At 40.7% G+C, this 144179-nt stretch overlaps 1 protein-coding gene across 1 annotated transcript; it reads right to left on the reverse strand.

Moving 5' to 3' along the window:
• Positions 1–28459: 28459 nt before the first annotated feature.
• Positions 28460–103489, reverse strand: MAN2A1 (mannosidase alpha class 2A member 1). Its single transcript, XM_063129538.1, has 22 exons — positions 102790–103489; positions 86006–86266; positions 80870–81014; positions 78693–78864; positions 75320–75447; positions 73518–73691; positions 71051–71237; positions 68770–68947; positions 67552–67754; positions 66668–66853; positions 66310–66424; positions 64703–64770; positions 46537–46702; positions 44199–44432; positions 43992–44114; positions 41542–41656; positions 40965–41098; positions 39482–39623; positions 38243–38376; positions 36477–36671; positions 33657–33767; positions 28460–31831 (listed from the first exon to the last, which is right to left on the reverse strand). The coding sequence occupies exons 1-22, from the start codon at positions 102922–102924 to the stop codon at positions 31679–31681; spliced, it is 3459 nt and encodes a 1152-aa protein (XP_062985608.1). The 5' UTR covers positions 102925–103489; the 3' UTR covers positions 28460–31678.
• Between the last annotated feature and the right edge of the window lie 40690 nt (positions 103490–144179).

The raw sequence follows: 144179 nt of genomic DNA on the forward strand, positions 1-144179 counted from the left end.
CTTTTAACCCTTTTAACCTATTCCTGAGGCCTCTTTTCAAAAGCTCACCTAAACGATAAGTGCTAGCATTTCATTGAAAACAAAACAAAAATCAATTTTGTTATTTGACATCCCGTAATGGCATTTGATGCCAGAGAAGCCTTAATTCCTTTTCAGATATGCAGGGCCCTGAATCAGATCACATTCCAGGGCTTACATTGGCCTTTGTAACAATGGAGTCTGCTAGACATTTTTGCATTGATTTCCTCTGCTGATTTTCTTTCTTTCGCTGCTAGTATGCGCTGGTGGAGTGCATTGCTTCCATCCGATTTATTCGAAAACGTCCTCTTAATTCTTTAGCATACTCTTGGACTGATTCTGAGTGCAATGGTCATCAAGAGTAGTTCCTATGTTACTTTTGCCATCTTGTGCTTAGGGAACAGGATGTGAAAAGACTGTAAACACTAGGGGTGTGCATGGACCCCCCGCTCCGCTTCACTTCCAGATCCGTGATTTTCAGATCGGGCCACTTTGCCCCACCCCCGCTCCACCCATTTCCGCTCCGTTCCGCTTGGAGCTCCGGATCCGGATCTGAGCTCCGTTTTTTCCCCCATAGGGTTGCATTGAAAGCTAAAAAAGTAAACAACTTTTTTTCTGTTCAAGTTAGAAACCTCAAACTCGGCACCATGATAGCTTATCCACGTGTCCACATGGATGCAAAGTTTCAAGGCAATCCCATCATCCCCTGATTTTTGGAGAATTTTTGAAAATTGGGCACCCCATTCACACCCCTTTCCATAGCTCCGTCAATTTGCACATTAGAAACCTCAAACTCACCACCATGACAGCTTATCCAGGGATACATATGCATGCCGAGACTCAAGGCAGTCCCAACATCCACTGATTTTTGGGGAATTTATGAAAATCCAACACCCATTCACACCCCTTTCCAATAGCTCCGTCGATTTGCACGTTAAAAAAAAACCTCAAACTCACCACCATGACAGCTTATCCAGGGATACATATGCCGCACGCTGAGACTCAAGGCAGTCCCATCATCCCCTGTTTTTTGGCGGGGCTTAAACCTGCAGACCTCTCAATGGGGCCATTTCAAAGGAAATCCCAACATGCCATGAATTAGGGACTATGAATCTTCTTCCACACTTGAAAAATGGATTTGGAACTTCCAAAACTCCAAGTGAGCGCAGGAAGGACTTCTCCCCCCTGAGTCAAAGCCAGACACACACAACATCCCTGCAAGGCGGGCAGGGGAGGAGAGAGGGAAGGCAGGCAGGCAGGCAGCAGACATTTCTGGGGGCATAAGGAAGTGAGCCAAGGATAAGCCAGTAATGCATATAAAATGGAATAAATAAATAAACGAAGGAGGGGTGGAATTAAAAGCAGCAGTGTTGCTGAATAAACAACAAGAAGAACTTTTTTAAAAAGGTTATATCTGTCTTTTACCAGTAATAGGGGGACGTGCCCAGGGGAGGGGGAAGCAGCTGCCAATTTGACTGGTCCTAGTAGTGACCAGTCTTTTAAGAAGCAAGGCTGTCAGTTCAACTCATGAAAGCCATTGCTCCACCACTAAGAAGTGGAACTGTCACTTCAACTCATGATAGGCATCGCTCCACCACTAAGAGAAGTCGACCACTCACTTCAACTCATGATAGGCATTGCTCCACCGGGTTACTCTCTTTGGAAGGCTCTGATGGCCTTCCAAGTACAGGAGAGAGTGGGGGCACGTCCACAATGAGATGCCCTAGGGGAGCTTATTCCCTTGCACCACATCTTTTCAGTTGTTCCCCAAAGTTAGGGTGGGTAGCAGTGCTGTGTTTCTATCTCTTATTATTGGCTTAGTATATGATTTCACAGGTTGTGTTTGTGCATTTGGTGGGGCTACTGTTTTAAAAAACACTGGGAAAAGTCCGTTCAGACTAAGAAAGAGAAGTTTCCCAGAATCCCAAGTTACTCGTTTTGCCTATCCCCTCCTCCAACTTTGGGATCATGTGATCATGACCGGGAGTTGACTCTGCCCCTCAGCAATCGAAAAGGTAATCTTTTTCCCGCCTTTACCCTACTTTTTAAAAAATTCTAGCGCGCGACCCGCACCACGCAGAGAGGTGAGAGTAGTCTCAAAATGACCCCCATCCACGACTGTCTAAGCACAAGAATTTTCAGAACGATAGCTTCAAAAACAACCCAGTTATCTATGGGCGAAATGTTTCAAGATGGCGATCGGAGCGGTCCGCCTGAAAGAGGAGCTCCGAAAAATGGTCGCTTCTCTTCGCCTTGCTTCTAGGGGTCCGCGGTCCGCTTCTACTCCTCCTCTGGGCAAGGCGGAGCAGGCCAATTCGCTCCTGCTTCTGCGCTTCTAATAGGAGCGGAGCACATGCCTAGTAAACACACATCATGTAAGTAAACCAATGCAAGTCTGATGTGAATATCAGATTGTCTTAAGGAAGTTTCTATCTTTAACTCACATATGACCATTTATTTTCCATAATATTATTGGCTTTATTTTTTGGAGGAATGGGGAATGTGTGGCTCTCCAGATGTTGTTGAACTCAATTCCCTGAACAGTGATCCAACAATGTTTAGAAAGCCACAAATATCCCAATTCTGTTTTTAGGAATTTAGGCTGCAATCTGATGCATATTTGGGTGGAAGTAAGTCGCACTAAGAATAAAGAGGTTAACTTTTCAATAAACATGCACAGGGTTGCAGATCATCCAACTAGATAACATTGTGTCCTACATTTATATCCAACATAACCCCAAATTAAGATCTAGCACACACACACACACAGAGTAGGGGGGAAGCTGCATATCCTAGGAATGCAGGCTAGTGTTAATATTCACTCTTGTGGGGAGCGGGGAAGAGATGCTGGGAATACACAGAATACCATAGAGATTATTGTTAAATATTAAGTTGGAACAGAATTTGATATTCTGCCTTTCAAGCTCTCTCAAGGGGGAAGGGGCAATTTGCATGCCGTGTCTATAGGTCTGGTTTTGTTCTTTTTCCCCCCTTCAAAATGTTCTGTGAAGTTTCAGAACATGCATTAAATGGAGTGAAAAGAAGAAACATTTGTTCTTAACTTGCTTTTAAGCATCTGTCCTTTCCCTGACCTTCAGTGTCAAACTGAAAAGAAGTAACTTGAACTGATGTTTCTGTGTCCCATTTACGTTCTTCAGTTATAACTTCAACGAATTTATTTTAAACTGCCTAAGGTTTAAGTGAACTGCTTAATACCTTGGTAAGATTCCATTCTAAGGGCCACCATTGCTGTTTTAGATTGCAATCCTATACCCACTTACCTGAGAGTAAGCCACATTGAAATCACTAAGACTTACTTTTGAGTAAGAACATAAGAAAAGCCGTGCTGGATCAGACCGAGAGTCTATTTCATCCAGCATTCTGTTCACACAGTGGCCAACTAGCAGCCTGTGGGACATGAGTGCAATAGCACCATCCCCAGTTGCCTTCCCCAGGAATTAGTGTGCATACAGGGCTGGCCCTAGGATCAATATAGCACTTTGGCTAAGGAGTGCCTTTGGCACCCCCACCTCCACCCATGGTCAGCTTTACCCGGCCACTCAGAGGGTTCATGGGACCTGGGGCAGTGTGACATGGGGGGTCCAGCTAGTAATAAAGAAAAGATATATATATATATATATATATATATATATATATATATATATATATAAATATATGGTGTTTGCAGTATTTGAAGTGCAAAGTGCTCGGTAATGTTGCCTCAAAGTAAAGCTCTGTTCCACTGGTTTTGACCTAGCTCAAATGACATGGAAGAAGAAATTGAAAAAGAAACCTACTTTAAAGCTCATTCAAGGAAGATCATTTTTGCAGTTCCATACCCAAACAACCTGTAGAGCCTTGGAAAAAAAAAGATTACACAGGCACTTGCCTTTTGCCACCCTAGCTCACTGCAGACAGTACATTCAAAAAACACCATCACTAAGCTCAGCTTGGTGCCTCCTCTCCTGGCACCCCACCATCCAGCTCTGCTTAGCACCCCCTACACCTTCAGCTGCACTTGGTGCCCCCCTCTAGCTCTCCTTGGTGCCCCCTCCCTTGCCACCCCCATCCCTTGGTGCCCCCTCCACCTTCAGCCCCACTTGGCGCTCCCTCCCTTGGTGTCCCCTCCCTTGGCATCCCCCATCCAACCCCTTGGCACTCCCCACATCCAGCTTCTGAGGGAGGAGAGAGAGCGTCTTTGGGTGGTGATCCAGAATGAGGGAGAGAAAGAAAGAGATAAGGAGAAATGAGCAGCTGGCAAAGGGTTTTTTTCTTTTGTGGAATAAGTTTCTGTTGGCAAAGTGGGTTCAAAGGAGTTGCTAGTGGGTTGGGGCCCAGACCCCACTTCTCCCTTGCAGCCACTCTTTTGAGGAGATTACTTCTCCTTTGCGACCAGCCACACCTCCCATGGCAGCCATTTTGTGGAGGTGAGTAGGACTAACGCAGGATACAACCCATTGATTCTAACGTATCTTAGAAAGGGCGAGTCATACCTGTTCTGCAACCAGGTCCTTTCCATGACGTGTTCTTGTATTGGCCATCTGTCATTCCCAGTGTTTTCTCCCATTCAGATGTCACTAGACAGAGGTACAGTTGCCTAGCTTGGATTGCATCCTTCACGCCTTACCCATCTATGATTAGCATTTCACAACAAGCCACTGTATCTTGCCATCTTGTTCTATAGTGTTTGAGGTACATAATCAGGAAGGTGAGCACCTTTTGGACCTTTGTGAAGGCATTCTCTCCTAAAGGATGTCAGTCCAGTGTCCAGGAGATTCAGATTTCAGATTCAGAGTGCCTTTGTGAAGGCATTCTCTCTTAAAGGATGTCAGTCCAGTGTCCAGGAGATTCAGATTTCAGATTCAGAGGCAGTTGCGTGTTGCTGAAATGGCATAACTTCTTGGTTTGTGCTTCTTTCCTTCTCTAAGAGAACAGCTGCCTGGGGGCAGGGAATGATGGCAGCTCAGCGCCTGCTTCCAGAACTTGGAACATGGTTTAGAAAATGGATGTTTAGCATCTTGGATTATGTAATTATATTCACATATGAGCCTAGTTCCTGTCATTACCATCCAGAGATAAAGGAAGTTTGCTTTTCAACTAGGTCTTGAGATACCTTCTTTTTGTTTATGTTATATGAGTCTGATTTCCTAACAATAAACCCACTTTTCTATTTTATAGTGTATATGGTTTTAAACTTATGTTTAAGCTGCTCTGTTGGGCTCCGTTTAATTGAACACACAATTAATGTGTGTGTGTGTGGGGGGGGTGTCATAGCAAAACTGAGAGTCCTCCAAATGCCAAAAGGACAAACAGAAAAAAAATATTAATATTGAAATATGAGTTATTGAGCATCAATTTAAATTACTAAGAATATTGCCATTTTGGTAATTTTTGAATTTTCAGCTGAAGAAGTTAATAAAAATAAATAAATCCCTGCTTGGCCCTGAGTTTCCCAAATTCTCCCATCTGAAGAAATCCCAGATTTCTTAAGGACTGAAATATCAACCAAAGAGCATTCAAACAACACACCCCTTGCATATCAGATTAAAGTTGTCATCTTTTCCCTGCATCAGTTCACCGTGTGTGAGTTCATCCAGCAATATTGACAAAAGAGCACTCCATTTGCTAGGAAAGAGCTATTTTTAACTGGGTAAATGTTATCATGCTATAAAGAGTGACATACATTTTGGTACATATGCCAAAATGATTTTTTTAATACTGAGAAATTATACCAAGGACAAATAAATTTTATAAATCATTTCCTAGTGTAGAACAGCTCTTGTCCTCCAGATGTTTTAGAGAAGAACTCCCATAATCCCTGACCATTGGACATGCTAGTGGGGGCTTATGGGAGTTGTGGTCTAAAACATCTGGAAGACCAGATTGTCTACCCCTGCTCTGTCTAAAACTGTACCAAAGTAATTCATTGTCACTACTGGGACTGGATTAACAATGCAGTAAACCATACTGACTTGCCAGAATGCCTGGCAAAATAGCTTTTTGTTCTTTTCATAACTGCAGAGTGCAATCTTGGGATGATTGGGCTGTTTCTCCTGAAGCTAGAACCAGACTCTGTACAGCTCCTTGCACTTCTCTCATAGCTATTTTGTCTATGACTGTGCTGAATGATCACAAAGTTCATTTTTGATGCAAAAATTACTGGTTTGCGGGGGGGGGGCACATTCACACACAAAAACAACAACCTCTGCTTCTACTCTTTTCAATATTTTTTCCCATGCTTGTTTTGTAAATTTTCATCCCTGGATCTGCTGCTATTTGGCACCATTTTTAAAAAAAATGTGAAAATGTGATCTCAGAAAATCAGGGATTATATAGGGAACATGATGTCATCAAAGCATCATATCACCGGGGGTGTAGGGAGCAACTTGTAGCCCTCCAGATATTTTGTCCTGCAACTCCCATTATCGCTCATCATTGGCTATGTTGGCTAAGGGTGGTGGGAGTTGCAGACCAAAACATTGTGAGAGCCTTAAGTTGCCCATCCCTGATTCAGCCGATCAGATATGACCATGTGATGATGTAACTGATGGACTATGAAGCCTTTAAACACTCCTCACTCTGAATAGGGCAGGAAGAAAATATATTTTAGTATTTGTTTTCAAAGAATTTCTCCCATGATAAAAAGTTTCCTCGAAACAAGTTAGAAAATAAGAGCAGCCATGCTGGATCAGGCCAAAGGCCTTTTTAGTCCAGAATTCTGTTCCCACAATGGCCAACAAGGGCCACAGCTAGACCTAAGGTTTATCCTGGGATCATCCAGGGCTCACCCCTGCCAAAGCACTGGATCCCCTGTGTGTCACCTAGATGAACAGGTTTGACCCCTGGACGATCCAGGGATAAACCTTAGGTCTAGCTATGGCCAAGATGCCTAAGGGAAGCTCACAAGCAGGGTGATCTGTGACAGGGGTAGGCAACCTTTTTGGACCCTTGGCCATATTTGGGGGGGGGTTTTCTGAGGGCACATTTGTCTCGTGGTCATTTGGGCATCTGAGCCCTTTTTTGGGGGGTCCCTCTGGTCTTCCCTGCCCCCATGCCTGCACATTCCAGGATCCCCACATTCCTTGACCCCTCTTCCTCCTCCACTCTGCTCAGAGTTTCCTTGCCTCATTTGCACTCTTCTCGCTCATGCCATTCCACCCCACTTACTCCCTATAGCTGCTTCTGTTGCTGTTTCTGCCTCCTGCTGTGCTCACCTCAATAAAATGGAAGCGGAAAGTCCACTTCCTGCTTCTATGGCTTGGAGATTAGTTCCCTTGCTAGTAACTGGTCACTTTCCCAATTCATTAAATAGACTATATCTCTTTAGTTATTTGGTATTATCAGATCTCTCCAGTGACCATTAAATAAATTTGTAATAAATTAATATTGAGGGCAAATGAGTAAATTCATATATAGTTACTTAAATTCTATGTTTAATTTAAATTAACTTTACATATATTTACTTAAAATATAAGATATAGATATATAGATATACTTAAATTATTGGGCAGGTTTAAAGAGCAAACAGACACTCTGAAATCAATGTTTAACAGAAGCTAAAACTGCATGCGCTATTGCACCATTCTCCAAACTGGCATCCTCCAGGGGTGTTGGACTACAACTCCCATAAACTCCATTCAGCATCTGGAGGCCATCAGGTTGGGGAAGGCTGCAGTGGTGGATACTTGACATCTTTGCAGCATCAAATATCTCTGCCGGTGCTAGTTTCCACAAGCGAGTTTGTGCTGCAGAAGATCTGTTCTGCTCTCTGGTTTGTAAGTCTGTAATTACAGCTTTTCCATTTCTTCTGCTGTATTTACCCATATCATTGTGAAGTGCCCACCCCCTTCAGGGGTCTTCCCATGCCTCCAGTATGACTTCATTGACAATAATGAAACTAGCTAAACATTCTATGCCTTTTCCCCACGGGGTGATTTGAGTGCTAGCAAAGAATGATTTCTCTAAATAGGTCTGAGAAACTTTGAAGACCACTTCTTGTTTGTGTTTTCTGAGGCAAAAGCATCATTCTTGGTGGAGTGGTCACAGGGAGGGTTCCTGCTACAAGGAGAGGTCTGTTTAGGGAGCCATTACATGAGATATTTAAGTTCCTCCATCCCAAATTATTGGACGTTTTGGTATATGCTCACTGGATATTCAATGTGATGAAAAGACAGAAGTAGCAAACTACCATATTTATATAAAACATTAATACAAGAGGGTTATCCATAAAACTGGCATGGATTGCAGGTCTGAACTGAAGCCATCTTTAAGATGTTGAGAGTTTGCCAGCTACGTTAGATTTTTTAAATACAGTGTAAATAATAGTGTTATAATTGTTCCTTCAGGATAATATCTGAGGAGACATGGATTTATTGATTGATTTTATTATTGCATTTATATTCTGCCTTTTTTCCTCCAAGGAACCCAAGGTAGTGTACATAATTCTTCTCCTCTCCATTTTGTCCTCACAACAACAACCCTGTGAGGTAGGTTGGGCTGAAAGTCTGTGACTAGCCCAAAGTCACCAGTGGGTTTCCATGGCCAAGTGAGGACTAGAACCCAGATCTTCTGACTCCCAGTCCAACACTCTAGCCACTACAGCATGGCTCTCACTTGGAGACATGGATGGTAAAAAAAAAAGGGGGGGGAGAAAAAAGTAGTGAAGCAGTGTCAGCATTCTTAAAAAGAGATTGGCACTAAGAACTTCTGAGCAAACCTCATTTAGGTATCCATGTTCTTCTAGAAGCACAATTCAATAGGGATTTTGCAGGCGAAGTCGATAGTGGAGTGTGCCCAGTGTTTGCACAGATATGCTAAAAAACCCTTTGCTTTGCTCTAGAACATACAAGCAGTTCAATTTAGCTTGCCTATAACTTTTTAGTGCTTAATAGTTTTTTTGCTTGACTACCCCATAGTAATTTCTTTAAAATACAGGCTTAACTGCTATGGTTAGCTGCTTAGCCTGGGCAAATTAAATTAAGCCTCTTGGCATATGATTTAAACTTTGTTTCAGCTAATTGAGCATCTAATGGGTGAGGATGAATATGAGCTATACACAGAAATATTGTTTTTCAAAGCTTTTCTGATTAACTACCATTCACATTAGTTTAAAGAAGCATTTACATGGACACTTTTGCAAGCAAGTTTAAAATTAATCACTCAGCCCTTGCAGAATACTCTGTAGTTATGTGGAGTATATGGTATATAGTATATGGAGTATATGGTATACAGTATGTGGAGTATATTGCATCTCCATTTTCTTTTCTGCTTTCTTGTTTATACTTTAACAGTTAAGAGCCTGTTGGTACTAATGGCTGTGAGCACTGTCAAACCTCCTTTCTAACAGTCTTACACCTGCTTCACTTCTTGATGTCATTGGTTGATCTGTTGCAATGTTTAAGTGGGCTTTTGCTGCTCTCAGAAGTTATGTCAGTTTGTGAGACCTACAGGGTCTGATGTAGCTCACAGGTGTCATGGCTCTGCTACCTACCATTGGCTCAGCTGTTGTGATCACAAAGAGAACTTTACAAGCCAGCAGAGTGGGTAGGACATAGATTGGGATCTACTCGTAGATCCCTGGGTGGTTAGTAGTAGATCAGAAAGGATATCTGACTCCCATTTTTTTTCTACAATAGCAATGTCAAAATTACTAGGGCTGTGCACGGACCTCCAATTCACTTTGGAGGCCAATTTGGAGCTTTCTGACTTGGGCTGCTTTGGACCTAAACCAACCTGCTTCAGATCCAGTGGATGGGCCATTGCAGGTTCCTTTTCAGCCACTATAGTTTGCGATCTTAAATCTAGGACATGACTGAGCCCCCATCTTTGTTTAAAATGGTGGGTCTCATCGAGGATGGGTGCATGACAGACAGGTCAGGTAAGTCCTGCAGGTGCACCATAGCCCCAGAACATTGGTGTACCATAGCCCCAGAACAGGCCAGGGTGGACCAAAGTGCTTTGGCTAAATCCAATCCACTCTGGACCACCTCAGGCCAACCCAGTCCTGATCCAGATTTGGAATGAATTGCACCAAATTGCCCCCCTTCAGTTCAGATTCAGGGTTTGGGCCTGAAACAGTGCAGCATCCTAAAAATACTCTCCCCTATCCTAAATTATACAGCTAAAATGAAGAATGGTGGGTGGGTAATCAAGAATGGATTTTTGCCTGGAAGGACCATGATTTCGGTTCAGTTCTGATGCACAGAATAAATTCCTGGGCTCGGAATTCTTAAATTCTAAGTGTATGTCATTGGTACCAGACTCCAGTTGGGGTCAAAGATCTAGTTTGTTTGTTTGTTTTAAAAAAATCCTAAAGCCTGAAGACAAAGCACCCCTGGTTTAGGGAAATGAGCAAAATGATGATTCTGGGTTTAAACCCCTATGGCAAAATTAAGCTGTGCTTGAGTATATTTATGCCAATGGCTTTCATATGAAACTTTATCAATGCAGATAGGATTAATAGCATGACTGCACATGGCCAGAAACAGACATACAACACCGATCCCTGCTATGGTTGAACGGCCAATGGTTAGGGAAGCTCTAACTATTGTAACCCCTAGCTTCTATAAACAGTTGCAAGCATATAATAATCACCATGTGCTCTACTTCTTATCAGTCTTATGGTTTACATCATTATTATTATCAATGGAAGGAAATGGCAACAGATTTGCAGAAGCTGTTGATCTTCCGCACACCATTTGAAAGCTTCCTTGTTCAGCACTGGGAGCTGTCCATATCTGACTGAGGGACCAAGGCTTGAATGTCCATCTCAGCCTTCCCCAAGCTGGTGCTCTCCAGATGTGTTGGACAGTGTGACAAAATGGTACTTTGTTGTTTGTATATAGATTTGAGTGTTTGGTTGCGGGCTTGATTTACTTTAACAAATCCTTTCTGCTACAGCCAGGCAATGGTAAGTTGGTGGGAGGAGGGTGTTAGAATATTGAGCTGTTTGAATGGTGTTTTCTGATTTCATTTTCAGTTGGGCATGAGAGAGCTAAGGCCTGGCTTTCAGAGGGGTAGGATAGTGGAATCAGGGTTCTAGAATTGGGGGTAGATTTCCCTGGGAGTTGGAGGGGGGATATATTTATTTTAAAATTTGATTATTAGGAAAGGGATTATAAAAAAAATAGAACATTTATTTTAACACCACAAAACTTAAGCTGCATTAAAACATCCTTATTCTTGTAAATAACGTTTTCAATATTGTTTGGTTATTTTAAACCATGCCTTTCTCGGTCTTGTTCATTGAAAATAAAGGGGTTTAAATTTCCCTCTTAAAAGGAAGATGATGGTGGCAGCATCACACAGGGTGGTGATGCCACAGCATTGGCCATGCTGGCTGGGAATGATGGAAGTTGCAGTCCAACACATCTGGAGGGCATGGAGTTGCGGAAGGCTGGTCTATCTAAAGATGAGCAGAAGCTCAGAGAAATAACTCACATTTTGCATGTAGGAATTTGCCTACTCAAGCCTGCACTATGTGGTGGGATTGTCTTTTTTAATGGTGTGCTGCTTTTAATGATGCACTGGTTTTAAACGTTTGAATTAGTTGTATGTATTTTACTGTGTTTTTATTTGTGTTGTACCCCGCCTCGATCCAGAGGGAGAGGCGGGTAACAAATAAATATATTATTATTATCAGATGTAATGAGCCTAAAGAGCTGGTTTTAAGACTCAGTGACTGAAGCAAGAGGGACTTTAGTAGAACAGGGCCTCTCTCCATATCCTCAGTATTCTTCATAAGGATGTGGTGGAGCACCCTCCTTTAACCCGAGGGCCCAGTTAGGTTTCAGAGAAGCTCTCAGGAATTGCATTCCAGTGGCAGGTGGGCCAAAGGCAAATGGGGCAGGGCCAAAGACAAAAGGGGGCGGGGGCAAAGGTGCAAAAACAACACTAGCACTTTGTAGCTTAATACTCTTACTCCCAGTAACTAAGCCTTAGTGGAGGCATTTCAACCTTTTAGGATAGGGGGATTTCACAAAAGCCAGGAAACCAAATGATTGCTGGTTTGGGGAAAGGGGATGGGGCACGAAGAAGGGGCATGGCCATCTGGGGAGAGCCAGAGAGCTGAATTGGGACACCAGGAGGGCTAGATTTGGCACCTGGGCTTGAGGTTCCCCACCCCTGCTTAAGGAGAGGAGGTTCAAGATGATTAAAAATGCAATATATTTGAGTGTTTATATTTTTGCCAAACACAAGAGGCACAGTACCCCAGTTGTTACATATGGACTAGATCTGAACTGTATGAATTTCTAAAATTGGTTCATGGGGTTTTCAAACTACAATACACCAAAAGAGGTGGGAGGCCAGATTGTCTGGGAGGAGGTGCTCCTGGTCCCAAGCCGTTTAGGTCTTTGCAGGTAAGAACCAACACTTTGAATTGCACCTGGAAAGGATCTGGAAGCCAGGGCACATGGTAATTGGAAAAGCAGACTCCAGCAAATAAGCTGGCTGCTACATATTGCATCAGCAGGAGTTTCTGAATGCTTTTCAGAGGCAGCCTCATGTAGCGCGCATTACAGTAACCCAATCTGGATGTGACCAAACATCCTTTTGTCTTCATCTTTCTGATGTGCTTTGTTCACAGCACTCTCTTTAGCAGTATTTTGTCCTTCTTCCAAAATCCCCTCTTTCTGTAGAGTATTGCACTTCAAAGACATTGTTACCTTGTGATATGGTACAAATGAGGTACCTCCATTGATTTAAATGGATTTTTTTAAGCTATTAGCCCAGCAAGCCAAGGCTAGTTCATTAAAGACATTGGTCTGACTATTAATGGCCCAGACACTAACGCAGAAGGAAATAACTATTCTGTTTCATTTTAAAAGGAGCAAAATAACTGTGCTGAGGCTATGCAAGACTAAGTCTGGTCAGTGCTTGGCTGGGGCGATCACCTGGGAACCACATGTAGCCACCTTGGGTTCCACAATGGAAGAAAGGTGGGACATAAATGTAATAAATAACAATAAACAGTTGAGCCAACTGTACCCTAAAAAGACAACCCCACACAACCTGGTGTCTTCCAGATATGTTAAATTACAACTGCCATCCTCCCCATCCAATATGGCCATGTCCCCTCTACAGCAGGCAATATGTTGTGCCACCAAAATGCCCTATTCCTCCCACTTTTTAAAAATAAAAAGCACATTTTCTTACTGGGATTGATGTGAAATAGGTTTCTATCAGTACCAAAAATTGTGGTGTCACAGGAGTTGTTCAGTGTGTGTGTGTGTGGGGGGGGCTCAGCATGCACCTCTACTTTGTACTCAGTCTTTGGGGTGGGTTACTTGTCCTTTGCCACACCTCCTGTAGCAGCCATTTCATGATGGTGCCCAGGACAGCTTCTAAAATTGCCAACCCTAAAAGGTTGTGAATACATATTTCTGCTCCAGAGTTTGGGAAATAGAGCGACAATACTCCATCACTCTTTTACATTATGTTGCCACTGTGCAAATAAGGGCAGGTTGACTGCTCCATTGTAGCAAAGTTGGCGATGACATACATAAAGCAAGAGGGGAAGCCAGAAGTTGGTTCTGGGAAATACATGCAGCAAAAGGGAAAATGGCCTTATTCCAAAAGTTGCAAATCAGCACTCACGGAAATTGGAACCCTTTCACTTCAGTCAGAGAAATACAAATGGACACAGAACTGCAGCTAAAGAATTAATAGGCCCCCCTTGGCCAATAAATACTTCTTTCCCTTTCTCTGAATCCCAAATCTATGTATTTAAAGTGGCTGGGATCCAGAGATGACTTGTGCAAAGAGAAAAGCACTTCCATTTGTGCAAAGGCATCTCCTCCGAATTCTTTTAATTTCCCCATCCCATTGCAGTTCCTGTGCCCCATCATATGGTATTCCAGAGGACTCCTTGAACCTCAGGAGTAGCCTTGGGTGGCACAGAGGGCTGTGTGAGTGGAGTTTTGCTCATTTATCTTCAGATCCAACCCAGCCTCTTCATTGGCTTCCAATTCACTTCAGAATCCAATATAAACTTCTCCTGTTGACCTACAAAGCTTTTCACTGTCTAAGCTCCTTCCTATCTCTCCTCTCTCCTCTCACACTATTCCCCCGCTCGTGCTCTTCGCTCCTCTAATGCCATGTTTCTCACCTGCCCACAGGTCTCTACTTCCCTTGCTCGGCTTCGTCCATTTTCTTCTGCTGCCCCTTATGCCTGGAACGCTCTTCCAGAACATTTGAGAACTACAAGTTCAACCGCAGCTTTTAAAGCTCAGCTAAAAACTTTTCTTTTTCCTAAAGCTTTTAAAACTTGATTTTGTTCTGACTTTATACTGTTAGTTTCACCCTACCCAGTGCCTGTTTACCCTACCCTGTGCCTGTTTGCATTCTCTTCCCCTCCTTATTGTTTTATTATGATTTTGTTAGAATGTAAGCCTATGCGGCAGAGTCTTGCTATTTACTGTTTTACTCTGTACAGCACCATGTACATTGATGGTGCTATATAAATAAATAAATAAATAATAATAATAATAATAATAATAATAATAATAATAATAAGCCTTTTTATCCTGCTTTCTCACCAAAAGAGCCTTCAAGGTGGCTTATATCATCAAGGAGAATGTAAACTAACTATCAGTGGCAGTTCCAGGTTGTGGGGTGGGGTGGGGCTTGGGCAGGATGCCATGGTCATCATTGCTCATGCACTTGCCTTCTTCCCCTGAGCCCCATCTGTCCAGAAGGAGAAGGCAAGGCTGCTGCTCCCTCCCCTTGTTCTTGCCACTGCTGATATGTTTGGAGAGGCCAGGTGACCAGGCAGCAACGTCGAGGAGGTGGAGGTGGTTGTGGTGCAGGATCATAGAAGTGTGGGATTGGCCATGGGCCCCTTGATGACTTATGGGCTTCAGCAGGTTCCCAACAGTGTCGACCCCTGACACCAGAACAAACCTCCCCCCAAAACTAACTAAACAATACAAATATCCATATGAATATCAATAAGTAACCATTTAATCTAATGGATATATATTGGTCTTACAAACTTGTATCAGATGAAAAGGAGACACTTAGGGGACAATCCTATGGAGATACCAGGCAGTGTTCAAACTCAGGGGCCACTGAGTATCCAATGCAGGGTGGGAGGACAGCAGAGGGGATCTTTACCTCTACATCCAGATGCCCTACATTTCTGCTAGATGGGCAATTTTGCCCATCTAGCAGCAGTGCCTTAGAAGGAGGAGGAACAGGGCTGAGGTGGCCATAAGAAACAGCATAAAGCAGCTGCCCTGACCTCCTCTCCATCCTGGTCCTGACAATGCTGTCTTTCTCCCATCTCCGCACTGAGAGGTAGCTGGTGCAGTTCTCTCCACACTGGCTATTTATTTATTTATTACATTTTTATACCGAAGCTCTCTGGGCGGTTCACAAAAATTAAAACCACAATAAAACACCCAACAGGTTAAAAACACAATTAAAACACAATGAGGCTGGGACATCTGGAGAGTAAGAGAATTGTTAATTATGTTTGGAGATAATTGCAAATAAAAATGTTAATATAGAAACCTGCCGGCCAGGCACAGCACTGCCTCCCCCCTCCCCCTTTAAAGTAGATGGCTGGAGTACTAGACTCACGGGGATATGGGGGGGGATTAGAGTGTGGGGGTGGGGAGGGGGGGAAGGTAAGGGAGGAGGGATTGGGGTAGGAGGGTGGGGGTTTTATGTATGGAGTTTGTGTTTTTATGTAAGCAAGTTTGAATTGCTGAGCACAAGGGATCGGAAGAGATTTCAAAAGGGTGATTATGGATAAAAAGATAAAGGTATCAACACTCAATGTTAAAGGTTTAGGGGCAGTCGTGAAAAGGAAGAGAATAGAACAAATGCTTAATAAAGAGGGATCAGATATTATAATGATCCAAGAGACACACCAAGGCTCCGAGAATTCGAATATGATAAAATTAAAGTGGTTAGCCTATTATGAAAAGTCATTAGGGACATCAAAAAAAAAATGGAGTGGCCACTTTGATTTCAAAAAAAAGTGGGTTTACATTAGAAGAGGTAAAAAAGGATGATAAGGGTAGATATCTTATGTTAAAAGGTAAAATTGAGGGAAAGGTCTATACTTTGATTAATGTTTATGCCCCAAATGAGAGGCATAGAGAGTTTTTTATAAAGTTGTTTAAAGAAATAGAAGAATTTAAGGAGGGGTATGCTATATTAGCTGGGGATTTTAATATGGTTATGGATAATAAAAGGGACAGGTCAAATCCCACTAACGCTGAAAAGAGGAACAATATGACTATATTGAATAAGTTAGTAAAAGAAAATGATTATTTAGATTCGTGGCGCTTACTTAACGGGAATAGGCCTGGATTTTCATACTTTTCCCCAGTTCATCATACATACTCCAGGATAGATCATATATTTGTTTCAAAAGACTTTGCAACGAGGATTTGTAAAATGGAAATGGGGGTAATAAAAGTAACTGATCATGCCTTGTTAAGTTTAGAATTTACAGTTAAGAAAGATTATAAAGAGGCATATAGATGGAAGTTGAACACAAAGATATTGAAATACAATAAAATAGTAGATAAAATTTGGAAGGAACTGTCGGAGTCATGGGAAATTAATGAAAAAGGAGGAACAGCTGGGTCAGTCATTTGGGACACCATGAAGGCTGTAGCAAGAGGAATCTGTATTAGAGAAACATGTAGTTTAAAAAGACAACAACGTGCAGAACAGGAAAAGTTAGAGATAGAAATTAAAAACTTGGAGGAAAGATATTGGCGAAGTAAAGATAAATATAAATTAGTGGAAATACAAGCTAAGAAGAAACAATTAGAAAACTTAAATATAGAAGAGATTCAAAAGAATTTAATGTATATGAAAAGGGAATATTTTGAAAACAGTGAAAAGAACTCAAGGTTGCTTGCCAAGCTCACACAAAAAGAAAAAGGGAGGAATGGGATAGAAACGTTGAAAGATAGCCGAGGGAATTATTGTCATGCAATGAAAGCTAAAATAAAAAATTTTCAGGAATTTTATCAGGAATTGTACAAGGGTAAAGAAATTCAACAAGAAAAGGTGGAGGAGTATATTGGAAGGTTTATAAAGAAGGAAATAAAATCAGAATATAAGGAGTTAATGGAGTCAGTAATAACTCAAAGAGAAGTTGAAGAGGTTATTGATAAGTTAAAAGTGGGTAAATCACCAGGAGCAGATGGTTTGGGTCCAGAATATTATAAGGTCTTCAAAGATTGTTTAGTTCCAAAATTAATGGAACTTTATAATAGGATATTATCAGGAGAGAAGATACCTGAATCATGGGAACATTCAGTGATAATTCTGATCCCAAAACCAGATAAAGATTTGACTAATCCCGATTCTTATAGACCTATTTCTTTAATAAATCAGGATGCTAAAATTTTTACATCTATTATGGCCAAACGACTAAATAAATTTTTGGCAGAATATATAGGAGCAGATCAATGTGGGTTTGTGGTAGGAAGACATATGCATAATTTAGTGGGTAGAGTTTTAAATGTAATAAATGTAATAAAAAAAAGCAAATATTAAGGCAGGTATTATGGCATTAGATATTTTTAAAGCTTTTGATTGTGTGAGCTGGCAGGCACTAAAGAGTATTATAGATAAATTGGGATTTGGAAATAAATTTAAAAATGTAATAGAACAGCTATATTCCCAAAATACGGTGGTAGTGGTGGTAAATGACGGACTTACTGAAAAGATACGACTAGCCAGAGGAACAAGACAAGGATGTCCGCTCTCGCCGGTCCTTTTTGTAATGGTTATGGAAGTTTTGGCGAAGGCACTAAGGGAGGATAAAGAATTAGAAGGAATTGGAGAGGTAAGGGAAATAAAGCTAAACATGTTTGCGGATGATACTTTATTGACCATTAAGAATCCATTAAGAAAATTAGAAAGAATTAAATATCAGTTGAGGGAATTTGAGGAAATTACAGGGTTAAAAATAAATTGGTCTAAATCAGAGATGATGTTGTTTAATTATACTAAGAAGGAAGAAAAGGATTGGGAATTTAAGGGAATGGAATTGAAAGTTAAGAACGAGATTAAATATTTGGGAATTAAAATTACAAAAAATCTAGAGAATTTAGAAAGGGAAAATTTAACGAGGTTAAAGAAGGAGGTACTAGAGAAATTGGAGAAATATAAAAGATTAAATTTATCTTGGTTTGGGAGAATAGCTTTGATAAAAATGAAGATATTAGCTAAAATTAATTTTGTATTTAGGATGCTACCTATAAAAATATCAGAAACCGAGATAAAAAGTTGGCAAAATATTATTAATAAATATTGTAATGGAGAAAAGAGAGCAAGAGTGAATAAAAATAATTGGTACCTAAGCCAAAAAAAGGGGGGAATGGGTCTCCCAAACATAAAATTATACTACGTAGCAAATAGATTAAGACATGTTGTAGAAGCAATTATGGGAGTAGGAGATTTATATTGGATGGAAGAAAAAATCATAAGTAAGGTAGAGATGAATCTGGAGAATGTTTTTTTTAAAGATGGAGGAAGAAAGTGGGTTGGAAGTATAGATAATCCACTCCTGAGGACTCAATGGGAAATTTGGAGTAAATTTAAAGGGAAGCTGCTTCCGAGCAACTCTCCCTTAGCACCGATAATAATGTTAAAGAATTTCCCAGAGGATCTAAAGGGCAGATTATGTAAAATATTAAAAGAGAAAAATAAAATAAAATTAAAGGATTGGGTAAGAGATATTAAAACAAGAGAGGATATGGAAAATTTGTTAAAGGAGAAGAAGCTATCTTGGCTAGAATATGGTCAATTAGAACAATGGAATAAAAAGTGGATTAAAGATAATAGAATGTGCAGAAAGATGACGAGGTTTGAAGAATTAGTAGTAAGTAAGGAGAAAGGAAAAGGAGGTAGTATAGTTTCAAAAGGATTAATGAGTGAAATATATAAAATATTGTTAGAGAAGGAGTTTAGAGAGAATACAGAGAAAATGATTTGGGAATCAGATTTGAAGATACAAATAGGGCGACAGAGCTGGGAGGGACTATGGAAACAAAGAGTGTTGAGAAGTTTATCAGTAAGAATAAAGGAGAATTATTTTAAAATTTTATGGAGGTGGTACCTAACCCCGGTTAGATTGAATAAGATAAGTGATCAACATTCAGCAAATTGTTGGAGAGGATGTGGGGAAAAAGGAACGTATTTACATATGTGGTGGCAATGCAAATATGTACAAAGATTATGGAAGATGGTGTTTTCAGAAATTGAAGAAATAGTGGGAATGAAAATAGAACAAACACCAAAAATAGCATTGCTGTCACTATTTGAAGATATAAAGTGTGGAAAAGGAACTATAGAGCTGATATCGAGTTTGTTGGTTGCAGCACGATTGATGATAGCTAGGAACTGGAAGATCCAAGGGGAATATTCTATTGAGGAATGGTATAAAGTAGTATGGGACATAGCCATTAATGATAAACTGACATGCAATATTAAGTGGAGAAAAGGCGTAACTAAAATAAATGAGTTCGAAGGAATCTGGAAACAGTTCCTAGTGTTCGTGTTTACTAAGGGAAGTGGGAAACCACCAGCAGAAGAAATGATTAGATTTTGGACTCAAGAATGATCCCGAGGTGGGGGGTGCACTTTTATGTTAAGAATGAAGATGTTGTAGTGTGATAAGGCATATGTAATAGTTTTTGATATTTGTACTCAACAATTATTCAATATGTATGCAGCAGATATTTGATGTATTTTTTTTTCTTATTGTGTTTGTTTCAGTTATATTTTGGAAATGTTTATCTATGTTTATATAGTGTTGAAAATGAATAAAAATTATTATATATATATAAAAAAAAAAACAATTACGAAATACAGTATAAAAAGCACAACCAGGATAAAACCACACAGCAAAATTGATATAAGATTAAAATACAGAGTTAAAACAGTAAAATTTAAATTTAAGTTAAAATTAAGTGTTAAAATACTGAGTGAATAAAAAGGTCTTCAGCTGGCGATGAAAGCAGTACAGTGTAGGCGCCAGGCGGACCTCTCTGGGGAGCTCGTTCCACAACTGGGGTGCCACAGCGGAGAAAGCCCTCCTCCTAGTAGCCACCTGCCTCACTTCCTTTGGCAGGGGCTCACGGAGAAGGGCCCCTGTAGATGATCTTAAGGTCCGGGTAGGTACATATGGGAGGAGGCGTTCCTTCAGATAACCTGGCCCCAAACCGTTTAGGGCTTTAAATGTCAATACCAGCACTTTGAATTGGGCCCGGACCTGGACTGGTAGCCAATGAAGCTGGAAAAGGACTGGCGTAATGTGATCTCGCCGGCCAGTCCCTGTTAATAACCTTGCTGCCCTATTTTGTACCAGCTGAAGCTTCCGGACCATTTTCAAAGGCAGCCCCACGTATAACGCATTGCAGTAATCCAAGCGAGAGGTTATCAGAGCATGGATAACTGTAGCTAGGCTATCTCTGTCCAGATAAGGGCGTAGTTGGTATATCAACCTAAGCTGATAAAAGGTGCTCTTTGCCACTGAGTTCACCTGTGCCTCAAGTGACAGTTCTGGATCCAAGAGCACCCCCAAACTACGGACCCGATCCTTTATGGAGAGTGCAACCCCGTCCAGGACAGGGCAAACATCACCTCGCCGGACAGATGAACCACCCGCTAACAGTACCTCCGTCTTGTCTGGATTGAGTCTCAGTTTGTTAGCCCTCATCCAGTCCATTACCATGCCCAGGCACTGGTTCAGAACAGTCACTGCCTCACCTGGGTTTGATGAAAAGGAAAGGTAGAGCTGGGTATCATCCGCATATTGATGACACCTCAGTCCACATCTCCGGATAACCTCCCCCAGCAGCTTCATGTATATGTTAAACAGCATAGGGGATAAGATAGAGCCCTGCGGAAACCCATGGCTTAGGAGCTACGGCACAGAGCAATAATCCCCCAGCACCACCTTCTGGAATCGGCCATCCAAGTAGGAGCGGAACCACTGCAACGCAGTACCTCCAACTCCCAGCTCAGACAACCTATCCAGAAGGATACTATGGTCGATGGTATCGAAGGCTGCTGAGAGGTCCAGGAGAACCAACAGGGTCGCACTCCCCCTGTCTCTCTCCCGACAGAGGTCATCCCACAGGGCGACCAAGGCAGTTTCCATTCCAAAACTAGGCCTGAAACCCGATTGAAATGGATCTAGATAATCCGTTTCATTCAAGAGTGCCTGGAGTTGTCCTGCAACCACCCGCTCAAGCACCTTGCCCAGGAAAGGGATATTAGCCACCGGCCTGTAGTTGTTAACATCTTCCGGGTCCAGATTAGGCTTCTTCAGGAGTGGTCTAATTACCACCTCTTTTAAAGAGGCCGGCACCACTCCCTCTCTCAAGGAGGCATTTACAAACTCCTGGACCCAGCCGGCGATCCCCTCCTTATTTGATGTAATGAGCCACGAGGGGCAAGGGTCAAGCACACAGGTGGTCGACCGGACTTGGCCAAGCACCTTGTCCACCTTGGCTACAAGAGGGAAGGGGCAGGAAGGGCAGTTTCCTGGCTCCGACCTCAGAGCCCTGTCTATAAGGTTGGATCGAGAAAACTGAACAATCCTATGCCCCCTCTGCAATATCTGGGGGGCATAGGATTGCTCCCTTAGTCTGGCAATAAGGAAAGAAGAGGTAGCAATGATGGCCCCAAACAAATGTGTACATGGAAGGAATTCCAGAGTTGGAGTTCCACCTGATTCGTGTGGAACTATTATTTCTCAGTAACTTTTAAACATGGCCTCTTAAAGAATCATTGATTTTGAAAATCCTTAATAATCAGTATTTTTGCTGTTAGATGTAGTCTTGCCTGAAAGGTATTTTGGTGTTATTTCAATTCAGTAGTTATTTTTTATAATTGAAGCTGACAGCATTTAGCCTTCATTCTCCTAATGCAGATCCTCCTGTACCAAAGAGAGGATATTTCAGTGGTGCCCCCCCCCCAGTTACTTTTCGGCACCAGGTGAAAACCTTTTAATTCTCCCAAGTGTTTTAGTCTTTCAGTTTAAAATAAGTGTTTTTATATTCTAATACATATCCTCTACGGCTGTCCGCTGTGGTTTTTCTTACCTTGGTTTTATTCTGTGGCTGCTTTAATTTGTTTTAGATTATATATTATGTTTGATTATATTTGTCTATTTTACACTCTTAACTTTTATTCTGTAACCCCCACCTCACCCCCAGAGAACTTTGACTACTGGGTAGAATAGAAATACAGTAAGCAAGAGTGGGATCCAATGCATATGCATATTTAGACAGAAAAAAAGTCCTACATCTCCCTACAAATGCTGGGAGTTGTAGGGCTTTAAATATACATAGGATTGCCCCCTAAATGTATGTGCGTATGTTAAAACAGCACCATCCACCCACAAGAGGGAGGCAGCTTCAGGGATGGGGAAATCCCACGTCTTGCAGAAGTCCAACAAATCTTTAGAAAGAATACAACCAAGGGGAACTTCATCCCCACCCACTCCTACCCCCACAAAGCTCAATGAAGACTGAGCACTTTCAGTGGCCATGAAGAATTGACTGATGTAACTGGTGTGTGTGTGTGTGTGTGTGTGTGTGTGTGTGTGTGTGTGTGTGTGTGTGTGTAGCAGCATTGGAAGTGAACAGCCTGGAAAAGAGTGCCTTGGACTGCAAGAAGATCAAACCAGTCCATACTCCAGGAAATAAAGCCAGACTGCTCACTTGAGGGAATGGTATTAAAGGCAAAACTGAAGTACTTTGGCCACATAATGAGAAGACAGGATACCCTGGAGAAGAGGCTGATGCTAGGGAAAGTGGAAGGCAAAAGGAAGAGGGGCTGACCAAGGGCAAGATGGATGGATGAGATTCTGGAGGTGACAGACTTGACCTTGGGGGAGCTGGGGGTGGCAACGGCCGACAGAAAGCTCTGGCGTGGGCTGGTCCATGAAGTCACGAAGAGTCGGAAACAACTGAACGAATAAACAACAACAAGTGGCTGGAACCCTGAACAGGAGCCATGCACACTGCCATAGCTTAGATACCCCCCTTGTTCCAGTGATTTTTAACTGCCTGTTGTACCTTGACAGGCTGACGATTTTACAAGTTTTCCCAAGGCAACCCAAAATGACATTTAATTACTTTCTAGATTCAAAACCGGTGTTATTTTTGTTATGTTCTAGATTCAAATGCTGCATTCTTATTTCTACACAGAAATCCAATGTACTTTTTTTCACTAAGGCCTTTTAATATGGGGGTGGGGGAGGGTCCATTTTCTTTTGTATGGATTATGAACGAGCTACCTACCTTCTCTCGATAAAGCAAATGACAAATGTGGTAGAAAAGCTAGTCTAATCAGTTTCTTTTTTAAAATGGGCTTCTATTTCAAGGTCTTCCTTTTTCCAATTAGTCTCCCTAAATTGATTGTTTAATGCATAACTAATCTCAAACTTGCACTCTCTTCCTGATGGGGAAAGTTACAGCTCATTTTGTGGAAGCCACGGCACTTATGATCCACATTTATCAAGAGGTGGCATTTTTAGAAGTCAGTATGGCTGCTGTTCTTTTTGTGAAAGCAGATTTTTAGGACTAATCCGAAACACACGCGTAAACGGTAATTACTTGTAAATTCAAGGTTCTTTTCCTCTTGAATCCCATCCAACATTGTGCAGGCTGACATCTGCTTATACAATGAGCCTCCTTCCCCTGCAGGCCACCCTCCCCAACTGCTCTAAAGGGTCCCTTAATCCTCCGGAGCAGCTTTTGGGGACACATTGGGGTGGGTGAATCTGTCCTGCCAATGCTGTCTATTCCACCCACCTTCATTAGAATTTAATCCTCACTTGGGTGATTAAACTAGTGGGAGGGAATTCAGACTGCCAGCGGGAATTCACATCACTGAATGCACCTCATGCCACTAGTCAACGGCCTTGCCAGAAAGGCTCAACTAGAAACCTACCCTGCCCATGACAACAGAACAAAGTTTGGGCAGGATCACTTCTCCAGAACTCTGTGTCCTTTCCCTGAGCCTGCTGATATAATTAACCAGCCTAAAAAACACCTGACCTTGGCTTGAAAGTACAAGCAGCTTTCTGGATAGAGAACATAGCTTTCGAAAAAGATGCTCCACAGAAAGAGCATCAACGTTTGGTAAATATGATAAAATTACTGTCCCAAACAGTTAGTATTTGTTAACAGATCAGCTGCTGGGTCAAATATCGTTTCTCAAGGCTATTACATTATTTTCTTGCCTAGCATTATGTAATCAGTAACCTTTATCTGGTTATTGTTTTCCAGCCCTGCTAGCTGTGTACAGAGCATTTTATGTAATTAAAAATGGGCATGTATCTAGGGAAGGAAATGTATCACATTGTTAATACAGATGATCTAACAATGGAAATAACATATAGAACAGTACAACAAAATCTCTGAGAAAAATCATGTTTAATATTCTTCTAAGTATGGGTGTTGTTTTGTATACTTATATGTATTTGTATTATATTTTCATTGTAGCTCCTGATGAAGGATCTTGGCATCCGAAACGTTGAGCTTTTTTGAACCTTTTTAAAAAAAAATCTTAATTTTTGGACAATACCATAAAAGACTCTTTATCCTACACAGCACCAGAGCCAGTCTCTCTTTTCCTAGAAGATTTTATATCCACCACATAGAAAGCTGGCTTGTCAGTGAGGAGCATCCAATCATGCAAAATCCACCTCCATCACCTACAGTGAGAAAAGACCGGGCCCTGACTCATTTTACCAGTTCAATTAAAACTTGGCCTAAATCACTTGAAAGCCTGTGTACATTTTCACTTAACATAGTTTCACAAAATATACTTGCTTATCTAATTGCCTTGTGGTGCAATCCGATTGTATTTAGATGGAAAACATCCCTACAATTCCCCAACCAGCCATGGTGGCTGGGGCGTGCTTGGAGTTGTAGGCCATTTTTTCTGTCTAAACATGCATAGTGGGATTGTCTCCTCAGAGACCAAGATGACAAAGGTGCTTGGAACAATCCACAGCTTACGACTTTTGGCTTCAGTGATGGAACGCTAGAAGTCAAGGAATTTGGTCTTGGACAACAGAACAAGTCTAAAAATAGGACTATCAATGGAGAAAGCTTGTGGTTGCACATCCTATATCTTAATTGTTCAGGATTACATGGAGAGATATCCCTCGGCCCAGGCGCACCCAAACGTTTTGGGTCATTAGGCACATCTGGAATGTTAAGAGTGTCCATTCATAAAATGCCTATTATTATTATTATTATTATTATTATTATTATTATTATTATTATTATTATTATTATTATTATGCCTTTTGCCCAATACTGGGCCTCAAGGCGGCCTACCATTAGCTACAAAAAGTTAATTCTCAAAATACAAACTGGTAACACTAAAAGAAAAGTAACATGTCCAAGCACCTGAGTATAAGGCAGAGGTGGGATATGAGCTGCTGAACGGAAAACCACTCTTTGGAATCCAAACAAAGCTGGCACTGGAAGGCACCACTTCACTTTGTAGCATACTAGACTCCCAGTTTAAAAATATATTTTTAAAAAAACTTATAATAAAAATCAAGAATGGTGGAGAGCGTAATCGGTACCACACTGGAGACCCCAGTCCTTGAGTATTAAGTATTTTATTGTTGTTCCCTGCCTCGATCAAGATGGAGAGGCAGGCAAAAATAAATTAATTATTGTTGTTGTTGTTATTATTGCCCTATTTGGGCACTCTTAATCCCCCACAGGAGTACGGTCACTACTTGTGAAGCCTTCCCACACCATTTAGAATCCTGGAAGATCAGAGTTCCAAACTGTGCAGAACTTCACCCTCCAACCCATGAAGGGCAACGGGGGGGGGGGGGGGGCACGTTCACCTCACTCTCCCTCAAGCGATTCTGACGTCATGGAGAATTTGAATGCCTAACTAGGACTGTTGCCTTTCTAGAAGCCATTTCAATTAATGATGTATTTCTCATGTAAACTGTGACATATGAGAACCTAACAGGCCTGAACACTGGCTCCTACCACAAGAAAAACTCAAAATCCCGCTCACGCATAAGACCACACTAACCCATTAGAAAATAACAACCTTCTGATGCTTGGACACCCATGCAACCCAGATTTCAAGACATTTTGTATTCAGTGTACACGGTCTCCTTTTTATTTGAAGACAAATTTACCATCCGACATGTTTTCTTATCATGTTTGCTGTTAATCTTCTATTAGCTTTATCTTATCTTCTCCCTTTGTAAGGAAAATTTGGAGCAGGAAGAGCAAGCTAAGCATCGTAGGCCGAGGCAGAGCCAGGAGAACAAACGCTGAACAGGAGAGTGACTGAAGCCATTGTCATGGCAACTGCAATCAGATATGAATGGTGCTGTCACCAGTAGGTGTGTGAAATTCCTTACAGTGGGACCTGAAAAAAATTGTTCAACCATTTCCCTTCTATAAAATGCTGCTTTGGTAAAATGGCTCTAGGTACGTATGCTCTGGAAACAATAAGAAAATAGCAGAAAATCAAGACTATAATTTTTCTCCAAAGGTTTAAGATGTGATCTTTCATGCAGGTTCCTATGCACTGAATGGGACTGATTTCTTGCTAGGTGTCTTTATTTTAATTTACATTCCTTCTTCCCATTAAAAATAGTGCTCAAGGAGGCTTCTTTAGGAATGCAGCCTTATATTAACCAAGATTCTTTTAAAAAATGCATGCCATATGGAGTTTGTATTACTATGTATATCTGACCCTTCTGATGGTGTTAGACTCCAACTCCCATCAGCCCCAGCCAGCTTGCTGGGAGTTGGAGCACCACAGTTAAGTTAGGGAGTATAAGTTCCCCACCCATTTTAAGAGCCCCAACAGGAATCAGAGAGGACATAAGAGACCTGTGCTTAATAACGAAATAAGTGGTTCAAAGTTCCAGCACGATCTTTCAATCTGCAGGAGCTTCCCTTTAACCTGGTATTATGGGGGTTATTTGTAGCTTCTCAGCATGGAGGCAAAGACACTGAGAATACATTGCTCAAAGGAACCATTTATTTTATCAGCTCTGAGCTTAGAGAGCACCAGTACGGCACGCCAAGAGCTGAATGCCCTGTGATATCCCAGCCTTCCATTCTTCTCCATTATGTCTGTTTGCCCTGCTTATGTTCAAAAGATCACATCGTCAAAATCCACAAAACAGAAACAATAGAACCCTCTATCATGACTTTGGAGCAATTCGCAATTATTTGTTTGGCTGTCTACGAAGCAAGTTATCGCAGTAACTCCCTTGTGCTTTCCATCATCAGGAGTCTGCTAAGAAAACAAAGCGAATGGAACCATGGCTTTCTTACAAGCCAGTCAACAGTCCAAGGAACATGCTCTCTAACTGCTGTTATTGCTTTGATGTCACAACCCATAAAGTCCAACAGAAATGGACCATACAGCCGGCTACTTCAATAACAGATAAATAGTATTTTATATCAGATTATGGGGAATCCTGACACATTAGGACAAGGTAGGTCAAAGGCAGATCTTGTCTGGGTGATTTGTAATAGGTTGGTTGCGGGGCTGGCCCAAGATATTTTGTTGCCTGAGGCAAAAAACAAGATGGCACCCCTTCCTTTCCATGTACAAAAAACGACTGAACTAGCAGTTGAACCTTAGTTAATACTGTGGATGGAAGAATGTCCTCCACTGCACCTAAAGGCAGCAGGCTAGCTTAGGGAGTGCAAGGCAGGCCATATGGCATGCAGCCTTCTCCTCCAAAACTTCATTGCCACCTCCCACCATCTGCTGCCTGAGCCTAAAGGTAAGGCCGGCCCTAGGCAGTGGGTAACCAGGAACAGATTTGTGTGTAGAAGGACAGTGACTTCAGAACAACTTCCTGGATTCAAAATTATTTATATTTGACTCCTTCCTTTCCCTAAAGTATATGGCTGAAATGAAGCTTGGGATAAGAGTGGATTTGTGTATGACAAGACTACGCTCCATGCACGATTTGCAACTAAAAAGCAAAATTCCTGGGGTCAGCATTCATTAGTTCTAGGTCTTTTGCACAAGGCTTCAGTTGGTGAATTTTGAAGTTCTAGTAAAAAACAAGGTTGATCCTGTAATCTTGAAGTCTGTCCATCCTTGCAACAGAGGATAGAAGTTTCTGATATTGTGAGCTTGAAAACCTGCATTTCTCCAATTCAGAGATTGTTTTCGAAGTATTTAGTTTGATGTCTGGTGTCTTAAAAAAGAAGAAAACATTCTTTATGGAATTTAACTGCAGAAGCTATTTGAGATTCCAAAAATTACTTAGTTTTTGGTCAATCCCTGCTCCTTGATCAAAATTAAAAGCAGCAGATTCCACTGGAAAGCTATTTCCCTCCTTTTGTAAAGCACATCTTCAGAAAAAGTACAACTTTATTTTCAGAAGTTACAGTTTTATATCTAAAATGGCGATTAAAGCATCATGACACAGGTGTATCATAGTACATTTTTTATTAGCAAACTTATATTACATTGCCCAAACCCAAAAAAGATATAAAATCTTCCCAAAAGAGACATGAAAACCTTCAAATTAAATCAGCTGATTTCAAGAGACAGTATGCAGAAAGTGGGGGGGGGGGAAGAGAGGAGGAATGTTCAAAATCCTTAACATGATGGAACTCCTGCACAAGACATTTATCTTCAACTTTACTAAGAACAGATAGAGGACAGTATCCAATGCTACCTATGCACCAGCAGGAGTGGCCTCCAGATGCTAGGGTTTCCTAAGGCAACCAGAAACAAGCCAAAATGCTCATTTCCAGAATGGAACAGATCAGCGAAATTCATAGTAGGCAGCTCCATTGACCTGTCCTGTTCTGGAAACTAGCGTTTCAGCTAATTTCTTGGGTTGCTTGAGGAAGCTCTAGCTTCCTGTTACACCAACACTGGGGCCTGCTGGAGTGATATCATCAGCAAAGGTGAAGGGGCAATTGTGGATAATGCCCAGAATGTTTTCAATTGTATATTATGCAGTACATGCTTAAATGCATTAATTTGTTTTTAAAAATTACATGCTGGATGAATTGGTCTTAAACCATATACAATTGGATCCAGATCCACTGGTTGCACACCCATGGCAGAGTTCCACTGAGAATGCTCCCACTGGCAAAAGGGGAGGGATGTTATTTTTCCCAATTCCCTCCCCCTTCAACCCTTCTCTGGAGCAGGGTTTTGGGGGCAGAGGGGGCTGAAGGAGCAGGGAAATCAACAAAAAACACCAGCCTTCCACAGACAAAAGGAGCCCTCCCAACCCGTAAAGGCATCAAAAATGACACCATCAAATTCTAAGGGTGACAAATACTGAAAAGCATTTACAAGAAATAAACCAAAAAACCCAGATGAAATAAAAATCCTGAAGAAATAAAACCTAAAAAATCTTATTTATTAAATTACCTTAATTTATTAAATTAATTCCATGACCTGAAATGGCATTTTTCCTGCAAAGTAACTTCAAATTATTTTAAATTAAAGAAAAACTCTGCTGGTTAAGGAACATTCGGGTATGATTGTAGAGCGGCTGACATTTTTTTTAAAAAAAAAATATGATAAAAGATAGGCTTCAAAATCCTAACGTTGATTACTAGGAAGCTTAAGCCCCTGTAGTCAAGAGGATTTCTGTGTAAACACCTTTGCAGGTCTAGCCATATGAAGCATCCTTTGTAAGCATGTTCTACAAACAACAAACTACCATTTATTGCATCCATATATTTTTCAGAATTTAAGATTTTGAATACTTTTTTTTTGCAGAGATCAGGTTTTAGTAAAGGATTATGATACTATGGACACTATAAAACTAAAAAAGTAGTTACAGGAACATTTTTCTAGCATTTAAGAATTTCAGCTAAAGGGAAAGTGTTAAAAACTAGATGTTTATTGCATAAAACTATTAATTTACAACTTCTTATCCCCCCTGTGTATTACCCATTTTTCAACAATTCGCATTAAATTGTGCTAATACAAAAATTGAAGTATGGAAACTATAGAGAGCCTCCAAAATTTGAAAATTATAAAGATTTTAATATCTTTAAAACTGGAAGTGTGGCTAAATACACTTAGTAAAAACATGGCACAGATCTGATTAATATAGTACAAAAATGTATGAGCATCAAAGCCATTTTTTCCAGTTATTAAAATGTTTATTAGTTTTAAAGGAAATCATTTTCATTTGTATTAGTAAAGCTAAAAAATTGGTTAGGGTTAAAGGAAATTGAATCATATTGAACTGCATTTTACAGTGCAATCCTATACATCTCCATGCAGAAGTAACTCCCATTGTGTTCAATAGGGCTTAATCTTGGATAAGTGTTTATAGGATTGCAGCCTTAACTGATTTGAATTGTAAACAGTAGTTTTGTTTAGGGAAGTGGTACTTTTAAACCCACATGGCTTCAAGAACTCCATGTAAAATACTTAATGAAGAAATAAGTATATTTGAAGAAGCTATTCCTCATTAACAAACATCGGCAATGTAAGCACGGACGCATAAGTCAAACAGCGGCATTTTAAAAATATAGGCACATGATTCTCAATGCACTGCTTGCTACAATACACAGGGCAAGGCAGCTTTCGTGTGCCTTCAAATTTCTGTGTATGTTGCAGTTTAACCAAAAGCAGATGAACTTTACAGTATTCTTTATTCTTCCATTGTTTTGTTTTATGACGTCATTTTACTACATTCAAATAGTCAGAGCATTCAGAACACCATCAGCACAAATTTGGTGCAGGAGATCAGAGTGTAGCCACCACTGTTAAATAAAAGATACATGTTTTAATGTATTAACCCTCTCCCCAAGCCCCCCAAACACTGCATGAACACCAAAAGAGTAACAAGACGTATCAAAAAAATAAGGCACATTTATTTTGATATGGTTATATTGAAATAGAAAAACATTTCAGAGAGCATTAGTATCCAAATGTTCTGTAAAAAATCTTGTATTCATGAAATTATAGACTTGACTTTCATTACTTTATATGATGGAGTAATTGCACATATCCCAATATGTCAAGTAACAAAACGGAAGGTTTTTATATTTTCCGAGAAAGATGAATCTAAAATTCTAGAATTTAAGTTCTGCACTTCAAGATGATAGGACAATATGATTAAAATCTTCCGCATTTCTTAAAGGCTCTTGGATTTCACTCTACTACTAGAGTGGGATAAATGCAGACTCCATGTGGAGCAAATTGAAACTGTCATCTATAGAAGTCTTTAGAAGTATTTGGACAATAGCTTTGCCAGAGAATATTCAGATTCAATTGTATCTGGGATTTCAACAATATACAATTACTTAAGAGTCACCTACAGATCAGAAAACAAATTTAAACCCAATGTCCCCTCCTTTCAAACACAAAACCATAGAAACCATAAACTAACATTTAAACCTGAGATTCACTTTGTTGATGAGAAGTAATACCCTTTGATTCTCCCAGTCTTGTATTTACTTATACTGATGTTGGCATATTATAAGAGAACAAGAGACTTGCTTGCATCATGGCTTTTTATGGTTTTGGAGTTCAAATAAATTTGAGAATGAATGTTATTGTCACAGTATTCAGAAGCTGGAAAAAGAATGTGCTTCTTATTGCACACCAATCTTTGAGAAGACAAAAAGTTGCCGTTTCCTCTTTAGTATCCAAGTTCAAAAGCCAGGCTTCATCTCAAATGAATTCTGTACGTGTTTATCTCCATAGGACTCATATTGATCTCACTCATGTTTCTGGCATCTGGTGGTGAATGCATCAAAGATAAGGATGTAGGTATAAGACTTTCCACATGGAACTTGTTAAAGAGTTTGTGCACCTTTAGCTGAAAATTGACAAAAAGACAAGATAATTACTTGCAACATACACCTAATACCAATTTTAATTTCACCCTTTATTAAGATTCTTCTGACACAAGGCTGTCAAACTGTATTATCGGGAATTCTGCTGCTCCTCAGAAGCCTAACAGACATTTTTAATTGAGAAGACCAGTAATGTTAGATAGCTTGCCCACTATTACTGATCTTTGCTTGAAAATATACAATTGCAGAACTGTGCTGGGTACGTTGTAGGACATACAGTGTGACAACAAGATTAAACAACCCAGGCAAGTGTCTCGTATGAATAGAGTGCACAGACTAAACCACAGAATATGCCCTACAATCCTATGCAATATATAGATGTTCTCCTAGAAATCTTCCCTAGAACCGGAAAAATGTAGTAATTTTAGTCTAGTGGCAAATGTTGCTTTACTGGCCAAGGTCCTTGAGCGGGTGTGGTTGCAAACCAGCTACAGACACTCTTGGTTGAGACCAATTATCTGAAGCCATCTCAGTTGGGATTCAGACTGGGTCTTGGCACAGAAACAGCCTTGGCCACTCTGTATGATGACCTATGTTAGGAGACAGGAGGAGTGTAACATTGTTGCTCCTATTTGGATGGTTGGCTCCATAAACGGTGCTTGGGGAATACTGCTCAGCCTCATGGATTCTCCTGCTTAGGGTTCCTTCGGGGTTAGTTTTGTACCCCATGCTGTTCAACATCTACATGAAGCCACTGAGAGCAGTGTGATAATTCTGATGACACACAACTCTACTTCTTTTCATCTTCATCAGGTGAGGCTGTGGATGTGCCTCTGGGTGCCTCTTCCAACAGAGGCTTGGAAGGTGGCAACAAGAGAGAAGGAGCTATAGAATAACAGTGTAGTAGGCATGGCAGTGAATCAATGGTATCAAATGTTGCTATAAATCAGATCTTCAACCTATGTCATAGTGAATTTCCTATGTAAACAAACAAACAAAAATAGTAACAAAGTTTTCATTAACACCCCGAAGGACATAAAAGTAGGATGTGAAAGCTTGGTCACTATTTTGTGATATTTTGGTTAGTCCGAATAAAGGTATTGCCAGAATGTGGATTTTTACATTTCTTATGGACCAACACATCTTCCTTTGCTTTTTGTGTGTCTTCAAGAATACTGAATTTTGCAATTCAGGAGTGGGATCCTAAAATTGAAAGAAGATGATTTTCTACTACCTGAAGATAGAACTTCACTTTGAGGGCTACATTTCCTCCAGGTATAAGGTAATGCCTATCCAATAAAATCATTTTTACCCAGGACAATATCAAAAATTCATCTCTAGTTTTCATAACATAATTTTTTTGTGTTTCTCTTTACTCTTGTATCTACCTCACAAGATTGCTTTTGCAACCTTGGAAAGCACCTACTGCAGTTATTTTTGCAGTGGTTGCAAGGCAGGGGGAAGGATTGTATACCAGTTCCCTTTCTGAGGTCATAGCAGTGTGTACAGTCTCAAAGGGTGGGCGTCAAAGAATCCTATATTCCCTGGGATGCTTGCCTGGGACCATAGAATTGCTTTCTAAATGCCAAAGACCACCACAATTCTGTTCACTCAAAGGAGATTCAGATGTGCGTTTCCCAAACAATAGGTGCTCCTACATGCTAGATGGCAAACCCCTCTTAAAATACCTGAGGGGACTTTCCGAAGTAGTGATATCACATGGAACTCTGCTTTTCAATAGAAATGGGGTTAGGAAATCTTACTGGGCTTCTCCAAGTCATGCCTGAAGTAGCAGACCAACTTATTTTTCAACCAATTTATGGACAAGGTTAAAATACTGCAGAATACCTTTCCCTGAGTTGTAGAGCAGAAGAGCCCCAGGTCTGTGTTTGTGAATCTACAATCAAATCCCTTCCTGTGAACAATCAGAGCTGCTTCCTCAGATGGCCCCGAATCTGTCTGGAAAAAGAAAAAGAGGGGGGAAATGGTGTGTGGCAGGAATGAGCAAGCGTTGGGCATAGGCAAGAAAACTTTGTATTTTGACTGCTGGACTGAAACTGCTAGAATTTTGAAAAGTGTTTTGAAGTCTGACATTGCTGGTGTCTGACTGGCATTTACTGATATTAGAGCTATATTAGAGCTCTGATGTTAGAGCTACACATGGATGCTATTTTTAAGTGCCATAACTTTACTACAGGGTCCAATACCTTTATAATTGTAAATAATATATTTAAACTTAAGAGTCCCAAATAGGTATGTGTTTTCTAAAATAGTTTATCCCAATGTTTCTGAAATAGGTTATGGACTAATATTTTTAAAAAGTTCAAAACGATGAACAAAATAGCAGTTAGTTCATTTATCATGAGATTCACTTGGCAGTGACCTCAAAAACAAAGCCAGAAATTATATTAGATGCAACCGAACTATCCTCCCCAATAACTGGAACTGTAAGTTCAATTGTGTGAAAGGAAAGCATACAAATGTGTAATTTGTTTTAAAGATTTAGCAATGTACAACAACATTAATACATAAAGAGAGCGGTTCCAACATGGTAGCAGTTCCTCACTCTCAAAAAAATTCTGTCACCCAGTTGGGAGAGCAACAGTGCATATACCTTTAGAGAAATCTCTTTGGAGACTGCATTCGCTGCTGCTGTAAGAGCTGTGCTGGATCAGACCAAGTCAAGCATCTTGCTTCCCACAGTAGTCAACCAGACGCCAATGGGAAGCCCACAAGCAGGGCAAAAGCCCTCCCTCGGTGCTGCTGGTCTCCAGCAACTGGCATCCAGTGGCATACTGCCTCTGAAACTGGAGGGGCCTTGCTAGACGGAGGTTTAGCTCGGTGCTCGCCCTGGGGTGTCCAGATGATGCACAGGGGATCCCGGGGTCAGGCAGGGATGAAACCTCCCTGGGCGCGGGGTAAATGAAACCCCATTTAGCCCGGTTTTTCCCGCAGTCACGGCCTCAGGTTGGGCTGAGGCCGGGACAACAGGCGTGTGGACCGTTCCGCCGCTTTTCCCGGCTACCGCACTTATGCGCGAGTAGCCGGGAAAAGCGGCGGACGGGCCACAGAGCTCCCGCCCTCTTCCCCTGATTCCCCCCAACCTCCGATCCCCCCGTCCCCACGACCATGTCTCACCCCCCCATCCCCACCTCCTGTGTTCTGCCGCCACCGCCACTGTCCCCAGCCGGCATTTCCTGCCCCAGCCTGCAGGACATGGCGACAGCAGGCATCACAGGCCGGACATGGCGACAACAGGAAACGCTGGCTGGGGACAGTGGCGGCGGCAGTGGGACAGAGCGGCTGGGGATCTGCGGCAGCAGAACACAGGAGGTGGGGACAGGGGGGATCGCAGGCCAGGGGAGGTCGTGGGGGGGGGGAAATCAGGGGATGGGGATGGGGGGACCCTATTTTTTTTTAACTTACCTTTCCGGTGGTGCGCTCCTGCGCACACCGGCCCCTTTAACAACAACAACAACAAAAATGGCAGATGCGACGGGGCTTCGTCGCGTCTGATGTGTAGATAGGCGCGACAGCCTGTGCTAATTGTAGCACGGCCTTGCCATGCCTGAAGCACCGATTTTCAGGTAGGTCTAGCAAGGCCCGAGGTTCCACAGAGCCATTACAGTCTGTAGCAATTGATAGATTTGTCATGATCTTGACTAGCTCCCATTTAAAGCCAGTTAAGCTAGTGGCCATCACTCCCACCTTATGGTGATGGGATGTCCCATTTAATGAAACCAAATTCCAGCAGGGCTCCCTGCTGTCCGTGAAGCATTGGCTTGGTAGACATTTTGCTTTTTAAAGCATTAATATTTTGAAGGCTAGCCACTCTACATCTGTCCTGTTGAGTGAATTACTTCCCCGATTTATTTAAAGCTGTGAACAAGAATATGACAATACCATGATAGCAAGATAAGCCCTCCCTTCCCTTATGGGAGAAAAGAGATTACACAAGCCTAAAAACAGGGCAGGGAGGGTGGTATTGTTTGGAAAGGCTGCTCTCTTGTTCGTCATACTTACTGAAGAACGTGTGATTTTCTGTCTGGTTTAAATCTAAGTTGGGATTTTAATGCTACTAACGCAAGAACTAAACATTTTGCAATTTGAGAGTGTTTTAAATATGTTACTGTTTATCATTCCAATAACATGCATCATTAACTAGAGGAATCCACAATTTTATTGTTTCTGGTTCAAAAATGGTAGTTCGTGGTTTATAAGAAACATTTATCACTCACTACTTCAGTAGACTCACATAATGAAAGCCTATTTATATAACAAATTAATTTCAATGGGTAGTACTGTGGGGGGAAATGGACTGCAACTGTAAATCTATGTTCATAAGAGCACACAACTGTATTGCAAAGTGCTATTTGAGGAGGTAAGATGCTGTGAGTTTCAAATACAAGTCCAGACAAGACTCAAGTTCTTATTCCCCTGTGTGAATATATTGTGCCAGTTCTCCACTGCTCTTTGACACCAACTGGGCAACTGATGACAAAAACATTCCGGTCACATTTTGTGTATTTAGGAGTAAATGATGCTGAGAAGAGTACTCCGCTTCCTCTGCCAACACATTCCAGAAGCTGTATAAATGGGTTTTCCAGGGGGAAAAAACAGTTCAAGTCTATTGAAAGGAGCATTGCAACAGTATTTATTTTAACTTACCATTGACTGTATTGTCCTTAGGTTAACCATTTGTATATCGCAGGGCATGGATGAAATTAGTGGAGAAAAGGTATTCAAAAGTGATGGGACACCAGTGTCTGCATAGGTAATCATTGGAATCACAGGATGATTTATGAAAGATGATGTTGTGTGACTAAGGAGAGAAGGATAGCTGACTGATGACTTTTCTTCATTCTATTAAAAAAAGAAGGTAGGTTATAAAGTACTTACAGATACGGTACATTTGCATCTATTTATATTGCTACATGAACCTGGAAATAAAACTAACCATCTATAAATCATTACCTGCGCCCAACTGTCACAATAATATGCACATTTTTCTGGCGCATGGAAGCTAATAGAGATGTTAGTTAACCTTTCTCCCACTTTTTTACCCTAGCTTCTTTCTGCCTGTCTCAGCTCTGTAATGCTCATCTAGGAACAGACAAAAGTAGAAATCCTGACTGTAAATAAGGTTAGCAGGGTCCCAAAGAATGCAGCACCAATGTTTTAGTTTGCCATAAGGAGGCAGGGTGCACACACGCTCCAGCCAAAAGAAATTATGACACAATTAGGGTGCACAGTTTCCCTCCCTGAGCCAGCAAAATGAGGCACCCTTTCTTGATTTGCTGTATTTTGTTTCTTTATGTGTATTATTTAACTAATTAAGTTGTAGTGCACAATTTTCTATGTGGCATTATTTATGATATTGCAGACTGCATTAATAAAGCTTTTAATGTGATTCCTACAGCTTCAGAGTTTATTAGCATCCCAATATAAGAACCTGCAACCAGGGTAATGTTTATCTTTGTCGTATGAGTTAAGACTCTGGGAAAGGAAGACATTTTGATTAATACCGAATGATTTGTACACTCACTTCACAAGCCCACTGATAGGATGGAAAGAGGGACAGCCAGCCTATCACACAATCGTTCTTTCTTCCCCTATTGTTCTCATTCCCTTCTGTACATCAAGGCAAGAACAAACCCATGAGGTCAAGTGCACAACGAAGCCTCCATGTGCTTCCCTCACTGCAAAAGCCTTGCCATGACCTCTCATACCAAAAACTCCTCAAACTTCCAGCAGTCTGTAGCACACCTGAGTTGCCATGCTGCCTCTCCCCCAAAAAGTTTAAAATGAAGCTGCCAAATTGAAATTCATGAGCTAATTTGATACTGTGCAATTTGGTCTCAACAAATCCTCGAAGTTTCCAGCATGCTACAGAATCTGTACTCATTTGTGTTTTGCATAGCTGGCTCTTGTACTGCTTGACCTTTAGGCCTCACTTCATAAAATACACACATACACCTTCTACCCATCAGTATCATGATACCTGGGCCATGAAAGCTTTTACCAAAAATGTGCTTTTCTTTAAGGGATCTACTAGATCTGTTGCAGTAGACTATATGGACACCTTCCCTGTATTTTACAAACACAATGGAATACAACTTGAGATGAAATTTCACTGAAATAAATTGTATATTCACAACAATCAGGGAAATGAACTTCAACAAGCAAATAGCATCGACAAGATTAGGAATCACTTAAACAGGGAAGAACAGAAAAACCTTTATGACACACCCTGGACATGTACTTTAACTTAAATTAACTTAAATTTGAATACACAAAAGCTATTGTAATACGATACATGGATAATTGTCCTGTAAAACGTACTTATGTGATTCATATATACATTTGAAGGCAAATCATCTGCACTAAAGTAATATTTAAAATATGGAAATGAATATTTGTAATACTTGTCCTACCATATCTACTCCATCTCTTTTTTCCAACAGAAGTCGGAACAGATTGGCTGTGATTTTGTTATCTTGGACACCTTGTCCTAAGCCTCGATTGTCATCCTGCATAAGTCGACGATCCATAATGACTTCTAATTGGCCTAAAAACAAACATTTGTCTTATTTTGGCTTTACCAACATGCATGAAAGATCTGAGTCACATGCACCATCCTTCATACGTGTGAAGGACAGTAAATGTCAACATGTACGCAAAAAGGTCATTTCATATTAACACAAAAGTGACTATATTTTAAAGTTTATGGTAAAAGACATGTACCAAGGACTTACGGCTCCTCTAACACAAGATATTTACAAGGTCCAGAGTCAAAATTACAGTCTTAAGATGCTCATGCTTCTGGTTATATTACTTTCTCCTTGTTGTTTTAGTGAGTAACTAAGTATCGTAACTACTTATTAAACTATTAATACTACTTAGCTATTTAATAAATGTATAAAGGCAAGTTTAAAGGGCAGTTTTCTGGTTCATCAGAGTAGGCCACGTATATATTGGCTAATTTTGTAGGCTTCTCATAGAGATAAATTTATATCAAGTAAGCAGGCACCAATCAACACACTAACAATTGCTTGCTGGTTGATGCTGAGAAGGGTGTACTCCTCATGTCAACACTTATGCAGCTCCCTCATATCCTCTGCTTGCTTTGCTATTCTATCTTGCTAGGCAGATTAAGAGGGCTCCTATCCACCACTACCCACCCATGTTTAAGTGTGAAATGTTGGGATCTCTTAGTCATAAACTCATTGCCTACCTTTGATATTTTGGCCTCATACAAATGTCAGGAAGGAGTATAAAAGTTTGGACTGAGGCCTAACCAATTTAGTTTCGCTTCAGAGGGAACATGAACAACGAACCTGGAGGACTTTGGATTCTAGGAATGAACTCTAATGTGTTGTTGATTGGGTTCCCAGCATATGCCAGCTCTATGGGAGTTGTCAGCCCCACAGGCTGAAGAGATGTGTGAACTTTTTTTGTATTTTTATTCTGCATCCATTTTCTATCCATAAACTGTCATTCCTTTCACAAGTTGTCACGTTTCATCTTGGTAATCTAAAGAACCTACTTTAACTGGGTCCTGAATAGATCAGGCCTCCAAAATAACGCACCATGGAATTAGTGTGGTATGTTATCAGTATTATATGGTCTATTTTCAACACAGCAATACTCTGAAACCTTCCACAGTTACTTACCACTTTTTAAACTTGCAACTCCAAGAGATTGAGCAGAATGAAGAGTCAAGCGAATCTTGCTATCCTGGACATAAGCCATTGCAGTCATTGGATAAATATTTGCTTGAAGAGGCAATTTGTTCATTGTCTGTCTAGGCTGAATCTACATGATCAAATGTGACTTCAGTGAACTTCATTGAGAATTTAGGTAAAACAAATAAAAAAATTGCTTTTGCTACAGGAAGTCCATCAGATCACTCCAAAAAGTAATGCTTGTTGTTAACTCACTTCTTGGAGGAATGGAAACACTTACTTGCTGATCCGACATGGGAATCCAGGAAGGTACATTATGAAACAAAACATATCCAGATTGAGTCATAGGTCATTTCTACACCAGCCCGGTGGGGTTGATCTCGCGATATCCTGATCACGAGATCCTCCCCTTAGTCCACATGTCCACATCCCGAGAGGAAGGAAGGTGTTGCTCCTGCCACTTAATTTATTTTTAAGGAACTGAGCGCACGTGCGCTTCAATGAACAGTGAGGGTTTTTTTTAAAAAAAAGCCCTGACCCCTCTCTCCCCCACCAATTCCTCTTTGCCCAGCTCCTTCATCTACTGTGGGGAGGAGGGAAGAAGCCAGGACGGGCGGCCACACCTCCCGCAGTCTTGCAATGATCCCAAGACCGCAGGAAGAATTGGATTTTCTCAGGGATTATTTATCCCTGGCAAAACTCACGGTCGTTCCCCCTTGCCCTGGGAGTCCCTGTGTATCCACTCGGCCATGACCGGCCCGATTTTCGGGCTGGTGTAGACATGGCCATAGTGAGAGTAGACCCATTGCAATCAATGGGACTTAAGTTAGTCTGACAAAATCTGGATCCATCCATAGAGAAGGAGACAGGTATTTGAGAGAAAATGGTGCAATCAGTGGGAGAGAAAGAAAGCATTAATGTAGGATGGAAGGGGATAAACAAACTAAAAGAGGGAATGAGTCAGCAGGGTGGGAAGAGATGAACAATATTTAAATACTTTCAATTTAGCCCAAGCAACCCAGAGAAGAAGAATGTGTGAAGTTTAGTGCTGTGTTTGTGCAAGGCATATTTCCTTTCCCTTTCTTCCCCTTCTAGCTCCCTGTCACCTCAGAAAAGCATCTCCAGAGGTTATAGGGAATAGGAATTGTCTCTCACTGGTCTGCAGTGGGATGGGGGTAACGGCCCAAATCAGGAGCCTGAGGCCATCCAATTGTGCAAGATTCCTCCCCCTGATTCTGGGCAGTTCCCCCACCCCACCTGCATAGTTCCCAACATTCTTGTATGAGGTGGTTCAGCTGGCTGTGGGGGGAAAGCGGGGAAAGCAAAGAAATATCTGCTGCACAAGCCTTATGTTTTATTATGATTGGTAACATTTTTTCTTCTTAAGTTATGAATCAACTGACCCAAACACAAACCGACTCTAAAACGTACAACATTACCCACAGTGTAGAATTTAATACATGGCGATTACCTGGTATCCATTGAGGTCAGTGTAAAATCTGTTATGGGTTGCTATGTCAGATGAAATTCTCATTGCAATCTCACGATTGTATTCTCCTCTGATGTCCACAATATTGGATATCTCAAGAGATTGGCCTTCTAGCCCTAAATATAAGAGAGACTTCAGGATTCCCCAATATTGACCCTAAGTACCCATCAGCCTGTCAAGTGCCCATAAACCCCCTATTTCTGCAGCTCAACTGAGATCACAAAATGTGGAGATTTCTCACATGCCTGTATGCATAGCTGTTGTCCCGTTCCCCCATCCACCCAAAAGTCCAAGCACCAGTGAGCTTTGGAAGAGAAGTGGGTTAAAAGAAAGAAGTTGGAAACAGACATAGTTTAATCATCTGGCCACTACAATTCACACCAGTTACTATTTCCAAACACTTTTCAAAGGTAGTTCTACATACGATGTACAACAGTAGTCTAGCCTGAGTAAATTTGGCAGGTTAAAAAGATTGTTTTCCAAGACTTCCCACTGCAGCTAAAAAGTAAGCTAGATCTTTATGAAGGACAATCAACTATATTTGCTAATGTTAGCTTACCATGAACTTTGTAAAGTCGTACTGTGTGAGTCAAATGATGGAAAAAAGTAGTAACTTCAGAAAAAATCCTTCCATGTGTAACCCGTATGACAGGTGGATCAGTAGAAACGTAGGGCTATAGAAAGACAACAGCAAAAAGGACATTTGTACTTCCTAACTCCACATTTCATGGACTTGATGGAAGCGAGGGGTATTGTCATCACCTCCCTTCAGTTGAGCTCCAATAAACTGGGGAGAGGGAAAGCATGAAGCTCACACAGTCTTTCACTGCCTTTACAGGATGTGTGAAAGAGCTCTTAAATCAAAGTGTGAAAACACTTTACATGAGGGGATAAATATTGGGCAACAATTAACACAAAAAGCCCTGCTGGACCAGAACAAAGGATTATCTTGTCCAGTATTCTCATTCCCACAGTGGCCAACCACAAGCAAGACATGGCAATAGCCCCTCCCACTGCTGAATCCCTCCAACTGGCATTCAGAGGCATCATCATCTGCAGTCATTAATAGCCTTGTGCTTCATGGATTTGTTTAATCCTCTTTTAAAGCCATTTAAGTTTACAGCCATCACCTCATCTTGAGGAAGTGAAGACTTCAAACAGCAAATTTGATCATTACAAAGACTGGCCCAACAGTTATTCAAGGAACATTTTATAGCTGATGGTAATTAGCCGATGTAACAAGTGTTTGTTTGTTTTTCTGGCACAGCATTTTATAAACTTCAGAGTGAAAAACAAATGACATTCCGAGAACACAGAGAAGCTGGAAGACTGACACTATCTCACAGGTTGTTTATTATATCCTGGCTCAGATAATAATCTCACTTGCTATTGTATATAAAGTAGATGTCTTAAGTCTATTTTAGCAGGAGGTAAAAAGAATATTTTGATCTCTGTTGATTATTGTTTCCAAAATATCGAATATCTGCAGACAGTTCTTTCTTCAGTTAAAACTCAAGGCATGTTTCACTGTCCACTCGAAAGCTTATGGTGTTGGAACCAGACCTGCCCATCCACAAACAGAAGGCTTTGTTCATTCATGGAAAGGACTGCAATCCAGCAAATTTCCCCTTTCCCCTTGCAGCAACCCGTTCTCCAAATCCCCCAGTGGTCACAGGAAGCTGCAGAGGTCACATATAAACCAGTCCCTATTAGGCCTGAGGCCTATACCTTGTGTCAAGTTATGTTAAGCAGCATAGTTTGCCTATTTTTAGAGAATGAATGGGGTGGATGAGTGTGAAATGGCTGAAAACAAACCATGAATGGTGGAAAACAGGAGAGATGATGGCAAACGAGAAAAAACTGTTGCAAGCTCTACAGGCATGACATAACAACACTGATTCTTTTCTGCATAATGTGATCCCTGCAATTCAGAAACAGCATGACACCCCAAGGGCACGAAGAAGCTATGTGATCACAGTGCTAAACTGCATGAGCAGTGCCTGGGCAACCTGATAATGAGCTGATGGGTGCATACCAAAGGCAGAAGAGACTGCAAGGATGCTCACAGCCCTTCCACACAAAAATCGGCAAGGATGCCAATCAATGTACGACCACAAGGTGTTGACCTAGAGGGGTGCAGATGCAGAACCAAGAGGATAGAAAAGAGGGCCTGAGAGGAGAAACCTTAGAGAAGCCTCCATCTGCAACCAATGGAACAAGCTCGTACACACGCAGCCTGCTTCTCCAAGTCTTATCCCTCAATACATGTGCTTACATACGATTGCAATGCTTAGGGATTTTCTAGCAATTTAGGATTGCTTTTGCTTGTGGTATACATGCATGGTTCTTTCAATATAAAAGTTACATACAAAGTATTTTAACTATAAGTGCTCATGTTGGCATCTCATTGTCCCAAATAAAGTCACACAATTGAGTAATGTTTAAATCTGCTAAAAGTAGCACATAACACATGGGGAAGGAAGAATCAGCAAAAAATGCATCCCCCGCATCTGTCAGCGGGAGCATCCCTGGAGCAAAATTCTGCTCACATAAATTCTGGATCCAAGCCTATCTTTTTACTAATATGATATTAGAGATACTAAGGATTGGCATCCTTGCCGATTTTTGTGTGGAAGGGCTGTGAGCATCCTTGCAGTCTCTTCTGCCTTTGGTATGCACCCATCAGCTCATTATCAGGTTATCATAATATGTAACATTCAAAATCAACTCCCCAAACAATCAGCAGGTATTTCCCTCACAACTGTGGGATAGCCCACTTAATAGTGCCTCTCAGCAACCCATCCTTTTCTCCTCCTCCCCATCAGTCAGGGGTCACTTTTCTCACACAACTCTCTTCCACTTGGTCAAAAACAGCCCTTCTGTCAGTAGAAGCAGCTTTCTACTAGCAGAAGGGCACCTTTAGTTCTGAACCAACGTAACTACACTCTCTTTAATATTACTCTTTGATATGCCCCAAATATACAAGCCCATGTAATGTAATAACATTACCTTAGCTTCACCATCCGGTAAGAAGAGATAAGCTCCACTCTTATCTCTATTATTTGTAGTTCCATACCAAACAAACTCCAACTTCGCACGATGACTTTTATTATCTTCTTTCGTATTTACTTTCTATAGGAAAAACAACTAATGAGACTGATACATTCCAATTTGTTTCAGTATCAAAATATTTTCAAATAGTTGGGCCATACATACCTCTAAAAGTCCAGAATTGCCAGAGAACCAGATTTTCATATAAGAGTTTTCTAGCATGATCTCATCCAAAGCATTCTGTATCTCTTTAACATTGAAAATTCTATATGGCTTGACTAACTTAGCTTTATCATTATGATAGAGATTATAATCAGCCAATATAGTTTCTGAGTTCAGCCCTTCCAGAAGCTGGTAAACTCCAAAACCCAAAGGTGGCAGATGAGCCAAGAATGAGATCTGTTGGGCATTGAAAAGGAAATTGTTGTATTTTAAGTATCAAGAATAGACAACCAAATGTAAATACAATTCTTTGGTCCTCAAAATGGCTACTTACATTAAGATCCCAAACTCACAGTCCAAGAAAAGTATTTTCTAATCAAAACCAACATTCATGTTAGGAATAGACACGTGAAATTAGAGTTACTATTCACGTTAGCAGCATGCTTTTCAATTTATTGCATCTATGTCTTTCCCAAAAATATTAACTGCAATAGCTGTCTTTCAAATAGATTGCCTTTTGCCACAGATGCCACTACACTGTTCTCTCTTCATCATTTTTCTCTATTATAAAACAAAGGTAAAAGATTCTGATTAAGTTTGATCAACTCATCCAGAAAAAGTAGAGAATCGAACCCAAACTATTTTGGATGTTCAAACCATGCTGGTTTAATGCTTTCATGCACTCTTTTACTAGTATGCTTAAAGAATACTAAACTTATTGCAATCATTTTCTTTAAGACTGCTTCAGATGGAAGGTGCAAAATGGATATCACCAGCATGTGCAAATGCCCAAGTGTCATAAGCTGTGTTCATTTTGCCTAATTGTTCATGCAATTGGAAATTAAGCCTGTGCTCATCCTTCAAGCAAAGGCCAGAAAGGGTAATTAAGAACACAATTATTTCCACATGTTCAAACAACATAACTGCAACTTTTTGTAGCTCTGCTCATTTTTAACCAGCACTGAAATAATATTTTTATTTTATATTTAGGAAAATATTTTAAAAAGCTATAAGGACTTCCTCAGGAATAGAGAAAATGTCGAAAGGAGTCGCCACAGAACTTTATGAAACTGGGGAGGCAAGAGAATTTGAAAGGAAATGTAGACTGGATACCAAAGTGAAACAACTTACATATTACTCTCCCCTCCCTTCTCTCTCTCTAAAAAATATGTTCAAAGAATTCTCAGCTCCAAAATTACATTTTCTGCTCTGAGATGTATCCGCCACCCACCTCAAAAAACCTAGCTCAAATGTAAACAAAATATTTGAAATGAAATTTTATTTCATACTTTTTGTCGTTTTGGAACTTTAACAAAGATTAAAAGATAAAACTAACTATGGCTACAATCATATACCCACATACCTGGGAGTAAGCCCTTGAATTCAAGGGAGTTTACTTGAAAGTAGACATGCACAGGATTTCATTGTAAGAGTTTCATGCACCTTCAAAGTCTCATATAAAGAACTGAAGTACATATATCACACTGGGGCCTACACTGTATTCCTTTTGTCACCAGCTGAAGACCTTTTTATTCTCTCAGTATTTTAAAACTTAATTTTAACTTAAATTTAAATTTTACTGTTCTAACTCTGTATTTTAATCTTATATCAATTTTTGCTGTGCAGTTTTATACTGGTTGTGCTTTTTATACTGTATTTTGTATTTGTGTTTTTAAACTGTTGGTTGTTTTATTATGGTTTTAATTTCTGTGAACTGCCCAAAGAACTTTGGCTATCGGGCAGTATAAAAATGTAATAAATAAATAAACAAACAAATTGTGGGTTTGTCCCAATATCAAATATATAATTGGAACATTTAACACATTCTAAAAACACATGAGCTGTGTTCACACATAACAAGTAAGCAAGAATTCTAAAGAACTCTGGCTTATTGTGAATGAGTCACCATACTGGTGTACAATACTCAATTGCTCCTATTTGGCTCCACCTGCAAGTGGGAGTGGCTAAATAAATTCTGAACTTTCCACCCATAGTTCTTTTATTCTTATATGTGAACTAGGGATTTTGGCTTGTCTCTCCCCCCACCCCCCGAGATAAGCCACAGTTCCTGGAACGCACATCACAATACGATACTTTGTTGACCCACTCCTGCTTGCAGGAAGAGCCAAGTGGGAGTGATCTAGCAATGTACATCAGCATGCTGGCTTATTGTTATATGCAAATGAGACCATTCTCTAGCAACACTAGTAAATTGATGGCTGAGTTTTATATACTGAATATATTTATTTTGCAATTTATCTAATCATTTTCTATTTTCCAAGTAAGAATGATTGACATGCTTGTTCAGTAAATGCTCACAGATAATTTAAAAATAGTTTACCTGGTACGCATCATATGATATTTTAGCAGTTCCATCCCATACTGCACTAAGCTGGACCACAACAGGTCTTCCAGAAGGAGACAGTACTTTAACTCTTGGTGTATTCACATAGACTGAAACCACTGATGAACGGTCTTGTTCTGTAGGATTATAAATCAAAAGGTACCTGCAAGAAACGTTGCCAGATCTTTACAAAAAAACAAAGAAATTTGATCAAAGATTTCTGTTTTACCTAAAATAAATTACACGGGTAGAAAACCATCTAAGGTATGTACATATCAAGAAAATATTGGCAGAAATGTGTCTCTACTATGGAATTCTTTGAGAGACATGGATTTTCTTATATGCTTTGAGGGGAGTACTGTAAAGAATTTCATGTTCATCTTTATTCCATGATAAGTCTATCTAGTCATCTATACAAGCAACCATTTAGTATCATTGGGTTGAATACAGATGAGCTTCCTCATCCAGGGAAACTTCTCCAGGTCTAGCCCATGGTTTGTGAATTATCTATAGTTGAGCGTGAAAATTGCCCCGGCAAACAAAAAACAATTCTAGCTGAATCTAAACGTATCTAGACAAATGCTATTTATTTTCTAAAACCACAAGCTATTAATATAGCACTAAACACTGAAGCTATATGTTATAAAATCTGCATTCACATAGATTATGAAAAATGTTGATGCTGCTTGGAAAAGGCATAGCATGGGGTTCTGTTCTTACACCTGCTATCACACTGCAACACTAGTTTTAAGCAACAGAGAGAGTTCCTTTGTTAATTCTTACATGAACTATATTGCTCAGTGTGAGCATATTGCCATTGCAGGCAAATACCACCTTAGAGCCTGCTCTGTGAACTGTCCCTCTCCCTCACAGGGACATCTGCCATCATCGGCCCTGTAGGAAGGATCCCAGAAGATAAGAGGCAGGCAAATACCATCTCACAGCCTACTCCAGCTGGACCTCCCCCTCCCCCAACTAGGTCTTCTATCACTAACTCCCTGTGTGAAGGATCTTGATCACTTGTGATCTTTTAAAAACACTGTTTATTGTGATTTCACTAAGGACTACTGACATTACTTGTAAGCCACCTTGGAAGGATTTGCAACTTGAGAGGCATATATAATTGTAATAAATAAATACTGGCATTTACACAACAAAATGTGATCTTCTATTTATATAGTAGGCGACAAGATAAAAGCAAGTTCAACTTAGTCCACATTCTAATTTCCTTTTTGTATCGAGCCCATCCACCCTTAAAATCATCCTGGGAATCCCATAAAAAAGTATATTCCAACACAAAAGTATTTTGTGGTGCTAAATATTCAAATATTCCTAGTTACTCCCCAGTAATGGTGAAGAGGGGTATATGGGGTCTGGCACATGGGGCACCTACCACTGAATCTCAGGCACCAATAATCACAATGACAGGTATTGGATAAGCACCACCCAATATTTCATCTTTCTACTAGAACTTTCCAGCAAGCCTTCTGTTTCACTTTATTATGAGACTTGACCTGGTCTTAATCAACAAGTTAATACAAATGGTCAGCATAGACATCTTGACCTTAAGAAAAATGTCCATAAAGGTCTTTTATTCCAGGGGTGAGCAGGAGATGGATCGAGATCTACTGGTAGATCTCTATGTGATTTGTAGTAGATCAGCAAAGATTCTGATTCCAAATTGTTTAACAATAGCAGCTACCTACCACTCACCAACACCTTCAATTATCCTGCTGAAATGAAGAAAGCTTGGGTAACCAAGACGGATTTTTGTGTGGAAGGGCTGTGAGCGAAAATAAACAGTTCAGATACTGTATGCGAAATAAATTCCTGGACTCAGAGTGCTTTAATTTGATGTCTTTTTCACGTGGTTTTGGTTGGTGGTTCCCAGGGTCCTGACAGACTGAAGTCTCCCTGCCCCTGCTTTACACAGTAACAGATCATGAGGCATTCTCTGTGCGTTTTAACAACTCACTGTTGATCTAAATTCTAGACCAACGATATTAAAATTAAATTAGGAGACCAAGCTTTCTATGGAAGAAAAAAGACAGGCAAGCCTTAATATATAACTGCTTCTTTACATGTGGTAGAAGTAAACTATGCAGTATGAATTAGACCGCTTTCTGCATGCAAATACACTTGTAACAGATTACGTATATCATTAATATTAAATTATTAATATTATTAATACTATTATTAATAATAATTAATATTATTAATGCACTTATGTACTACTATCTATGCATGCAGTGCTTTATGAAAATGAAAGGATAGGTCCTTGCCCAAAGGAGCTTACAATCTACCCCATATATAAAATGAACTTTAAGTTGTGGGAAAGTTTCAGAATAAAATATTTAGGTCACATCATAACTTATGATTCTTCAAGACAGTGACTTTAAATGCAACACTGATGTAAAGGGAGCCATGAAAATCTCAGTCTCATCCAAACTTGAATAGTCTAGTCTCTGATACCTAGGAGGTATACATACTATCACTGCATTAACTTTTCCCAAGCAAGGAAGATGTGAAAGTTCTATATCAAATGAAATATCATAGCAATATCATATCCAAAGCCACTCTCTAATGGAGGGACAGTGAAAAGGTTAGAGAAGTGATGAATGACAACAGTGCAGAGGCCCAAATAAAAGTCAAGGTCAACCAAAATTAAGTATGTAGCGCAGGAAGATTGTCTGAGGAACAGAGGGAAGGAAAGATGAAATTGGAGGGGAAAAGAAGCCCCCAAAGTGGAGGGAACATGTATTTTTGAACTAGTCAGATGTTAAGTTTGCAATTTGGGAAAGGAGAATATAAAAGATACAAGGCATATATTTGAGGCGCACCCATTGAATAATTTTAGGCTTCAGGTACATAACGAAATGGGTAATTTCCAATGTTAGTCAGCCATGATTAAGTCCCATTCATTTCAATGAGTCTACTCTAAGTAGGACTAACACTAGATACTACCCCATGGATATTAGCCGTGAGTCATACTATTTTAATGGAATGCAGCAGTTACATAGGAAGCTGCTTTATCAGACCATTGGTCCATCTAGCCCATAATTGCTAACACTGACTGACCACAACTCTTCAAGGTTTCAGGCATGAGTCTTTCCTAGCCCTACCTGGAGATTCTGTTCTATCAGAAAAACATTATGCCACGTATAACACAATAGAGACCCAAAATAATTGAGACACCACACTCACAAAATAACTCTACTTCACTCATACTTCACAGAACAACATTCACCCAAGTGGAAGACAACTGCTAGACGTAGCCCACCCACAAAAAACAAGCATGGAGGCACGTTTATTGAAGGAGTTTTGGGTACCATCTAAAGGACCCATTAAAACTAGACTCAAGACAAGAACTTTGAGAAACTGAACAACTACCTCTATTTCAGAGGCAATCAGCAGCTGTGTTGCTCTCACCATTCAGAGCACTTCTTTGTGGCATTGCCTCAGGGTCTACTGCTGGAACTGATTTCTTCTTTCAAAAATTTAAAATTGCTGTCCTGTTTCGATCAGCCAGAAAGACCCTGAAGAAAAAAATTTCCAGTCAGAACATTTTCACCTCAGAATAGGTAGTGAGGCTTGGCCTACTCCATCATTAAAGTGCTCTCCAAAATGCTAATTTCTTCCTAGCACCAGTCTCACAGCCATACTCCACTGTTCCATGAAAAAGAATCTATCCTAATTTTTACTTGTATAAAATATTATTGTCATTTATGAAGTCTCTGGTACATTAACACCACAAGTAAATAGTGAGTGACAAAGCCATAATGATTTGATGTAACTTCTGTATCTATTATCCGTACACAATGGTAAGAGAACCAATGTTTTCAAAAAATGCCCTAAGACAACTGCAGACAGCTGCAGAAGTGTTAATCTTTTACAAGAAAAAAAAATACTTACCTCTAACGCCAAAGTTACTTCATGTAGAATTCATATAGATCTGTCTGGACGTTGTGTCATACAAGTTGCAAACCCCAAAAATGAAATTGCATCAAACTTGCACTGAAGCATGTAAACTTAATATGCCCCTCTAAAAGATAAAGCACAGTATCTTCCAGTATTCTGAATATGCAACTGGCAGAGTTACATTTTTTGAATTAGAAAAAACAAAATGCTTTGAGGTCACTTAAGATTTATAGGTAGTGCAAGTCTGATTTTAAAATAAAAAGGCAAATAACTGCTTTTGAAAGGTGGGTGATTGACAAATTCTAATAAATTTTGATTATTCTTGTTTTATTATTTTTATCATACTATAATTGTTTCATTGTGTTTTGCATTTTTATATTTTGTACATCGCCTTGGGAGGGTATTCCCTAAAAGGCAGTTTATAAATCTTTTAAATGAATACATAAATAAAGGACAAATTAGGAACATTACTGTAAAGCAGGGCTACTGAAGATGCAGCCTGCATACAGCCTGACAAGGCCACTTCTGGTGGCCTGCCAGACCTGATCCAACTCACAACTGCTGCAAACAGCTAGGAAGCTGCAAATAAATGGATTGGGATAATAGGCACCATTTACCACCGAAAAAAATGCAGTAGCACTGCCTGGGTTTTTCCGAGCTAGCAAGGGAATCCCTTTCTTATCTCCTGTAATATCACTAAATCCTAAAAGACATTTTACACTCAAACCCATAAGTTTTGGTATTCTACTTCATAATTTACTCCTAACCCATTCCAGATTTATTCAAGAACCTAATTTTGGGACTCACCTGAGTGATGGACACATCCTCACTAGTTTCAGAAATACTGCAAAACCCATAATGCAGTTTCCCGTGTCAACAGATGCATAAGCAAATCCACCAAATTCCCTTGCTGATTTGAAAATCCCTGAGAAAATCTATACTACAATGCTAGATGGACAGGGCTGAGTGGATTTCACAAGGAAAATTGAAGGCGCATTATGCAAACCCCTCTACTCTCGCTATTTATTTAAATTAAAATGCATACAAAGTAAGTGATGCAATGGTTTAAAGAAAAAAAATCTATAGTCTGTTATCTCCAAATTCCAATAGTTAATTACAAAACAAAACTGTTCCATAAAATATGTCAATCACAGTGAGCATTTAAATGCAAATATCTATTTAAAAGTGTCGATTTATAGAATACAGATAAATTTTGGTATAGTTTTATTTATGTTGATTCTTGAAGCAAACTCTAATTAGACAAAACTTACATTTTCACATTTGTTCATGGTTATGTATCTCTGCGGTTATTCTTCCATCAAATATGTGTTATCTTGCCTTATCATTACACTCAGGAGCAGTAATAGCAGCGGGACACCCTCTCTAAGCTACCAACTGCATCTCCGCGGGCTGAGTCATAATGAGCCATTTGCAGTCCATGGTACTAATGCTCTACACATCCCAATCCTGTTAAGCTTTCTCATTCCCATTGCTCATATCTCTCTGAAACATACTCCCCCCATCTCCCCTCCCACCAATCTCAGACTCTGGCCAAATGCCCTTTATTCCGAGATCTCTGGGCCCTCAATTTCCTGCTTACAGCAACAAGACAATCACAGAACCTCAGTGTGGAGTTTCCACACAGAACCCACTCCCTCAACACACTCACACAAATCCCTGAACACTCCATTCTCTACACACAGTGTTAATGCTGATAGTCCTGCTGCTGCTTTCTCTGCTTATCTCCTTCTATCCCTTATATCAGAGAGTACAAGACAACATAGCAGTAGTATGAATAGAAATGCTACAAGCAAGAAATATTAGAGCCATTCATTTATAAAGGTGCGCTGAAGGACTGACATATCCTTAAAAACAATCATTATTAAAGGGGCAATAAAACAGGAAAGCGTCTTTAAAAATGGATCAAATCTTCCACACGTCCCTGGAGTTCTCTAGAACTTTCCATGCTACTGTCCCATATCTGACACATAGAATACAATACTTTAACTGCATGTTAAAGTATGACTCCTCATTTTAAAAAAAAGTATGTTCACACATTTGAGCATTTTGCACCCATCCATCCCAAAAATGATATGGAAAATTTGGAAATATACAAGGGAGAACGAACTATGGATTGTAGGAAATGAGTAGAAATACACTTTAACATCAATATTATGTAGAGGAGAGGGGACACAATGCAATGAATAACATAGTTCAACTGTCTCCAACTGTTCAAAATCTGAGACCCACCTTGGACTCTCAACCTGCAACATGGGACTCACTTTCACAATTTCACAATTACATAACATGGCAGCAACAGCTTTGCCACAACCCATCTGGATTGATCTTGCAACCCACTTTTGGGTCGTGACTCACCAGTTGATCTGTTGCCATAGCTAGATGGGGCGAAATCCCAGGGTGATCCCCGGGATCGTCCCTGTGCGTCCACATGGCGCACAGGGGATCCCGGGATCAGGGAGGAATGATCCTTCCCTTGCCCTGGGATGATGATGATGATGATGATGATGATGATTATTATTATTATTATTTATATAGCACCATCAATGTACATGGTGCTGTACAGAGTAAAACAGTAAATAGCAAGACCCTGCCGCATAGGCTTACATTCTATTAAAATCATAGTAAAGCGATAAGGAGGGAAAGAGAATGCAAACAGGCACTGGGTAGGGTAAACAGGCACAGGGTAGGGTAAAACTAACAGTATAAAGTCCACTGATCTCGCCCTCCCCTTTAGGCCCGTTTTTTCCACGGTCTTGAGGCCATGGAACATCTGGCCGGGCACCAAAATTTGTCCTGGCTCCTCGCGAGGAGCTGTAAGCCATGCACAGGGCGCAGTGCCCCTCAGGATCGCTGCGCCCATCGGGGGTGGGGTGGGGTGAGCGGGGAAAGTAATTATTTTTTAAATAATAACTCACTTTTGCGCACGAGCGTTCATGTGCTACTGGCTCTTTAACTAAAAGAAAAAATGGTGGGTGCGATGTCTCTCCGTCTGAGGTCGTTGCGCGCCGCACGTGAATTGAGGGGGAGATCTTGCGATGAAAATATCGCAGGATCTTCATCTCTCCATCCCTCTAGACCGCTAGGTCTAGCTAAGGCCTGAGTCTCCTTTTGTCACCCGCAATAGCATACCGCATTCAAAAAAATAAATGGATTACATCAACATTCCCCCATATAAGATAGTATATGAACAGGTAATACCATATTTCTTCGATTGTAAGATGCCGTCGATTGTAAGACGCACATTAATTTCAGTACCACCAACAGAAAAAAAACCCCAAAGACACACCTGCGATTCTAAGACGCACCCCATTTTTAGAGATGTTTATATGGGGAAAAAAGTGTGTCTTAGAATCGAAGAAATAGGGTAACTAGCAGAATGCTCAGGGCCATCGGTCCCTAACATGTAAGATGCAAGAGCCTAGGAGTGCACAGCAGGACCTAGAAGATTGCAGAATTCTGTTTTGTTAGTAATTCTTGAAGCATCTTGTTTTGGCCGCTACTGGTGACAGGGTATGCAGGCTTAGATCAATTAGTCAGGCTATATATAATAAAGGATATTTTTTATAGTGTAGATTACTTGTTCTACTAAATTCCCGTCTTACTGCTGCACCCAAAAGCCATTTAAGAACTACTGTCTCTAACATCATAGATAATAACATATGAGAAAACCAGATATGGTACAAATGGCAATGCACTGAAGTTTGGCTAATTATAGAAGTTATGTTGGGGATCTCCTGACAATCTGAAAGGAAGAACAAAACATTGGCAAAAACCGTAGCTAATAGAAAGATGAACAGAAATGTCAAATATCCCATAAATATGCCAAAGTGCCAAATACGACCCTCCCACAAACACCGCGTATGAATGTGAACAAAACAAATAAAAACAGAACTATAGGCCTGGAAGCCTGAAAAACATTGATCTATCAAGTAAATTCAATAGAAAAAATGTTTCTGGGGAAAATTAAAACAAAAAGCCTTTTAAAAATAACTGACAACATGAACTACGGAATTGCTATCAAAGCAAAGAGAACACTGGAAGAAGAACATTGGAACATTTAAACCATTAAAATACAGCTAGTACAGACCTTAAAATTAATAGTACAGATCATTATATAAAAAATAGTACAGATCATTAAAATACAGGTAGTACAGTACAGGAAGCTGTGTGAGGATACGCAATTACAGGCCGCTTTGCACAGGGCAGCACATCATCCTGCAAGGGGTGCTCTGACTTCGGATGGCACTTTCCAACCCTGCAGTCAGAAGGTGCTCACAACTAGATTCTGCTCTGTGAAGACCCTTGGGCCAATCCCCTTTCCTTTTGTGTCATGTCTTTAGATTGTAAGCCTGTGGGCAGAGACTGTCAAGAAATATTTTGTAAGCCGCCGTGAGAGCCTTTTTTGGCTGAGTGGCGGGATAAAAATGCTTAAATAAATAAAAAAATAATAAAAAAATCTTTGCCTTCCTTGTTCTGAAGAATTAGAATAGAACAGGTTTCTTGTCCTCTTGTGCCTACACTCCCATTCATTTTACATACCGTAGTGATCAAGAGCATGAATGATGAGACGGAGGCACCTGCCTCTGATCTCAGGTCAACCATGAGTGGTTAAATAAGCCATTCACTCTCTGCCCCAGCTCTACGATCTGCAATATGGGAGTAATGCAGTTATGCTAACTTAAAAGACTGCTGTAGGAATTCTTGAGAAAATATATGTGAAGTAGTTTCAGCATTTCATATTTACATAGCAGTTACATTATATTATTAAATTTTGCTGAGGCGAACATGTAACAGTCTCCTGAATTTTATAGCGGTCATTCAAAACACACAGCAACTTTAAACCCCAAATATACAACTGCTTACAAAATCTCCCAGCCTAATAACTGTGTATAATATATTTTCCCATTATCTTTTAAAAATGCCCAATACATTGACAGTTTTCACAAATGTATTACTGATTTATATGGGAAGGGCAGCTGAAATTTATTTATTTATTTATTTATTTATTTATTTATTTATTTATTACATTTTTATACCGCCCAATAGCCGAAGCTCTCTGGGCGGTTCACAAAAATTAAAACCACAATAAAACAACAAATGCCTACACTAACATTCACCACAAATAAATGAGACCAGAGGTTTATTTATCACTTAGTGTGAATGCATGTGCCAAGGGAAATATCATATGCTCTGTTCCAGAATTAGGTTTTTTTTTTTTTTTTTAATAATTTTTATTCATTTTCAACACTATATAAACATAAATGAACATTTCCAAAATATAATTGAAACAAACACAATAAGAAAAAGAAATACATCAAATATCTGCTTCATACATATTGAATAATTGTTGAGTACAAATATCAAAAACTATTACATATGCCTTATCACACTACAACATTTTCATTCTTAACATAAAAGTGCACCCCCCACCTCGGGATCATTCTTGAGTCCAAAATCTAATCGTTTCTTCTGATGGTGGTTTCCCATTTCCCTTAGTAAACACGAACACTAGGAACTGTTTCCAAATTCCTTCGAACTCATTTATTTTAGTTACGCCTTTTCTCCACTTAATATTACATGTCAGTTTATCATTAATGGCTATATCCCATACTACTTTATACCACTCCTCAATAGAATATTCCCCTTGGATCTTCCAGTTCCTAGCTATCATCAATCGTGCTGCAACCAACAAACTCGATATCAGCTCTATAGTTCCTTTTCCACACTTTATATCTTCAAATAGTGACAGCAATGCTATTTTTGGTGTTTGTTCTATTTTCATTCCCACTATTTCTTCAATTTCTGAGAACACCATCTTCCATAATCTTTGTACATATTTGCATTGCCACCACATATGTAAATACGTTCCTTTTTCCCCACATCCTCTCCAACAATTTGCTGAATGTTGATCACTTATCTTGTTCAATCTAACCGGGGTTAGGTACCACCTCCATAAAATTTTAAAATAATTCTCCTTTATTCTTACTGATAAACTTCTCAACACTCTTTGTTTCCATAGTCCCTCCCAGCTCTGTCGCCCTACTTGTATCTTCAAATCTGATTCCCAAATCACTTTCTCTGTATTCTCTCTAAACTCCTTCTCTAACAATATTTTATATATTTCACTCATTAATCCTTTTGAAACTATACTACCTCCTTTTCCTTTCTCCTTACTTACTACTAATTCTTCAAACCTCGTCATCTTTCTGCACATTCTATTATCTTTAATCCACTTTTTATTCCATTGTTCTAATTGACCATATTCTAGCCAAGATAGCTTCTTCTCCTTTAACAAATTTTCCATATCTTCTCTTGTTTTAATATCTCTTACCCAATCCTTTAATTTTATTTTATTTTTCTCTTTTAATATTTTACATAATCTACCCTTTAGATCCTCTGGGAAATTCTTTAACATTATTATCAGTGCTAAGGGAGAGTTGCTCGGAAGCAGCTTCCCTTTAAATTTGCTCCAAATTTCCCATTGAGTCCTCAGGAGTGGATTATCTATACTTCCAACCCATTTTCTTCCTCCATCTTTAAAAAAAACATTCTCCAGATTCATCTCTACCTTACTTATGATTTTTTCTTCCATCCAGTATAAATCTCCTACTCCCATAATTGCTTCTACAACATGTCTTAATCTATTTGCTACGTAGTATAATTTTATGTTTGGGAGACCCATTCCCCCCTTTTTTTGGCTTAGGTACCAATTATTTTTATTCACTCTTGCTCTCTTTTCTCCATTACAATATTTATTAATAATATTTTGCCAACTTTTTATCTCGGTTTCTGATATTTTTATAGGTAGCATCCTAAATACGAAATTAATTTTAGCTAGTATCTTCATTTTTATCAAAGCTATTCTCCCAAACCAAGATAAATTTAATCTTTTATATTTCTCCAATTTCTCTAATACCTCCTTCTTTAACCTCGTTAAATTTTCCCTTTCTAAATTCTCTAGATTTTTTGTAATTTTAATTCCCAAGTATTTAATCTCATTCTTAACTTTCAATTCCATCCCCTTAAATTCCCAATCCTTTTCTTCCTTCTTAGTATAGTTAAACAACATCATCTCTGATTTAGACCAATTTATTTTTATTTTATAAACTCTACCCACTAAATTATGCATATGTCTTCCTACCACAAACCCACATTGATCTGCTCCTATATATTCTGCCAAAAATTTATTTAATCGTTTGGCCATAATAGATGTAAAAATTTTAGCATCCTGATTTATTAAAGAAATAGGTCTATAAGAATCAGGATTAGTCAAATCTTTATCTGGTTTTGGGATCAGAATTATCACTGAATGTTCCCATGATTCAGGTATCTTCTCTCCTGATAATATCCTATTATAAAGTTCCATTAATTTTGGAACTAAACAATCTTTGAAGACCTTATAATATTCTGGACCCAAACCATCTGCTCCTGGTGATTTACCCACTTTTAACTTATCAATAACCTCTTCAACTTCTCTTTGAGTTATTACTGACTCCATTAACTCCTTATATTCTGATTTTATTTCCTTCTTTATAAACCTTCCAATATACTCCTCCACCTTTTCTTGTTGAATTTCTTTACCCTTGTACAATTCCTGATAAAATTCCTGAAAAATTTTTATTTTAGCTTTCATTGCATGACAATAATTCCCTCGACTATCTTTCAACGTTTCTATCCCATTCCTCCCTTTTTCTTTTTGTGTGAGCTTGGCAAGCAACCTCGAGTTCTTATCACTGTTTTCAAAATATTCCCTTTTCATATACATTAAATTCTTTTGAATCTCTTCTATATTTAAGTTTTCTAATTGTTTCTTCTTAGCTTGTATTTCCACTAATTTATATTTATCTTTACTTCGCCAATATCTTTCCTCCAAGTTTTTAATTTCTATCTCTAACTTTTCCTGTTCTGCACGTTGTTGTCTTTTTAAACTACATGTTTCTCTAATACAGATTCCTCTTGCTACAGCCTTCATGGTGTCCCAAATGACTGACCCAGCTGTTCCTCCTTTTTCATTAATTTCCCATGCCTCCGACAGTTCCTTCCGAATTTTATCTACTATTTTATTGTATTTCAATATCTTTGTGTTCAACTTCCATCTATATGCCTCTTTATAATCTTTCTTAACTGTAAATTCTAAACTTAACAAGGCATGATCGGTTACTTTTATTACCCCCATTTCCATTTTACAAATCCTCGTTGCAAAGTCTTTTGAAACAAATATATAATCTATCCTGGAGTATGTATGATGAACTGGGGAAAAGTATGAAAATCCAGGCCTATTCCCGTAAAGTAAGCGCCACGAATCTAAATAATCATTTTCTTTTACTAATTTATTCAATATAGTCATATTGTTCCTCTTTTCAGCATTAGTGGGATTTGACCTGTCCCTTTTATTATCCATAACCATATTAAAATCCCCAGCTAATAATGCACACCCCTCCTTAAATTCTTCTATTTCTTTGAACAGCTTTATAAAAAATTCTCTATGCCTCTCATTTGGGGCATAAACATTAATCAAAGTATAAACCTTTCCCTCAATTTTACCTTTTAACATAAGATATCTACCCTTATCATCCTTTTTTACCTCTTCTAATATAAACCCACTTTTTTTTGAAATCAAAGTGGCCACTCCATTTTTTTTTGATGTCCCTAATGATTTTTCATAATAGGCTAACCACTTTAATTTTATCATATTCGAATTCTCGGAGCCTTGGTGTGTCTCTTGGATCATTATAATATCTGATCCCTCTTTATTTAGCATTTGTTCTATTCTCTTCCTTTTCACGACTGCCCCTAAACCTTTAACATTGAGTGTTGATACCTTTATCTTTTTATCCATAATCACCCTTTTGAAATCTCTTCCGATCCCTTGTGCTCAGCAATTCAAACTTGCTTACATAAAAACACAAACTCCATACATAAAACCCACACCCTCCTACCCCAATCCCTCCTCCCCTACCTTCCCCCCCTCCCCACCCCCCCACTCTAATCCCCCCCCCATATCCCCGTGAGTCTAATACTCCAGCCATCTACTTTAAAGGGGGAGGGGGGAGGCAGTGCTGTGCCTGGCCGGCAGGTCTCTATATTAGCATTTTTATTTGCAATTATCTCCAACATAATTAACAATTCTCTTACTCTCCAGATGTCCCAGCCTCATTCCCTCCCCCACCCACTCCAGCCCCATCTGCTTCCCCATCCAGACCCAGCCTCTTCAGCAAATCTTTACCTTGATCCAATGAGGTTACTCTGTATTCCCTCCTCCCATATGTAAATCTTAAGAAAACCGGGTAACCCCATGCATAAGGAATTTTATTCTTCATTAATGTTTCCGTTATTGGTTTAAGACTACGTCTCCAATTTAATGTGCGTTGAGAAAGATCATTGTAAATTTGCACTGGTTTGCCTTTACACTGTATCTGAACCTTAGATCTCAATTCTTTCATAATTTGCTCTTTTTTGTAATAGTTGCCAAATTTCACCAATATGTCTCTAGTCCCTTTGTAGTTTTTCCCCCCCACACGGTGGACTCGGTCCAGATCCGATCCATCTATTGGAATGTCAGGCGTCAGCTCCTTGAACCAGTTCACGATAATTTCTCTAAGATCTTCTCCTTGCGTCTCCTTCAGCTGCTTTATTCGAAGCGAAGATCTACGAGATTGATCTTCCAAGGCGATCAAACGCAATTCCCATTCTTTAAATTGTATATTAGTTGATTTTTCGAAAGCCTCTTGTTTCTTCTGGTCCAGATCCACTTTAGCCTCTATCTTTTTGATCTTATCCGAATTTTCCATCGTTTTATCCATAATAGTACGCATTTGTTTTCTGAATTCACTCATTTGCTGATCCATTTTTTTAAAAATAATCATGTTATTTTCTGCTATAATAGCCTTGATTTCCATTAAAGAGGGAGGGTTACTACCACTTTCTTTCCCCCCTTCTGCCATGTTTCCTTCTTTATTTGGTATTGTATCCAAAGAGACTGGGTCTATATCTTCCTCTTCCTGTTCAACTCCAGGGGCTGTACTTCCCAGGAAGGAGAGGTAAGCCAAATTATGATTTGAAGGTTTCTTTTTTTGTTTATTAAGCTTTTCCCAACTTTTGATCTTTTTTTTAACGTTGGGCATGGGTCCCTTCTGGGTAGGGCATAAATCTTAGAGTCCAACTCTCTTCCTTAGCAACTTATGCTGGCTTCTCTATTATATAGCACTCACAGCTCCTTCTTCACGAGGAGGGGGGAAAAATCCAGTTCACAACAGCATTCACTAGAGGGGATCAGATTTAATCACTCAAAGTCTCTCACATCCCACATCTCCCTCACCGAATGCCAAATGCAGCTTTTTTCACCCCTTCACCCCCCTTCTCGCCACGCCAATAAATCCAGTCAACCACTTTAACCTTAGAAAGCCAGCATTCCAATCGTTCCCATGTGAGATAAAGATGAGAGGTTATATCACAGATCAATGTCCAGCAAACATAAATTCCTTCTTTTTAAACTGCGTCAGTCAGCGTTTACTTTCACTTTTCATAGAGTTGCCGTTTAGACAGACATTGCATTAATCATAGTTCATCTCACCTCCCTTCTCCAAATCTCTCCACTTTCCCGGCTCCTGTTGGTTTTATAATCATTTTCTGTCAGTTGCTCAAAGATTCATGCCCATTAAAAGAGAGATAATTGCCTTTTCCGGCAAGCGCCGTTCAGAGCCTCAGAAGAAACCCGCCATCGCTCAGGCTGCCAAGCTCCGCCCCCCCAGAATTAGGTTTAACTGCTTTTATAATATCACCCATATCCTCCATACCATCATTACGGCCCCATTCGCACATAACAGCAGCAACTTGTGGGTTAATTAATTAAACCATGATTTGCCACAGGACATGTAACCACGATTTTGAATATGCAACCTCCAATCAAAGGATGCTCCATGACATCCAAACCTGGACATTATCAGTTAATTGAGGGTTGCCGATTAACCCATTGTGTCCAGGTTTGGACATCACAGAGCAACGTCTGATTGGCCAGATTGGACACTGCATATTTAAAATGGCAGCTGCACGCATCTGGCACATGCTGTCACAAATTGTGGGTTAATTAAACAATTATGTAAGACAGAAAACTCTGAAATGTTTTTTCTTATAAAACTAACCATATATAGATCATGGTCACAATTCATAGCCTTCTGAAATACTCTATAAAAGGGGGAGGCAACTTGCGGCCCTCCAGATTTTTGGGGCCTGAGACTCCCATCAGCCCTAGCAGCATCACCAATAGTGAGGGATCGTGGGAATTGTAGACCAAAACATCTGGAGGGCCACATGTTGGAGTGTAACTTGCAGCCTCTGCGACCTATCTAAAGCTATTTTTGAAAAAGTACAAAGTCCTGGTATTTTTTTGCAACCCCCCACAAATAATTACGACAATAAATGAACAGTACTTACCTAAACCACTTTCCCACACCATTATTGCTAGCAGTGGTGCTGGCTGCCCTCCCTATCAAAGGTGCCTGTCACAGCCTAGCTCAGGACAGAAAGCAAAACTGACCCTGTGCAGAACACCCATAGAGATGTGCAAAGTCTCCATAGCACAACTCTATAAACTATAAATGTTGTGAAAGCAATAATAACAGAAGCAGTGTGCACAGCACAGCTCTTATTCATACTTCCAGTTTCTAGATGGGAAGACAGAATGGATTTTCACAGTTTTTATAGTCCTGCTTTGTTGAACTCTATGAAGACTACCTGTATGACTCTATCCCATTACTAGTAGCTCTTCTGACAGCAATGGAGATGTCTGGTTTTAACTTTTATCACAGGCAGCCCGGCAATTACTAAGTTTCAAGGTCATACCAAAAGCAGTTCACTTGGGTAAACTTACATACAATATTCCTCCTCCTCCCTCCCAATCCCCTTTCCTTTTGTGTCATGTCTTTTAGATTGTAAGCCTGTGGGTAGGGACTGTCAAGAAATACTTTTGTAAGCCGCCATGAGAGCCTTTTTTTGGCTGAATGGCGGCATAAAAATCCTTAAATAAATAAATAAATAAATAAATAAATAAATATTAATTTAAAATGCTGTTTACCTGTGCTGGATAAATTAGACATTCATAAGGTTAGTAGTTTTCTAGTGTTTCTCCTTGATATCAACAGCACCATATAATCAAAAGCACCAGAGAGAATTGTCCTGAAACATTGCAGTACTCCATTTTCAGATTCTTGGTTAGTAATATTATTGATCATTAAGACTGAGAAAAAGTTAAGCATATCAGACATTTTGCTAGAAAATCCATTAAATAATTCATTAGAAAGGCAAGAAACCTTCCACTACCAGCTCAATTTATTATATAATCATCATCATAATTGTTGTTGTTGCTATTATTATTATTATTATTAATTATCTCTTCCTTGCTCATGGCAGATTTATTAACAATAAATGATGTTTATTTTGCCCTACTACTTAATGCACTTCTGTGCCTATTTCATTCAGATAAAATACATTATTGTCATGGTTATCTTTCTTAGCATTTCATTTGCTTCCTCTTCGTGTCTGCTTTTTACAACAGCTTTCAAAGAGAGCATATATTTTGAGATATGGTATGGTACATATTTCCCAACTTTATATCCTGCCTTATTTGCCAAATAATCAAATATGAATAAAATATTATTTCTAATAATATGGCTTTGGACTTAAATTGCAAGAATACAAAAATAAGAATGAAGGGACACTGTTCTGCAGTTCACCTTCGACCAGAAGATATTAAGAACACAAGCAGTTGTGAATCTTGTGCATCACGTCTTAATCTGAAAATAGTTCTACAAAGGCTGAAATCCTTTCTGATCTGCCCTGGGTACTTGGTTAGCTTCTAAACTCAGAGGCTTACAGGTATCCTATAAAGAGCAGCAGGCACATTGTGCCTGACACTCTGCATTTAAGCTGGATGGGCATTTTGCTGATCCAGCAGAGGTTTCAAGGACAGGGAGGGAAGGAGGCTGAGACGTCCATAGATTTCCTTGAATGGCCAATGCCCTAATCCCATCCCATCCCATCCCCACTACAGGAATGCCCCCCTTCCCCATCTCTGCACTCCATTTCCAAGTGCAGAGATGTAGCCGGCACGGAGAGAACTGTGCAGGCAACAAGGGGGAACGGACAGAGAGCATGATTTCTGGACTCCAAGGTCAGAGCCCTGCTTCCAGCTGTGAAACCCATAAACTGGACAAGCCTATGTCTTCCGCCAGATGCTCTTTGGGTGGTGTAGGATTGCTCCATAAGATAGGTATTAAATTTATACTCCACTATACTCCCAAAGCAGCATATAATTAAAATTAATTGGTAAAATGGGTTTGATGCAGAGGTGACCCTCTGCAAGATTCTCCTCCCTAATAGACGAAGGAGGCAGGATGGTGATTTTTACACATTCCTCCTCCCCCCCACCCACTGCCGCAGCCCCCAGCATCACTTCACATACTGCTTTAGAGGGTCGTCCCCCCCCCGATGCCCCAGAGTACATTTTCAGAGGGAATTGATGAAAATCTCCTCCCCACAAGCCACCCACAGGCAATTCGTGGATTTCTGCTCCACGCAACTCTAGATTCAACCCTATATAGCGTTTCTTTATTTAAACAGCATTGCTCCATACTCAGATTATTTCATTAATCATGAACTCGGATATATGAAACAAGAGTGGGGGACCGTTTTCTGTCCAGGGCCACATTACTGCAGTCATAACCTGGCAGTGGACAGGGCCAGAGCCAAAAGTGGGTGGGGCTTACAATATTGCAGGTTTATACAGTACACAATCTCTTTCTGTCTCTCTTTCTCTTCTCTCTCTCTCATACACACACACACCCCTACACAAATATATCAAGCAACAACAGCCAGAGGGGTGGTCCTGACAGCAGGAGTGGTCCTGGAATGTCTGAAGTGCCTTATGAAGTTCGGCCAAGGACAGCAGATCTGCCACCACTGATAATAGACTTTTATGGGCTAGTGAAATACTTTTCTAATTATACTACTTTGATTTTGTAATTTAACAAGTCACCTGATATCTACCAGAACCAGATTAAGGTTTTTTTTAAAAAAAAATCAGTAGAATAAATTAGATGAGTGCTTATCAGTATCATCTAATTTTTCAAGTTATTTTCCAAAAGTAACTGTCCAGAGAGCTTCAGCAGTGGGTGGGTGGGTAGAGAAATATAATAAATAAATGAATATTAAGAAACAAAATATTTACCTTGGTTGTTTACTCAGTTCTATAACAGTCTTGTGCGGCAACATGTCTTGTGAAGACTGAGCATCATCCTACCAATGGGGAAAATGTCCAGTTTACTTGCAGATATAACACATGAAACAAATGTCCATTTTAAATTTCATTAAGGTCCATTCCTATATTTACTTGCGAGTAAACCTTACGGAAGTCAATGCAGTTCTGTGTAGATATGTATAGGGTTGTGCTGTGAAGCAGATAGACAAAGCTACGTTGCCAACTGCGCAGAGTAATTCTAATCCCATACACAGCATTTATAAAGTGCATGCTGCCCTTCAATATAATATTTCCAGGGCAGATATAAAATCCATAAAATCTAATCTAACAATAAAACAGCACGAGATAAAACAGCAGATAAAAGGCAGCATTACAATCTGAACAATTTTAAAGGTATGGGAAAATAAAAAGGATTCTTGGTGCATGGGCAGTTCATATTGGAGCTGACAATCCTTCAGGTAATTCAGGTCCCATGACTGAGAATTTCTATGCAACTTATACAAACAGCAGTCTTTACTAGTTTTGTTCCATCATTTCATATAGCTGACTCTTTTAAACTAAATAAGAAATAACCTATGAAATCATGTTTTTACTGTAATTGTTTATCATGCTATTGATTATTTCACTACTTGAAGGTCAGCTTTTTTCTTTTACCAACCACAATACCGTATCCTAGTGTTTGGTAATGTGAAGCCCACAGACACCCTACTCAAACATCCATCCATCCATCTATCTATCCCCTCTCTCTCTCTCTCTCTCTGATGGTTTTGATTAACTCAAATCAAAATGAGGGCCTCCAGCCACTTTTATCTTCATTTCCCATTAATACCTCTGAACCCCACGTCGATCTAAATCTATTCTTAAGAAATAAAGATGGTGGGCAGAAAAGAAAAGAATACTCAGTCCTTGTAGCCTGTGGAGGTGGGACAAGGCAAGGCTGAAGGGGTGCTAAATGGGGTGGGGTGGGGGCAAAGAGAGGGTTGGGAGGGCAGAAGGGAGCAATGGGGGATGGTATGTGTGGATGTTTTGTTGTTGCTTGACTTTAGCCTCATTAGTTTGCCTGCTGGGAAATACTATGGTTGTCATTTTCTGAATGGGCATGCTCCCTCACAGTAGCCATTTGTGATTGTACCCATAATACTTTCACAATATTCTAAATGGGCCCACAGGCCCAAAAAGTATAGGGAACCCTATCTTACCTCATAACCTAACTTTGCTTGCATCTTTAGTGTTCGCTGTGCTACTTCTTCTTATTAGGGGCTTAAAACAAGTAACATGAGTATTTACCCGCTGATCAACAAAGATAAGGTGTGGTTTTTTTTACTCCCCATTCTTTCTCCCCAGATCTTTCTTCCTGCAGTTATCACAAACAAATGCTCTCTGGGTTGCATTAGGCCTTTTGCTACCAAAGGGCCAGTTCAGATTTACAATTTTCTATGCACAATGCATCCCAGTCATCTTATAGTGAGAACCTCACACATGACTGGCTTTTGTCACCAACACAATTGTGGCCTCCATAGGAAGAGCATCTGAAAAATACATTCCTGCAATCACACAAATTATTTCCAGAAACTCACCATTGTAAGGAATGGTACGGATGGGTTGTAACTATACATTTCTTGATCCTTTAGAATAAGAATGTGAGCAGAATCAGTGATGATTTTCTTCAAGTTCATTAATGAATGGAAAAGTCTGTGAATAAAATAAATGCTGTAGCTCTGGGAGGCTAAATTTGAGCATTCTTTGTGTTAAAGGACTAGGAGGAAAAGGCGTACCAATAACAAAGTGTTGACAAACATCAAACTGTTAATCAGACTGTTAAGCTTAAAACAACACAGAGAGAAAAATAGAAGCCCCAAAATAGAAACCCAGATAATTAGATCTGTCTTTAAACCAAGAAACCTACTGAGATACTACAAAACCTAGGACACTCACCTAGTACCATAATCCACAACTACCCAATCTTTAGAAGTTCCTGTGATGGCATCATGGTGCTGAAAAAGTCCCAAGTTTCTCCGAGCCTCTGTCAGTAATTTGTAGTGGTCCGCTGATGGAAATGCTTTCATTTTCTCTGTTTTTTTGGACTGTACCAAAGCCAGAGAATAAAGAATTTCAGCAGCCCTGAAATGAAAGAAAATAACGTATAATTCATTTAGAACATTGTATGCTGCCTTTCAACAACAACAAAAAGCTCTGAAATTTCCATAGTACAGTTGGACAACACTTGCAACACCAACAAGTCTAAAGCTTTAAGTGTTATAAAAGGGGATGGTGGTCCTATGGTATTGGTATAGTGTTATAAAAGTGTTATACAAAGAAGTCTAATTGAAGATTCATTTTAATGTTAAAATGGTACTGCCCACTTTGGGAAGCACTGATCTAGGGGAAATCACCAGCATCTAGAGACAAGTGGCATCACCTACCATACCTCCACCACCCCACCATGTACTTTGAAAAGTGTTACAGAGAAAGCATGTCAACCTCTCTGGGCCTTCAACTACAGCAGGAGAGGGGAAGCTGGGCCATTCAGATGTTGTTGGACTCCAGTTACCAGCAGCCGCAGCCAGTTAATAGGACTTGTAGTCCAATATCTAGAGGCCCAGACATTCTCCATCTTCAACCTAGAGAGACAACCCAGCCATGCTAATCCCACACTGTTATTTCTTGTTTGGGAAATTAGCAATGGCTGGCAATGTGGCGGGGCGGGGGGGCATTATCCAAGCTCCCTCAAATTTATCATGTGAGAACTAGGTCATAGAAACGTAGCACTTTTGTTATTACAGCATCAGGGTTCAAACATTCAAACTGACTCTACTTACCTTAAATATGACTCTAAAATCCTATCTAGGCGCTTGTAGAAGGGCCGTGATGTAAAATATCCACTCCAGTAATGATGGTCTCTGTCTGCATATGTGAAGAAATCTCCACTCAGAACAGGGAAAACTGAATTACTGTTCTCTTCATCCAAATTACCAGCTTTACGCAGCGCCTCAAAATAATCTGATAAGGTCCCAAACTGAGCCTGAAGCAAATTAAAATATGATATAATTCAACTGAAGCACTTTTATTCAATTCGAATGAAGGAATTTTATGCTTTCCTTAAAGAAAACTTTTTTTTGGCAATTTTTTTTGTTTTGTATCAGCTCATGTATTTCATTAGTTATTTATCATGGCTTATAACAAATTCTGGTTAGTTTAACAATCCAGCTTCATATGTCATGGTTTGATGTTGGCTTGTTTTGAAACTGACCTGAATTTGTCATGATCCCATGAAAGCAAAACTAAATGCTGCCAAAATCATCCATCTGGCTACGCAGGAGAAGGAGAGAGAAGGAGTGCAAGAGCCCAAGTCTCACTAATGCTCATTCCAATTTGTGCACATTACACTAAACTACAGTTTAGCTTTATATGGAAACTGAGCCACTGTAGGCCTGAGATCTTTCATAAAGACCTAGTTTGCACATAACGACAAACCATAACGACAAACCATTTATTTCACCATGTTTTGTTGAATTGTGGGTTGTCATTATGTGTGAGCTGCGAACTTTAACCTATCATTCTGGGTTTGCATGTCACAACAACCATGAACAACTCACAAAGAAAACCTATGGTTTGTTGTTGGTTTGTGAACTTTGGGTTATTTAAACTATGGATTGTCATTATGTGTGGACCCAGAATCATCAGGTGTTCATGGGTTCTTTTGCCAGGCTACAGAGGCAGCAGGTAAGAGTGTGCAAAAACCTCACCCTCTTTATATGCCTGTACTGCAGTGCTACAAATGCAATTGGGATACAGGGAGGGAGTGGATAAAGGAGGAAGGAAATAAACAACCCAAGGTTTGAGGAAACATACCATGGTTTGGTTGATCATCTTCCAGACAAACCTTAGGTAGGGCAGCAAATCATGGTTTTAATAATAATAATAATAATAATAATAATAATAATAATAATAATAATAATTTTATTTTTTAAATAAACCATGGGTTAGTTTGACATGCAAACCAGGTCAATAGCTGTCTTAGCGTGGCTGTACCTTACCTTAACATGTAATTCAGGATGAGAATTCATGTAATCAAATAGCTTCTGATAATTCTGATACTGCTGATCCCATTCTGAACTCTCAGTGTAGCGGAAGTCATCTCCTAGTGGAGCCAACAAAACTTTGGTACGAAAAAGTTTTGACTTCTTCCTGTACTGATCTAAAATCATCCATGCCCTTGGAGATAAAAAATGGGATAAGTTAATGGATATTTGCTACAAAGTAGTCATCTCTATCAACTCTGCAAAAATTCACTTGATAGGGGGTAAATTATTAAGGTGTTTAAAAATAAGAGTTATGGCATCCAAATTTGATTCCTGAGTGAATAATATGGTTATTTTACAATTTATTACTTCTGATCTAATATGCAACCCAAACCTATGCATGTTTATCCAGACCTAAGTTTCACTAAGTTGAATGCAACTTACTCCCCAAGAGTATAGCTATTTTGATTTTGTTAACTTGGATTTCACGTAGTTCACAAGTCAGGAAAAAACACACATGTAGTTTGCATCAATTTTTCTGTGCATCAATTCCTCTGTTCAACAATAACTAGATTTCTTCATAGTCCATAAATGTCGATAGGTTTTCCCCACATTCACCAAAACCAACAAGTATTCCTTCTTCAATGTTGTATGCAAAATTAGGTTTCCAACAAGCAAAGCTGTCCTATAGTTGTGCATTAAGAACACTCTTGCACAAAGCTTTTGCAGTAGAACAAAAATGATAGAGACTCTGCCCCAGGAATGTTTCAAAGACCCACGCAGCTCTTTAGGTTAATTAACTCCCAGGGTGACTCATCACAGTAAAGAAACCCACCAGAATAAAAACACAGTTTAAGCAACAGAATAAAAGACTGAAAGAACTAATAAAAATCACCAACACCAATAAAAAAAACAAAGAAACTAGCTTAGCTTGCTTAGTATGCTAGAAAATCTAGGTTAAACACCCTGGCACTCAGAAAACGTCAAATTCAGTGTCAGGCAAAACTCTCAGGAGAACATTCTCTCTGGTCACTACCTGCCTCACTTCAAAAATTTGGGCCAAGATTCAAAGAATGCCATCTGATATGACCTTAGTATTGAGGGAGGCTCATGTGGAAGGCAGAATTTCTCAATTCTTCCATATATTACTATTTCCTGGCCACTTTACAATAGAAATACACATATCAATACTTAAATAGAAAACATTAAGGCTAAAGGGCAGCAGAAACTCTCTCTCTCCAAGTCTATAATAGCCAGCTGACACCTTACAGGCAGCTTCCAGTCCCCCATTTCTCCCTATGTGAAGTGAGAGCTTGCCCCAAAGGCCTCAGTGCCACTGTCTCAGTTCCAAGTTGTGATACCTGCAGGGTCAGAAGCAACACCTTCTTTGTCCTACTTTGGGTCTGGGCATCCGCACCCCCATCCATAACACACTTTACTTCTAGTTTAAAAATAAAATTGCCTTTTAAGCAGTTGGGGGCAGGGGGGGAAGAAGACAATTACTTCCTCATAAGGCTACTCTTCCCTCAAATATCATCACCAACAGCCATTCCAGCATGCTGTACTGAGGGAGATGAGAGGGGGAAACAGAGCCATTCCACCAGCCTGGCTGAAAGACTTAATTTGTTTTCCTCTTCCCTGCCTATTATGTTTTCCTTGTGTCTTTTAAAATTGTAAACCTGTGGGGAGAGACTATCTTCTCTTACAGATTATTTATAAGGCTGCTCCGGGAGCCTTTTCAGCTGAGGAGCAAGATAAAAATGCTGTAAATAAATAAGAGTACAGCCATTCCATCAGGCTGCATTGAGAAAGTGAAGAGAAATGGGGCCACCACCAGTACCGCTGAGAAGCCAGCTTCATCAGTCTCTTCCCTCCATCAATTGCCACCTAGCAGTAGCCATTCCACTAGGCTGCAGAAAAGGGAGAGAAAGGAAGCAGGCCTGCTTTATTGGCCCTGCTGAGGGACCAGCAATGTTTGGCTCCTCTTTTCCTAGAACTATGTCCAAGATTTTTGTCCAAGACTTATTGCCAGGGTTTGCATTTTGCTCCTCCCTGGAAGCTGTGTGTGTGTGCGTGCACGCGCAAGCATGCTGAAGAGCCAAGTTAAAACGCTTCAAATAAATAAATACTAATGTGTTTGTGTCTGAGAAAGAGAGAAGAGAGACAGACAGAAAGGCAAAACCAATTTTCTTCATCTTAAATTAAAAATTTCCATAGTCTACATGTTTGACTTCTTCAACTGCTTGTAAAACTTATGTCTGTCTTTCAGATTCATTGATATCATCAAGTATTTTACCTGTGCTGAATGTTTCCAGAATGAATGGCTTCAGGAGGAACTCTCCAGGGGCAGTTGACTCTTCCCCCAGGAAGGCGCTTAAAATCAAACTGGCAGCAAATTTTAGGATCTGGTCCACAAGTGTGAGGAACATCATAGCTATAAAAAGGCATCATGTGGCAGAGAATATCCGTATTAGATCCCAAATCTAGAATTAAAATAGGCAAGATAAAGATAAAAAGAAAATCTCCTTTCTATATCATAGACTGGCCTACACAGTGTCCATTTACTGGCATGTCTGTGCTTTAATCAGTTCAATGTGCGCCAACTATTATGCTCTTCTGTCTGTACTTTTTCCTACAAGTAGTATGAAGTCTACTGCTATAATATAAAAGTCTACATGTGTGATATTTGTGCCCCATTGGGGCTTTCCCCAAGTCTGCTAGCCATCACAAGCCAAGAAACTGTCATTCTCTTTCCTTAGTTGACAGAATTAAATGTTTAATCAGTTTACATACTAAATTACTTTTCCACCCCTATAATCCAAGATTACAATTGGAATGACTTGTATATGCACTGGATTGCAGCCAGTAGTTGTTTTGCAACTGTAAAGGGTGCTAGCATACATTCAAGTGATCTGCTGTGTCCCATCTCCCCAGTGCACCTCACAAGCCTACCAATGACACCCAGTTGCCAAGAACTCACCACCTCAAAAATCATTCACTGTAAATTGCATCTCATACGATGCATCTCAATAAGCTCTTATCATTTCAGCTATATATCAAATGTTTTTCACTAACAAGGTGTTCAGATTAACTGATCACAAGAGAAATACAGAAGTGCCAAATAAAACATACTGCAGAGAATCCCATTCAAATACGATGTCAGGAAGCCCCCAAAATGTCAAACCAAATAGGGAACCAACAGGTTCAGAAATAAATCTAAGCCCAAACGAAATATATCCCAAAACAAACAAACCTAGAAACATCATTTTAATCTAGTCACTTACTATGTATAATAACAGAGGCTCTTTCATAAGGACTACAGCCACAATTATTGTGATTTTAGAAAGGAGACTTGAGAAGTGGTTCCATGCCTGACCTTTTCTTCCAGGAATTGAAGCTTACACATGGTCAGAAAAAATCAATGCCTGCAATCCTTATTATGTCCTACACTCAACCTCTTCTCAAGGTTAGACAGACTCAGTTCTCCAGGCTTCCCTAAACATTTTATATTCTTAGGTTCCTTTATTGTTTCTATTAACACTGTCCTCTCTCTAGAGGGAAAGAAGGAACAATTACAGAATGCTGGGGTGGGGTGGGGGATTGATTGATTAGTTCTGCCATACAGAATTATCGGGTGGATGCTTAAAACCAGAAGTAAAACATCTTGTCTTCTGGCTAATGATACATGAGATAGCGTTATGCACACAGTTAACACAAAAACGTCTGCCAAGAAATCTGTTTCGAGCTGCCACCACACTACTTTGGGTCACTGATAGTATAACACAAAATAAAACAACAACATTACTGCAATGTTTTACATTTCTTAATTATATATTTTATATTTCATGATGTGTTAGGAATCTTTGCAGTACTGCTTTATATTGGAAATACTATTTGTATTTTGAATGCATTAAGAATTATTTCTTATTCCAACCTTGAAATTTACAAATGCGTAGAGAATTTAAGACAGTAGCTTTCCACAAATTTATATAACACTATATGTTCATTTCTGTTTCAGTAACACTAACAGAGATGTGGTTCACATATAATGCTAACCTATGGTTTATTTAACCCATGGCTTGTTGCTCTCCTCAGGGTTTGTCTGGCAGATTTGAACTAACCATGGTTTGTTTTTTCAATCCCTGAGTTATTTTCCTCTTCCTTCGTCTGCTCCCTCCCTGTATCCAAAATACCTTTCTGGTACTTGTAGTACTGGTATGTAGAGCTGCTGAGTGTTTTGGTTTAGTTTGTTTTTATCAGTTTTGTCGGCTGCCACGGTAGCCTGACAAAACAACCCATGAACAATCACACCAGAACCATTATAACACATTGTTTAAACAAGCCGGAGTTCACAACCCAACAACAAACAAGAGCAACTGCTTTCCCAGTTGCTCTTGTTTAACAAGCCATGTTTTGTTAGCATAGCTGGATTTGCACATTACAACAATCCAGAATTCCACAACCCATACCATACATTAGCATTATATGCAAACTCAACCAGAGTCCTGTGACACTTTACACACTGACAGTTATTAGAGCACAAGCTTTCCATAAACAAAGGCTTAGTTCATTACAATTGGGATATCTTGTATATGCACTGTATTGCAGCCAGTAGTACACCTATTTTTGAAGTTACAAATTAATTTGAAGATTGCCTCATAGTAGAATCATTTTGTCTTTTAAATGTTCCAGTCCAAGCAAAACTTTTTGGCTACAAAGTATTGTCACAATGATATAAGGTCATGGAAGAAAGCAAAACATACCCCAATTCTGCCTCCAAAAAAATTCCAGTGACTTCTGGGTTGCAAGATGCTTTTTAATTGAATAATGAATTCTCTGTATAAGCATATTGGAAAATCCAGTGCGTTTCAGAAGATAAGCCATGGTTGGTGAATGCCCAAAGGGATCAATCGCCCAGCCAGATTTTGGTTTTACTCCTGATAAAGAGAACATGTGTTAAAGATTAAACAATTCAATAACATACCAAAACAAAGCACCTTTTATTGCTATTAACATCGCAGATTCTTAACTCCTGTTCGGTGGGAAAACAAGTTTTTACGGTACAATCCTATGTCTATAAGAAGTAATACACACTGAATTCAATGGTGCTTATTCCCAGATGTGTAGCGGACTGCAGCATAAAGTCCTTAAGGGCGCAAGCCTATGCATGTTTATATGGGCGGGGGGGGGGGGTGTCCTAAAACTCCTAGCATTCCCTAGCCAGCATGTAATTCCCTGTATAAACATGCATAGGACTGCTCCCTAAGCTATTTATCAGCCAGCAGCTTTTGTAATTTGTTAGCCAGTATTTAAAAACATGTACCATCAGAGGATTTGTAGAAATAAAATTAATCATTTCTAGTCTCAAAAATATCTGTCTTACCCACATAATAGATTATGTCAGACTACGGCTAGAAAACTCCATGACTTTCACTTGGCTGTAACACTTCAATTATAAATAGTTGAGTTTTTAAAGTAGCATTTATTATAAGGGCACTTTCTATGTAATTTTAATTGCTTACGTTTCAGCTATATAATCATTACACATTGGGAATGTTGTGAAGTATCCAAAGATGCCATTCTGATAGTGCAAAGCATCCATTCCATTCCAGTACTTTTATTTTGCTTGCATGACATGCTGCACAAGGTGTTCTGCAAATTGTTGCACGACTTATTACAACTTCATAAGACAAGGTGATGCTTGTCTAGCGCTGATAGCAATTGTACAACTGCTACCAAAACATTGGCAACTCTTGTAATTTTTCTAATAGCATAACACTGGATATATAGCCCAAAACTAGTACAACTAGAACAAGCAACAGCTAGTCCAATGAAGCCATAACACCTTGGACGGAAGAGCTTGCTCAAGCAGAATCAAAGTATTGGATTTGACACTTGCACAAAGAACAGAACAGGATTCTGCAAGCTGTAAAAGCTTTGCTCTCGCAGAATGACACCACTGGATATGACCACTGAAGACTGCAATCTTTTATCCATTAAGAGATTGGTAGTTTTATATGGTACAGAGTAATTAGCCAGATTAGTAGTAGAACCAATCTGGAGTAAGTAATGTGGTTACTTTACACTGTTGACTGCTTTTGTCTATAGACAAAAGCAGTTTGCAGTAGTAATAATTTCTAAATGTTTTCCTGGTCATCATAAGTACTGCTGTTAATACTAATCATGGTTAGCTGCAAACACGCTTGGAGATGGCTTTGCAAACTCTGGTTTGAACTGTTATGGTTAACATTGTTGCAGATGTAATCCTGCACCATGATTAGCTTCAAAAAAAAAAAAGAAGAAGAAGAAGAAGAAGAAGAAGAAGGAGGAGGAGGAGGAGGAGGAGGAAGAAGATTTGCATGTGAGCAGGGAAGAGGAATTTTGATGTCAAAAGCACTGTTACATAAATTAACAACTGCAACTTGCAATCTGCCTGCAAGTCATGAATTCTGGTTTGACAATATGTAAACGAAAACAGTAAATTCAATGAATAAACAACTCATCTCTTAAAATCCTTTTAATGAAATATAAAACTGCTTATAAGACAAAATTTACATGAACCTACCCAATGTCTTCTCTAACCATTGGTGTCCTTCAATCAGCTGGTCAATTAAAGCAAAATAATGCGAAGAGGCTTCATCAGGCATGACCCATCCCCCTGTTACAATTTCAAACTGGCCAACTTCAATTAACCTGAAAAACACATTTAATATTCTTTTTCTTCATGCATATAACTGTCTCCAAAGTACATTATTTGTAATATCACACACACACACACACACTTTTTTAGAAGACATGAAATTTAGAAGACAGGGACTGTCTTCTTTACTGATCATTTGTAAGCCGCTCCGGGAGCCTTTTTGGCTGAGGTGCGGGATAAAAATACTCTAAATAATCGATAAATAAATAAATAAATATCACACACAATAGGTTGTATCCACGATTAGTCTCTAATACAAGTCCCATTCACTTCAATGGGACTACAACCCAAAGCTGGGAATGATCATCTTTAAATATTAGTAACTACTCTTCATTTTTCAAAAAGATGCTTTTTAACCATTTGTATCAACTATAAAAACATATTGTACTGGAAATACCTGATCGAGCGCCTCTCCCAGCACAAACTGACCAGTACAAAACGCTCAACATCTAAGGTCCTCCTGTGGATGCCTACTCTGGGGGAGGCTCAGAAGATGACAACAAGGGAGAGGTCCTTCTCGGTGGTACCCCTCCCCCAATTATGTAATGATCTCCCCAATGAGGCCCACCTGGCGTCAACATTGCCATTTTTTTGGTGCGGGGTCAATTCCCGCCCCCCCTTTCCCAGGCATTTGACTGCGTGTGATGAGCTTTAATCAATCCTGGATTTGTTTTACAATTTGGCTGATGGATCAAAATTGTTTTTAGATGTGTTATCTCTGTGGTGCTGTCTGTTGTGTTGTTGTGCATATTGTAAGCCACCCAGAGAGCTTCGGCTCTGGAGTGGTTGCTTGGCATTCATTTCCCCTTGCTGGGTTGGTGGAAGGAATCAACTGGGGAAAATTATTTCTTTTGGCCTCTTTCCTTTCACCTTCTCCCACAAACCTGCCAGCTGCTTACTGAACACTCCTGCTTTTCACTCACAGTATTACCTCCTAACTCAGATTTTCCCACTATCCTCTCCAAATTCCATTCCTTAAAGACTACGAGCACTTATTAATTTGCACAGTATGAGTAGCAGCATTTGTAGACAAAAAGCTGAATAAACGGATGTAAGGGGAAACGGTACAGATCTCATCTACCTCCATTAACATGTGTGTAAATGACTTTGAAACAAATGTTTAACATTCCAGTTTAGGTAGAAATACAGCCAAAGTGTAAATATCACTTTTGCAAAGTTATTTCTGACGCGTGAAATCCAAGCATGAAAACCCATTTTGATCTGCTATCTGTGTCTTAACCAAAGCCAAGCGGCTCTAATTGCCAATCATCAGGTCATTCTTTTACATTAGCAGCGGTGTCAAAGAAGAGACAGGCTATATGATAAAATTGTTGACAAGTACTGAATTTTATAAATTGATAACGAAACTGGATTGAGAATTGAATGCCCGGATCTCACAAATTTTGTTCTGGCTCAATAGCCAGGCACTATTTGTGGTCATCCCCAGCTGTCTCCTTCTCCCAAGCCCTCTGACATGCACTGAGAACACTGAGGAACTGGGGAGTTCTTCCCTTGTGTACAATTTTTTGGAGCAGGCAGAAGCAGCGCGAGATACTTGCACTGCTTCTGCCTGCTCCAAAGTCCCCGCCACGCCCCTGAGTTCTCTGACACGTGCTGAAGGAGAAAGGAGGGGAAGGCGTCATCTTGTCTGGATGTTGGTGGAAGGGGCTATGTTCCCTTTCCAAATAACCAGAACTTGTTCAGCTACAGTGGCTTATTTTGACCGTGCAAACCAGCCCCATGTGGGTACCAACTTTTGAAGTAGCAATTGGAAAGATTCTCATTGAGTTGAATTGGATTGCTTATGGATATGGGCATATAGATGAAATCAAGCACAATATTGGTTTGCTCAGCTTTCACCCAAATTATATTAAACTGTGAGGTCCTCTGTTGAATATTTATGTACTACTGCTAATGTTATACTGATAACAGACACTACAAGCAACATCTCTTTTCAAAGAAATGAATGGTGATCCTCGTGCTTTCTGTCAGCAAGACAAAATTAATTTGTTTCTCTTTGTGCAGTACCAGATTTGATACAGTAATTTTATTTTCACTTGTCATTCTATTTCTACTTTCTAATTCCATGATTTAGTCATGCTGTCTATCAGCCTCAGAAATGGTCTGAGTGATATGTTTTATTGTGATATGTGCAGAGCTAATAAAGCCATGCAGACCTGGGTCAGTGACACCCACTTTCATGCTAATTGCAAAAATTCCAGCCAACAGTTTGCAACACTTGTCTACAAGTGGCGTCCTCCAGACATGTGCGCTATCTTTGCATTTCTTTCTGCATTCATTTATCATTTGTGTGTAACCAATAAGCTGTTAATCTGATGCATCCGTGACTTGTTTCATTTTGGCAACCCACGGATCTGATTTGACCAGGACCTAGCAGGATCAGGAACCCAAAAACGATACAATGCGCTAGTGACAAATCCTTACACCTGGCCCGGTGGTGAATAAGCAACCAGTCCAGTTTCCTCAGCAAAGGAGCTGCATGCTGAAAAGAGGCAGCTCCTGACAACAGCTAAGCTTCTGCACTAGCTCCAGCTTCCAGGCCGGCCTTTTTTACTCCCTTCCTCCCCACTGCTGCCTTCAAGCCATTTTGTGGGAAGTAAAAAGAGGAGAGTTACTGCCGGTAGGGAAACGTTCATTCAGTTATCATAGCATGACAAACACTGCTGGGAGAAATTGGCCTAATTTAACAGCTGTCTGGAGTAGGTGAGCGCTGACATTTGAGACTTAAAAGTTAGACAAATTACCAGGTTTTTGTTTTAAGTGGTAACCAATGACACTAATTTCATAAAATAATGGCTTCTTGCCACCACTTAACATTTCTACTCCAAAGTGTTCGTGCTTGAGGAATGCCACTAAACTGCATGTAGGAATGAAGCCCAAGTTTAGCTTTGAATTAGAACACTACAATTTATGAACCCACAAATACTGCATACAACTATAGTGAACACTGGTGTCGTATAATACTAAACAGGCTTTGGGGCCTCTGATGGGCTAAATGACAGTATTAAAAGTGCCTTTTAATTCTGTGCTGCTTTTAATAATGTATTAGTTGTAAATGTTTTAATCAATTATATGTATTTTATGGCGTTTGCATTTGTGTTGTACCCCGCCTCGATCCAGAGGGAGAGGCGGGTAACAAATTATTATTATTATTATTATTATTATTATTATTATTATTATTATTAGCATGCAATAAGGAAATAAAAAATATTCAAACCTTTTCACTGCATCCTTTTTTTGACTATCTATTCCATCCCACCACTTTGAAAAATAAGAGATTTCAGACCACATAAACTTCCTCCCTTTGTCTTCTTGTAGTTTTATAACCATATTATTGAGAATATGCTGTGTCTGATCCCTGAAGTAGTCATCAAACGTTTTCAGCCAACCTGTTAAACATAAGAATATCACATGTTGGCCAAAATTAAATAGTATACAAAGAAGAGCAGGATTTCCTAGAAACAATTTACAAGTGTTATCTGCATGACTAAAACTATACTGTGACCAGTTTGCAGACTTGAACTGTAAGAATGCTCACACAGAAATCTTTTTAAATGCATGTATGTCTTAAACGTTTAAAAAGCAAGAACTGCAATAGTAATACTAGCATCTCAGTCTAGGGGTTTCTGATACTATAAAATGACTGAAACTAAAAAGTGCTCTTTTTTGTTTGTTGTTTAATAATGAAAACATGAAATGAAAGGGCTCAATTTAGTCAATTGTCATTCATTGCTAAACAAATGCCATGAGCCACAAGTGGGTATGAATGGGATTTATTTCACTGCTCACTTTATATCCATTCATCACTCATTCAGGGGTGGGTAGGGGAATTACTGTTCTCCAGTAGCAACAGCTTCTCTCAATGAATGAATCCTGATGGCTGCTTTATTTTCCCTGAATGCCCTGGACATCATTCCAGTATCTCCCCCCCCAAAAAAGTGATAACAACTTAAAATGCCCCAGAAACTTCCCAGGGCACTCTGGAAAGCAAATTGGTAACCATCAGGAGACACTCACTGAAATCAGCTCTGCTTCAACTAATACCAGAGATGGCAACAAGAAAAGAAAAACTAAAAGCTCATAAACATGAGTAATGGAAACAAATGTGAATGAATGAATGAATGAATGAATGAGCAAAACAAATGTGATTTTAATGAATGAAAAAGTAAACAAATTAGGTCTCCAACCACAAAATGAACAGAATTACAAAAGGAAAAAATGTTTTCTTGCACACCCCTAGAAACTAAGTAGGTGTTGACCTGATCAGTGTAGAGTCCCTTGTAAGCAGCTATGAGCCTTTGAAAAGAAAGAGTGGGATAATTAAAATTCATATGTGCTTAGATATAGATGAATTCCCAAATATTAGTAATGACTAAAGGATTTTGAGCGTAAGACTTTAATGTACAATCTTAATATACAGGAATGAAGTAAAATAGCATAGCTTAAAACTTGAATCAAAATATTCTCCTCAATACAAACATCCAAAACAGAAGTATTTAAACGTTGCAGACATAGCTCCTACATTGCGTGTCAGATGCTATTATTGAGGCCTGATTTATACTGGACACAGGTCACGGATCAAGCCTTTACCATGTGAATACTCCTAGATCACCCCTTAAGAATGCATTACAAAGCACAGGTTCATAGCAGGTTGTGCTTTTGTCCCATCTGAGGGGACAATGAGGACAGTGATTCTCCATACTACTGCCAGGGTCCTTCCATCTTAGTCCCACTTAGCAGACAACAACCACACATTATCAGGAACTCTTCACAGGTTATGACGTAAAGATACTCTGCATGCACTTCTTAAAACATGACCATGATTATTTTACTCTTAACTCTACACTAAGGCCGTAGCTAGACCTAAGGTTTATCCCAGGATCATCCCAGGTTTGTCCCTGTCTGAGCGCTGGATGCCCTGTGTGGCACTTAGATGAACAGGTTTGACCCCAGGACTATCCTGGGATAAACCTTAGGCCTAGCTATGGCCCAAGTGTGTATGCCACAGCAAGCCAAGACAATGCCCATAACAATGTGAAGGGAAATGTGCAGAAGTCTCATGCAATACAGCAGCATTCCTAACTTGGTGTCTTCCAGATGTTTTGGACTACAACTCCCAGTATTCAGGCCTCGGATTGGGGAAGGCTGCATTATAGAGTACATCTGCCATGAAGGTATGTGTCTGCTGATTTCATAACATGTGAAGTGATGATTGATAAGTATGAAATTAAGAGAACAGATACTTGCAGAGAACCAGGTGTATAATTCCATGATGACAAACTGATAAAATTTGGCTGTAACTGAGAGATTATTCCAGCCACATTCTCAAGGTGCAGAGGATACAGATGAAATCACCATAAAATAAATGTTCAGATCCTTTTGGCATTATATTACCTGGATCATTATGTGAGTGAGGCACAACAAAAACTTGAAGAGGTTCACTATCCCACTCGTGCTCATCATATGTGATATCAAATCCTTGTTTCCAAACTCCACCATCTGGATTATCAAAAGGAAGAATATCATAGACTTCTAGCATCTAAAATGAACAAAAAGAATAGGCTATATTAGGTCATATTATTTTCCTGAAGGGTACAGGCTCTGCACTTTCAAACGTGTGGCTGTGCTCACTAATTTACTTTAAAAATATTAACATAAATCATCAGTAAAAAAATCTCACATAGAATTCCTATCTAAATACTTCATTCAAAGGAGCATTTATATAAGAGGTGGGCAACAGGCAGCCCGTATAACGAATGTCACCCCCCAAGCGCCATCTAATTAAATAAGTTGTTCCAAAAACAAAATAAAATGGCACTTAGTGGCTAAATTTAGCTTGTTGGCATTTTACCATTCCATAGCCATTACAAGCAGTTTGCCATTGGATTTCAGCAGCAAACAAGCAATTGTTAAAAATGGTCATTCTTTTACTTTTTTTTTTTTATTCCCCAGAGCAGCCAAGGGGCGAAAAAGGGCCCAGCCGTGATTTACATATACTATGAACACAATATTATCAGGTTAATAAAATTATACAATTTAAGCCTTGCACATGTGGAATATGATCACCAGTAATGCTATCACTTCTGTATATAGAGAGGGATTTTGTATGTCAGGTATTCCTAGCTCTCAACTCCTACTATCAATCCATGTGCATATGTATTCTGTGAACACGAGGACACTCCAGGGCCGTTGAATGCAACACTAACTACAGTAGAAAAATCATATACAATCTTTAGATGATTTAGCAATGTTACTATTATTTTCAGAAAAAATAATTTCAGTTTTCATACAAGAAATCTTATTGTTGAAATCCCTCCAGAAGTTTGAGACTACAACTCCCAATAGCCCCAGACAGCATGATCAATGATCAGGAATGATGGGAGTTGTAGTGCAAAACAAATGGAGGGCACCATGTTGGGGAAGGTTGGCTGAAATATTTCAAGGGTGTGTTGCTTATTAAAAGAGTAATGGTGCAGTCTACAAGAACAGAACTTATTTATTTATTTATTACATTTCTATACCGCCCAATAGCCGGAGCTCTCTGGGCGGTTCATTTATTGCATTTATATACTGCCTTTCTGCCAATGCACTCAAAAAACGGATGGGTTGTGGGAATGAGAGGGAGAAAGTGGATGTACTGCCTGCAGAACACCCGCCTCTTCTATTTTTACCACCCATGATTGGCTCCTTCGGAGGTTATGGAGCATGATGTCGAAACTTGGACCCCTGGGGGTTTTAGGGGCAAACAAACCAGCAGTTAAGTTAACAACAACCCATAGGTTAACCACTGGGTTGTTCAGCTCCTAACATGCCCAAAATTTCCTTTCACACAAGGATTTGCACATCATGCTCTACAAACTTTGAGGAAGGCAATCATGGGCTGTGGAGTAAAAGCGGAACAGGCAGGTGCATGACAGCCTACTGGTTTTGAAACTGATGGGTTGTTGTTACATGTGAACCAGGTTGTAGTGTTCAAGCAGGCCAGCGGCTTTAGGACTGCATCCTAAAAGTCTTTATTTAACAGCCTCAAGGGTTTTAAGAACGCCACGTTTTTCGCTAGTTCCTCACAGACTAGATATTGCCAAAATAAAAAGGCATCTCTTATATATGCCTCTGCCCAAACGTTACTGTCATGAGACAAAAATGTGACGCTTCTGTGTCGGGGGAACAAAAAAGAAAGATTTAAATCAAACTAAAAATCTGAAGCTTTTAAATTGCCAACAAAAATACTGATATTTCAGCTGCAAATCCTTTGTTTGAAAGGAAACACTCTGCCTTGGGATTCTATTAGGCAGGGAATTAGAAGTAGGCCTTCTCCTTTTCCTCTCACTCCAGAGAAAAATCTGAGGTGGAGAAATGTAGATGAGCATTTTTCAACATTTGACTGAAGAAAAAGTTGTTGAATACACCAGGAAAAAGTTTAGGTTATTTGCATCTTCAAAACTATAATAATGACTACTTTATACTATTCTTCAGTTAAAGTCTGACTATTGGGTTAATCCAACATCACGCTAGCAGACGTCTGCTAATGCAATTGGTACTTGCTCCTTTTGCTCACCCCACCCCACAACCCTTTCTTACTGCCCAAAATTCTGCTCTGGCCTTTTTTCCAGTCCTCTAGAGCAGATGTTGAGGGCACAGGGGGCAGGGTAATCCCTTCCCTTCCTGTTTCACTGATGGAAGCAGTTCTGTCAGCGGAATGACACCGTAGGATCCAACCCACCACTACAATATTAAAATAGAATTCCCTCCCAAAGCTATCACCAGGTTGAGTGCGCATGCAACGCATATAACTCATGAAAGAGCAGCGTTATGGGATCCACTGCTTAGGTTTTGTTCCCCAAGGATGACAGGATTGAGAAAAATGGTGTGAAGCTGCCATTTCATGATAACCCTAGCAGGTGAACTCTTTTTGGTTAAACTCACTGGCACTTTGTTTTAACTGTTTTAACAGCATCTATTGCTTTTAAATTATATATTGTTTTAACTTGGATTATGGTTTGTTTTTAACTGTGTATATTTATTGTTTTATACTGTATGTTTTTATCTGTACGCCGCCCTGAGACCTTAGTGATATAGGGCGGGATATAAATATTTTAAATAAATAAATATTGCAAGGGTGGGAAGAAGGTAGATCTCCAGATACTTGAGACTTCAACTACCCTTGCCAGCATGACCAATGGCCAGGAATGCTGGGAGTTGAACTCCAAAACAGCTGGAGATCAACTTCTGCATTTATTTATTCATTTATTTATTGCACTCCCATGCAGTAGACTGATCCTGTGGAATGATTCCCTCTTTCAAGTACACCAGGCCTCAATGCTGGCGAGTTTTAGGCATTTCCTGAAAACATACTGGTTTGCTTTGGCATTCCCCCAGCTGTGAGCTACCTTTGTACTAGCCTCATGATACCACTACACGTGTGTGTGTGTACTTCTTGGTGATGGTTCTTAGCATTCTTTCGGAAACCGCTTTGAGGTTCATTTCAAAGGAGAAGCAGTATGCTACTTTGCATAGCATGTTTGATAACAATTACAGCTTGACAATCCTTCCAATTACTCAGCGGCCTGCAAACAACTATTACACCTTACAATAAGTTGAACAACAACAAAACACATTCTATTTCCTCCTTAATAACAATATTGCAGCAGCAGCATCAACACTCACTCTGAAAAACATTTTAGAGATAAATGCCATTGCAATTGATTACAATCCCAGTAAAGCCTCCGAAGGCACACAGTTCCTTATCAGTAGAAACTGTTGCAATATGAAGTCATTTGGATCAAAATTAGAATTTACATAATTACTGGTCTTGAATGCAATTGCTCAGATACTAGCCAGATATAATGCTGGTTTGGCATTTCAGTGAATTCTGTTCAGAGCAACTAAAATTATCCTCCCTGTGGAGACCCTGTATGATCATGACTTCTGTATGATCATGGAGGAAAGACTGGACGGAGAGTGGTACACGTGGCCAGGAGCTACAGATCTGACAAAGGGTGACATTTACATAATGATTTAAATCTTTGACTGCAGGCTTCTAGTAATGCTATATTTATAAAAGCCGTATCTCAAAGAGATAAGGCATCTATTTTCATATCTTACCTAAATAGCAGCTTGGCTCAATGTCTTAATTTTTTGCTCTCTCATTATTCAGCATCTTAACATTTTAAACATAAATACATAGGTTAACATCAATATTACAGATACGTAGAGTTATTTTGTAAATGTAATCTACGTCATAAATATCAATGTTTTACAACATTGGGAAAAACATATTCTACGGAAACAGCCTTCCTGAAGTACGAAACTCTGAGTAAATAACACTTTTAAGTAGATACGATTACATGACAAGACGTTTATTAGAGGAGCCAACAATACCAACCAGTTATATAGTCTGCCTAAAAAGAAGAGGGCAAAATTACAAAAAACAATGATCAATCAGCCATGGGTAAACTTGAGGCTTACAGGCTCTATTTTGTTCTTTACTGGAACTCCAAGATCCACCATTCTGGTGGAAAAAACTTAAGAGCAAGACCAAAAGAATTCTAAGCCTGGGAATTTGTTTGGGAACCAGAACTACTACTATTATTAATTATTATTATTATCTCTCTTTTCTCACGCATGGTGTTTTTCTAGGCGGACATGATGGGCTTTGCAAGTCATGCTGTCCTTTACTGGTTCAGAAATGTCCTGACTATTGAACATGTTTTACGTATGATTGCTTTCTGGATGTTGGTGTAGATGTATTTTGATAGGCCCAGCTTCTGAAGGTTTTCTGTATAGTTTCCTTGATGTGATGCTGTTGACTAATGTGACTAACAGAATGATTGTGACCTTTTCCTGTTGCCATAGTTCTTTAACTTCCATAGCCTGTTGTTGTTGTTAAAGTAATACTCTGTCTATATACAGAATACCCCAGATGGCATACAAAGTTAAAACAATTTAAACAAGATAAAAATAATCAACAAAATACCATAGGTAGCATAAAAATGTTAAATAAAAAGATAAAACTATCAATAAAACCATACAGCATAAAACTAATAACTACTAAAACACAGGTCACAAACTTTCCACACAAAAATTGACTCCTGTTTGTCCCAAGTTCATTTCAGCTCTATAATTTAGGGCAATGGGCAAACTTCATGTTGTTGCTGGTATTGTTAAACAAGTGGGTGTCATCCTTCTGATTTGACGAAATCACCCAATCTACCAGTAGATCCTGATCTACCTTCCACCCACTGGGTTATGCGGCATTTGAGGATCTGCACTAGAGTACGTCTCCGGCTGCAATACACAAAGCACTGAAACCAATGTATTTGCATACCTTATCACCTTTTCTTAGAAGTCCCCCTGACTTCAGTAGAACTGACCTCCAAGTATGTTTGATTAAACTACAGGTTAACTAATTTAAGTGATCTGGAAATACAAGTATAAGGCACTGTTTAAAAGGCTTATCAAGAACAATTCTATATGGCAAAGGACTTACTTAAAAAAAAGAGTCACAACAAACATTCACTAGATTCCTACCTGTACATCTGAAGCTTGGTTTCCACTTTTTGAAGCAAATTGACAATCTTCCGGATCAATGGAGAGATACATCGTGGCAAGAGGTGATAGCTCTGAGAAGTTTCCTTGACTGAAGTTTATAGCTTCTGGAGTACGTTGTCCATCTTTAACAGATTCACTCAGATTGATCACAGAATCTCTTATGTTTGAAATAATTTCATTATTTTCTGCTAGTAGGCGCTCCAAGTGGTCTATTTTTTCTTGTAGTATTGAAAGCTGGCCCTGTTGAGATATATAACATTAGTTCTCCAAATATATAAACTATTCTAAATAAAATGTATGTACATTATTTCCTCCTTCTCCCAAAGCTCAAAACTTCATTAAATGAGCCTTCAGAGGGGGGAAAACACCCCAGTTATATAGCAAAGAAGCACTTGTAATGATCATCAAATTGAACAAGAATTTTTTCCAGAAAAAAATAAAAATAATTCAGGCTATTTAGTTTTATAATTAAAGGAAAGCCATATATAGCCAATAAAAAAGAGAGTAAACAATCATACTGCATGACTTTGCTGCAAACCAAATTAAGAGACAAGTATTTTCCATTTTTATCTTCTCAAGTCTACCAACAGTCATGATTTCAATTACAAGAAAATCCGAGAACTATTAAGCCAGGCCCTATGCAAGGTTCAATAATTAGGATAACCTACTGCAATTAGGGTAACCTAGTGGGTGTCTTCTATTTTATTAAGATGAAAATGACTTTATATTATGGTATATAATTTTGAAATGGAAGCTCAAAGTGAGTCATGAATGGCCTTTCATAGAACTTGCTTCAAATCACAGAACTGCAGTCCAGTTACACACTCCATTCAGAGGGTTTTATGGGGTATGTCAAACAGGTTCCCTGGGTAAAAGTAGTGGGAAAGCAAAAGCATAACTTCAGCCAGCTGGGATTTACTCTCACAATTTTTCTGGGTAGTAGATTCACATTTCTTTCCTGATTTACTAGAAGCATTCCACACAGCTTCCATCAAGTCATTGCTTTTGTTATGTGTGTTGCCTTTCCAAGACACTAAAAGGAGGTATTTTGTATCAAGAAAAGAGTGACATACAACTCTATATGGCATTTCTTGCTATCTCAACTGCTGTGCAGAATATGGCTGGACCAGTGACATAGGAACACAGGAAGCTGCTTTATACTGAGTCAGATCATTGGTCCATCTAGCCCAGTATTTTCTACACTGACTGGCAGCGGCTCTCTGGGGTTTCAGGCAGGATTCTTTCTGGAAGAATTACAGCATTACATGGAAATTCTGAGGAATCAGAAGTGGAACCTTCTTCATGCAAAGCAGGTGTTCTACCACTGAGTGACCACCCCATGCATCCAGAAGGTGCCTGTGATATTATTACTAATAAAATTAGCAAACAGCAACTCAATACTCTCCTCCCAATGCTTGCTATTTGGGTGAACAACTACCCTTGTTTTATTATGTTGTAATGTTTTATTTATATTCCAAGAAGATACTTCCCCATAATGCAACTCCTGAGCGGCAGAGCACATTCATCCATTCCCTTCCTCTCTGGACAAAAGTATTACGAGCTGAGAGGAGATTGTGTTTTTGTCATTCAGCACTGTACAACTAGAAAGCTGGGTTAGTCACAGAATGCATTACACCACTGCTCCTGTGCCTTTACTGACTGCAAGCATAATTCAAGGTTATTTTTGATCTATGAAGCCCTTAATGGCTAGAAGCCTACATAATTCAGATTCATTTCTTTATACTATCAATTCAGATCCGCTTCTTTATACTATCAATGCTATTAAAAATCAATAGAGAATTTCCCAATGACCATACCACGCACACCAGTACAACAAGGGTGTTTAGAGAGGTGTCCTTGGCGGAACTGTAGAATTCTCTTCTCTGAGATGGTCTTCTAAGTCTACACCTAGGCAGGCATTGGGAAATTCTAAGTTATTCTAAATTAAGAAATACTTATTATTGTGTGTTTTAGTTTTGACAGTTGTCACTAAGCCTGAAGTAGCTCTGATGCATGAAATAGAAACTCGACTGAACATGTTCTTCATGCCTGACAGCAACTTTTCTCAGTAACTCTCCGCTCTACGCAAATGCACTTGTAATGCTTAAACTTGTTTACTCAGAAATCAATTCCGCTTTGTACAGAGGGGCTTTCTCTCTGATAACCATATTTAGGATTGTAGCTGTAGAAACACAAAAACAATTCTGATTATGACAGGAAACATTTCTGTCTTCTGCAGTCCAAAGAAAAACAAGAAATGAAACCTATCACGAAGAATGCTGAAACTCTTGAGTGCACTTCAATACTTCTTTTAATCCCAGACACCGATTAAAGAGAGATGGTTGATGTTGGATGTTGTGTTGTTGTTATTAGTAAGCATAAGGCCACCAAAGAAATAAATAAGGTAAGTGTATATTGTAGTGGTGAAGTCTAAGAAAGATTGAATGGGCTAGCATTTACTCATTAAATTATTTATGTGTTGCATTTGACTCCAAAAAGAGGCTCCAAGGTGACTTACAATCTTAATGCATGTGCAGCCCATTTGTTAGCAAAAGTTAACTCTAGGGAAGGACCATAACTCAGCTATTTAAGGAAGCTAACAATCAGGGGTAGTTAGTTTGGAAAGGGGTCACAGGCCAGCATAAAAGCATATATCCCTTGCATTCTGATCCTAGTTCAATATTAATGAGTTCATATGTTCATTAATAAAAATGAATGTACACCAATTGCAAATAATTTTTTAGACAAGCTTAGCTGTGTCAAATTTGTAACTAATGTTTTTCAGGTGATTATCCATAGCAAGTATGTGAGAGAATACATATATGTTATTGAGATTTATATAACTCTCAGAGTGAAATTGAACTAATAAATAATGACAGCAAAACAGACAGTGGCAGAGCAACCTTAGTGGAAGAGAGTTGAACTCTGTGGAAATAGATTATCAGCATTTCATGCACATTTCTCTGGATTACTAAAATTTATGTGTCAAAGTTTTCAGTACCTTTGTTTGTTTTCTTAAATGTAAACAATGTAAGGGAAGTACATGACATTGTCTTTAAACGTTGACAGGTATTCCAGTAAGGAAAAATCTAATGATGGAAAGGGTACGTCAAAATGTTTGAAGAGCCACAATTGTGGACCACTGTTCTATAGCATCAGAACGTTTTCTGATGGAAAATGGAAAATTTCCAATACAAACGAACCTAATTTGCATTGGATTTTTTCAATTCAATTTTTTTTCTGGAAAACCCACATCACTGGTGTCTCCAAGCCCTACTGCCGAGATGTGAAACAATATAGAGGTCTACCGTGCAATCCACAAAGCTTTATTCAGTAAACAGACATCTCTTCATACATGAAGGAAGTGTGAATGCTAGGAGTTATCCTCTAAGCTTAATTAGCCTAACAAAGCAAGGCAGCTGCCTATCAACTAAATGGACCAACAGGCTTTAATCGAACCTCTACCTCAGGGCAGGTCTTCAAGTTGTAACCTCTGCCTACACTTGCTGGAATCTAGGTTTGGTCCGGCTGCTTTTACAACTTCAGAGGCTCCATTATTGTTGGAAACCTCTTATAGCACTTGAACAGCCATATCAATCTGTGATATATATATATATATATATATATATATATATATGTGGTACTCCAGGTCTAAGAGATGAACGGAATAAAGAACTGAAGAGTCCTATTTTGCCTAATCAATGGATTGTTGTCTTAGCATCTGTATCGGAAGTTTCTATCGATCTTAGGCTATGCCTCATTCAGCAAACAAAAATTGTTTCAGGTTTATTGGATTCCACAATGGCTCTTTAATTGTTTGTCTAATTTCCATAACTGTTTGAGATGTAACACACCTAATGCTTCTTTTATTCATATGTTTTGGCAATGACCAATAGTTGCCCCCTTTTAGGAAGAAGTGATAATAAGGATAAATTTTGCATTGAAACAGTCTTCAATATGGAATGATGTGCACGTCCTCCTAAACTACCTACCGGTCTCTTTGAAGTTAATGTATGGTCAATGCAAATGGATTTTCCGAGCCCTTATGGCAGCTAAAAGACTGATATTACGTTGGAAGGATAAATGTTCACCTGCCATAATGCAGTGGACTGAGGACTTGACAACCCTATCAACATTTGAACGAGTGGTATATAGCCGCCACTTGCGAGTGGATAGATGCATGGATAAATGCATGGATATGCATAACTCTCCCCATGTTTTATTTTATGAATGGTGTATTTGATGGGAAGAGGAGGAATTGTCATTCCTATGCATGTGATTTTTGTTCTTTTGTCTTTTCCCATGATTTGTTTTCTGCTCTGTTTTGTTAAATCCACAATAAAAGGAGAGGGGGAGTTGTAACCTCTGGTGAGTGGCTAACCTAGCGGATTGCCTCCCATGTCCGCTTAACTTTGCCAGCTTGACGCTGCAGCAGACTCTGGGATCTGTCAATCCTGATATTCCTTCCCACATTTGGGGAGGATGATCTCTGAGCCTGGGCCTCCTGTCTGATAAACTACTGGGAAGATTCCTCCTTGACTCTTCGAGAGTCTTGGAGGATTTCCTGCCCCGCTTCCTGTCTTGGCTGGTTGTTGTTTTTAGCCTCCAGGTTCGATTTGGGATACATACCAGGGAAACTGGTATGATCCTGACTATTGGCCAGTGGTCTTACACTTCAGTAAGGCAATTCCATGTTTACATATGTGTCAACAATTTGTTTGCAATGTAAATTGCAGAATGGCTGCTACCTGGAGATGGAAGCAGGGGAGATACTATCCAACAGCAAATAATGTAAGAGGCACATACCATACTGAACGAGCAGAGTGGAACAGGGAAAGTGTGCTTGCAAAGAAACTTGTACGGAATATTGCAGCCTGCCCCTCAATCACGATTCCTTTTTCCTCCAGCCCTGGTAATCCAGTAAACTGAAGTGTCACAGGAGCTAAACTGAACTTTTTCTCAGATTGCTTTTTAATTAGGAAATTATGATTGTGACAAAGAGCAGTGATAGAAGACCAACTGTGACAAGAGGGGCAAAGGTTATGAGAAACCTAGAATGCTAAGACTGATGTTCCTCCCGCCTATAGAAGGAGGCGTCCCAGATCAAAATTCCCCGTACATGAGATATTCTGAAGTCTTCGTACTTGCTCTAACAAACTGCTAGAGAACAACTTTGATGCTTGCTTGGTTTCGGCAAATAAAGCAATATATGAATGTTAGAAACAAATGAACAACCTGGAGTCCCAGCCTCTTTCTGAAATGAAAGGCACCTGTTTTCTATGAGCCTGATACATTCTAGACCAGCCTTCCCCAATCCGGATGTGTTAGACTACAACTCTCATGATCCTTGGCTGAGGATGGTAAAAATAACTGTGCTAGTATTAAAAAACAACAACCAGTTTTTCTACTACGGCTTAAAAATTTGCAGAATTTTTACAACTCCTTTTCTCATATATGACTTCCAATTACATAGTTTTTATAAATCATTTTGGGAGGATAAAGGCCAGGTAACAATATAGGAACACCTTGTCTTAAACAATTTATTTTAGAAGAAAATTTAATAATCCCAGATAAAAAAAATTCTGGGGGGAAAAAAACCTCCTTGGAAAAATTAGGGGGGAGGGGAAACCCCGCCATGCCATTTATGCCAAATGTTTCCAGTTTTTTCTCTCCATACCATCACATCTAAATCGAGGGGGCATCTTCATGGTGCCAGGTTGGGGCTGTGTCCTTCAGAAACACCCCTCCCTGCTTTCCTTCTCCTGGGGTGGCATCAGAAAATCCTGACACCAAGGAGAGAGTGCAGGGACCAGAGCCACCCGCGCCCTCTTCTTGGTGGAAAGCAACCAATCACAGCTCGCCTTCCACCAGGCACCATCTAGCCATGCCTCTACTGTGACTCCAGAGCACAGTGAGGGGCTCTCTTCATGCAGTCTTACGTGTCCTGGCCTCAATCCAGAGGAAAAAAAGTCAGGATAAGTCCACGACTTTTTTTTTCTCCACAGCTTCGGTGGAGAGCCCTGGGGTGGGTGCACGATTGTAGTGGTGTCATATAATTGTGCACCTGCCACCACACACCTATCCCAGGGCTCCCTGAACATTTAGACAGACCCCAGGGGAGTGCAATTTCAGGAGGGGCCAGGGGCCACTTTCCTCTCCTTCTTCCATGCGGAACAGCAAAAAAAAAAAAATAATGTTCAGCAGCACATCAGGTTCTGCACCAAAGCAGGGGGGGCACATGCAGCCTGCAGGCTATGTGCTGCCCACTCCTGCTCTAAATCATGGTCAAATAATCGGCTTTCAATTGACAATATCTGATCACCTGTCAATTGACCAGCATGTCAACCCTAATAAGTGTGCATAGGATTGTCACCTAACAGAAGTACGATCGGCACACACAAACTGGTACAGAATTTGCTTCCACCTTTATCATTAGCCTCTTAATTTTTTTAAAAAAAAATTCCAGCCGGTCTGGCCAGGAAACTACATGTTTGGTACTTATTGGAAAGGCTGTATTAATGGGACTGATTTCAGTTCAAATGCATCTAGCTTATTTTCACATTTCTGTTATCCACATGGTTCACATGATCTGGTGGGTGTTTGATTTCTTACGCCTCAATTCTTTTTACAGTCTCATGCTGCACTTCAAAATTACAGCTGCCATGTCAGCTAATAAGGGCTGATATTGCTCAATTTTGCATTCTTGGTACTAATCAAGCAAACTCTTTTTTGTTGTTGTCACTGACTAGACACATGTATGCAATTTAAATACAGCTTAAATGGAGGTACACACACTACAAAATATGGACCCACAAACTAATGTACTTGGTGGACTAAGCTGCTACTACTACTGTATCATTTATGCACTAGTATTAACATTATCCTCACAAGTACTCTAAAATAGCCACTGTTAATTCTATTTTATTACTGAAAGGGCTTAAGAATAGCGATTGGCCCAGAGCCAAAGTCAATGACAGAAACAGGACTTGAACAGAAATCTAGAAGGCCAAAAGTCCAACCCTGTCCATTGGAGGACAATATATCCTGTTCTCCATACCAAGTAGTACAATAAGAAACAGCTGCCTATCTTGCAAATTCCACTAGCCCTACTAAAAGAAGTACTTTGTTTTTCTTATTCCCTAAACAACCTTGTGTGTCATGTCTTTTTGGATCATAAGCATGCGGGGCAGGTTCCATCTTGTTTGTAAGCCAATTTGAGAGCATTTTTTTATTATTAACGAGAGGGATAAAAATATTCCAAATAAATAATCAGTCCACTATCAATATCATATCCTCCAGATGTTTTTGAACTACAACACCCATAATACCTGACTACTGGACTTGCTGGCTGGGGCTGATGGGATCTTTAATACAAAATATCTGCAATCCAACAAGTTGCCTAACTGTAGCTTACAGATCTCCCTTCATGGTGGATCCATGTCTTAATAGAGCTCATGAGACACTTTTGGAGGAAATTCTGTGGTCTGTTCTTCCCTTTTACTGAGAACAAAAAACCTGCCTGTTTATTTTTTGCTAAATACATAATTACAATACCTTTGACTAAATGAGCTGCCAACTAAGAAGAATGTTGATAAATACCTTTACATTCACGTTATAATTTGCTATGTTTAAAAGTTTCACCACTTGTTGATTAGATGACTGCTTGGATTTAACAGATTTAGGGAGAAAAAGCTTCACGGTATACTTTTTGGAATCTATACACAGCTGAACATTTCAAAGGAAATCAGGAATGTTATGGCAGCACAGAGGAAGTAAAAGTTTAGAAAGACAAAGCACTGAAGTGTCACTTTATGCCCCCTGGTGGTATATTAACCAAATGTCTGAGATGAACATTATCTAAAGGTTTAGACATTTTACTCTTGGCTGTCCTAGTGAATAACAGCCAACAAATTGTTTCCACTTAAGCCACCAAGCCATGTGCATTTCACCTCTATTAATACAATTTAGGAACACATTTTGTATTCAAGGAAATACAGCTACAATCTTTACCTACAAAACTCAAAGTTTGCAACTCTACACAAGTTAGTACCTACTTTTATGCAAGCATCTATAGAGAATATCAGAAGTGACAGACATCAAAGCCTGTAGTATTGTATGAAGCCAAGTATTCACTCATCTGTGCTTCTAACAATAGAAAATATGAATTCTATGTATTCATAATTATGAATTTTCACAGGAAAAGGCTGTACATGCTCTTATAACACTTTGGAATATCAACTATATTACAATGCATAATATTAGAAGAGAAACGGTTTCAAGTTTCACCATAACTATATACGAGGCGTGCAGCTGCGAGAAACAATGAACTGAAGAGTTTCTCAGTATTCAACACTCACTAAGTAAGGACAGCATTTCAAATCAATTCTTTTTTAAAAACAAATTTATATCCTGCCATCCCTCCAGGTATACTGGCCTGAGTTTTTTTGGCATTATAGGATTATAACATGCTAAACCCAAATACTCTGAGAAGAAAATTCATCTAAGAAAAGGAACTTGCAGATTGACTATTCAGTGAGCTTGACAGCTGAGCAGAGTTATACACACAGGTCTTCCCTTTCTAGAGAAGGCGGGGAAGCATTTGCATGGTAAGAACAGGACAAGTGAAAAGAAGGAAGGAGCAGGAGCCCATGGAATACTCACAAACTCCTAACTATAATTACTAGGCCGCCAACATGACATCTAGGCAATGGACCAGTTTGCACATCACGATAAGCCATGCTGAGAATAAGCCACCATGGGTTGGTTGATCGATCGCCAACCCATGTTACCCCCGACAGATGACTGAGTGCTCTTCAGCTTGCCATGACTTGTTTCCCCCTTCATCTTCCTGCCCGCTCTTGACACGTATCCTATGGGACATTGTGGTACAACCCCTCTCCCATCTCCATCCCCAAAGAGGGAAGCTTTTCCAGCTTCCTGCCCCACTCTGCTTGCTGCCTTTTCTCAAGCAATTTCTCTGCTCTTTTTTTTTTTTTTTGTTTTGTTTTGCCGCCTTGGAATTATGCAAATGGTTTGTGTGTTTTATTATTTTCAACTGTTTGGAAGCATGCTAATTCGCCTGTCCACTATTTACTTTCTTCAGCCATGCAGATCAATATCTCTTTTATCTCTGTTGAAGTCCTACTAGTCAATTTCATCCTCTAAAGCTCTGAAGTGGGGGAGACTGCTAAGTGTCAGTTCAGAATTCAATGTGAGAGGCTGCAATTGACAAGTGGGAATTGTCAATTGCACTCCAAAAGCTACCAATAGAATCCCAAGTTGTATAGGCAATTTACAACGAAATCAACACGACAAATGTACAACTGCAGACTGGATTGTAGCAGATCAGTGAATCTGCACACTTGCAAAGAACTTGGGAAAAACATTTTTAAACAAATTATGAACACAACTGCATACATCTGAAGGAGCGAAGAATAATTTTTTAGAAGGTGGTGGACATTCCCAAGTGCTATTTCTGTATTAGTGGAGGGGCAGACATCAATGACAAGGGAGGAGGGAGGCTGGAGGCAGCGCTAGTGAAATTGTGTAGCCGCTTGGGACAAGCCATCATGCTGGGTTCAGACATGCTTTGCATCTAAATGGAGCCTGTCTTTGGTCATGCAGCTCATGCTGCCTAGGGGCAAGTTTTTGTCTGGCTCTCTTTGTAAACATGATGTAAGGACACTGATCGAATTTAACTTTGTATCAGAAAATGTTCTGATGACCCAGGGCAGATCCGCACATAGCCTTCGGGATGCCCTGAAGGCGCTTTGGGGCGTCCCGAAATCGATGATGTGTACCCTACCTTAAACGTCCCAAGAAGAGGCGGAGGAGGAGGAGGAGGAGGAGGAGGAGGAGGCAGCCCCTCGCGGGGACGGGATGAAGACTTGCTGTGCCCAGCGCCTTCGCCGGGCAATCAGCTGCCCCCCCCCCGCTGTTTGCCTGGGTGAGATGTTCACTGCCGCCCACCTACCCGCCGGCCTCCTTTTGCCGGCGAAAGAGCCACCTGGGCCAGAGAGCTTGGCGGAAGAAGCCGCCGCCGGCTTCCGCCCAGGTTGCTCGGTGGAAGCCGGTGGCGGCTTCTTCCACCAAGCTCTCTGACCCGGGTGGGCCTGGGTGGCTCTTTTGCCGGCAAAAGGAGGCCAGTGGGTAGGTGGACGGCAGTGAACATCTCACCCAGGCAAACAGCGGGGGGGGGCAGCTGTTTGCCCGGCGAAGGCGCCAGGCGCGGCAAGTCTTCATCCCGTCCCCTCGAGGAGCCTCCTCCTCCGCCTCTTCTTGGGACGCTTAAGGTAGGGTACACATCATCGATTTTGGGACGCCCCAAAGCGCCTTCAGGGCATCCCGAAGGCTATGTGTGGATCTGCCCTGGGTCATCAGAACATTTTCTGATACAAAGTTAAATTCGATCAGTGTCCTTACATCATGTTTACAAAGAGAGCCAGACAAAAACTTGCCCCTAGGCAGCATGAGCTGCATGACCAAAGACAGGCTCCATTTAGATGCAAAGCAGTGAGTTGGATCCAGGGTCTCTGCAGACACACCTCTTCCACCTTGTTTAGATGTAATGCCTAAAGAAAGTTCAACATAGTGTATTTTACTGCATGTCTTCAGGTATGCAAGTGCCTTGCAAACTTTACAGAAAAAATGCAGTCGACCCAGGAGAGTAACATACGGACCTAGTTTGTCTGTGCAAAGCAGCTCTCAAAATATGATTTCTAGGTTAAATATTTAATATGGACTGGCGAAGTATATTTGAAAGCACCAGGATTATTTTGCTGTTGAACAAAGCTACTCACAAGTGCAAGGTCACCAAATATGCTGTTGAAAATTGTTAACTAATAAATGAAGAGTTTAGTGCAAGTATAGTAGCAGAGTCAGCCCTGACTTTCAATACCAAAACAGAGATTACTGATTTGCAAACAACTCACTTACTTTTGGACTGCAGGTTGAATCTTGTTGGATCACTTAGTGAGAAAAGAGATCAGTGTTTCTTTGCTATTACCTGCTAACAACTCAAAAGACAACCTCAAGACTATATAACCTTAAAGCACACACACATGGCAGAAAATGCCTGCCCCTTTTTGAATATGATCTTCCCTGCAAAATTTTGTGAGCTTCCTACCATTATTGAATGAAAAGTGATAACATAAAGATCATGCATTACTCAGCTAACAGTAGCGTCTTTAATTTAAACTTCATAATTCAAGCCTTTGATTTTCTAAAGCCATCTAAGTGAAGTTAGAATTTCAAACATATACATGTTGTCAAGTTTACAGCCATCCTTCAGTCACACAATATATCCACTTCAGCAAATAGAAATCTGTCATCAAAGACAGCAAGATTAAGCAGCTGTTTGTGAAATGGGAAGTACGAAGTGTGAAAACCAGGTTTGTTTAAACAAGAATTTGGAATCCTCAAAATGCAACATGTGTGTGCCTGTGCTACTATTAAGCAAGAGCCATTCTATTAATAAAACAGATGATCTTGCATTGTAATGGAAGATGCATTACAATGAGTGAAAAGGCAGCACAGACTTATTGCCAATACGGCTTCATTCAGCTATAGGAAGCACTGGAAATAATTGCAACTTTACAAACATTAAGAAGCTGTCTTGCCAGAAGTAATTATTAAACATTATTTTCACATATCTACCCTACTTTTCATGAGAAAGACATTATTTTCTTTCCAAGAAATGAAGCCTCCAATATTTTTAGATGCAAAGCCAAGTTTTCCTAAACATGACCAATCCAGCTTACTCCTAGATTCTCCAGCTTAACTGAGTGAAAGGCCATAATTTGCTGCTACTCCCAACTTTTTGAACACAGTGAAGTGTCATCCGAAAACCAGCAATACTATCTGAATGACAACCTTGACAATTCAAATAGCACCAGAGAAGCACACAATATGCCATGAAAGGCAAGGATGTGGAGGTACACACATCCTTTGGGCTGCGCAAGTTTAACACCAACTTTGAAGTGAGAAATGGACACAAGAAAGGACAATCGTGCAATTTTTTTAAAAAATGTGGGGATATGAATTTTAACTCCCCCCTGCAGGACAGCACTCTTCAAACTCTGCTCCAGATTGTTGGGGGATCCTCCCAAACAGATATGATTTCCTGTGGAGAAGGTGAGGAACAGGAGGTCCCGTTGCACAAGCAAAACTCTGCTCACATGATGTTCAATGTAACCCAAAAGTATCCCTGCCTCTATATACAACCAAGGTATCACTCCTAAAACGCAGGTTTCAGCTAACAAACACGGGAGAACTACAAGCTAATATAGTGAACTCATCTTCTATTAAAATGCCCAGAATCTACACCGACTAAAGTGATACAATTATTATTATTTTTTAAAAAACCTACATTAAACAAGTTTTCCATATTGACCTAGTTTCTTCCATGTCACATTAGGCCATCTACTTCTAACAAACATACTAGGATACTATATATCCATATCATAAATTGATATACAAAGCGATACAAGTCTTTCAGCTCAGGATGTTTGTAATCCTTTCGGTGTGCCCCCCAAAATGGAGCCACCTCCACACCAAAGAGCTACAGCCAACCATGCCTCTGAACTAGCAATTACCCAGCTTTCAAGTTATACACTTTCTGTCTTTTTGACACTGCACCGGCATACTGTAGAGTCTAACAACCTGACTGTCAGCACTCGCCTTGCCACTTCTTTCCTCTGGGTTATAGAACAAACAGTAATCCTTTGCAGGCATTTGCCTATTTAGCTTGTAGGGCTGAATGCACTTACAGAGACCTTTTTAGACCTCCAGGCTCAATGTGCAAAGATCTAACCAGCAGCCCAGGGCATGGGGATGTTAGGGGCTTGAGAAGTCCCATCAAAGAGTTCTCAAGTATACTCACATTACAGTCTAGATAATAGAATGAGGGTTATTCCATTTCATTGTATTTATTTCTCCTGAACATTGATGACAACCAAGACTTTAAAACATTCTAAGTAATAAAGATATATTCAGGTAATCTGAGAATTCTTATTTTCAGTTCAAGCCTTCTAAGACAAGAGACATTGACCTGGTTTGCAAATAACACTAACTCAGAGCTAACCTGTGGTTTGTTGCCCTATCTAGGGTTTGACTCACCGATAAGCAAACAAACTGTGGGGTGTTTTTTTCTCACTACCTGGGTTGTTTGTCTCCCTTCTCATTTGGCTGCTCCCTCCCTGCATCCCTTTTATCCTTGTGGTGCTGTAATACCAGCATATAGGCCACTTGATCTTTTTACCACTCTTGTCCATCACCACTGTAGCCTGGCAGAACAACCCACAAACAACCCATATTTCTGATTCACACATAACAACAACTCATAGTTTTAGCAACACAGAGTTCACAACCTAACAAAACATGGGTTTTCTTTCTGGATTGTTTGTGACCATAATTTGTTTAGTGCAACTGAATTCACACATCACGACAACCTAGATTTCAATTACCCATGTGTTAAATAGTGTTATGAACCAGATAGTTAGGGTGTGTGAAGAATGTTAAAATCAAGGACTCTTGTGCACCATTTACCATGTAGAGTTAGAAATATATATTAAGTTATCCACATTGAATATCATCCTTGTGAGTTGGTATCTACTGTGGCCAGTCTGCCTCTATTTCTAAGGGCCAATGCGGCACATATCATCCCGTGAGCTCCAACACCCCAGACAGTAACAAAACACCAAAGATATATACTGACTGTGAAGAGAAGCTGGAACTTTTCCTGGTCTATTGTTCTATCATTCTGGATCAGATTGTGCCCGGGGGCTAGTTCACAGCCAAGCAAGCAACCAATGCTATTGTGGAAGGCTTTAGTCAGGGAGCTAACTGAATTCTACATTGCACCATTCTGCCAAGTAGACAGAGAGGGTCCTGGATTTGTAACAGAAGACTTATTGCCTTTTGCTATTTATCTGTTACCAAACAAGCACAAGCACCTGCCTACCACATTATCTAGTGACAAGTATTAAGCTAGAAATAGTAATTTCCTTTTATTTTTCTGAATGCACTTTGATGTTCTGTGTTTTAAGCAATACAAATAACTTACAGGTTAAATAAATCAGTGCATTCGGATCTGAAGGGATTTCAACATAAAAGCTTCCATTCAGCCCAAAGTCTAAGATGAAATGCTAACCTTTTGGGTAGGGGTGATAGGTGAAGCGAGAGGGCAAAAGCTGGCAGGCCTATAATACCGTAGGCTAACTAGATCTTTTAACTGACGAACCTCCTCCTGATACAAAGAGTTTCCTCAATTGACAGTGGTAACTACTGATGTGAGTGTGTTTTAGGGAAGAATTAGTCAGAGCAGTAAAGTGACCAAGAGTAACTAGAGATCCAACTACTCTAGTTTATTTAAGTGACCACTGGGCTGCTGTGTTAGGACTGCTAAAACAAAACAAAAAAGCAACCTGGGGGTATCAGCTTTGTTTTTTTTAATGGTTCCCAAATACATTCCTTCTATGCAGCTTAAGTTACCTGAATTCTTTTATACAGAAAAAGTTTCTGAAGCAACTTTTTTTTTTATCAAGCACTGAATATTAAGAAGCCTGCCATTTCCATAATACACATAGTCAATCGTGCAGCCTTCCCCCAAAGCCTCCAGATGTATTTAAAGCACTGAGTACATAAGTTCTGAGAGCAGCACGTATACTAGAAGTCCTCACTTTCATATGGAACTATCCTTTACATAACAGCATAGCAATTTGGAAAATTTAGAGCCACGGAGTTGGAAGAGGGCAAGATTTCCCTGGACATAGTAAATATTTCAAGACACTTACTTTGCTACACAACCCACTACAAATTTGACAGTTCTAAATGCCAGGCCAAAATCCAAAGGAAGAAATTTGTTCCAATAAAATTACATCTTTTCTGTGGATGAAGGCACCAAAAGGAAGGTAAGTACAGTACTAACTAATGTTAACTTTTTCTGGCATTACGTTCTATTTTTAAAAAAATGCCTGCTACACAACTGATAAGCCCTATTTATCTAATTCAGATGCACACTTCTCTGTATCACGTAACTTGTTTCAGAAGCAAGCACACCTAGAGTTACACATCTGACAGTAACAACAACAAAGAGACTTGTGGCAACTTAAAAACTAACTTTTTTTTTTTTTTTTTTTTGGCATAAGCTGAAACTGTAGTTTCAGAAATGCTGGTGTTTCTGTAGTTTCAGAAATGCTGGTGTTGATGTGGTCACTGCTGTGGATGAAGGCACCAAAAGGAAGGTAAGTACAGTACTAACTAATGTTAACTTTTTCTGGCATTACGTTCTATTTTTAAAAAAATGCCTGCTACACAACTGATAAGCCCTATTTATCTAATTCAGATGCACACTTCTCTGTATCACGTAACTTGTTTCAGAAGCAAGCACACCTAGAGTTACACATCTGACAGTAACAACAACAAAGAGACTTGTGGCAACTTAAAAACTAACTTTTTTTTTTTTTTTTTTTTTGGCATAAGCTTTGGTGGACACTGTCCACTTCATCAGATGCATCGAGGACACTGTCCACCAAAGCTTATGCCAGGATAAATGTTAGTTGTAAGGTGCCACAAGACTGTGTAATTTTTGTTGCAATAGACTAACCCTCTGGAAATTCTTCCATCTAATAGTGCAACCCAATACCTGTCTATTCAAAAGTAAGTCCCTCTGAGTTCAGTGGGGCTTACGCCCAGGTATAGAACTGCAGCCCAAAGAAAATTAAAATAGTATGACATTGACTCTCTCTGGCTGCCTCACATGGGCAATAGGTTTCTTAGCTACACCAAAGTGTTAAGATTTCCTGTTTTGATTAGTCACATACAAATCAAGCTATTTCATTCACAAAAGGGAAGGCATGTGTCTGTTTGTACGTGCATGGGTGTAGTATAGGCCCAAGGCTTTCACACTTGTGTTAACTTCCTAGATAAAAGCAAATAACTAAGTATCAGTAGCTGGTTCACACACCCACACCCTCCTCACACATGCAAAAGGATTTCTCCTAGCAAGCAGCTGTCTCTTACACACAACTAGGACAGCCGCCACTCATCACTTTACCTGATCTCCTTGGGGGCACCCAAGCAGTCCATACCGGAAAGTCTCTCCCTGTCACGCGCACACCCACACCCTGCCTGGGAAGGCTTGCACCCAGCAGTGGCGAGGGCTAGCGAGAGTGCCCCAGGAGCGAGTGGAGGACTCATCCTCAGCAGACAGCACACAGGCTCCAAGGCTGAGCCGGGCGTGACTTTTAAAGCCCGCTCGAGTACCGGCCTCCGGCTCAAAGTAAGCCTCTCCAACATAGAAACAAGGGCACGAAGGCGCCGAGCTCCCAATCGAAGTCGGCCAGGAGACCCAATGCCCTTCTCCGCTGCGATCCTAGGGACACGTCTTACCCGGAAGTAAGTCCTAAGGAAGCCACCGGGATTAATCTGAGTAAGCGCGGGTAAAACGTCTCCTGGGGCGCCCTCCCTCAGCGAAAAAGAGGGGAGAACAAGTCGGAGCAACTGTCCCCGCTTCTTTCCCAAAGAAATGCCGACCCCGCTTTACTCATCCAATCCGTCCCGGGGCAACTGCGCCTTATCCTACCAGCGACGCCGCTGCTCAAGGGAGATCTTGCTGCGGTTTTTTCTCTCGAATCGTCCACATTTGCAAGGCAAAGCTGCCGCTTCCCTCCCCCCCCCCCAAAAAACCAGCTCCTTTGTCCGCCACTCTCCACCTCCCCCACCCCACCCCCACCCGGCCTGGCCCTCGCCCCCGCCTCGCTCACCTGGGGGAAGGAGCCCTCGCGCCTGTGGTTCTTGGGGTGGTCCAAGTGGCCACGATCCAGCATCAAGTAGAGCGAGAAGATCACCACGCAGAAGATCGCGCTGCCGAAGACCGTGAACTGCCGGCTCAGCTTCATCGCCGCGCCGGGCAAGGCGGAAATGGATAAGGGCAGCCACCGAAACGCGCTTCGCCTACCACACCCCGCCTAGCGACGGCGGCTCCGGCTCGAACTCCTAAACTTCTGGGCACGCGGGCGACCAGTCCCGGCCCCGCCGACCGGCCGGAGCTCAGCTGGAAGGGCAAAAGTTCCCTCCTGGGCCCTGGTGGCTGCAAGCGGGGCCGGGACGAGGCAGCCCCCCGCCGCCTTCTCCGGGTCCCTTCGGGCAAGTTCCTTCTTCCCGAGCCGAGCTCGGCGCGCCAAAATCCGCTACGCAGCGACGAGCAGGGCGCCGCCTGCTGAAGAACCGCCCGGGAGTTTCCAGGAAGGGACGGGGGTCCACTTTCGCTTCGTCGGCTTCTCCGGCGGGCGGGAAGGGAGGAAGGAAGGAAACAAGCAAGCAAGCAAGCCGGAGCCCGCGAAGGGAAGCCGCTCGACTCCACCGGAGCCCCCTGTCCGTGCGCCCGGCTGAGTCGCCTTCCGATCCCCCCCAACGGCTCCACGAACGCACGAGCGGCGCGGAGAAAAAAGCGGGAGGAGCCCCGGCCGGCTGCCTGGCCCGCTAGTGCAGCAGCAACAGCGCCTGCTGCTGCGGCGGCGACCGCCGGAGACCAGCGCGCTCCGCCCCCCGCGCGCACCAGGCGAGGCGGAGCTTGGCCCGCCAGCCGCACGGCGCCACCGCACGCTTAGCGAGCGCCGAGGCGGACACGGAGCGGAGACGGGGGTGGGGGAGGTGGCCGAGCGGAGCTTGGTGGGAGCGGGCTGGGCGGAGCCGGCGGCCGTTGCTTCCCCCGTGCGCCGGTTTGCTGGAACGCAGCCAGGGCGGCCGAACGGGTGAAGTTCCAGCGCCTCTTTCTCCTCTCCCGACGTTAGCTTTGCTCGGGGAGGCTGTTCCGCTTCCGACAGGAGCGGCCCTTCGGTCCCCTCTGCCTATTCTACCAAATAAGAGAGACCAACGCCCGCGATCCCCCAGCCTGTGCGCGTCGATTAGGAAGGGACCCCCACAGCCCTCGACGAGGCTTCGCGTTACTGCAGCCGCTCCCAACCGGGTCCCATCCAGATGTGTCGGACTACAGCTCCCATCGTTCCCAGCAGCAGCAAAATGTGCGGACAGGATCGTGGCCTCGAAAAACGGGAAGGAAGCGAGCTTGCCAAGCCTGATGTGGCGGGAGAATGTAGCATTTGTGCTCTGGAGCGCTGGGAGCGGAGCAGCTGCTTCGCCAGCCTTTCTGGGGAGCCTCCCAACTGTCGCGGCCTTCGAGCTGGCCGGACAGGTGCTGGGCTCAGGGCCCCCTGGAATTTCTGCGTCCCCACCCCACGCTTCTCTAGCTGTGGGGAGAGAGCCTGGGGGTTTGCCCCGGCCTTCCCCTTGGTACACAGTTCCGGGGGTAGGCGTGTTTGTTCCTCTAGTTCAAAGTTCCCGTGCTCTTGCCGGGAGGGGAGGGGCGAAGTTGATTTTCCCTCCAGGGACACGCTTTCCTTCTGGATAATACAAACCAGAAGACCATGGCCCTATCGCATTTATGTTTTCTCGGAAGTCCTGCTGAGGGCAGTGAGGTTTAGAAATAAGTATGGATGATGGTTTTGCAGCGCAATCCTAAGCATTGTCTACTCCGAAGTAAATCCCACTCAGTTCAATGGGAGTTACACTATTGCTTCTGACTAGGCTTGCACAGAGTTGGACTCAAAGGGTGCAACTCCTGGATCGCTGGGGTTTGTAGGCCTTTTTTCTATCTAGATATGCATAGCATTGTACCCTAAATATATTAACAAACAGTGCCTAGGCCCTTAGACCAACAGTTTTCTGTAACATCTATGGTGGCTCATTCTCAGCATGGCTTAATCATGATGCGCAAACTGGCCCATCTATGTTTGCTTGGGAGCCAGTTCCTAAATCATAGTGCAAAGGATTGAAGCACAAGGCTGCAGGTTTCCATAATCAGGACCTCACAATGGACAAGTTTCCCTTCTCATTACCCACTGTATTGTGACAGCAGGAGTAGTCAAAGAAAAGCTTCCAATGGTGACTTTAGACAGTGGCTTCTAGTGTGGTCCTGTGTTGTGTGTGTTTTGATATGCCACTATCTTCAGGCACCATGTACCTTCATCTGATCAGCATGATGATTCCACTTCATTGCCCATTACTTTTACAGAGAAAAAATAGAAGTCATTGAGGACATTTCAGCATTGGTCAATCTTCATAATGGGAAGCTTATATTTGGTTGTTGTTACCAGGATATACCAAAATTGTTACCAAAATATTTGCACTCACTTTAACTTATCACTTCTATTAAAAAACACTGTGCTTTGATGTTTTTGTTTAGGCAACTATCTCTCACCAAAAAAAAAGGTAGAGGTGGCAAACTGATCGCAATACAAATTAAGTTCACAGTGACAATTGAGTGTTAATCCCTCTATTGCTCACTGTGAGGACATCTTTATTAGCTTCACATTTATAATTCACAATGGCTCAAATTATATGAGTTGAAGCAATTCATGGTCACAATTTGAAGAGGTTACTAGTGTGGTGCATGATTGAACACGTCTTCTGCTTAAATATGTACCTTTAATAGACCTCATCATGGACTAAAAGCTACTTCCCAAGAAACGTATTTCCTTACTCAAAAAGAGTGATAGCATAGTGCCACGTTCCTAAAGTACTATTTTCATTCCTTAACCATTCAAACAATAGTTCTTCTTGTTCTTCTGTCACCAAAGCCTGACCAAGTTTGCACAGAAGTAAATCCCATTGAATTCAATGGAATTGACCTTTGAGTATGTTTACTAAAGATTACAGCTTAATCCTACGTGTGTTAACCCAGAAGTAAATCCCACTGAGTTCAGGATTTAATTCCAAATAGGTGCATAGAATTGCAAATGTGCAGTGAGATACTATCCATGTTTACTCAGAAGTAAGCTCCACTGAGTTCAATGAGACAACTCCTTAGTGAATGTTTAATTACATTTATATAGTTTGCCGCTCTGTTAGGATCCATGGTCTGGAGCACTAACAACCCTAGCGTTAAAAGAGATAAGGAACAGGCAAACTCAGAAGGCCTCCAAAAGCAACCAGGGGAGGAGCAGCTGCAGATAAAGGTTCCCATAAGTTCCCTGCCTTTGCAACTTGTATGGGTAGCATAGCAGTTGCTGTGGTTGCAATGCTAAATCCCTGCTGTTAGGAGAGGAGGGATGGGAGGATATCTCTGGTTTTGCCTATGGCCGGATCTTTCTACCTAGAACTTCACTGGTGGTGCATCGAAGAGGCTGCTTCCCAGTCTGAGAACTACTACTTTAATTCTATTTCACAAAACAACTACTTTGTTGTACTTTTAAAGTGGAAAATTCATTGAAACTAGTAACAAGTTTGAATATCAGAATCACTATAAGATTTCCTTATTTGGGCTGGGATTTGGGGCAAGAATGAAAAGAAATCAAACTTTTAATTCATCTGTGTGTGTGTGTGTGTGTGTGTGTGTATATGATTACCCACCCCAGATCCTGGGGAAGGAACAACCTTGAAATGGAAATAAATAGTAAACTGAATAAGCAAAAGAAGCTACTTTTAAAATAATGGTGATTCTAGTCCCCAAAATGGAAATAAATCCATTGAAGAGGTATGATAGTATTCTTTTCCTGTAAGAAAGAACACCTATAAGAATTTGTAAACTAAGAACTAGAACCTGGGCTTTGCTTTTTTCCTCCTTCCTCCCAATCCCTTTTCCTTTTGTGTTGTGTCTTTTAGATTATAAGCCTGAAGACAGGGACTGTCTTAATGTTTGTAAGGCACTCTGGGAGCTTATTTTGGCTAAAGAGCTGGGTAAATATGCTGTGAATGAAAAATGCCATAAGGGAGCAATCTGATGTGGATAGCTGGCAGCTTCTGAACCCAGGGGCTGCTGAATATCTAATGCAGGATGGGAGGACAGTGGAGGAGATCTTCGCCTCCACACTCCAGCCACCCTGCATTTCTGCTAGATGGACAATTTCACCCATCTAGCAGCAGTGCCTCAGAGGGAGAGGGAAGGAGGCTGGGGCAGCCATAGGAAATGGCGTAGCACAGCTGCCCCAATCTCCTCCCCTGCCTACCCCAAGAACACCTCCTTTCCCCCACCTCCATGCTCCATTTTCTGAGAGCAGAGAGGTAGCTGACGTTCTCTCCATGTTGGCTGAGAGAAAGAGGGTGGGGAAGGTAGCTTCCAAACTGAACTATCCTATGCTCCTCCCAGACACTGAGCTTCATCCCATGTACCTGTTTCCCTTGAATTATCCCCTACAGCGCTAAGCTGTCACTGTTGTTGTTGTTGCTATTGGGTGGCTAGATCCTTTGCATACCAGGAAATGGGTTTAAGGGGGAAATGTAAAAAAAAATCATAAAAAAATCAACGGATGACCCAATCTGATTCAAATTTGGTATGCTTAAAGCTCTCCTTAATATCTATTACTGTGCCAATTTTGATGTCTTTATCTTTAAAGCTTACACAGATGTAAGCATTTGTTTAATTTTTCTTCAAATCCTGCTCCTGCGCCCCAGTGGCCACTCAGAAAACACCAAATGATACGCTCGAAAACTAGTAGCAAAATATTGCAGTTCTTTTGGTTAAGAAGCACAATTAAAGCAGGATGCATGGGAGTACTTCACAATAAAAGCAGATTATAAGCTGGAAAACTTCAGAGTCCTTTGCACACAATTCACAGTGATTGCACAGTATAACGCTGGTGTGATAAAGCTCACTGTTTGTGGGGCATAGGTTTGCTCCCAAATTAATATCATGGGGATTTTGAGCTACCATTGCAGTTTAGGCATAGCAATAGTTTTCCCCCTCTTCTCATGCCAATCCTTTGAGAACATATGGATTAACATATGGATTGACCTTTTACCCAGCTGATCATGTAGTGTGTAGTTCATAGCTCTCTGGAAAACTCTACGCCAATCTTTATGAAATAGGACTTCACATTTATTTGGGCCTTATTATCCAAATGTGCTAGGTTTTCTTAGGGCATGTCTACAAGGGCTAAATGAAGTAGTACCTCATTTTATTAACAAAGATTGTAAAATCACTAATAACTGATAGGCCTGCTATATAGGACACTCAGTCCAATTAAATAAGGGGAAATGCATAGGGCTGAGCGAGCCAACACATTGCTGCATAAAGCATTAAACATGAAAATAATGTATTAAAGCATTAAACGTGAATGCTACCATGTGTTTAGCATCAGATATAAGCAAAACTGTGAAGTTAATTGCACCACTTCAATTGATTTGTTTCAGTGCTATGTGAAAAGTAAATCATTCCCAGAGAAAGATAAGTTTAACTGCATGATAGTGACATAATCTCTTTTATCACTGGGTGCTTCCAAATAGAGGGATCCTAGCACCAACAAGCAGATGGTGCTTGCTTTTCTTACTTAACTGGAGAAAGGAAAAAAAATACAGGGGGTGGGGTTACGAGTCCAACAACATCTGGACTCCCCTTAAAATTCTGTTAATGAGGCAGGGCAACTGCACATTGCAAGCCTCATCTGGAAGCACCCTCTAAGGTTGGCTGTGGAGGAAAGTGAAAAGAATATAGACACAGAGGTTAGGTGCCCCGTAGCTAAACAGTGAGCACTTCAGAGGGTTCCTTTAATTCAACCAGAGTGATATATGATGATTGGGGGGGGGGGGGAGACATAAAAAGCTTGGGTGGCAAGGTGGGTTTGACTGATCAGACTTGGAGGTCTGCTCAGTGCTTTAATAATACTAGCAAATGGAACTGGCTCTGCATGGGTTGGAACAGCCCTCAGTTTGATGCAGTGATGCCGTCAAGCAAACATACACAGCTGTCAGAGTTGGGCACATTGTGTCCATCCCATCTGAGGGAAGCCATGCCTCCTGCCACTCCTAGCAATTGCACTTGCCTTGGTGCACCCCCTGGGAGAGGTTTTCTACTCCATTCCTCTGAAAGGGGGCTGCCCCACAGCAGGGGACAGGTGTCTAACTCTGTCTCAGCCTATTAGTCTCAAGCTTTTGACTGAAAAGCTATGTGCTAGTTAGGGATGTCCTTAATGGGAGAAGAAGTTACTGCAGGCTTCAACCACACGGCCCCATTAAAATTAATGTGTTTTATAAAACAAAATGACACTGAGTTGCATACCCCTAGGGTCCCCTTAGTATGCATGTCAAGTTTGAGGTGTCTAGGTTTCATGATTTTGGAGCTGTGGCACTGATGGAAAAGAAGAGATGCACACTTCCCCTTAACTGAACAATCATCTGCCGATATGAGTGTACACACGGTCCACCCCGCAGAAAAGTTAGCATTGCAGCTCAAGTTCCTGGTTTGAATCTTGGTTGCAACAGAAACCACAACGCTTAGGCTGCAATCCCTAGGCACATTTACTAGAGAAGAGGGATCTGGACTGGATAAATATGCTTAGGATTGCACTGTTCTACTCAAACCAGGAAGTATACACAGAGATCAGTCAGGAATAGACACATTCCAGACACAGGTTAGCTTCTTCCAGGAAATGGAGTAGCATACAAACTAACCAGCATGGGTCAGAGTTCATTTGACAACTTTGCTGAAGTAGAGGACACTCCACTTGATTCCATGTACAGCTTAAAGAAGTGAACCCTTGAAGCTCTTTCTTAACCCAGTCTTTGCATTGTTCTAGAGTGAAAGTCCAAGATACATATCATTAAGGCTTGCCACTGCATATTCCCCTGTCCCTCATATACCTGGGAGCAGTTATTGCTAATCCTGAGGGACAAACCTCTCCTCCATTGCAACACTTCCTATGAAAAATGCAACCTTGAATTCCAAAATTGGACCAGGTTTGTTTACCAGTTCAAGTTTGCTTAGGATTGTAGCCACCAAACCAATATTGATTCCCATCTTCAGCAGCAGCATTTATGTAAGTGTTTGTGTCATACAAGGGAATGTTCTGACTAGCAGTAGGCTCAACAGTGGAGGCTGGTGGCTCCGATGTCAGTGGGGTGGTGAACCTCTCCAGGTTCAGTCAGTTCTGACTGAAACCCAGAACGGATTTACCGCTTCACTGACATCGGAGCCACCAGCTTCCACTCATCTCCAAATGTTATTTCCTGACGTCTGCAGGCTGATCACTAGGGTAAAGACAAGCAATACTTGAACCCATAGCCTTCAGGGATGTTAGCAACTAAGCATTTTGCAACTGGGGCCTGATCTACACCAAACAGGATATTGCACTATGAAAGTGGTATGAAAGCGGTACATAAAAGACAGAAGCCACACTACTGCCTTATAGCAGTATTGAAGTGCACCGACAACTGTATGGTATGACACATACCATATACCACTTTCATAGTGCTGTATCCTGCTGGGTGTAGACTAGGCCTGGGTCTACAATCAACATAAGCACCAAGCAAGTGGGAAAGAGACATCTGTACAAATGTAATGGATTGAAACACAATTACTATTTGCAGTGACTCACGAGCTTTTTCTTTTCCCTCTGTGAAGCCTGCCTTCGTGATTGCAAATAACATCATCTGCACCTAACAATTTATTCCTATTTTAGTGGTTTGTTTGAATCCCTGCCTTTAAAAAGGAAAAAAAAGAAAAGGAGTAGTCACTTATAATAACTTTAAAATGCAAACATTCCTGAGTATGTGTCAGATGTTTTAACGTATGGTACACAAACTAATTAAATCATCACATATGTCTAAGAATTTGCAGTTCCTGGAATAATTTTGACAATATGGAATACAATTTGCATAATTTGTGCTGATTGTTACTTAGCACTTACTGAAATACAAAGTGGGTTTTTAAAAAATATTTTATTCTGTCAGATTCTTTTTCAATGAAGTTGAATTGTACACTATAGAAGATATTCCCATTTTAAACAAGCTTTTTAGAAATTCACTTATTCTTTGAATACAGTACAACATATTTTTTCTTATTGGGTTACCTCTTTCCCCACCGATATTCATATTAAAGCTACCAGTATGTTGAGTGCAGGGAAGAGAAAATAAAGAGGGAAAGGTGAACAAGCATGGCAACTTGAGTGCCTTGTGTAAGTTGTTCTAGAGCCTAAACATGTTTTGTGACCATTTTGCTCTACTCTTCTGGCCTTCTTCAGTAACTCCTTTGCTGAGGGAACTGCACTGGCTGCCTATTCACTATTGGGCCAGGTTTAAGGTTCTTGTACTAGTGTACAAAGCCCTAAACACCTTGCGGCCAGGATACCTGGGAGAGTGCCTTCTCCCCTATCAACCTGCCTGGTCAATGAGGTCATCTGAGGGCATGCTCCTGGTAGTTCCACATAGACCTATCGTGTGATTGGAGTCCACCAGGGGAAGAGCTTTCAGCATGGTGGCTCCCCTCCTATGGAATTCCCTGCCTCCGGAGGTCAGGCAGGTGCCAACTTTTTATTCCTTTCAGCACCTCCAGAAAATGTTGTTCCAGAAAGCCTGCCCAGACCTTAAGATCATCTACAGGGGCCCTTCTCCGTAAGCCCCTGCCAAAGGAAGTGAGGCAGGTGGCTACTAGGAGGAGGGCTTTCTCCGCTGTGGCACCCCGGTTGTGGAATGAGCTCCCCAGAGAGGTCCGCCTGGCACCTACACTGTACACTTCGTCGCCAACTGAAGACCTTTTTATTCTCTCAGTATTTTAACACTTAATTTTAACTTAAATTTAAATTTTACTTTTCTAACTCTGTATTTTAATCTTATATCAATTTTGCTGTGTGGTTTTATCCTGGTTGTGCTTTTTATACTGTATTTTGTATTTGTGCTTTTAACCTGTTGGTTGTTTTATTGTGGTTTTAATTTTTGTGAACCGCCCAGAGAGCTTCACAAAACATCCCTGCATATTGCAACATCCCTGCATATTTCATCTACCTATTGTTCGTGATCATTATCACAGGTCTTATACATGACATGTGTTTTGCTTAATAATTGTCCTGTACAGTTGCAAGATACATATTAGCTTTCTTTTGCTTTTTTTTTAGTAAAGCGGTAAGTTCCTTCTCCGAATATGAGTGGTTTATAGGTTCATAGTTCTCTGAGTGTTGCAGAACTGGGCAAAGGCCACAGCATATATGAGGCAAAAGAGTCCATTCAGTTGCTAGGCAACCTTATGAATTAACAGCCATGGAAAGTGCAAGTAGTTCTTGTCAGAGTCGGGAGTTGTAATTCTGCAAACAAGTGTGTGAAGAAGGAGGAGACTAATATTACATCTCAAGAAACCCGAGGACACAGGAAACCTTGCTGTGGGTCATGTTCTATAGCTCCTATAGGGAAGATTGGGGAGATTTCTCAGAGACGAAAAGTCAAAAGTAGATTAAACACAGTCTATTAACACCCTCTTCTCCAAAAACACTTCTGCCTGAGGAAGTGAAGTAGTCTAATAAAAGAAGGGCAGCCATGCAAGCTGACAGACTTTGGACATCTATAATAATAAAAGAGGATGTGTGTTGGACTGTCCATCCATCAGCACCATAGCGCCAAGACTGGGAAACCTAAAGACCTGAAATTTGGCATGTGTATTAAGTATACACCCCAGGGGTATCTTGTTTTTAAAATGCCTTAATTAGTTTTAATTAATTTACATCTGTTCATGTAGTTGAAGTTTGCAGCAACATCTTCAGGCATTAGGGACAGACTTCACTAACCAGTGCATAGCTTTGAAGTCAATTTAGGCCATTGCTAGACCAGGGTTTAGCCCTGGGCTCGTCCCTGTGCATCCAGATGACACACAGGGGATACCGGGGTCAGGCAGGGGTAACCCTCCCTTGCCCCGGGGTATTTGGCTACAGATGTAGCCCGGTATTTCCCGTGGACTTGGGCTGAGCCCAAGACCACGAGCATGTAGCCCGTTCCGCCACTTTTCCTGGCTACTGCAATTACTCGCGAGTAACTAGGAAAAGCGGCAGATGGGGCACAGCGCTCCACAGGAGTGCTGCGGCCATCAGGGCAGGGCAGGGAGATCGGAGCCAGGGAGGGCAGGGAGATTGGAGCCAGGGCAGGGAGATCGGAGCCAGGGGAGGGCAGGGAGATTGGAGCCAGGGGGAGGTAGGGAGATCGGAGCCGGGGGGGGGAGGTTGGGGCAGGGGGGGAGTGGGGAGAACATTTTTTTGCAAAAAGCAACAACTTACCTTTGCCGCTGGTGCACCGGGCCCTTTAACAGTACAAACAAAATGGTGGACATGACGGGGCTTTCCTGCAGCCCATCGCATCTGACATGTGGATTGGAGCGACAGCCCGTGCTACTTCTAGCGCGGGCTGGCCCCTCCTCACCACCAGATTATCAGGTAGGTCTAGCAACGGCCATAGTCTGAAACCAGTGAAATTGTTCAAATTCAGTAAATAAAATTGTCTTTGTCCTTTTCCAGTCACATGGTGAAAGAGAAATGGAATACAGCATGGAAAAAGAAGACAGTGGTTAGCCATGTAAAAACTGATTGGCTGGAAAGTTTTGACAGGAGCAAATATAAGGACCTGTTGAGAAAAGTATAGGAGAGTTTGTCTACGAGAGTTTCTGGCAATGGCCCTTTATGGCTGCTGTAGTTTGCACATTAGATCTAGAAAATTTCAGAGCTGCCATCTTCCTTGAAATAGCAGCTTTCATCAAGGACAGGTTGCTGGTGGATGGGTTAGATAAGTGGTTCACCATTGGTGCGGATCAGGCAGACGTGGCTTGAAGTGCTTCGGACCTGGTCCGCTCCACTCTGGACTGCTTCAGCCTGATCTGGCCTGATCCATATTCAGACAGAGGCGGGTCAAATTGGCCTGCTTTGGTTTGGGATCCAGATTTGGACCCAAGCTGGGGCACAGCCCTAGTATCTAGGCTGTGTCTCTTAGCTAGAATCTGAGTTGAATCTGTCAGTTTTGGTTTCTCTTTTGAGAATTTCCCTGTCTTGGTTCATTCTGAACACTAAGATTTGAAAAATAAAAGAAATGTCCACAGGAAAATTTGTAAGCATTTTCCTGCACATTTCTCCTAGTACATGTATATTTGTAAGCAATTTTGCCTAATATACAGATTTTCCCCAAAACAATTTTCCTAATATAATGCATTTCTAAATGCTACTTTCACTAATATATGCATTTGTGTGTGCATTTTCCCTAATATACACTTTTTAAAGCAATATAATAATAATAATAATAATAATAATAATAATTCCACTGCAAAGTTCAGAGAAGTGCAAATTTGGAAGGATAACTGAGTTTTGGTTCAAAGGTGTGAAATTAAGTACTTTGCATAAAAATGCAACCTGAACAAATTTCTTCCCCGTTCTTATTCTTAAATGCACAGCTTTATGGATTCACCCTTACTGGTGGTGAATCAAATAAAGCATTAAACTACTGACTAAAAAGATTAAGGGCACTATCACATGCATGTTTAAGCAGAAATAAATTCTCTGACTCCCACCATCCCCCAATCAGCCATGCACCATGAAACCTTCAACTAGTTGATCATTAACATATTTTTCTTCAGTATTAATCCATGGCACGCAGTGCAATACTGTGCATGTTCGTTCAGAAGTAAGCCGCCCTACGTGCATAAGGGATTACTCCCAATGATTAGGACTGCAGATTGGGAACTGCTTTTCCATGACGTGCTTCCCCACAGCACAGAGCTGTCTGTAAGTGCTGCAACCACCTGGGTGGGATTGACTGTGTGGATCTTTCCCATGGGTATCAGCATCCATGAAAGTTGCAGATAAAGTTTTACAAGTTGGATGCTAATTAGTGATGCCGCTAAAAGCAGAATCCCATAACATGTCCTCACATTTTCTGTCTGCAACTTCTTCAGAATGGAGATAGTCACCGACACCGTGATGTCAGTGCTGCTGCCCTAACGACTTGGGCCGGATCTACACTACTGCTTTAAAGCGCTTTATAAGAGTTATAAAGCGCTTTAACTTCTTTAAAGCACTATAAAACTGTTATAAAGCGCTTTAAAGCAGTAGTGTAGATCTGGCCTTGATTGTTACTTCAATACAATCTTGGGTGCTGCACACAGCAGAGAAAATTGCCAGAGTTGCATGAATCTGCTGAAAGGCAGGATAATAAAAAGAAAACTACGTTGGAGGCAAAATACCATTTCATATTCTACAACAACAACCTGTTGATCCCTGAGGTTTTGCTTGTGTTTGATTTGCAACTCACTTTCGTTCTTTCCCCCACCCCAGCCACCCACCCCACACACATAATGCAGTTAGCCTGCAAATCTCTATGGCAAAAGAGGATCTAACCTGGAAACAGACAGGGTATCAGAAAGGTCACAGTAGCAAAACAAAAAAAGGGGGGGATTCAATGGAGTACATTTAAAACTATAACATCTTTTTCAAATGATGGGAGGAAGCTTTCCCAGGGGCAGGGGGGGGCCTTCCAGGTCTTGGCATCAGGCCAGGCCCAGAAGAGTTACCTAGGATGAATATTCTAAAACTCCTGTGCTTCTTAGATAAGCAGAATCATTTGCAGCATTACAAGAGAATACTTCTGAGCACATGGAAGAATTTTTCTGCTTTCACATCCCCATCCATGCAGCAAAACGACAATGTTTTAAGGAATTGCTGCCTAGAAAAATAATTAAAAAATGATTATAACATTTCAAACCAAAAATCGCAGAACATTATTGGTTCCTCCTCACTCTCTATGTAGTAACTGTGTGCAATGAAAATACAAACTTTATATCCTCCTTTTATAAATTTAGGCCTCTCTTTTTCCCCCTGTTCACCAGAGGCTTGTCTCCTCTTCATTTTGTCTTTTGGTGGGTGGATCAGCTGCTTGTAATTGCTCGGAGAGGTGTGCTCAGTGGGACTGTATGTATCATTCATACATAGGAGCCCTATTCAAGCATTAATGTGGGTAGATGTGGCGCATGAAGAGACAGAATGGAGAGGGGCAAGTGTGTTAGTTCTGCCTACTCTTCCGTCATGATTCCTCTCTCTCTTTGTCCTCAGCAGGGAGACTTCTCTGTCCATGGAGAAGCTGGTGCAGGATCTACACTGTGAAGGACAGGGGTGCAAATCTGTACCTTTAACTCTACTGTTGCTATTGGGTTGTAAGATCTGCCCCTAAGTATGATCTGTGGTCTATTGTTCAAACTGGCTGTGCCAGGCTTTGGTGGCTGCCAGCCAAGGTCATCCCTGCCTCAAGCCAGTCCAACTCCCACCAGCACCTGGAGATTATATCGAGGCAGTAGCTAAATCTTGTCGTTTCTTCCTGTATAATATTGCCAGGATTCGACCATTTTTGTCTGTCTCTTCTGCCAAGACTCTCGTTCACGCACTGGTTATCTCTCGGTTGGACTACTGCAACCTCCTCCTCTCTGGCCTCCCCTCATCTCACATCAGTCCGCTGGTCTCTGTCCACCACTCTGCCGCTAAGATCATCTTCCTGGCCCGCCGCTCTGACCATGTCACTCCGCTTCTGAAATCTCTTCATTGGCTCCCAATTCATTCCAGAATCCAATATAAACTTCTCCTGTTGACCTTCAAAGCTTTTCACGGTCTAGCTCCTGCCTATCTCTCCTCTCTCATCTCACACTATTGCCCCGCTCGTGCTCTTCGCTCCTCTGATGCCATGCTTCTTGCCTGCCCAAGGGTCTCTACTTCCCTTGCTCGGCTTCGCCCATTTTCCTCTGCTGCCCCTCATGCCTGGAATGCTCTTCCAGAACACCTGAGAACTACCAACTCAATCACAGCTTTTAAAACACAGCTAAAAACTTTTCTTTTCCCTATAGCTTTTAAACTTTGAGTTTGTTCTGACTCTATACTGTTAGCTTCACCCTTCCCGGTGCCTGTTTACACTTCCCTGTGCCTGTTTGCATTCTCTTTCCCTCCTTATTGTTTACTACAACTTTATTAGATTGTAAGCCTATGCGGCAGGGTCTTGCTATTTACTGTGTTATCTGTACAGCACCATGTACATCGATGGTGCTATATAAATAAATAATAATAATAATAATAATAACTAACGGGATTCAGCTGTGGGAAAAAGAGGTGGCTTTGCCCCTATGGGAGGGGGGTGGGCTATAGCCCAGGAAGGGCACTGGTTGGTTTACTCAGGTCATGGGACCAGGGGTCCCAAAAGGGGATAAAAAGCTTTATGATGAAGTTTTTTCATCTTCCTTGGTGGGGCGTGCATACGTTAAGTGGGAAGGTCAGGTCCGTGGCAACCATGGAGGTTGCCCAGAGTTAGAAAGGTTTTTTTATGTTTTAACGTGTGTGGGTATTCTGGAGAAGGCCAGCCGGATTTTGGCTGGGTGTGGGGTCGTATGAATGCTTCTTGGGGTAATGGCTAAGTATTAGAGCTTTTCCTCACTTCTTTCCTCACTCTTCCTTGTCCACATTCCCTCTCCCTTCCTGCCTTTCCTTATTCTCCCCCTTCCTACTTTTTAAGGGGCTGTTTTACGACCAAGGCCCTACGTGTTAGTTTTAGTGATTGCAATAAAGTTGCTTTGGTCCCTAAATGTGTGTCTGTGGTTTATTCCCATGAACATCTGGCTCGTCCAGGGCACGGAGGTGGGTAACTGGGGAGTTCAGGACGTTTGGTCCAGGAGCCTACCTTGCAGGGTTGTCAGGTGAATCCTGACTTCTTTTACATACACTACAGCTTTATAATGGTTTAAAATGGTTTTGACAACTGTTCGAGCCCAGGACACATTCCATATCCCGTTTTCAAACTGTTTTCAAAGTGTTATATCCTCCTTGGTGTAGATCTCATCCATTCCAGCAGGCCTATCCAGTGGAATTTTAGGATGTTTTTAGGATGTTTTAACAATATATACTATGTTTTTATTTCAGTTTTATGTATTTTATGCTTATTGTTGTTCCTCACCTCGATCCAAACGGAAATGCAGGTAAGAAATATTATTTATTTATTTATTTATTTATTTATTTATTTATTTGGTGCAAGGAGCCAAAACAGAAGGAAGGCTGCCTGCTTCAGGCAGTCACCCTTCACACAGAGGCTGATGAGAATGGAGCTAGTGTACTTGTCCCTGCTCTCCCTCCTCCCATGTAGCATTTATCCACATTGAGAATGCCTGGACAGTGTTGCTGCCACCTAAACTGATATTCAGCGTCAGGTTTCCTCCCACTCATTTCTCAGTATTAACCCTCAGACACCTAAGTTCACAGTCAGAGGGAACAAGTGGAGCCTCCAACCAAACATTTGCAGTGTATCTCCACCCACTAAGAGAGGTGGGCACATTGTGGCCCTCCAGATGATTTTGGCTGCTCTCCCATCAGCCCTAGCCGGCATAGCCCTTCTTTCAGTCCCACCATCTTCTCAGGCGTGCTTGGTGGGAACATGGGAGAAGGCCTTCTCGGTGGCTGCTCCAGTGCTTTGGAACTTTCTTCCCGGGGAAGCTAGGCTGGCTCCCTCCTTGATGGGCTTTCGGAAGCAGGCAAAAACTTGTTTGTTCCAGCAGGCCTTTGGAGAATAATCTGGTCCTCCATCTATGTTAAGGACTTGTAATATTGTCATGTATTTTAAATGTTTATGTTTTAATATTGTAATTTATTATTATTATTCAAATTTTTGTACATTTCTTTTCCTAGGTTTAAAATGTATGTTTTAAATTTTGTAAGGCCGCCTTGAGGCCCAGTATTGGGCAAAAGGCGGGATACAAATAAATATAATAATAATAATAATAATGATAATGATAATAATGATAATAATGATAATAATAGCCAATGGTGAAGGATGATGGATGTTGTAGGTCAAAACAGCTGGAGGGCTACAAGTTGTCTTCCCCACCCCTAGAAAGAGCCTTGTACTGAGATAACAGAGGGATCCTCCTATTTCAGGAATGATCACAGACTACAGGATGTTTGGGTGTTTTGAAAATGACTGGAGAGAAGCAGGGGAATTCTCTGCCTCCTCCACAAGCCCCCAGTAGCTTCCAGGGGACTTGGGGAGGGGGCAGGGAGGAGATTCTGATCATTGATCAAAGATAACAAAAGTGGATTCCCTGCTCCGACCCCAAGCCCCCAGTAGACTTAAGGAGTTGGGGAAGGGGGGGGCAATGAGGGAGTCAAGCTCTTCACGAGCTGGATAGGGTACCTCTATGAGCTGGATTAGGCCAATGGGTTGGAGATTCCCCATTCCTGGGATAACAGATATTTTAACCTTCCCTTTTCCCTTCTTGAGGCCTGTGATTTATAGTGCTACCTCTCCTAAACCTATACATTACAGCTGTAACACTACAATTTGCCTGGGCAGAACCTGCCCAGCAGATCTCAGTCCCATTAATTGCCTCTTTTACAATCAAGAACCAGAGTTAGAAGGGATCCCGAGAAGCCATTCAGTCCAACCCATGCAAATCCACAACATTAAGAAGGTCTGGACTTAGAGACATCAAAGCAATGTCAATGTTCAAATGATCATGAATATGAAATAGAACTACAATTCAACCTCTTTATAACTTCTCTGGAAAAATGAAGAACATTTCTCCTTTTAGCAAATTGTTTTGCCTTTCTTCCCATCCCTCCCTCTTGATTAGAGAAAAAAAATACAATCAGATTTGGTACCAAATAGTCAATATTACCACCATCACTAACATCTCCTAGGTAGAATGTGATCAAGAGCCTCTCCAGTAATCAAGATTTTATCAGGACCAAAGTACTTTTAAGTGACAGCAAAGGGAAAACGAGCACACATAATCTGTGAAAAATGACAATAAAGTAACTGGATTCTTATTCTGTCATCTTTTCAAGCATTAGAACAACTAGTTTCTGTGGGTTTTAATTTCTGTGAACTGCCCAGAGAGCTTCGGCTATTGAATGGTATACAATTGTAATAAATAAAAATAAATAGGCAAACATAAAATACTATTGATATATTTTGTCCTTTCCCCATTGCTTTACACATGCATAAAGACACCTGTATTGTGCAATCTAGCAGATGTGAGCTGGTCGTGAAGACTGAATTACTTCTGTGCCATTCTTCTGTAAAAGCAAACCAAACCAGTTTTTTCCGTGCCCAAAGCCAGAAATATTCATTTGCATTTGTTTTCCTGCAGAACTGGAATTTGAGATGGCAAGATTTTACCCAGACTGATGTTAATGGGAGATATAACCTCTCTGCTATTTACCTAATGCAGATTGTGAAAGTAGAGTTCACAAGATGAGTGTTTGTCATGAAACCAATAATATGGACTTTAGAAGCATGCAAATTGTTCTGTATATCAGCATAATTGCAGAAACACAAACGTTCCCAAGTGTTCCAGTTTGCTAGGGACAGTTCCTGGCTTTGCAATCCCCCCCCCCCCCAATCACACACACACCTTTATTTGATCTATATGACTGCCCATTGACAACTATTCTATGGGTGTCTTACAGAGCAAAACCATAACAAATACAATACTAAAAACACCATATACAGTAAGTAATAACAGAAAACAATAAGAAAATACAGCATAAAACTTCTGGCAGAGATAAAACTGAACTATTAGCTCAGATTTAAAACAAACAAACAAACAACTAAGGTAGTGAGAGTTCAAGGTGTATTTAAAATACAATTTCAGGCCTGTGTGCCCTATCTGACCCACCTTGGGTCCCAATTCAGTCCTCCAGGATTCCCCAGAAGGCCACGCTTTTCGGTGACTTATGGCTTTTACGTGCTTCTCCCACCCCTCCCCGGCCCCACTGTAAAAAGGTTGAAATGCTTCTCTGTAAAAAGGTTGAAATGCTTCTCCTAATGCTTAGTTACCAATAGTAAGAACATTAAGATAAAATGTAGTGGTATTTCAGGCCCTGATCCTTTTTGCCTTTAGGCCCACCTACCCCAGGAATGCAGGGCCCAAGACCTTCTCTGAAACTGAATTTGGCCCCCAGGCTGAAAGAGATTTGACATCCTTGGATTGAAAGACCTGAGTGAATACAGGTCCTCACCTGATGCTAAAAAGACTGTAAAGAAGGTGCCAGGTGAACCTCCCTAGGTAGACTGTTCCATAGCTAGGCTGCCACCACTGAGAAGGCAATCTCCTTAGTAGCAACACAGTTCACATCATGTGGCAGAGAGCAGATAGACCTGAGCTGAGTGCTTGCGTCTGGCAAATCACTTTCCAGACTTTATCAGTATGGGGAGTGTGAGTTGTTAGCATGAGTTGCTAGCTGTGTCATTTTTCAGACTTCAGCTTCCTCTGAGTCTCTAGAAGTTCAAGTGAGAGTGTGGATGCAACTTCTCTCAAGTCAGGGATGGAAAGATCAGTCTATTTCTAGTCTTTGCATGTCTTCAATCAGAAATTCATTCCATCTTGTTTTCTGCTGTTTTTTTTTAATTTAAATTAACAATGTATATTTAAATTATACATATTTCACCCTAAAATACACACTTCCGTACATATGTTTTGAGCCCAGAACTGTATTGCAGCATTCAGAGAAGTGCGCAATGCAAAGAATAACTGTTCTGATCCATTTATTATTCTTAGGATTGTTAATGAGACCAGTTTACTTATAAAATGTGGACCAGAATTCCTCACCAGCATCACTATCACGTGTGTGTGTGTGTGAAAACCAAGGAACAATATAGCAAACTGCTTGACGTTTTACACACTGCAGCTGTGGAGGGATGCTTTAAACAGGAGCGCAATTATGTTTTTCTGGTATATCTTTCACCAAAAGAATGAACATCCTCTTTGCTTTTAAACCAGTAGGGCTCTTGCAGCATAAATGATCACAGGAGGGAGCAGAGGGCCATTGACAATGTGTAAGTCTGCAGGGAATAGGGCTCTCAAGACACTATCGCTGGTCTGAGCATTGGGGTGTTACAATCTCCCTCTTTTCATCTGTGAAATACTGGAGTGTATGGAAATGGCGTTGAATAGTACTGACGCTTAGTTTTGTGTGCGCAGTGGAAGATTTTATGCGAAACAACATGTTGCAAAATCTTTATGCACTCACTTGCTGTTCTGCAAAAGGTCAGCAGGAACAGAGCTATCTTGTAAGTCAATTTTTGGATGTAACCTAGATATCCTTCTTTATTGCACAATAAATATTGTATTATTATGGTGCATTGACCTGTGATACTTTTGTGTGTGCTTTCTCTCCCTTGCCTAATAACTTACTTTTATCTTAGCCAGCTCTTTTGTCTTTATCCTGTGATCAGAAGGACCCTGTAGCTAAGTACCTTTATGAATACAAACTCATTCTGTGTTTTCTACATGGGTATTTTGGAGACAATACCATATGTTATCAAATCGGTTTGTAGGATTACTAAGACTAAGATTCTTAGTTTGGGAAAATGTTGAGATGTCCCTGCAATTCGAAGAGCTGTTTCCACTGACTTCATTCGTTTTCAGAGTGAGCCCTTCCTTTTTCTTTGCTCTGTTCTTTTGTTGGTGTATACAAAATATAACTGTGTTTTTAAAACATATTTATGCATGATGCCATAGAACAAGACTCTATGCATGCCATTGTATACACAACATTAAATATGCAGACTTGGATGCTAAATAAACTTTTGAACTGGCTTTACTTAAAACATCTGATCTTAAGTTTTATAAAATGACTAATAAAGGTCATTTTGAATAAAGACCGAAGTAAGTAGTCAGCAGGATTTTACTAGACAGTTAAAGGTCAGGCATCCCTTAAATTGCAAAGGTATAAAGCTTTAAAGTCAGCAATGCTAAAAGAAATTTATTCCAACATCTATTTATTATTCAAAAATACAGGAAGTCTCTCTTGTGATTATAAATTGTAAAGATCAATCTTATTATCAATGCTATCAAACATATTGCTAAATAACAGCCAATGTCTACCTGTCCTGCTTAGTTATGGACATCAACTCTCTGTTATTTAGATAATACTCACCTATTATTTAAAGAATAAACACCAAAGCCCTGCCAGTTGTTTTCTTGACATTGTCAAATCTCAAAGACATCAACATGAGCAAACAGCACTTGCCTTGCTGGGAAAACTTAATCTAGATAACCGTTTTGCTAGTATTTACTAATTTCAGCTGCATAGTTATTATTTAACAAAACAGTGTTGGGTTATTGTGCCAGAACTTTTCTCTCTCTGGAACTCTGTTTGTGCTCAGAAACAAACACACATCACACAGGTCTTACACAGCAGAGCTGGTTTATTTCCTTCAGGCTTCTGTGCAGTTCAATTCAGATCAGTTCAGATCAGCACACTGAGGCATACACAGAGAGCAGTGATCAGAGAGCAGTGATCAGTAAGCAGTGATCAGTTCCATTTTACACAAGTGAGAAACTATATACAGATCTACACAATTCTTATCTACATTACATACAGCTGTGATGAGGCTAACTTAGAATCTTGGCAAGGTTCCCAGAACAGCCTCTATCTCAAGGTAATTGCCCACAGATATACTTTCTCTGTTTAACCCTGAGATAGCCATACACACACAATTTTAATGACTAAGCAAGTATTTCTTTTCATATACTTAACAGTCCTCCTCTTGCGCATGTTGTTTAAATTGTGTTACAATCTGAGACCCAGCTTTAAAAGCATCTCTTTGTTTTTTACCATTGATACTGGTTTTGTAAATAAATCAGCCAACATCATTTCAGATGGACAATATTCAAGCTTAATCCAGCCCTTAGCTTCTGTAGGTTCCATTTCCTGAATTTCCTCAAATGAAGTAGGTTCATAGGCTATTAGTAAAGCTCTATGAGAAACCTGTTTGCTTTGGTATTCATCTGAGTAACGAATTGGAGCTTTGCGTTCCCTTTCTGATCGTCTTGGCATAGTTACAGGCATAGTTTCCTCCTCTACAGTTTCTTCCCCCTCCCTCTCTTGCTGAGATTGTTCAGGAATTTCTTCTGTTTCTACAGCTTTCTGTTCTACAGGCAAACTTACATACTGTTTTGTTTCCTGCATTTGTTCATGAAAAACTACATCTCTGCTCACAATTACACTTTTGTGATATGGAGACCACAAACGATAGCCTTTTGTTTGTGTATCATATCCCAACAGTTTACATTCCAAACCTCTTTGAGCTAGCTTTCCTGGTCTGTTTTCTTTCTGAATATGAGCAAAACATTTACTTCCAAAAACCCTTATATGTGACACTCTAGGTTTTCTTTTGTAAAACATTTCATATGGAGTTTTTTCATGTACAGAGTGGTAAAGCCTGTTTAACAAATAATTTGAGGTGGACAAAGCTTCTGCCCAGAACAGATTAGACAATCCTGACTCTTTCAATAGAGCTCTTAACATGTTCTGCAAGGTTCTGTTTTTCCTTTCTGCAACTCCATTTTGAAATGGTGAATATGGAGCAGTAAGGTTATGTTGTATACCCTCATCACTGAGGAATTTTTTAAATTGGTTGCTGAGAAATTCACCTCCCCGGTCCGTTCTTAGATTAGCTATAGGTTCTTTAAATCTATTTTTACTCCACTTAACAAAGGCTTTAAACTTTCCAAAAGTTTCACTCTTCTGTTTTAACACATACACAAATCCAAATCTACTGTAATCATCAACAATAGACAAGAAAAATCTGTTTCCTCCTTGACTTGTCTCAAAAGGACCTGCAAGATCTGCATGAATTAATTCAAAAATTCTTTTTGTTGTTCTCTCACTATGTTTTGGAATGTTTGACTTATGACACTTGGTTTCACTGCATACATTACATTCTACATAGTTAGAACATGGTTTGATTTTCACCCCTTCACACAATTCTGGAATCTTAGAAATTGTTTTATAGTTAGCATGACCAAACCTTTTATGAGTTAAATGGATACACTCTTGGTGTGGTTTGCAATTGCCTATTGTTTTTGTTGTGACTTTGCTGGCTACAACTTCATTTTTTGTACAAGCATTAATCACATACAAAGATTCTTTCATTATTCCCTGCACACACACCTTGTTTCCCTGTTTTATAGTACAATTTTCTTCAGTAAAACAAACCTCATACCCCATTTCTGTTAACTGAAACACACTTAGAAGGTTTGTTTCTAATTCTGGTACATATAAAACACTTTGTAGTTCAACTCCCAGACAATCAAAATATACATTACCCACACCACAAATCTGGATTTTTGTTCCATTTGCAAGGGTAACACACTTTTGCTCTGAAGTAGAAGTTTCCAAGGTAACAAATGAAAGTTTGTCTTTTGCCATACTTATTGAAGCCCCAGAGTCCAAAAACCAAGGATTCATTGTCTCTTTGACTCTTGCTAGAAGACACTTCTTTTTTGATTCAGCTTCATTCATGTTGTTTTCTTCTCTCCACTTTGCTGTTGACTGCTTTTTCTTCTTGTTGTTGCAATCCCGCCTTAAGTGTCCTGTGGAACCACAGTTAAAGCATTTCCTTGCCTTTAATGCAGCCACCACGTCAGAAGATTTATGACTTTGTTGAAATTCAGCCGCAGGATGTTTAAGGCTCTGTTGTTTTGAAGCTTGTCTTCTTTCATAGGTTTCCAGTAGTTTTCCAGCTACATACTCGAGGGTTAAATTTTTCTCCTCTTGACTTTCCATCATGGTGACAACCGCGTCGTACGATGAATCAAGACTTGACAAAATCACATAGACTTGGTGTATAGTTGTAAACTCCATCCCTCGTGCCCTGAGTTGATTGAAGATTTCTCTCATGCTTTTCAAATGGTTTGACATAGACTCCCCTAGTTTCAGCTTCATTCCATACAGTTTCCGGGTTAGAATTACTTTACTGCCCGCTGTTTCTCTTTGATATACAGCTTGTAGCGCATTCCAGCACTCTTTTGATGTATTCAAAAACTGAATGAAGGAAATTTGAGAGTCTTCCACAGCTAATGCAATAACTGCCATTGCTTTTGCATCGTCCTTAAACCATTTAGCATTCTGTGGATCTGCTCTATCTGGTGGATCCTCTGTGACTACATACCATAGTTCAGCCTGAATCAGATACATTTGCGTTTTGTAAGACCATAATGCATAGTTAGAGTCATTCAGCTTTTCCAACAATTGATGCAAACCAGACATATTAGCTCCTGCCATTTCCTCTGCTTTAGGAATTGGTATCTCACCGTCCTCCTGCTCAGAGTCCTCCTCAGAGTCAGCCGACTGAGATTTTTCCTCACTTTGCAGCACTGGCTTTAGCTTGATGTCTTCCTTCATCAACAGTTTTCTGTTTTAGCAGACTCCTAGTTCTGATACTGCACCGTTCCCATCAAGTTCTGGTTCTTCTGCCTGGATTAGGCTGGCGTAGGCTTCCTGGACTGGACTGGGCCCATAACCTTTGTTGGGTTATTGTGCCAGAACTTTTCTCTCTCTGGAACTCTGTTTGTGCTCAGAAACAAACACACATCACACAGGTCTTACACAGCAGAGCTGGTTTATTTCCTTCAGGCTTCTGTGCAGTTCAATTCAGATCAGTTCAGATCAGCACACTGAGGCATACACAGAGAGCAGTGATCAGAGAGCAGTGATCAGTAAGCAGTGATCAGTTCCATTTTACACAAGTGAGAAACTATATACAGATCTACACAATTCTTATCTACATTACATACAGCTGTGATGAGGCTAACTTAGAATCTTGGCAAGGTTCCCAGAACAGCCTCTATCTCAAGGTAATTGCCCACAGATATACTTTCTCTGTTTAACCCTGAGATAGCCATACACACACAATTTTAATGACTAAGCAAGTATTTCTTTTCATATACTTAACAAACAGCCCATGAAGTATAACTTGCAGAAGGATACATATAGCACTTGGGACATCTGTGACAAATATGTAAACTATGCTGCACATTGAGAGTACAATCCTAAAGGACTGACACTCCATGGGCAGAGATCTCTGATCTCAGGGCCCTCCATCTGTCCTCAGCACTGCTGGCCACAGCCAGGCAGAGCAGGAGGAGTGACACAGGTTTTTACAGCCTACCATTTCTCCATTTTGTTTATTAGAGCTAGATGGGTCTCTGAGCTAGTCCAGCTCACTCACCCAACTGTTGGTGGGGGTGGGAGGTAGGCGTCTGGATGTGCTATTGCATCCTTGGAAAAGAAGCCACCACCGTGCTTTCCATGACAGCTGGGAGGGGTTGGGAAAATTCCTACTTGGATTTCTCCTCTTGAGATCATAGCTATGTCTCAGGAAGGGAAATCTACTATATCCTATGGTCCTTAGGATACTCTCCCAGGGACCATAGATGTCTCTCTAAAAGTGATATGAAAACGATATAAGTATTTCAAATCAGAGAGGTAGCAGTGTTGCTTTGATGAAGCAAACACAACTTGTAGCACCTGAAAGACTAGAACCTATTACAGCATAAACGTTTGAGGACTAGAGCCCACTTCTTAAATCTGACAAAGTGAACTCTGGTCCTCAAAAGATTATGCCACAATAAATCAGTTTTTCAGGTGCTACAAGACTGATTGCTATTTTAATTCAAGCCAGAGTGCCATAACAGTATATGAATCATGGAAGTTAAATATTGTTTGGGAATTACACTGGTATCAATATATGGCCCCAGCTATTTGTTTGTGCTGTCTAAATCCTGCCCATATATGGGATGGGAAGGGGTTAGAATTAACTAATATAAAGCCAAATCATATATCACATGCTTCTGCCTTAGGGCAATTTAGGAAATAACATGGTTTAATGCCAAGCGAAACCTGGGAAATGACTATTGACCATTTGCGTGCAGACAGGGGGTTCAGCAGGTTCAGCTGAACCCCCTAATATGCTGCCGCCGCCATGTTTGCCCCGTCCCTGCCAAAATACCGGGGTTGTGGTTACTGGGCCCGCAGCAACCACAACTCCAACTTACCGGGCCTAAATTTCCCCGGCAACTGGCGGCGGCCATCTTGAATCTCACCCGAACTCACGCGAGATCTCGGCAGCTGGCTGGGAACTCTGTGAGACCCAGGCAACAGCCGAGATCTCACGTGAGTTCGGGCGAGATTCAAGATGGCCGCCGCCACTCACGGGAGAAATTTAGGCCCTTGAGAGCAAGGTGAGGGGCTGGGGGCTGCGTGCAACAACGCAGCCTCCAGCACCCCACCCCCCAGCTCAGAAGAAGCAGAAGCAGCAGCAAGAAGAAGCACAAGAAGAAGCAAGAAGAAGCAAGCAGGAGGAGGAGAAGATAGAGGAGGAGGCAAGACTGAGGTTTGTGTGTGAGAGAGAATGTGGGGGTGCATGGGGTCTTTGAGTGAATGCACGTGTGCATGCATGTGTGTTTTTGGAGTGAGTGATGCTGAGTGTGTGTATGTGTGTGCATGCACACGTGTGCTGACAGTGTGAGTGTATGGATGTCTGAATGGGATGCCTGGTTGTTTGACTGAATGAATGTATGTTTGTAGTGGGGGTGGCTGTAGTTTTCTGTGACTTGGGGGGATGATTTGGAGACAGAAAAAGTCCTACAGCTCCCAGCATGTCCCAGCCAGCATGTTTACTTCTGAGTAGACATGCATGGGGTTGCACAGGGCTCTTTTTAGGGTTAAGGTTAGAACTAGGTCCAGGAGCTTGTGCTTTTGCGAAGTTAGGTTGAGTTAGGGTGCAGTCCTATAGACAGAAAAAGTCCTACAGCTCCCAGCATGTCCCAACCAGCATAGATGGCTTGGGCATTCTGGAAGTTGTAGGACTTTTTTTCTGTCTGAACAGGCAGAGAATTGAGCCCAAGGATGGTAACAATATATCATAGAATCATAGAATGGCAGAGTTGAAAGGGGCCTACAAGGCCATCGAGTCCAACCCCCTGCTCAATGCAGGAATCCACCCTAAAGCATCCCCCACAGATACTTGTCCAGCTGCCTCTTGAAGGCCTCTAGTGTGGGAGAGCCCACAACCTTCCTAGGTAACTGGTTCTACTGTCATACTGCTCTAACAGTCAGGAGGTTTTTCCTGATGTCCAGCTGGAATCTGACTTCCTGTAAGTTGAGCCCATTATTCCGTGTCCTGCACTCTGGGATGTTCGAGAAGAGATCCTGGCCCTCCTGTGTGTGTCAATCTTTCAAGTATTTGAGGAGTGTTATCATGTCTCCCCTCAGGCTTCTCCTCAAGGCTAAACATTACCTCTGTTTCCTTTCCCCTCCGGGACACTCATACCTCTCCTGTCTGCACCCTCTCTCCCTCTTCTACCCCACACATAGGGGCATTTCTCTCTCTTCTTTCCCCAGGGCTCCCCCTACGCCAATCCTCTTCTTCTGCCCTTATTTTATTTAGAGTATTTTTATTTAGAGTATTTTTATCCCGCACCTCAGCCTAAAAGTCTCCCGGAGCGGCTTACAATTGATCAGTAAAGAAGACTGATGTGCCCTTGTGATGGTTTCCCATCCTCTCTTTTCTCCTTCATCTCCTGTCTTCTGCCAATAGCCCCTTCGCGGCCTTCCAGAGATGCCCCTAGTTCCAGATCTCCTACACTCCCCCAAGTTTTCCAAATCTTGCCTTCCAGCCCTCTCTTACGCTAGGCTCGCAGCCACCCCTCGTCCTCACTATATTCACCCCAGAAGTCTCTCTCCTGGACCTCATTCCAAATTCTTTGCTCAGCAGCACACAGGGCAATCTTTTAAAATCATTATTAGGGCATTTGATGTATGGTGTATTCTCTGTATGGTGCTGGAACTTAAGATGACACTCATTGTTGTTAATGTGAACTGTTTTAAATGTGAATCTGTTTTAGTAAGTTTGGATTAGGTCATTATCTGATTAAATTTAAAGATGGTGAAAATTGACTGTATCTTTATATATGCCTGGTTATCACTACAGCAAAAAAATAGTATTCAGAGTCTCCATTTTAAAATGTGTATTTTTAAAGTACAGATTACTTGTTAATTAAAAAAAATACAGTTTACTTCAGTTTTCGTTTATTTTGTTTGTTTGATGAATGAAAAAAAAGTCCTTTATTACTGCATATTTAATCAATGTTTACCTTAAAAAAAAATCCCTGGCTGAACCCCCTAATGAAATGTGCTGTGCACGCCTATGCTATTGACAGACACATTATCGCTCAAGAGAGACCATGTGCTGCACATTTTAGATGTTTCTGAATCGAATGATACTAAATCACACTCTTTTCTACATATCAGTAACATTTTGGATAGCCAAGAAAAGTCATTTGATAGTAGCAGTGTTTTTTTAAAAAAAAAACGGAAATGCTGTTGTGAAAAAATGGTATCACTTAAGATAAAGCACCATTTACTGCACCCTGGTTAGATGCAGAATAATAACTTTCGAACTCGCATGTGAAAATATGATGAACTCTACCTTAAATGTAAGTTCCACTAGGTAATTATGGGTAGTGTCATTCCACAAACTCAAATAGCACTAGCAAAGCACCAGTGAATCTTTCCATTGTGTAAATGCTGGCAAATTATGCTTGTGCAATCACATATACACAAAAATAACTTCAGTTGGATTTTCTTCTTTTGCATAGTTTGGAACCTAGGTTCCATAGCACAATGTTATTTGCACTAGTGGAATGGCACAGTTGGATACCGGCCATTAAAAGTACATCTGACAAAATCAGGGGGCTCTTAAAACATTGTTCTTGTGGAAGTTGTAAATTATCCCTACTTAAGAAGAAAACCCTTGGCAAGAAGGATATGAGCCTATAGACTAAACCTCATTATTCTAAAAAATCAAAAAATAAAAATCCTGCCAACTACTTTAAAATGCTCAATACCTTTAATAATTTTGGCAGGGGGTTGGACTCGATGGCCTTATAAGCCCCTTCCAACTCTACTATGATTCTGTGAAGATGTGCCCTCAGATGTTCATAACTGAACAGAACATATATACAATCCTATCCCCAATGTTCATTCCGAGTCACCCCACAACCGGTAAATCCCATCCACTTCAATGATGCATGTTCCAGCAAAGCATTTCTAAGAACTGGAATCCTGGTGGGTTGATTCCTGCCCATCTGTGCTCTTTCCCTAGTTTCCAGGTGACAAACCTGGGTAGAAATGCATATAAAACATTTTTAAAAAAAAATCTTAACAGAAAGACCTCACATTTTATGGCACTTTCCAACTGAGACTCCAAAAGTCATTTAACATACTAAGCACTTTATTTATAGCTACCATCTGGCATTCTTAGGTGATTGACCACCTGTATCTACAACAAATGTGCCTGCCTCTAAAGTCGGCTATCTCTCCCTGCCCTCCCCTGCCACACATTTATTTTTTGGTCACACTACCACAGGACATGAGCAGATTTTGCAAGATCAGTGGGGAGGGGAAGGACCATAACTCAGGGATAATTTATTTATTTATTTATTTATTACATTTTTATACCGCCCAATAGCCGAAGCTCTCTGGGCGGTTCACAAAAATTAAAACCATAATAAAACAACTAACATGTTAAAAGCACAATTACAAAATACAGTATAAAAAGCACAACCAGGATAAAACAACGCAGCAAAATTGATATAAGATTAAAATGCAGCGTTAGAACAGTAAAATTTAAGTTAAAATTAAGTGTTAAAATACTGAGAATAAAAAGGTCTTCAGCTGGCGACAAAAGGAGTACAGTGTAGGCGCCAAACGGACCTCTCTGGGGAGCTCATTCCACAACCGGGGTGCCACAGCGGAGAAAGCCCTCCTTCTAGTAAGGCCAGTGCTATGCAGGCAGAAGGTACCAGATTCAATCACTGACATTTCTATGGCTGACTGGGAAAGATCCCTGCTAGAAAACCTGGAAAGCCATTGCCAATCAATGTAGATAACACTGAGTGAGGTGGGCCAATGGCCTGACTCAGTATAAGGCAGCTTCCTATATTACAGGATAAGATCAGGATAGGAGGTGAATCCAGAGACAATCACACCTGGATTGCAGGAAAGGCTGAAAAATCACAAGGCGGGAATCCTAAGGAGCACTCAAGAGCAAGAATGCATAGTCCTTCAGATGTGTTGCATTACAACTCTCATTACCCAATTCCAAAAACTGAACAGTTCCCTATTACCCAGGATAGTTAGTTTTAGGATAGCGGTCAAGTGGTTACAATTAATGTTAATTGTACTATGTGCTAAATATTATACTTACCGTTGATATGGCAAGAAATCAAACTTTTAATTTCTCACTATTCTGAAAATGGTTTGCTTTGTTAATATTCTCTGTTGGTTGGTTTGGTAGACTTTTATTTATTTTAGTCATTTTTCTTTCCTGCTAAGCATTGTGACTTTGCTATGAATGAAACCGTTCTGCGGCATGAGTGTCAACCAATTTAATGAATTATAGAAATCCTTTTTCTCACAATGTCAGCGAGGTAATCAAGGGTTATGAACACACCTGTCAAGCTTTCTCTCCCCCCCCCAATACAAAATCCATCTGACTCTTTGTTAATAAATGAGGGCCTGATGCTACCAGCAGATGTGCCAATGACAATTACCGTCTTATATAAACCCAGTACAAGTCAGTAGAATCCAGAGTGAAAGCTTAGTGGTGGAGCACATCATTTCTATTCAGACAGATCTCAGGTACAAGCCCTGGCATCTCCAGTGGAAATGGCCAGGTAGCAGATAATGGAAAGCCCCTGTCCCAAACCCTCTAGAGAGCAGGTTCCAGCCACAATAGACCATACTTGGCTAGACGGGCAAATATTCCTCTGACCTGGTATAAGGCAGCCTCCTATGTATTTCACTGAAATTCATTTGTATACTACTTAATATATTAGGAATACTACTTAGTATATTGGGTATATGAAATTGGGTATTTTACTTAGTATATTCAGTACACTACTTAGTATATTTAGTATGCTATAAATATTTTGGGTATACTACCTAGTATATGTGGACTACCTAGTAGTATTCTACTTAGTAGATTGCATCTACTGCTTAGTGGATTATGTCTACTACTAAGTGGATTGAGAATGCAATTTAGTAGATTACATCTACTAATTAGTAGAACACATCTAGGTTAGGTCTACCATTTAGTATATTGTGTAGGGTATATTGGCTACAGTACGGAGTATATTGGGTAGAATGCATTTTCAGAAGTAATTTGAATCGTACTATATTTTCTGCCTCGATCTGCATGAGGGAAGGTTTTCTAGAGGGTGTGTGTATTGAGATATTACATGTCAACATTCGGTTGGTCATAACTAGGAAGGTCAAAGAACTCTGCAGTGGAACCAGGTGAGTTCCACGGATTCTGCAGCAGACCAGCTTTTCCCCTGTCAAATGGAATATGGAGACTTGTGGACATTTTCCTAACCTTCTGGAATTTTGCACAAACTTTGTTGTAGAAAAACACAAACAAAATTGAAAAAAAAACAGGCCAAAAATGCACATTTCCTAAATAGGCTAAAGCAAGAAAATGCACGTTTTGAGGGGAAGTTGTGAAATTTGGGGGATTTGCACATTTGTTAATTTGAACAAATTTGGGAACTGAAAGAAATCTGATTTAGTCGATGGGTAGACAATCCACAAAATACAGATGGAACAGATTTTACACAATCCATACATCCCTAGACATGACATGAAGGCCTCCTTTGAAGATCTTAACAGATGGCTGAATATATTTAGGCAGATGTGGTTCCTAGTTTCTATGAACCAAACCTGCTGGATACTATTTTGTCGTACAATTGTGATTAGTATGATAATTTTACTTACTCATTATAGTTTTGATCCCACATGTCCATATATTATAACTATCTTATATTCTTTGGACAATATCCAAAGATGCTCTTGCACTAGCAGGAATGATAGCTAGTGCTTCGTAGAGCAGCCAGAAACCAACCAAAATGTGCATTTCCAGAAGGGAAAAAAATCAATGAAGCTCACAAAAGGTACCTCTGCTGACTTGTCCCTTTCCAGAAATGCTCCCTGATGAACCTGATGAATGTTGGTTGGCTGCCAGCTTATGATACTGCCCTATAAGTTCAGACAGATTCATGTATTTCGCAAAGTGTGTGCTGAGCTCCATTTTCTTCTTCCTTTGATGAATAGCAGTAGTGGTATCTTAAATCACCAGCTGCTTTTGAAATGTCTATCAAGCTTGCAAATTGACAGGTGAGAGGTGGAAGATAGGGGCAGAGAGTTACTGAAATGGGGCAGAACTAGTTTGGGCCCAGAAAATGCTGGCACCTAGCTATATGCCAAGAATCTCTTTTTCCCTCCCTTTGGCATCAATATGTAAAAGACCTGGAAGAACTATCTTGGCCAACAGGAGCTGATTCAATGAAGGAAAACTGAGCCCTTGGCTTGTACCTATCATTTAGCACAAACAAACCCTAGCAAAGAAAAACAGAACACCAGAAACAGTCAGAACTTTTATTGGTAGCAATTCATGTTTCATAGGCGAGCTTCTTCACTCCTACTGCAAAAGCAATTCTACAGAGATCATATGGCTGATGGCAGCTACAGGTTCAATATTTAGTTCAAAGAATAGTTAAAAGCTAATAACTATAAGCATGTCAGAGATCAATACAATTTGGTCCCTACCCCATTGCAATCCCTATGGTTCAGAATACAGGGCAAGAGGCTTGAATGATTCCTGGTGTAAACCATTCCAGGCAATCAAAGACAAGGGTTCTAGAAAAAATAAATCCATATACACAGAGATTTAGTTCAACCTTAAAATTGTTGTTGGTACCTCCGCGCTATGTAGATCAAGGCCTACCATAATCAATAGTTAAAACATAGGTGGCAAAGTCCAAGCTAAACTCACATGCAGATATTTCAATGACCATATCTTCCACTTTGGTATTTCCACACTGCATGGGTCAAGCCACAGAAAAAACTATCAGTCCAAGCCAGCAAGCCCTCACAACAGTTAAAGCTGCAGGCACCCTGCCCTCTTTTAAATCTGGTCATTCTAGTATATCTCCTGCACCTTTAACTGTTGTCATGAAGAGGGAATTTCACCAGGTTCTCCATATATACAAATGACACCTGGTGAAATTTGCTTTTCTATGCAACTGTTAAAGATACAGGAGCCTTGTCCTCCTTTTCATATGGTCACCCTACTTTAACTGTGATGAAGAGGGCGTTCCTCCAAGTGTTGTGATGAAGAGAGCGTTCCTCCAAGTGCTGCATTCATACAAATGATACCTGCTGAAATTCCCATTTCTAGATAACTGTTAAAGATACAGGAGCCCTGTCGTCCTTTTCATATTATCATCCTATATAGGACATCAGCATGCAGCTTAGTATTCTGGTTTCATTGTCCTTACTCTAAAGGTGATAGCACTGGCGCTTTCTATTTCTAAAACTCAGTTCACTTTAAAGTAAATAGAAGCTTATATTTGCACTGAATTAAAATTCAAAAAGGTGCAAATTACATTTAGTTTCTATTTGCTAACATTCCTTGTCTATGGGCAAATATTCTAAAATGTTAATAGTACCTATTCTTAGTCCTGCTAAAACCATGCATCATACTTCAATACACTTTGGTGCAATTTTCACTTGCATTAATTAGCAAGAGAGAAATCCAGTTAAGCATCTAAAAGGTTTCAGTACAGATATTGCTACATTCCGTTCTGTGACCTGTCTGTCCCTTCCTTGTCTTTCTCCTTCGAACACACTGCAACTATCTCTCTATTATTCACACATTTAAAATTCAACAATTATTGCTACTAAGCAGGTCACTAGATAGGTCTATATTAAACATTAACCTACATAGCTCTTTGCCTCTGTACCCTTCAATTACTCAGATTATGCATATCGATTTGCTAAATTATTCAGCATGTCCTTATGTACATTAATTTGCTGAATCAATTTGTATTTAATTTCCTGTTACATTTCTCTGGGACGTCTGTGTGTGTTTTGCTGCTGTGGTATTGATGCTGGACAAATCTTTCTGGCTTGCTAATACATCATCTAAAAAATAATCCACGTTTTCCTAGTTTTTCAATTAGTAGAATTTAAAGGAAGTAGCAGTTGGTAATCAGGCATTCTTTTTTACCATTACTATACCCTACCCTTATGGTAGTTTACAAGACTATACGCTGTTTCTGTATAGCAGCTGTTTAATTTGTTTGATGTCTAATTTAAACATCTTAAAATCTTGAACAAATGCATAAAAGAATGAAGACTTTGCAATCATCAGCTATGCATTAGCAACCTCAAATAATTAGATGACTCTAACAAGGTAGACACAATTGTGATCCTTTCTGGGGAACAGATAATGTGCTACGATCACCCATGCTTTATTAATCTTGTAGAGGATTAATGCTGTAATATGGGGCTGTTCAGACACTACAGCTGGCACTTTTTTATTTATTAATTAATTCTCCTGTTAATTTCCTTCCCTCCCCACCCCAATTTTTCCAATAATACCATAGCAAATTTCCATAAACCTGCAAGAGAAAAAGGGAATGAGGAGGGAAATTGAGGAGAGGAAGAACATGGGGAGATATGGGCACTTTTTAACCCTAAGGATTATCCCAGGAAAATGGAGTGATTGTCCTTGCCTGCTCCTGGGATCCCCTGTGTGTTGTTTGCATGCACAGGAACGATCCCAGGATGATCCCAGGATATAGGGCTGGTGTAGACATGCCCATGGTGTCTTTCAAGCATTCTAGAAAGAATAGTACAAGAACAACTATTGCTAGGGATACATTTCAATCAATGGTGACCAGGGCCAGATCTACACCAAGCAGGACAGTGTTGTTTAAATTATGCCTAATCCGAGTATATCCAAGTCCAATATTGAAACACTCACAAAAGATCACAGGCAAGACGTTGGGCTCCAAATGTTTATTCTTGAGAATAAGGTGACCTCTTGACGCTCACGCTGCTAAATCAGAGTCACAAGGCGCTGAAGCACGACAATAGCTTATATACTTCCGTGCAGTGGTCAGAAGGAGAATTACAGCTGAGATTACTCAGCCATGTGCCTTACTTTCTCGTTCCCAGGTGTGCTTTGCATCTGTAGCCCCTCCCCTATTGGTGATGTGGCTAGGGGCAGTCATAAGGACTTGGCTGAGTTTAACTGGTCAGTGTCATTTGAAACAGACCTATGGTGTTGAAGTGCACCTAAGCGATGTCTGGGCAGCTAGCTGGTGGAGTAGATTCAGCAGGATTAACTTAATCAGTGTCCTCTGGAGCTGACAAGGCTAAGGGGCTTGATGTGTGCCTACGTACTGCTTGCACGGGGGTAAATGGAGTTTTTACTAGGGGCATGTGGCCACTCCCCCCTCCCTGCCTTGTGCGCCCATTTACCTTTTCTTGGTGTCCCTATGCATGTTCCTGGAAGGGAAGCAGGGCTCGCGAAGGGGAAAATGTCAAGGGGAATGGATGTAGCTCTCAGTAGAGTGTCCTGGGGGGCGGCATTCCAGCAGTAGGTGGGACCAAAGGCAAAAGGGTGGGGCCATAAATACACAGAAGACCATATTGTAATTTCAAGCTCTTATTGCCTGTAAATAGGCCTTAGGAAAGGCATCTCATCCTTTTAGAATGGAGAAAAATGACACAAAAACTACAAAAGCAGGGAGACCAAATCGGGCTGGATCCAGAGTGGTTCGGGATCAGCTCGATTAGCCCGAAATATATGGGATCAGTCTGAAGCACTTCAGCACACTTTGGAATGATCCGGACAGCTGCTTGCCCGATGTCATGCTCCACTGGAAGAGTCCCCTTCGGAGGAAGAGCTAGAGGCCCCCAAAAACCAGGGCATCCCACAGCAGGAACTGCCACCAGATCCGCAGGAGCCTGAATTCTCGGGGCAGGTGGTTGCAGGGCCATCCCTGTCAGGGATTCTGCCTCTGAGGCGGAGGCTGAACAACCTCCTGACCCCCCGGAAGTCTTGTCACCTCAAACGACAAGCAAGTAAGGCTCCTGTGTGAAGGAGTGGTCACCTTCAGAAAAGTTCTCCTCAGGAGAAAATGACTCCTCAGGAGTAAGGCTTGGCAAAGGGAGGCTTGATTACAGCAGCTGAGCTCGGGGTGGGGTCCAGTAGGCTTTGGGCTCAAAAACCTTCACAGAAAATCCAGCTAGCATTGGAACAATTTGGGCCATCTGGCCTTTGTCTTGTTTCTTGCCTCATGAACTGTGCCTATGATTGATGCCCTGTTTCCTGGCCTTTTGAACTGTGCAAGGACTCTACTTCTGGGCTGCGTAATGTACCTGACTGATTTACTGTGTTTGACCTCTTGCACATTATCCTGACCACTCCTGTTGTTGCCTGATCCTCTTGTCTGACTGACTGACCTCTGACCTCTGCCTGGACTTAAACCACCTCTGTTATAGCCTAAACTTCACTGCATCTAGAGCCTGCTACAGCCAAAGTAGCACACCTGGTTGTGCAAGCCCCCTGCTCCTTACCTTGGGTCCTGGAACTGTTAGAGCAGCCTTTCTCAACCTGGGGCACTCCAGATGTGTTGGACTGCATCTCCCAGAATGCCCCAGCCAGCTGGCTGGGGCATTCTGGGAGTTGTAGTCCAACACATCTGGCACGCCCCAGGTTGAGAAAGGCTGTGTTAGAGGATTGTCCATAGCTGTCCCCATCTTTGAAGGAGTTGCCATTTTAAAAGAAAATGTCCTTTTCTTCTGGAAATTAAATGTTGCTTAATTGGCAGCCATAAGGCTGTCGTGTATACAACCTTACAGGTGTAAATGAGCTGTTTAATTTCTGGGAAAAGAGGAGTAAAAAATGGTGACTCCCTTAAGAATGGTGATGGCTGAGGTGCCCCTCCGATCGGTCCAGGTAAGGAACAGGGAGCTCATGCAGCTGGGCAGGGGCACCCACTTGGGGTGTGTGATTCGGATGTCCAAATTCTGCTTTGGCTGAGGTGGGGCTGATTCAGATGCTCCAAAGCAGCCTTCAAAGTGAGTTGTGGAGTCCATGCACAACCCTAGCTGTAGTAAAAATAAAAGTAGATCTGGAAAGCCTGAAATCTGCACACCTCTTGATTAGACACTGTTTAGGACCACACAAATAAATACTACAGTTCTCTAGTGCTAGCTCAAAAATTCTATAATACAAGTACTTATGTTCTATTCTTTTCTTTGTTAAAAAAAAAAATGGAAGTGAGCACAGCACTTAGTGAGGCGAGGAGAGGAAGAAACACGAAGGCAAACAATCCACATTCGACCACTCGTTACGTTCTTAGCCATATACTTTGGGAGCCACCTCAGTCAATGCTAGCCACCTCTAACTGTGTTTGGAAATTATTTTGGAATCAAATGGCACTTGTAGTTTGAATCATCATAACAGGATACAGAGATCACATAAATGATGGGCAATAGTTGTGCAACTTCACAATGAGGAAGATTTTTTTTCCATTAATATTTTATTTATTCTGATACATGGAGCTCGAACTAAAGCATTGTTTTGCTCAAGTTGGTGTTACTCCTGCCTGCTAATTCTACCCCTTACTTGAAAACAATTTCACATGCAGATGGGTGTACAGGAGTGCATTTCTCTCTCCAAAAGTAGCTTTCTGTTAATCCAGATAAACCCACTCTCTACCTATACGAATTTCAAGTGTGTTTTGTTAGGTCCTTGCGCATGACTATCATTTAAAGGGCAGTGCCCAATGGACCGCATATGCCCTTGTTGATTCCCTTGCATCCTGCCAATTCCCCCCTGCAAATGGGATGCACGTTTGTGGAACCAAGATTTAGCACTTCCGGGGTTAACCAGAAATAAATGGAAACGCTCCATTATGGAATGGGTCAGGTCAGAAGAACCCACATAAAGGAGCTCTGCCAACCTGTCCCAGTCCAAAAATGAGCATTCCCACTCGTTTCGGGGCTTCCTCTAAGAGGCAGTAAATCTTTGTTGCACAAGCTGTGGGTCCCACTTGCACAACAGATGCAGCAGGGGCTTAAAAGGCTGATTGGATACCACCGAAAGTATCAGGGGATCCAACAACATGTCTTCATTCTATTTATTTATTTATTGCACTTATATACCGCTCCCATAGCCAGGGCTCTCTGGGCGGTTTACAGAAGTAGCAAGATGTTCTGTATGTTTTTCACAAATGTGAAAAAGGCTCTAGGCCTATCCAAATATTACACTTACAGTTAAGTTGAGCACATGAGCAAAGTATGGGGCTGCACCACCCAGTAGCCCTGTTTCCAGTGTCCTGCACATTACATAGCCTCGCCTATTGGCATCCAGCATAAATATCTGCAGAGAGGAGCCCCATTGGTGAGCAACTTTTGGTCCCACAGATGTTTTAGCCTAGAGCTTCCATCAGCCCTCAACATTGGCTATGTTGCCTAGGTCTGCTGGGCGTTGAGGGCCAAAATATCTGGTGGTCCCCAAGTTGCCCACCCCTGAGCTAAACTGTAAGTGTAAAGCCTGAATAGGGTTCAAATTAATAATGAACATGAGACTACTGGTGCATTCAGGATTGTCTACAACATTTTCGTATGGTATTTTCAAAAGCAATAATGGTTTATTTTTTAAAAAAATTAGAACAGAAAAACATTTCTTCACACAAAACCATATAGGCAGAGAAAGATTGTTTATTTTCATAAATTGATACCAGTATTAGAAATCTTTATTCATAAAGTAATGTGCCATAAAAGAAAATGTAATAAAAAAATCTGCATACAAATCTTAAAAGTCATATGCACAGAATTACGGTAGGTATATTCATATATAATCCCAATGAGTCTTGCTTTATAATCTTTTTAAGATTCATTCTAGAAAATTGCTTTGAAACTGATAATAATCAAAATACAGGAAAACTATTGGCTAGAGATAATGATATTAGTAGATATGCTATTTCTTTTCTGCATTCAACAGGAACATGATACTTGCATGCAAAAGCTACATCATGAAATGTGAATTTGCCTTTAGACCCTGAAAGACTCTTTAGCCCAAAGGACGAGGATAGGAGTATCTGGGAAGGGAGAAATGGGGTAAAAACAAGTTGTGCTGTTAATGTACATATGCAGAACAACGAATGAAAACAAAAATAGAAAAGAGGTTATGCTATGAACTAGCAAGGGTGTGGGTGCACATGCGTATGCAAATTCATTCCTTACAGGTGATAACAATTATTTAGTAATGATGCCTCCTGTTAGAAAGGAAACTAGCAGAGAAAAAACAAAAGGCACAACAGAATGAGTGCTTATCAGTTCCATGACCAAAAACAGAGACAGCACCCTTCTTTAGTGAAGAAAAGATAAAATTGTTTACTCACTACACCCCTGTATAAAAATGCAGGTACAACTTGAAGAGAGTTTGTTCAGTCCATTTCTTTGTGTTCTGTAACACAAGCCAGAGAGAGAGAGAGAACACACAAAATGGAGGGGGGAAGGAAGGGGAGGAGCAATCACAGGAAATCACACTGTAAGCTATAGAGAGCCTAAGGCTATTTATGCCCAAATTCCAATGAATTAAGTGCAACACTACCCATTTACTTTCACTTGAAGACAAGGTTACAATATTCTCAACAACAGGTAGATCCTATACAGACAGCATAGTGGTAGCTGGGACACCAGAGAGCTAGGGAAAGGCTTTAACATCACGTTGCCACAGCAGCTCTCTTGGTTGCCCCACCAACAAGTGACAAGCCAGGATGCATGTTCTGTCTGGCTTACAAAAGAAGACCCATGCTCTAGTGTTCATTTCGTCCAGGGCTGCTTGGCAGCGCATGTCCTGTGGGGGGCTATCTCCCTTAGGCTCGCCACATGCCCCATAATGGCAGCACCAGCAAGTACAGAGAGAGGCTTTAACATAAAGCTCTCTCTCACACACACGCACACACACACAGAGAGAGAGAGAGAGAGAGAGAGAAACCATCTCGTATTTCGCTTATTGGTTACTCTTTCATTAAGATATGTTAATTGCTTCGTATTGAATTGTTATCATCTATTGTAAGCTGCTTTGCTCATCATTCCATAGATCAAAATGCAAATATAACTCTTTAAAGTGAACAAGCAAATAAATATTCATATTGCAGTGCAGTAAAAAAGCCCAAGTTCAAATCGCTACTCAGTAATGAAGCCCACTCAATTCACTGTCTTTCTGATTTGCATGTGTTATTTGTGCTGGACAATTTGGAAAAAAACCACATTGTTTGGAAAAAACACACATTGTTTCTATTATGGAATAGAAAAGGAAACTTGCAGCTCACCAAAGGTTGGTAAGAAAATGAAAAGAAGTCTGTGGAATGGAAATTATGGGGACAATTTGATATGTATTTATATATTTATTTGTCTATTCAAATATTTATATTCTGTTTTTTTGATCCACAGAGATCTATGTAGTAAAACTAACAAAACATTAAACATTCACAATGCTTATTAAAATAATAGTCAAAACCAATAAAAACAATGGTTCATAGCAACAATGCAAACAGAAGGATAATAATAAGTTCATGAGAAATGGAATACCAGTAGAAACCAGAAAAACATCTCCTAGAACAGGGGAAAGCCACTTACGGTCGTCTTACCATCCCTCACCATTTGTAACAATATGTAGGAAGTATTGGGTTCAACCTGAATGGATTGTGCTTCCTGGAAGGAATTAGGAAGTACTTAAGGGCATCAATCATTGCTTCTAACCTGGAGAAAGAGGGTGGGGGCACAGCCTGAGAGAGCTCTATAGAAAAGTCTCTTGCCTAAATGCAACCTAGAAGTTTGTTTACAAGGCTGAGTGTCTGATTCTATAAATCCACCAACTTTGAAAGACCATTGGATCTGTTGGCTAAGGTTGACCAAAACATCTGGAGGGCCACAAGTTGTTCACTCGTATTCCAGAATATCAAAGATAATCCTATCAAATGTTGCCAGGAGAGAAAAATTCTGCAATCATTTTATGTACTCCCCAGCACCATGGCTTCCAAAATGTTCCATTTTGCCCAGGAAAGACAAGTTAAGCTGAGGCTTGGCTGCACAGAGCAAATCAAGTGGTATTCTAAGTTTCCCATGGAAAATTCTCTATTGACATGGATAAGGGAATGATCCACACCTGCTATTCAGCTAGCATGGACCTCCTGGGATTGTAAACGCCCAACCTCTCTCCAACTCCAGTTTAATCAAAACCTCACTATTCTGGCTATTGAATTAGCTACTGAGAGTCCAAAGTAGTAAAGGTCACTATACAGGAAGCAGGGTAACTCCACTTCAAAATCCAGTGGCAAGCCTACTACACCTCTTGTTAAACAAGCACAATACAATTATCCCCCAGTGTACCTGGAAATTGTCCTTCTAGTACCACCTTATTCTTTTTTAAGGTTAACACCCAGGTTGATGATAGCTGTTCTTTTCTGCAGTAATTTCTCCCACTCTAAAATTGGAATATGTATAATATGTACAACTGTATATTTGTAGGACAAGGACAGACTTAGATCAAATCCACCGCCACACTCTCTCTCCCTCCCTCTGGCTAATGGCCTATTCAACTGCCAGTGTGACTGTGCTATTTCCCCCTCCTTGATTCTATGACAGATAGCTCCTCAGGCCTAACTGCCAAACCTGTCCATTATTCTTTGTTACATAAGAACATAAGAAGAGCCATGCTCCAATTATCTACCCAGCCTTTTGTTTCGCACAGTGGCCAACCAATGCTTATGGAAAGCCCATAAGCAGGACATGAGTGCAATACCATCCTCCTGATCATGTTTCCCTGTGATTGGTATTGAGAAGCCTACCGCCTCTGATACTTGAAGTTATATATAGCCATTCATGACTAGTCAACATTGTTAATCTTATCCTCCATAAATTTGTCTTATCCCCCCTTAAAGCTATCCAAGACCTAATCTACACGAAGCAGGATATTGCACTATGAAAGGCAGGAGCCACACGACTGCTTTATAGCAGTATTGAAGTGCACTGACAACTGTTGGGGCCCACTGACACATACCATATACCACTTTCATGCTGCTATATCCTGCTTGGTGTGGCTCCTGCCTTTTATAAACCGCTTTCATACCGTAATATCCTGCTTTGGCGTAGATTATGCCCAAGTTGGCAGCTGAGAAGGAACAGAGCATTTTTATATTTCATTTGGTTTTAGGATGTTGTGGGGTGAAATTTTGGTCAGTTTCAGCTACAAGTTTAATAGTTTAGAGGTCAAAGGTTCAGTTAAAATGTAGAAATCAGAAAGCTTGCTCCAGAAGCCAGGGGATTATAAAATTGATCATATAATTATGCCAGTAAGCAATCTGAAAATGTGAAGAGGGGGTTCTTGCCAGGGATGCCAGAGATGCCTAGGGAGTTCAGATTTTTATGAATCCGACCCGCAGATTCTGCAGCAGACTAGCTTTTCCTGAGTTACACAGATTCCATGGACTCGTGGGCCAGATTTTTTACTTCCTGGAATTTTACACAAATTTCATCGCAGAAAAAAAATATGTAAAATTTTAAAAAATAGACACTGGCTGGAAATGTGCATTTCCCAAAGCATGAAAATGGACATTTTTGGGAGGTTGTGCATTTTGGAGGGGACATGTGCATTTGGGTGGGATTTGCACATT

The sequence above is a fragment of the Elgaria multicarinata genome, chromosome 6 (assembly GCF_023053635.1).
Source record: "Elgaria multicarinata webbii isolate HBS135686 ecotype San Diego chromosome 6, rElgMul1.1.pri, whole genome shotgun sequence".
Classification (NCBI taxonomy): domain Eukaryota; kingdom Metazoa; phylum Chordata; class Lepidosauria; order Squamata; family Anguidae; genus Elgaria; species Elgaria multicarinata.

Coding starts and splice junctions, on each gene's coding strand:
- MAN2A1 (XM_063129538.1), bottom strand. CDS start 102,924: ATGAAGCTGAGCCGGCAGTTCACGGTCTTCGGCAGCGCGATCTTCTGC. Junction 68,948..71,050: donor TCTGGAAACATTCAGCACAG/GTAAAATACTTG, acceptor TTTATCTCCAAG/GGCATGGATGATTTTAGATC. Junction 33,768..36,476: donor TAAGGACAATACAGTCAATG/GTAAGTTAAAAT, acceptor TTCTTTTTCCAG/ACAGATTCGGGGCCATCTGA.